The sequence below is a fragment of the Solenopsis invicta genome, chromosome 8, assembly GCF_016802725.1.
Source record: "Solenopsis invicta isolate M01_SB chromosome 8, UNIL_Sinv_3.0, whole genome shotgun sequence".
Taxonomy (NCBI): Eukaryota; Metazoa; Arthropoda; class Insecta; order Hymenoptera; family Formicidae; genus Solenopsis; species Solenopsis invicta.
In genome coordinates this window covers 19,282,754-19,426,932 of record NC_052671.1, presented here as the reverse complement: position 1 = coordinate 19,426,932, position 144,179 = coordinate 19,282,754, and the positions used below count along the sequence as shown (strand labels likewise).

Below are 144,179 nucleotides of genomic sequence, written 5' to 3'. Positions count from 1 at the left end.
GTTCAGGCAGATTAACGTACAGGAGGATGACTGGGATCTCCAACGGATTCTCTGGATTGACAACGAAGGTCATTTACGCACATACCACCTCACTACCGTAACGTATGGCTTGGCTTGTGCTCCTTTCTTAGCCCTGCGTACCTTGCAACAGTTGATAGAAGATGAAGGGACAAAGTTCCCGCTTGCTGTTCCGTCGTTAAGCAAAGGAAGGTATGTCGATGACATCTTTGGAGGTGCGGATACTCTTGAACAAGCTCAAGAAATTGTAAGGCAATTAAATCAACTGTGCATGGCGGGCGGCTTCAAATTACAAAAATGGGTGAGCAATGATTCGAGCATGCTCTCTTCTGTCTCCACAGATAAACAAAATAACTCTAAATTCATAGAACATAAGGAGAACTTAGTCGTCTACACGTTGGGACTTGGCTGGCAACCATCCACAGATACCTTTATTTTTAAATATACTCTTCCAGCAGAAGGTGTGATCACGAAACGATCTACCTTGTCTACTATAGCAAAACTGTTTGACCCCCTAGGGTTTCTATCTCCGATCACCATTACTGGCAAACTCCTAATTCAAGAATTATGGACGATAAAATTAGGTTGGGATGACCCTTTGCCAGACCACGTTGCTAGTAAATGGATTACATTTATCGGATCTCTTCAGGATACGCCAAAATTCACGCTCCCACGATGGATAGGGTGTTCTAACGATCGCCAAGTTGAGATTCATGGGTTTTGTGATGCGTCACAGCAAGCCATGGCAGCTGTTGTGTACCTACGGACATCGTGCGAGGAAGAGGCAGTAAACATCAGATTTGTGGCCTCGAAAACCAAGGTCGCTCCATTAAAGCGATTGACAGTCCCCCGATTAGAGTTATCAGGTGCAGTCTTATTAACCAAACTGGTCTCCCATCTGTTACACGTATTGGAATGGAAGAATCTACGCATAATACTGTGGACCGACTCATCTATCACACATACGTGGCTGAACAGCCATCCCTCTCGATGGAAGGATTTTGTCTACAACAGAGTTTGTCACATCCAAGAAACAATACCTCAGGCCGAGTGGAGGTTTGTGCCAGGTACGGACAACCCGGCCGATTTTGCTACACGAGGTCTAACAACCTCACAGCTGTCGGAGCTTTCAAGTTGGTGGTGTGGGCCTTCATGGCTCTCCCAACCTTCGTCAGCCTGGCCAAGACTCCCTACGGAAAAGCCCATACGAGAAAACCTTGAAGAAAGACCTACGAAGGTTCTTTCAGTTAACACCAAGAATTATACGCCATGGGATCTAATCAATCGATATTCCAGCCTTGTGAAGTTGTACCGAATTACGGCCACTTGTCAACGAGCAGTCTCTCGTTTCAAAAGGTGTACCGCCATGTCAACTTTCGGTCCTCTAACTACGCAAGAGTTAGTGGACGCTAAATTCTACTGGGTCAAGGAAATCCAAAGGGCTTCATTTCAGGGTGATCTACAGCTGCTCTCCAAGGGGCGACCTATTTCAAAGTCAAGTCCGCTTGTCCGTCTCACACCATTTCTAGATGCCAAGGGACTTCTGCGAGTCGGAGGTCGTCTTCAATTCTCTTCTCTTTCTCAAGATGAAAAGCATCCCCTAATCTTACCAAGGGAATCAACTTTGACGTCACTCATTATTCGAGATGCTCACTTGAGGACCTTGCATGGAGGCACACAGATAACTTTATCTCTTTTACGAAGCGAGTATTGGATTGTAGGAGGAAGAGCTCCTGTCCGATCTCTCATCATCAAATGTGTTAAGTGTGCCCGCTACAGACAGACAAGGGCAAAGCAGTTGATGGGTCAACTACCCGCTACCCGAGTCTCGCCCAATCGTCCTTTCGAACATACGGGCATTGACTATGCAGGACCATTCGTGACGAAAACGTGGAAAGGGAAGAACGCACGCACGTATAAATCTTACATCGCGGTATTTGTCTGCTTCTCGACTTCTGCAGTGCACTTAGAATTGGTTACGGATTACACTGCGGAGGCTTTCATCGCCGCGTATAAGCGTTTTACGTCAAGAAGAGGAATTTGCGTCACGCTTTCAAGCGATTGCGGCACTACGCTCAAAGGAGCAGACGCGGAATTAAGAAGATTATTCTCGCAATCCACGGAGGAGTCAACCAAACTCGCCACGCTACTTGCAAATGACGGGACGCAGTGGAAGTTTAACCCTCCTTCCGCTCCGCACTTCGGAGGGAAGTGGGTAGCGGGGGTTAAATCGGTCAAATACCACCTTCGTAGAGTTATAGGGGATACTCTCCTAACTTATGAAGAAATGACTACCCTACTTTCACAGGTGGAATCCGTTCTCAACTCCAGGCCTTTGTGCCCTCTCACTGACGACCCTGACGATCTAAACGCACTTACACCTGGGCACTTCTTGCTGGGTAGTGCTCCAGTTATTGTTCCGGAACCTTCCCTGGACACGGTTAAGTTAAGTCGATTATCGCGATGGCAACTAGTTCGGCAGAAGCTTGAGTCGTTTTGGTCACAATGGTCTAAGGAGTGTCTTCAACGCTATCTTTCGGTATACAAATGGAACAGAGCAAATAAATCCCTCGAGAAAGGGACTTTAGTTCTGGTAGTTGATGATCGGTACCCGCCTTCAAAATGGCCATTGGGGCGCATTATCCAAACACACCCGGGTAAGGACGGTCATACTCGAGTTGTCACGATACAAACTCAAACTTCAGTCCTAACACGACCTATTGCAAAAGTTTGTCCCCTTCCGATCGAGCAAGACACATTGTGACATATTCGTTAATGCTCATTAACGAAGGCGGGCGGTATGTTCAAAAAGTACCGCTCCTTCGGAAGGTAACCAGATGGCAATAAGGTGCGCGCTAGGGCCAAGCGTCCCTACGCGCATCTCTTGGGCTATGTATTACTACGCGCGCGTGGCGCTGTTGTCACGAGGGCAGCAGCGTCTTGCGTCATTCGTTTTTCGTCTACGATCGGAGGCGCGCGTGCTTCTGGTCTGCTGAAAAGAGTGAGTTGCTGCGCAGCGGCTTTACGCGATTGTTCCAGTTAGAGTTTCTAATACAGTCGGGTGCTTTTAGCACATGTACGACCGAGGCTCGGTTACCTAGAGAAAGTAAGAACTCGAGTATACAGTCGGGTGCTGTTAGCACATTTACAATCGTGTCTTCTCTCTCTCTCTCTCTCTCTCTCTTCGAGACACGCACGTACTACGTACGCACAGAAAAATCTAGAGGCTGCTAGCCTGTCGGTTGGGGCTCTCAGCCTATTGCAAGGAACTGCAAATCTCTCCCTTATAGCAGCGTCAAGAGGATCACGGACGACGAGATAGAGTAATGCGAACTTCCGACAACCGTGCAATCCGAAGATCTCCCTGCGGCTTGCCGGAACTACCAATCCCTGCCCCCTCCAAGTGCAACAGACCGTCCAACACAGCTAACTACTACCTTTTCTTTTTTGTTTGATTCATTACATTCTCTTTCGTTGTCATATCAATTTTAATAAGAGTTTATTACTGTCGTTACTTACTTACTAAAATACATTTAATGTGAAAGACACGTGATTCTCTCCCATCGCTTTGTTTGCCTTCCGCACTCTTTGTACAGTCCTGTTACCATAACCTTTCTTCCCCCCTCTGTTTCTTTCGCCCCCTCTTTCCCTATCCCTTTTCTCGAATAGTTTTCCGAGCAAAAATACCGTTCAGCGTATAATCAAAACAGATACATATGCATGTATCTATTACTAACAGGTAACAAACATATGAACGTTCCCTATTACTGACAAGAGGTGAGTATATGACTGTTTCTATTGCTGACAGAAGCTATATATTAACTTTGTTATTACTGATTACATGTTATGCTTTTATAAAAAACATTAAACATATTTAATTATACCGTTTTGTATTTAACAAAATTTATTTATTACATATTTAAAACTTGTATTTATGTTTTGCCCTATCTCGTGGCAATTCTCTTTCCGGAATAGTAATAGTTATTGAGATATCACAAATTGGTACAAAATTATATGAGTGTCCCGATTACTGACTTAAACAAGAGAACTTGTAGATTAAGAGCTGATATTTATACTATTTTCTAAATTGTATAGAGATCAATTATGACATTAATGCAATTTTTTAACTTTATAATGAATAAGACTTATAACCCAGATAGCAAAACGTGATAACTCAATCTGAAGCAAATCATCGCGCAGATTAAATTGCTTGTTAATTGCTATTACCTTTTATTTAATGCGACAAAAATGTTTTAGTCAATTTAGTATCAATATGCTGAGTTTTAGTGTCGAGCAAATGTAGAAAAATTATTGAAGTCAATCTGTGTTATTATATTGTGGTAAGTTGTGTTTAGAACTTGCCATTACTATATTTGAAAATTGTTTATAGCAATCTGCGAGCAACATGACAGCAACATGTGAGCAACAATTCCTATTTATAACTTGTAATAAGTATAATGCTGATAAGTTGTTGGAAACTTGCCGGTATTATATTTTATAAACTATTGCTGGCAAGAACGTAATGGTAAGAGGATACCCGCTTCTGTTGCTTTGCTGACAACTAATATGAATATTTGTGACAAGTTGTCGACAACTTGCAATTATTTGGCTATCTGGGAAACTACATATTCTCTTTAGAAATATATATGTTTATATCATTTTATATGTATTTATTTCTGAGTTGTCAGTAATAGGGACAAATAGATATTCTAATATCAATTAGTGACATACATAAATTAACTACAAAAATTTCAAACCTTAATATTTTTATGCTCAGAAATATTCTTAACTTTCTCTCGACTTGACAAAACAATTCACTTATTTCAAATTATTTAAAGCACAACTGCATAAATCCAGCAAACAGACGTCTAGTATCAGCTGTCACTTTCTAAAATGACGGAGAGCATCTGTCGCCGTCAGAGTACGCTTATAATTATGATGTTTTAACATTCCTTACAACTTTTAATTTTATTTGAAATGTATTGTAATCAAATATAAATAAAATTTAGAGTTTGAATACAAGTTTAGAATAAATATTGAATCCATATTAGCTAATTTATTAAGGAAAACGAGTGCGATTGTCATAAATTGGGACACTGTCAATAATTGGAATATTTTAGTTCCTTAGTTATGATTGACCAACTTCATTGCTCAACTAAAATAAAATGGCACAGAATTAAAAAATTTGTTCAGGAAGGCCTCTCAGACCCCCTAGTGTGTTGGTTAAGGCTCCCGAATAGTCGCCGCAGCCGTATTGAAATTGTAACATCATATTATAAGCAAGAAATCATGCGTAAAAGTTTCTTGCGTGCTATTTATAAATAAAGAGAAACTTTGGATAAAACGGAATAATGAGATTGCTTTAAAACATTTATAAAAATGGGTCTGAACTGTAATCCTTTTCCCGTTGACAGTTTATAATAAATAGTAAAAAGCACGCGAAGTGAAACCTGTTCAGGCAAGAAAAGACAGACAACTGTTAAAAGGAATGAAAAATATGCGTATAAAATTTACATATAAAATTCAAAGATAACTTTATTTGCGGTCTATTTTTACGAATTTGATAAATAGGAGAGAATTAAGTTAAATTTTCACACTAAAGCACATAATAATGAAAGGACATGCAAGACTTAACATTTCATCGTCATCAACACGCCTATTAAGTTCTAATTTTTTTCGTAATACTACATCTGTCAATGCAGAGTTCTCAGCTGACTACTCATCAGGAATATTTATTATTTCTTACTACTATGAGTAACTTTTTGAAAATTAGCATGAAAGTTGGATTGAATGATAATAATCATGGCTGTGGTCGATTTATCTTGTATAAAAAAAAATTAGCTTTATTGATTATACTTTTATTATATTTTACAGTGGTTTCAAGATATATATTACAAGATATAACTGATTTGTATAAAAAATACAATACATAAATATCGCGCATGTGTATGTTGTGTAAAAACGAGATGGCTCTTATCATTAATAAATAATGATAAAAGGTTTCATTAAGTTGTATAACTAGTAGTTCCGCCCATCGATGAGATCTACAAAAAATAAAAAAAAATACATTGATTATTATAATGATTTTTAAGTATGCAGAGACACAAAAGAGAGTATTTTCCTTCTAATATTAACTTTTTTATATATTTATTATACAGGATGTTCGTTAATGGTTGTCCCCCTCGTTTTACCATAGAAGCACGCAGTTTTATAGCGATTTCGGCTGGAGCGCACCGGTATGCCACCTTACCAATGGCACACAAACTGGCTCCGACTATTTTTTCAAGTTCACTTTGTGTACACCTAATATGCACTTGTGAAGTGTATCGAGCCCAGACGAACACGCGGCACTATTAAAGGACTGCATTATTTGACTAGCCAAACACAAAAGCTGCATCGACACCTAAAATGTGCAACCGGTGTGCCCCAGCCGAAATCGCTATTAGAAATACATATCCGTCGGTAAATCATACTCCTATGGACAATCATTAACGAACACCCTGTATATACATACACATATAGGGTGTTCGGCACAAGTAAGAAAAAATTTAAAGAATAAATGATAAAATAAAGTAAAAATAATAAAATCGCGATTAATGCTACGTTTTTTAATTATAAGTGTTTAAATATTTACATGCTTTAAGTACTATTTATATATTTAAATATTTAGAATTACAAAATTAAGAATAAAAAAAAAAAAAAATTTTGATGAAGGCTTTTTTATTACAATGTTCACTAAACATTCACGTTTAGACATTCTTATTTTATATTTTAGACATTTTTATTTAAACCTTTATAATTAAAAAATAAAGCTTTAATTGTAATTTTGTTATTCTTGATTTTTGTTTTATTTTATCATTTAGAATCACTCCTTAAATTTTTTCCCATCTATTACCGAATCCTGTATATACAAATACAGGATGATTTATTTTAATCTTAAATTGTCAAATATCTGGAAATCATGAGATTTTAGAGAAGGAAATATTTCAAATAAGACCTTGCACACACTAGAGAAATATTAAATATTAGGAATGAGAATTAGAATCAATCAACATTTTTTCCAATAAATATAGATAAATAATAAATTATTTTGTATTTTGTACAACACATTTATGTCTTGTCTTAAACCCCAGATATAATGAACGGAATAGAGAATAAAGAATAGCAATTATAGTTGTTCAATATATTGAACAAACAACGCTTTATGTTTTTTTTTCTTATTTAACGTCTTGAATTGTTCCTTAATTCCTATTGCTATTGCACGTGCTTGATCATTACACATCTTTATTCATTAGATTGTTATACAATGTTACGTTATCCAGCGTTACGTTCAATATTTACTAAGAAAATTGATTCTAAAATTTTAATTTTTAGTCTTAATATCTAATATTTCTCTATTGTGCGCAGGGTAAGAGTTTGTAAAGTTTTTCGAGGAGGACAAATAATGGTAAAATCAATTTTCGGAAAAATCAATTTTTCAATTTTCGAAAAGTAAATGTGTTTTCTTTGTACCAATTGATTCAGTTTATTATTCTATAAAAATGTTAAAAATAATAAAATATGATTGTAAAAAAAATCTTACAAAATAATTTACATTATCTAAAAATAATCATATAATTCCATTTTTAAAAACGGCTTCATAAAATGGCTTGAAAAATCGATTTTTCTGAAAATTAATTGTATTATTTATCTCCCGCGAAATTCTGTAATTCTTATTTGAAACATTTTTTTTCTAAAATCCCGTGATTTCCAGACTTTTAATTGTTCAGATTACAATAAATCATCCTATGTATATCAAGGAAATTATATTAATAAAACTTTATTAACAAAAAGAAACAATTTTTTATAATAATATATAAAACTTACTTGTAATGTATTGAAGTCAGCCAATTTACCAATAACCGTAGCCTGGTCCATAACCGTATCCTCCGCCGTATCCTCCGCCGTATCCTTCGTAACTGTAGCGATGGTAATGATGAGGGTAACTATGGTAGTAATTATTGTAATGGGGATAGTTATGGTAATGGTAATGGTAGTCAGGGTGGCTGTGGTAATGGGGATATCCGTATCCATATCCGCCGTATCCATATCCGCCGTATCCGCCGTATCCGCCGTATCCATGGCTAAGGAAAGAATGTGACATTTAAGAGACGTCCTTGACATTCGTTCTAATATTTTTTGTGAACGTTCGATATATATTCGCCAAACTTACGAAATCCGATTAACGTCTTAAAAATTGAACTAATATATAGCAATGACGGACTTTTGACGAAATCTTTCAAGCGGTACAAATACATGAAACTTTGTATTAATTTAAGTAAATTTAATTCACACGCAAATAAATAATTAGCAAAATATTTGATTATGAGAGTTGATATTACAAAATAAATCGCTAAGAATGGACAAAGACTTTTTAGAGTTTGGATTTAAGAAACAAGAGATGTAAACTTCCTTTTTGTGTCTATATACATGTGGAAATAAATTATTTATTAATTTTAATTTTTTCGTGTGTCACCACACTTAGTGCCTGATAATATAAATTCATAAAATACAGAGTCCGGAAAGTTCAAGGCTAAATAGATACAAACTTATATAACATATATATTAATAAGGTCAAATATTATAGATAAAAAAATTCATATAAACGTATGTCCAAAAATGCTTTAATGAAAAGTTCTAACCGTCTAAAGATTTTTATTAATTTTTATAATAATTATAATATTTTGCCTTCTATAAGAGTGTAAATTTCTGTTTGTAGAACTAATCATTATCAAATTTTTCGAATATTCCTCGAACATTTATTATAATTATTATAGTTAGTTTCTTTCTCCATACCGCAACGTCATTTATAATTATTATAACAATTAATAAAAATCTTTACCATACTAATAAAATTTATTTTACTTGTAACGTATATATTTGGTTGGTGATAGCGTCTTTTATTTTAAAGAACTGTGACGTCATCGATATGTAACATTTTAATGTTATTTTGACGTTTCATTTATAATGTTTGATGTTATGTTTTAGCTATTAATGACAAAAAACTCACAATAAATCGACGTCATCATGTCTGTTTGGAATTATTTATCTACTTAACCTCGTTAACATGTTGTATAAATTTGATCTCGAACTTTTCCAAACACTCTATATATTTTTTAGTGTACGCATGTATTTGAAGACTTTTTTTACTGTTCTACAGGAAAATATGAATTTAATTCTATTAAGCAAAAGTGTGCTACATTAAACTTTTAACGAATGTTATGATTTCAGTAAATAAAATGTTGGTAATATGCTGACAGATTTTTAGCTGATTCGAGCAGAGGTGGGTTTTTCACAAAAGTGGGCCAAAATTTGTCATTTCGTAACTATTTAAATGAATGAATAATTCAAATAGTTATAAAAACCGCTAATCCTTGTCCGTTTTTTTCAATCAATCTGTCGCATATTCTGTTAAAAAATTCCATGATATTTCTGTTGACATTTTGCTGACAAAATTTCTAACAGATATTTTGTAGAATTTCAACTGATTTGAGATCTGACTATTTAGCAATGCTGTATATTGAAACATGAGCTGAGTGCATTGTAACTCAGCAAATTTAAGATAAAAATTGTTTTTAATTGAAAAATATATTTAAAAATTTTTAAAAAATTAAAAAAATTTATACTAAAAATATTAAATTTTACATAAATAAAAATTTCTTACATTATCTTGAAAAAATTAACTTTTTAAATAATAAATTTGTCAAATTTTGATGTGCACTTGATAACAAGTTAAAATTATGAAATATGCAGTATTGCGCTTAGGGATTATTTAAAATTATCTAGATTACATGCAAACATATTTTAGATAAGATAAAGTTAATTTAATTATAAATTTATCTAAATAAAAGAAAATTATATTTATCTAGGCAATTTTAAGATATTCAATATTGCACAAAACAATTTAGCACGTAAAAACAATATATTCATGTCTTTATTTTTAATCTTTGTTTTTTAAAAACTAGAATTCTTCAAATAATTCAATCTGATAAAAAATGTTTCTCGTTTGATTTTGATCAATATGTAAAAAAAAATTCAAATTAAAAAATATATGTATAAAGGAAATATAATTCACATTACTACTCAAGGAGAACAGAAAAGGCAAAAAGATATCAAAATGACATCAAAATATGATCAAATTTTAGTTCGTCACTATGACATCAAATTGCATAAATTTTTGATACCTTTTTGACGTCAAAATTATGTCATTGTGACATAATTTTTACGTTCTTTTGGTTGTATACGAAAATATTGGCATAACGGAGACGTCAAAAAATTTATTTTATGTGTCATGTTTCGTTGTTTATAATATATCAGTTTATTATTGAGGACTGCTGAAGAAGCTGTGAAGCGTTGGTTGAATTACGTTGAGCTCTGGTCAACGTAAATGAGATAATTTACGTTATCCTTACATTTTTTATTTAGCTTTTACTTTCAAAGTTTCCACGTTTCCCACATTTCCACGTTTTATATAATTATACTTTATTATGAATTCTTTTGTTTCGATTAATTCGATTTAAAATTATACATTTTGTGTTCTTAATTCATTTTTCTATTAATTTTCCTCTGTTTATTTTCCAAGCTGAAATCATATTAAATTACTGTATAGAAATTACTGAATAGAAATGCTAACCTACGTTATATCTCTGTAACCTATCTGTAATTGTATTCATATAAAAATGTTATTTGTCACTAAAGATGTATAATAAACTGATATATCATTAAACAACGAAACATGACACATAAAATAAATTTTTTGACGTCTCCGTTATGCCAATATTTTCGTATACAATCAAAAGAACGTGAAAATTATGTCACGATGACATAATTTTGACGTCAAAAAGGTATCAAAAATTTATGCAATTTGATGTCATAGTGACGAACTAAAATTTGATCATATTTTGACGTCACTTTGATACCTTTTTGCCTTTTCTGTTCTCCTTGGGTATGATAGGTAAAATTTCTTATAAGTTTTTGAACCATTTATAGCTTTGGGACGATTTTTAAATTGCGCTATTTTTTGATTTGTGCGATCTGTTATTATTAAAAAAATTTTTTTTTGTTAATACAAATAATAATTTGAAAGTTGAAGATAAGTACAAGACTTTATACTTTATACTGTTGTTCACATTAATTAAGATAATTTGAAAAAGATAATATTTCTTTTATTTAAAATAAAAATAAGATAAAGCCATTTTTCTATTTAGATAAAATATCTAGATAATAACCTAGATAATGATAATTATCTAGAAGAACAGCAAATACTGTAAATAATAACAACAATAATGATAATGGTTTTAGCAATTTTTGATGATCTAATATAACACGAAACAATAAAAAAGATTCACCCAAGCGACATCTTATAAAAAGACTGTATTTAAGTCCATAGTTATTAAGTCCATAGTTGTAAAACAGGTTAATGCAATATTAATATTTGGGACAATCTATCGATGAATATTTATCGATGAAAATTTATATCTATTAATCCATGAATAAAAAAAAGGTCTTCGCTGTTTTACTAATTTGTATTGAACACAGCATGAAAAACAATTAATTTATTTCGAAATACAATTCGGAAAGAAAGACAAAAACTTCTTCTATTTCTTATTTTTGATGTTACAATGCAATATAGCTTAAGAAAGCAAAAGTTTCCATATAATACTTGAACAATAGTCCTGTGAAAATTTTTTTAAAAATTATTCATATATAATTTTCCAGAATTTCATATATAATTTTTGTATATTTTTATGTAACGTTTAGAAAATTTTTTAGATTTTTTATTGAAGCACTTTTCAAAAATACTGAGGAAGTTTACATTTTTTTTTCTAGAATTTTTTATATTACATGTGTGAAGTCTGAAATAGTCTAAGATTTCTCATTTTATAATTTCCGAAGAAAGTTTATTATAAAAATTGTACAAGTGTAAGCCACTTTTTCAGATATCTTCATAAATTTAAACTATGAAAAATATTAAGTGGTATTATGGGAATTTTTTTTCATAAAGGTATACTTATTACTTGATATGTCTGATGAATAATTTGCAACTGAGAAAAAAATTGCTAATTTGACTAATTTTTTAACTTGATTAAATTTTTGTAATTCAAATATTTACATATATAATTTAAATATATACTCTTGATGTAATCCTAACGGAAACGATACAAATATATGTACAGATATATACTCTTGAACAAAAAGAAATAAATCATATTAATAAAATATTAATAAAATTTTTTTTCGCAATATAAACCTGATATGAAGAACAATTTCTTTGTTTGTTTTCCCTTTCCATATTTCATCTCTTGAAAGATATAATGTCGACTCACTGAGCTTTGTATAATCCAGCGCCGAGAACTCCAGCACCGAGGACTCCGGCACCCAGAGCTCCAGCACCCAGTGCTCCAGCACCCAGAGCTCCAGCACCGAGAAGAGCACCACCCAAGAGAGCTTTTCCTATAATCGGCGCTCTCTTGTTACGCGACTGCGTCTCGGCCACCTGTTCCGACACTGCCTCCAGTTTTAGCGGCGCGATTTCCGATGTCGCGGGTGCTATCAACGTCTGCTGCGGACTCGGATTGACAGATTCGGGTTCCGCTTGAGCGTAGATTACAGCCAACGCGGCGACCAGTACCACAATGCACCTCATTGCCATCTGAAAGGAAACAAAAATAATAGTTAAAGAAGATAAAGAGAGTGGGAGTGATCTCAAGAGTGTATTTTTGTCTTTGGATTAAAAAAAAAAAAATTACAAACTGTACAAAATGCAAAAAAATATCTTTGATATTTTTTTATAATTTGAATCTCGAAATAGAAAAAGCAGATTAAAAGTGAGAAACTCTTAAACGTTTTTATTAATATAAAAACTATTTGCTAAACTTTAAACGCGTTTTTCTCGAAAAATAACATTTTTTTAAATTATTGCTATGATAACTTATTTAGTTTTAAGCCAATTGACTCGTAATTTTTGCAAATTGACGAAAAAATCTTCCAAAAGTTAAGCAAGTTCTCGGTTTTTGCTTCTGTATCTTTTCGTCGACTATGTAATCGCGTACGTACCTTGCTGAGATCACGTTTTCGGACGAAGACTGACTCTTCTCGGAACAGTGTGTCCAAAGACTTTTATACGACGAGAGCAGACTTCGCCGTCCCCTACCACACAGGACGATATTACCAAAAATTCCACGTTACATCTTACGTGCCCCACGCGTTCTCCATCTAGGTATTACATCTTTCTTGAGGTCTTCTCGCCTATGGAAAGCCGAATCCTTCGAGAACTTGTTTTCTCTTTACGCGCTGACATTGAACCCAATCCAGTGACTCGACAGGAATTCCGAACGTAAAGTTGTGCTATATCCAGCAGATCGTCGTTAACTTCTTCACGTCGTCTGTTTAAGAGTTTTAGATGTTGCTCAATAATTTTCACGAACCATCGATGTACTTCTGGAGACAACTTTATTCGTTTTTTTTGCGCTACATATAAGTACAATGGTGAACAAGTAAGTCAATTTTAAAAATTTCCAGCTCAAAAAAAATAGAGATAAATCACGTGACTCTCCCTTCATTGGTATCTTTTAACAAAGGAGATTTTGCCATCTTCAAAATAATAAACAATGAGCAACATATAAGGAATAAAAACGATAATTTGTTATTTAAAAATCTTTATAATATTGATATACATTGGAAACATATTTAATTTAAAAATATTTAATTTTATTAATATAATATATATTTTCAGACTGATTTAGAAAAAAATTGAAAAAGAATTGTTTATAATAATGATTTGAACGTAATAATAAGAGACATTATTACATTTTCAGTGTGACGTCATATTTAAAAAGAATTGTACAATTTATGAACATTTCATAAACTTCTTTAAGCGAAAATAATACACAATAACATTTTATTTTTTTAATTCTAAAACGTTCTTTAAGATCAATTCTTTTTCATAAATATAATTTTTCAAAAATCTTATATTTTGTTTGTGATTGAAACACTTAAAATTCTTTTTCGCATAATGTTATTTCAGAAAATTATTTAAAGAAAAAATTATATGGTCAAAAAATTACACAAAAAAAAATCATAAATTCTATGTATTAATCATAAACTCAGTCTTAAAATTCGATCAAGTTCTTACATGTGAAAAGACTAGAAAACTTCTTTAAATAACACAACATTCTATTCATATTATTGATGATCAAACTGCAAATAATTCTCTGTGAAAGAAAATAATTATAAATATTTTTTAAAAACAAAAAATTTTTTAATGTACACTATTTACTTAGTGTTTTTAGTTCCAAAAGATTCTTGGAAATTTTGGGAAAAAGAAATGATTTTTCCTGTTTTTTTCTTTTAAATACATTTATTAAATATCCTCTATGTCAATATAGTTTTAGGATTTCTTTCACATTTCAGAACTCTAAAAAGTAATTCGTGAATAAAATCTACTACCATTAGTATATTTTTTCCGGTTTTTTTTCTAAAAAATTAAAATAAAACAGTCTTCTCTTAATTTTATCTTTCTGAAAAATTAATAACATTGCCACGTTATTACAATCACTTTTTTCATATTTTTTGTTTTTCTGAAAAATTAGGAACACTAATACCGTGTGTGTGTTTGCATATGTATTTGGGATATTTACGTTGAACGCACGTTGTGACATTGAAAAGCTTTGGAAGATTTTTTTAAAATCACGATTAAAATTTGTAAAATTATAAAAAAATTCTATAAAATTCCATATTTTTCTTTTCAAATGTTTTTTTGAACATATATTAATATTAATCTTTTACATAATATTAATATTTTATATATATGTTAATATTATATATTTAAATATGTTAATATTACATAATATATAATATTATAATATATAATATTAATCGAGAAAAATAAGAGAAAAGATTTTGAAAAAGGTAATATTACAAATGTCAAATCATTAAATTTCACTTTTTACTTCAATATCTTTATCAAGCAATTTTTTTGAATATTCTAAACATTGATTAGAATGATAACAATTATTTTGAAATAGAAAATGAGTGGGGTTTGTAAAATAAAAACACGTTTATTCGTGAAAAATAAGCCATGTTCCGTTGCGACCTTGGTGTCGAGTAGGCGCGCATCTCCATCCTCTTGCGTAATACATAATAAATGCTAGACGACAGAATTAACATAAGAATCTACACAGGGAATTCCGGATTAAATCCGGAACATTGACTTTTTTTTATTCTTCTGTACCTCTCTGTTTCCATCATTTCGGAAATGCCAGAAATGAGTGTTAAATATTAATAAAAGAGCTCTAAAAACTCAATACAGTCATTTATAGTACCCTCTTAAATATCTCTTGCTTTTTTTCTTACCAAAATTCGATCGACACGTAAATGTCAACATACGGTATAATCGTAAATTTAAAACATATAGTGTCACATGGTTGGCTCCTAAATAGAACACAAAATTATAGTAAGATCAAGATGACATCAAGAAAGTTATTAGTAAAATTACTTTTTTAAAATTATTGCTATATATAGAATTCATTACAAAATCATTCTCAAAAGTATATTGAGTGAGATAATGATTTTTTTCTAAAATGACTTTTACGTAAAAGTATCTTAATCTTACTATTATTAATATGTTTGTGTGATCTACTTGTTTTATTTTTAGAATGTTGCACTTCTCATTTTTTTCATTGTATCCTTTAGATGTTACTGACATTACTAAATGAAATCTTTATTACATTCAATTCATTGCATTTTATTACCGTTCCACAATGCAATTATATGTAATTGTATCAGTCTGTTACTTCCGTATTACACAAACCTAAATAGAACAGTAAATCGCAACATTAAAATAATATAAAAATAAATTATGATTGATCAAAAACTGACTTTTCATAATTATTTTGAAATCCTTTTCGACACCATTTTTATTTCATGATAAGGTTTTGTTCTACTTGAGTATATTTTCAAATTTATTGTATGTAATAGATTTTATAAACATTTTTGTTGTAATATTTTATGTCACAAAATTTTAGAAATTTATTATTTTTGTCGTAATATTTTATATCACAAAAGTTTAGAAACATTTATCTTTCAATATTTCATATTTTGCAGAATCCTTTCAGAATTACTGCATAAAATGTAAAAGATTGAAACTTTCTGAAACTGTGCTGTTTTGCGTTATATAATTTTTCGATTGTCAATATAAATTAGTATCCAATTATTAAAACAATTGTCATTAACAATTATTATTAAAACAATATTTAGAATATATCAAATACCTTCAGCAGAATGATAGAATATATTTTTCTTATATAAAATTTTATTTCGGAAAATAAGGCTATGCTTGAAAATGAAAAAAACTATAATAAATATAATTAAATGCGCTTTCTGTCGAGATCTAACATTAATTTCAAAAAATTCTATCGGTCACACTATGTGATACGAATTTTAAACTACAATCCGGACAAAATAATTCTTATAGACCTTTTGTCGTTGAAAACGAATTCGCTAATAAAATTGCTCTATCACTTGACATTTTAAAGGAAATTAAACTTAACCAAAAATACAAATTAAACGAGAATATCTTAATGGTCGTAGCTAGATGTGTTTATATATTTACTTATGTGCTTATATATATTTACTTATGTGATTTTATATACTTTTTCAAATTCATCAAACTGTGCGCTAAATAAATTTTCAGTCGTACCACAGTTCTAACAAGTTGAATTAGAATTAATAATATCACGTTCATTCAATTGAAATTAATTTAATAATAAATGATGCTAACTCGCATCTGAATATTAGAACCTTTTTCCTTCTGAAAAATCTGCAAAAAATTTGTTGCAAAAAATAATACCTTAGCCAAGGTGCGAGAACCTGGGACTTCCCGAATCTCCGGTACGGATGTCTTAACTAACTCGACCCTGGCTGAGGCTTATTTTTCGCAACAAATTCTTTACAGATTTTTCAGGAAGGTAAAGGTTCTAACACTTAGGTCCAAGTTAACATCATTTATTATTAAATTGATTTCAATTTAATAAACGTGATATTACTAATTCTTATTCAACTTAGAGCTGTGGTATGACTGAAAATTTATTCGACGCACAGTTTGGTGAATTGGAAGAGGTAATAAAATTTTTATACATTACAAATATATGCAAAATTTTATTCTAATATTTTGCCTTAATTCAAGATATCTGTATATAAGACAGAAAATTAAAAATTCTAATCATGTACATTTAAAAGTTTGTTCTGGTGAGGTTTCATCTAAATTGACTATTACATAGTTTAAGAGAAATTAATATTTTTCGATAAAAAAAACCAAAAATATTTATCAAATAAACAACGCGTGGGATGTTGTATGACAATCAGCTGTCAAATTTAAATTATGTAATTGATACATTATTTTTTATGAAATTTAGATATTTCGAATTAATTTAATTCACAATCAGTTATGTAATAAATATTTCATACATACATTATTTCACTATTTATGTATATTTTTTCATGTGCATTATTTTGGAGCAAGACATGTATGACATAATCTGAAATAACCAAACTTATTATTTTCTCTCTTTTAACATTATGTTAGTGCTAAAGGTTTATTGCATTGTTCACGTCACATCGCACGTAGACAGTAATACTATAATACTTCTACATCAAATTTGCAAATTAGAGTACTACAAAATACAAAATCTATAAAAAAAGTAAAAAAAATTGAATAAACAATTAAATATGTTTAAGGAAATAACGCTAATTCTAACACTATTTCCTAGTCAATAAATATGTCATTATCATAGGAAAGGGTTTATTTGTTCGAAATAGTGCTCCAAATTAGAGATTATAAGCTATCATTTATATTAAGATTTATTTATATTAAATATAATCTTAAACGTTAATGACCCTTTTCTATGATAATGACAATAAATTATAGTTTATTTTTACAATTGTGTAAAACTATTTAAAAAATAATATAAAAACATTATCAACAATATGTAACTCATTAATAATACCATTTTGTGAAGTTTTATACTATAAAATGATATAGATTTGATGTATTAAATGAACTATGAAAAATTTATGATGAAAAATGTTAATTTTTACAATTTTAATTTAGATTATCATTTATTAATTTAACTTTATTTATTAATTTTTTAAGATATAATAATAATCATATTCATATTTCAGTTATTTGCTATTGATCAAATAAATGTCATAAATTTTATTTTGTCATTTTTAAAATATTATATAACATTTTAATAACATAAAATTAATAATAATGAGACTAGATTATTATTGATGCTTTTATATTGTTTTTTAAAACGTTTTAAACAAATTTAAGAATAAACTGTTTATCGACGAGAAAATAGTGCTAGAATCTTTTTAAAATTATTTAATTTTTTGCGCTTAATTCTTATATAAATCATGTTTTGTACTTATTTGTAAATTCGATGAGAAAATAGAATTAAATCAAATTTTTTATAATATATACTAATACAATTTTGTTTGCAAAACTTTATTTGGATCCATTTACCTACTTCTTTAAAAAATATTTAAGTACTTAAAACTGAAATAAAGTATGATCTGCAAGTCAATTTATTTGTTGAAGCTGGTTTCAGGGTTAAAATGTAGGTACGCAAGTCCAAAACTTTTTGTCGATTAAAAAAGAATAAAAAAGAGAAATAGAGTAAAAAAAAAGACTTAAAAAGTCTGCAGTTTGTAAATTTTAACAACTTTAGCTGATATTATATATTATGTATAAGCAAAATATCCTTAAATTATTTTAAGTTGATTTACTATACGAAATGTATTATATATTTTTTTGTAAAATAATGTTACAAACATATTAATGATAAAATTATTGAGGGTATAATCTTAAAAAAAAAAGTAAATATATACTAAAATTTCAAATTTTTTAAATTATTATTTATATAAGTTTACTCGAAAACGAAGCCTTACATGGAAAAATTGTGCACCATACATTAGTGAATTATTTTCAACTTATTTTTAACTGCAATCGGCTTATCGTTAACCGGTTGTATACATATACATTTTAACTTCGAACAGAATTTACATAAGAATATTATGTCCACACCTGAAAAGACAATATTGCAAAATATTTCATTAATGCGAGATATTAACAAAAGTTTGATTACATCGTAATCAAAATTCATTAAAATTGTCACAATAAAATAAATATTTTTTGTTAAAGAAGTATATGTCTTTCTGGATTTATGTTAATAGTTACATATATAATGTGACCTCGTCTTTGATGGTCCAGTCACGGTAACAGAGAAATGCTAATTTAATTATACCACAGTTTATTGTACATGTTTTTAAATGATTTAACTTTTGCCCGTTCGTTTGATGACTATTTTTAGTGCCTTGGAAGATCACTGATCAATCATTGATCAAACGCGATAAGTCTATTTCTATTTTAAAATATCAGTCTACTTAGGCTATGCAACAATCTTTCAGACATGTTTGGCAATAGTTACAGACTCTCGAAATATGTATGCAAATTAAGCATGAATATGTAAATTAAGAAAACGACTTTGAAAGTGCTTGTACAAAAATAATTCTTATTAAAAATTAAAATATTTTTTGTAAAAAAATCATGGCCCAATAAACGAGTGATAATAGTTATTGTTTACATAAGTCATTATTTACTATATAATTTATTATATTATCTTTAACTATAAAGAAAATTAATAGTATGGCTCTTCATAGACTTATCAGTCGTAATGTAAAATTATTAATAATAATAGCGGAGAAAGAACGGGATTTTGTACTTTGTCTCGCTAATTTTAACAACTTCCTTGAAATTTCTTTTTAAGAAAGTGGATAAATATTTCTCAAAATTACTTTTTTATCTTTTATTTATTATTGTTTGAAAATTTATTTTTTATTTTTTAAGTAAATAACAAATATAAAAAATATAATTTATTAACAATAGATCTTTGTACGGTTTATTGATGATCCCAGATCTATCAATGGATTGAAATTAAAAAATCCAGCATTATTTTAACCAAAACACTTGCGGCTATCGTCAGAACCAAATTTTTTATTTCGTTTAATGAATATTAAATGGCACTTGTTTAAAAAAAATAATACGATTTTTGTTAAATTTTTTATGCTTTCGCTCCTAAAAATATAAAAAATTAAGTTATTAAGATAATTCTGGATCTGAATAACCACAAGTTTGGATTAAAATGATTGAGATTGTTAATAATTTACTATTCATATCTTTCATTTAAAAAATAAAAAATCAATCTTCAACAATAATAAATAAAAAATACAAAATAATGTGTTTAAAAGTACTTATTACTTTCGTAAAAAAAATTCTTAAAAATATTTTAAAAAGTCAATGCAACAAAGTAGAAAGTCCTCTTTAAATGGAAAAAATAAAACAGCAAAATTAACATGTAAAAAATAGATAAAAATATAAATATAAATAATCAAACAAATTATGAAAAGTTACATTAAAAGTTTAGATAATTGCATACAGATTGGCTGTATTTATTATTTTTAATTATATATGTATTTTTATATTGCTTTCAATTTAATCAATATAAAATGTAATTTTTATATTGCCTTCAATTTTATCAAAGTAAAATAAGAAAATCACGAAAAACACGTGCGTCTCGCATAAAGAAATTTAGCCTAAAAATTTTACATCTATTATTCAACTTGGTTAATTACGACACGGACATTAAAAAAAATGCGTCCAACGGTAACACTGGTATGTACTTTTAAAATTTTTGCTTCTAGAAAGTTCTTTTCATGCAGAAGAATAGTGAACATTGATATATAATATTCTTGATATGTAAAAATTGTTTCTTGTTATAAGTTATATATAAAAAGTAAATTTATAAAAAATAATAATTTACTTTATATATACACACATTTAATTTATATATTATTATATTTTACTTCGTATATTTTACATAATTTATTTTATTATACATAATATATTTTACTTCGTATATTATACATAATGTATTTTACATAATTTCTTTTATTAAACTACCTCTGACCTTTTGCTTAGAAAACGCAAATTTTATGACGAAATCGTTGATTCGCTTATAAAAAATATAAAAAAAAACACATGTATAACTAAATATATGTATAATGGCTAATTGATGAATTAATTTAACGCTTGAATTCTATAATAAGACTAAAATAATTATTAAAAAAATATTAAACATTTAATACTCAATTTAAATATTTCTTTTATTATAAAGAAAGTTTCTTCTGTATATCTAAAAAAAAAAAACTTTATCACGTAATCCATGTTATAAATATATAAAGACATTTGTATATTATTTTGTATAGTTTACATAATTTATTTTATCAAATTATTTAGAAATTTTCTGAATATAAAACGCTGATTTTCGATCATTATTTCATTCGTATAAAAATTAAAAAAAAACTCATATGACTATATATTTATTATGCAATCCATAAATTAATTTAATGTGAAGATTACAAAATGATCAGATAGAATTAAGTAATTATTGAAAAAAGTTTAATGTTTAATATTTAATTTTAATATTTCTTTTATTATAAAGACAGTTTTCCCGCGTATCACCAATAAACGAGTATTAAAGGTGTTATTGTTTACAGTTATTGATGTTAAAAATCACAATATACTTTATTATATTATTTTCTATTAAATAAATAAATACTTTATCGTGTAAAATGTGTTTTTATAAATATACAAAGATACCTCCCTCAAATGTGAAAGAAGAGCAGAGAGCGGTTAAATGGAAGCAAATGCAGAAGACCAAGGATCAAATAGAACGTGAAGCTGAAGAACATGCTAAAATGTTGAGAAAAAAACAATTTATGCGCGAGATCGAGCTTGGTACTCTAAATACGAAGCGTTACCGGACATTGTGGAGGGAAATGATGATGAGGATCAAAATGCCGCAGATCGCCGAGAACGTAGAGATTGCATGGCGCAACTTTGATCGAGCTCTCGATATCAAGGACTACAGGTCACCATGTGTACTATGTTGGCCAATCGGCAAACTAGCTTATGGTACATTCAGAGAATTTCCTTCGCAACTGAATAAGATTTGAATAATAATTAAGGAATGTTTCATCTCCGTGAATGATTTTTCTTTAGTACAGAACATTCTTACTTTGAAAATATTTACTTTTAAAATACTAAATATTGAAATAAAATTATATAGCGTTAAACAAACATAATTAGTTTAAGAAAAAATTTTGTTTTATCAAGAAAAATATATTTTTATTATTCAATAATAATTTTAATGAGAAAAAAATATCGAATAAAAAAAATTATATTTTCAAACCAAGAATTTTTTAATAGAGATATATTAGAAATTTTTAATATTATTATCAAAACATATTGCTCTTTAAATAAACTATTATAATATTAAAATAAAAATATATAATATTTTGTTGAAATTTAAGATTAAAAATTTTGTAAAACTAATTATATAATATAAAAGATTATCATTGTTTTTCATGTATCAGCAAGAATAATTTCAATATACATGTATGAAATGATTGTTAAATAAAATACATTAGTTTTAATTACACTAATGTTTTTTTCTATGTATTGTATCTGTAATACTTTTTAAAACTTTATAGCACATTATTAATTTATATTACTTTTAAAAGCAAAAATATATAATCGAAACATATAAATAAATTAATAATTGATATAATAAAAATGTTTCAAAAAAAAGATTTTAATATGATTCCGTTGACGAAAATTTGGATATAGTAGAAAATAAATCTGAATATCTTTTAAAAATACTTATACAACTATCCGATCTTTTCCAGAATAAGTTTTTTAATGGACGAGCTGGCCGAAGCCGAAGAACAGTATCAAAGGAATACAAGATCGCATATTGAAGTTATAGATCGATTATTGAGATCGTATAAGAAAAGAATAGAGTGCGAGGAAAGAAATTACCGAGACATGTTAAACGAGACACTTGTTCAGATGGACGCTGAAGTCAACAAGATCTATTATCAGAAGATCAAGAGCGAAATCTTGTTACAATCAATCACTCACGGCATGCAACAACAGATGGAAGAATTATTGAACAATGTCAAAAGCATTGCATTAAGTATGTTATATTAAATATTAATTTTATGTAATTTTATAATATCAAAATGGTTTGCGCTTCTAATTACATACATATATATATATATATATATATATATATATATATATATATATGTATATAAAATTTATATACAAATAATTTATAATATGGAATTTAAATTTATTTGTACTAAAACTCATATTAACATCTTAATAACAATACGTGATTTAACAAAGATGGACTTTATTAAAAGATATAGTACTTTAATGTTTGCAAACTAAAATGTATGACATCTAACAAACTTTATACAAGTTTTTAATTCAATTAGTCAATTTTTTTGGATGATATTAAAATAAATAATATCTTGAAAGGTAAAATTGATGCATTCGTGGAAGACAGTAAGGATATACGCAGAATTTCTGTGGCTCAGCTTGAAAATCAATTGCAAAGCTCCTGGGAAAATCTTCGACGAGTTCTGTCTGATTACCAAAATAGTAAGAACATTTATTATTCTTATAATACGGTTTTTCATGGAACGGCATTGAGACGTCACCAGTGTGTTTTGCACTGAAACCTATACCATCTATTAGACGGCTCGTACCAAATTTTTGCATTTAGTATGCATCCAGCAAACGAAAATTAATTCAAATAAATTAAAAATTCAATTTATTTTAATTTACCTGAGTTCGCGCCTTATAGTTTCAGAATATCTTTGGATTTAAATAAACTTGAATGAATTAAAATATGAAATGCGCTATTCGTCATTTTGAATTCGGATGTATTCATATTATTTTTAGATTCAAATGGATTCGAAAAATCTGAAGCGCAAATTTCGAAAATGTCGAAATGAATTTATTTCTAACCATTTCAATTCTTTTTCTTTTTGCTGGGCACTGGTTCGGCCAATAAAATACTATAAATGATGTTTTAAAGCCTTTTTCCAATAAATATTATTAACATCTTATTAATGTTAAATATTTTTAATTAAAGGAATAATGCAATCATTAGTTATAAAATAAGAAATTATATATTTTATTAATACTATTTTGCTAAGAAAATAAATTTAAATAATATTTAATTTTCTAATAGAAAAATTTATAACGTAGTTTTAATTAATTTTTTATAAATTTTCTGTAGAGTTATAAAAAATGAAATTCACACGTACAATTATGTAAAATTGCAAATATGTATCTAAACATTTCAATTCAAATGCGAATTAATTCTATAATAAGGCTACATCCATTAGATGAGCTAATAGTGATCAATATGGTCATTCTAGAAACGAAGAATCGCAGAAAATGTTACGAAGCACTTAAAGACAAGGACGAGAAAGACCAGCAAGTGATAGCGCAACAATTATTGCGTATAACGAATCTTTTCGAAGAAATACGAAAATTTCGAGGTAATATAACAACGTACGATGCCATGGTCAAGAAAGAAATTTCCGAAATTATGATGGAACACGACTTCTTTCAGAAAGCCTCCTGGACCATGAAAAATCGTCTCAGCTCAGGTGTGTACATAATTATTTAGACTAGTGATTGCTAGTGATTAACAGAGTTGTCAGCTTCAACTCGACAACAATCATCCACCACTACAATAGTTCCTTTTCCGGCCAAATCTAGTCGGTCTAGCGGCACAGCCAACACATAATCCACTATGGAAGAGATGTTGCTGTAGTGGAAGATGGTTGTTGGCAAACCGAAAGTGACAACTCTGTCAGCAAAGAATAACGGACATCGATTCAGAAATTTGCAAATCGTGCCAACTACTGATTTAATTAGATATTCGATTTAAATTTTCATTGGTAATTTTTAAAATTTATACCTTAATTTCTAATTATGTAAAAAAAATTCTTATACAAAAATAATATTACTATATCTTTATTCTATTCATGCTATAAAAGGGGTTTTCTATTTTGTGGCACTGATCTTTTGTACTTTTAGTTTGTTTTAAGAAAATGAGTAAATATTTTTTAAAATTATTTTTTGTCTTTTATTTATTATAGTTTGAAGAATAATAAAATTTTAAATTATTGCAATAAATTTTTGAAACTTATGTGTCGCAATATTAGATCTGCCATTTTCAATTGAACAATTGTAATTATACAGCAGTAATCAGAGATTTACAAAACCATCAGATATTGATGTTCATGTTATTGATACGCATTTTTTTAATTCTTGTTTTCCATATTAAATCCGCTATTTTAATTTGTTTATTTTTGAAATCAGTGACCAAAAAACTATACACAACATGATCTCATATAATTTTATAACTTCTTGAACTTTATTCGATGGCAGTCCGTTAGACGTGAGAGGATGTCGCGCACCATAGGTAACGCTCGCGGGATGCATTTATGATTTAAATTCAATAACTTTTTAACAAATAATCGGAAATTAATTTTGCAAAAAAAGAATTAAACTAGAAACATATAGCGTTTTTCATTGGGATGCACGGAATGCACACTAGAAACTCGCCGAGTTCAAGCGACACTGCCCGAGTGCATTGAAAGTGCGAGTTTCTTGCACGTTCAATGAAACACTCGCGATTTGATGGGGGCGTATAGTAGTATGCAATTTTGAAATTTCTGGAAACGTAGTTTGCAGCGAGTGCTTATAAAAGTGAATCGTTTTGAAGCTACATTGCCATACACTACCTTATTATAATATGTACATTTTGTTTCTTTTTCCACTTGCATTCATAACAAAATTATACAACTTATAAGATTGTCAGGGGCTGCAATTAGTGGTGTGCAATTTTAAAAATATAAGATATTGTAATTAAAAAAATGGATTTTTTAAATGTAATAATTAGCTAATTATCTAATGCGAAACAGGTTAAAATGTAAAAAAAATTGCGAATTTTAAGTTTTTACGTGTTCAAAGAATAAGTGTGTAGAGGAAAAAAAGTTAAAATATTTTATACGTTTCATTGAAATAATTCTTCTATTACCAAAATTCTTTTTATTTCTCCTAATTTTTTCAACAAAGCCTCTTATTCTCCTCTATCTCTATTATAAACCTCATTTACATTTTATTCCTCGTATCTAACCATCCGGCGCAACCATATTGCACTGAACCGACACCGTAAGCACTCGCTGCAACCTACGTTTCCAGAAATTTCTAAATTGCATACTACTATACGCCCTCATCAAATCGCGAGTGTTTCATTGAACGTGCAAGAAACTCGCACTTTCAATGCACTTTCATATTAGAGACGTCTCTCGGAGCTCGTGCCAAAATCTCACACTATAGTGCAAAAACTCAACACTGGGCTTCCCAATGAAACAACGCGTACCGTCTTAGCGCGCACTGAAACGCCCAATGAAACACGTTGCCCGCGGCGAGTGCACACTAATTCTCTCAATAAAAACCGCTAAAAGCAATTTGCCTAAAAAGTCAAATATTTTGTAAGATTTTTTTTTTTTAATTATTTGGTTTTATATTTCAAAATTTATCATTTTTTTTTACAATTTTTCACGATTTTTTCAAAGTTTTTTTATTTACCGTTTGCATAAAACATTTTTATAAGATACGAAAAAATATTTTCTGTATTGTGGGCACATTTCTGCGTAAAATGCCGTAAAGCTTACCTCGCTATCATTTTTTCTTTAACCAGAAAAAATTCATAAAGTCAAGTTCAAAAAAAGTTGTTTTTACAATTATTTAAAAAATGGAGAGTGATGGAAAAAAACGGACAACGTAGTCGTTTTCAGCGCATTAAAATCCTACAGAAATGTCATTCAAAGTTCGAAGCACAAGATCCCCCCCCAATTTTGTAGACCTGTGTTATTTTCAAAACCAATTTTCAAAAGCAAATAAATAAAATAGTACTATAAAATTACAGGACAACAAATAATTTGGAAAATTATTTACACTTTCTTAAAAACAAATTCATAAAAATTTTTTGAAAATCAATGTGATAAAGTTGAAAACCTTAAACCGAAACATATAATTATTGATAGACTATTTTTCATAATCCCAAAAATAATTTCAGAGCAAACGAAAGATAAAAATCAATTGAAAATATTGTCAATCGAATATGACAAGATTATAAAACATTTGGAGCGTCTTGTAATTAAGAGCAAACAGCTGCTTACGCTAATACAAATTTGTCGTAAGTACGAAACGCAAGATGAGAAAATAATTCCGTTTGCCAATCATACAAAGCTGAAAAGCTTGCAAACTCCCTCATCGCATCAAATCATTACTTCAGATGGGGATGTGTCTTGCCAGGTACATACGTATATACTATACGTGTAAAAGTTGTTGAATTTTTAAGACTCCTGACTTCTTAGCCGAGAACTCCGTGTTGATGTAACGTTGCGGACAAAATTGGAACTAATAGGCGTGAAATGTGACGGGTTGACGATAAAATTTTTACTTGCATATTATTTTATTTTTCATTGTGAAAATGTGACTTGTTTCGTATTTACCAAATTCGTGAAAATGGGCCGGAATAATGTACAAAGTTTCTTTGAATTATATACTTATATAAAAGCATATCTTTTATTTCTTTCAACAGCTGTTCATGTGTTTTTCTGTCTGAATAAATTCCACTTTACGTGCTATTTACAACTATTTGTTGACTGTTAGGTGGAAAAAATGTTTTATCCAAATTCTTTTTATTGACAAATGCCACTGCGGAAACTTTTACGTGTTATTTCTCGCTTATGACATCACGACTTATATGGCCGCGTGGGAGGAGTCAGGAGTCTTAAAAAACATGTTTAAAAGAACATTATTATAGATTGCAGAAGATTTTCAAGATTTGACAAACTTTTGGCGACGATTTGGCATTGCGCAAATAACTACTATGCAATTGCGATCGGAGAAGGATAAACTTAAGGCTGAGGCGAGCAACTTGCGCCAATGTGTCTGTTCTTATATGACACAGAAAATATAAGAGAAAAGAATAAAAATAGTACAAAATATAATTTAAATAACCTTCGTAACAAAAATAAATCGTAATCATCATAATTTCGTTGTTTAATATAGGTACAATGATTCGTAATTTACATTACTATATGCTGGATAATCATGAGTATCATAATACTTTTTATCATATTTGAACTTACATAACTGAAAAGTAATATCATTACTTGTTCTAGATGTAAACACAAGACTTTGGCGTTTTGTTTATTTGACTCGCTCTTGTCGGCAATATGAAATTTTATTACTATTAAATGTATAATTTAGTGCTTTTTTATAAAAAACAAAGGAGGGTTAAATCTTTACTTGGCTTTTTTATTCATAAAAAGCCAAGTAAAGATTTAACCCTCCAAGTACACTGGAGAGATTTGAAAATTCCAGCAAGTTTTCAATTTTGAAGTATTCATTACACGGTAAACGGAAAAGGACCTCTTTAAAAAAAAAAGTTGATAGTAAAAACTTAAAGTAACGCGGTATTGTTAATCTTGTTTCGTATAGTAACAGATAAAAGTTGAGCTAGGATCTCTCATCCTGCAAAGTTGCATTTTTTCGCAAGTGAATCATCTTTTACTCTTTTTAGTCTTAATTTTGATATAAGTGAAAAATTATTTTCATTATAATATAGGCATTCAGAATAAAGCCATATTGAGAACATTTTGCAAAACAAATTCTATCTTTTTAGAAATGTGATAAAAATGTTTTAAATAAACATTTTATAATAAAATACTGTTTTTTTTTAAATACTGGTTTTGCGAAAACAGTTCGTAGTTTATTTTTTCAATTCCACCAAATATACAGAATCACTATTTTTGTATGAACGTTTTGCTTCAGTGTGGTTTGTGATGGTTTCATCTCATTTTTTCCATTTTTTGCGCTCATTATACAGAATCCACTTTTCGTCGCCCGTTATCATCCGTTTAAAAACTTAAACAATTTCATTAAGTATAAACATATATAAATCTCAGATGTGTGGAGATACGATTCATTAAAATATTTTTACTCAAATTCTGAGGTACCTAAATATCATACCAAGACATGCAGCCAAGCAAGTTTATAACGTCCTTTGAGATACACTGATCTGCGATCTCTCATGTCATATAACGTTGATTATTTTCAATCAATGTTTCAATTTGATCATCAATTACTAATGGTTTACCTGAGCGCTTACTTCACCATCTTCATACATATCACCAGCATGGAATTTTGTAAACCAGTTTTGGCACACACGTTCGTTTATGATTTTTCCATACACAGCACATATCTTTTTTTAGTTTTTCCCTGCCGCATTTTACCCTTGCAAAAATAAAAAAGCATCAAACACCGAAAATATTTCTTGTTTTGCTCCATGTTTACAATGTTGTTAAATAAAAGTTACTAAACAGATTTTGTCAATTAACAGCTGAAAATATGCAAGAAAACTTGCGCTTTCAGAAAAATATATGCTGTCAGATAGTTAAATAAAGATTGCATTAAATACTTTCTATTAACATCTGCCAGCAAAATACGAAATTACTTTTTACTCCATCTAATATAAGACATAATATTGTGTAAACAAAGATAATATTTAATCTAACTAATTTAATATAAAAATATTATAGATCAAACTTAAATTGATAACAGAATCATAATTAGCGCTGATATAAAATGCGAATGATATTTAATTATTTATTATTAATGAATCCAGGCCATAGCAAAGAGATGCATATAATAAACAAAGTAAACAATGTACATGTTCCGTGATTTATATACATTTGTGAGAAGTAAAAAAAACAGCACAATACAATATTTCTATCGCGTTAACGAGTTAATTAGCCACTCCGAACTTATCGATGGCAGTCTTTATTATGCACCTTGCAAATTGCAATTACGACTCACCAATTTTTACACAATAGAGTACAATTACAAATTAACGCGGTGATTTGTGTCTATGTGCTATCTGAGATAGCATTTTATTACCAGCGAGGAATGTAACAACACCAAAGCCAAGAAGATAGCGCAGCGTGACGAACATATTAAGCTTCAACCAGAAAATACCAAACAGCACGAAGATACCTGAAAACAAGACAATCATACTTATTTATACAATATTGTTGCAGTTTGGTGGTGATAATAGATATAATTAATATAGTGGATATAATTTGTAGTGAATTTGGGCTACAAATGTGACGAAGAACATCGTCACATTTGAGAAAAACATCACAATATATTATGCGCCCAATGAAAACAGATAGACTGTACAACATCATCTGTCAAGCAATATCGGGCATAACTTGTGTATTTCTTATTACATTATAGTAGAATAGTATATTTATTTCTTTCAGCTTTTTGCCAAGAAGGAAACTTCATTTACATTATTATTATCAGGACATTTACTTAATTTTTTAAAACAATTTCTTAAAAATTTTCAGATTTCAAGAATTTTATTTAAAATTACAGAAAAGTTTAGGAAATATTTTGAAGCATTTTTTAAATAAATTTATTTTATTACACGTGCTTTTTAATGTTCCTTCATCATATAGATAATCTCAACAAAAGCTACTTAAATTTTGAATATTGAATTTGACTAAATATTAAAAAGAAATAATATAAACTAAAACTTATAACTTTGTAATACACGAATCTAACTCGTTGAAAGTACAGATTTCCAAAATAAAACATTCAACACTAATTTAAAACAATAAGAAGTATAGTTATTATATATACATGTAATAGTTGCTAGTATGAATTATATGAATACGTATGAATCATATAGAATATTTTAAAATTCACAAATCAAAATACTATAGTAAAAAAGTTCTTGAAAATTTAAGTAAAAAATTCGTTATTTGTAGACTTTTCTAAACATCTTTATACTTTTCCTTACCTATTTTTTAACTCTTGCATTCTACATTCTATCTCGTACTCTAACTCATTTTTTTTCTTGTTTTCCTATATTCAACCTTTTGTTTCAAACTTAATTCTATTCAGCCTAAATTTATCCTTACTTCATTTAAAAATATGATCCTCATTCCTATAACCAATTACCTTCTTCATATTTTACTAAGATTTATTTACATTATTAATTAATCTCATTAACAGCCATACTTTCACTTTAGATAAATAGGTAAGTAGATAGTAACACCACCCCTGAGGTTTGAAAAAAATCGATTTTTTTTGTTGTTAAATGTCATTACTTGTACTAAATCAGTAAATATTTTTGGGAATGCCAGTTTCTGTTTACAATCAATTTTGAGAGTTTTAACAGTATAAGTGGTACTGTTAAAACCTAACAGTATAAGTGATACCAAAAAACTGTACAATGGGAGGAAAGGTACTCATGATTAGTACGTGCTGCTCGAACTAATATTAAAGGAAGAAAGTGATTGAATCGATATGTATTGGAGAATAAAACTGAGAGCGTGAGCACCTTTGCAAGAAAGCTAAAGTCTTCAAATAAAGAATACAATTAGAATAGATGTTTCTCTGTCTTTTGAGTATCGTTTTATCAATTTTTTCACTGTTTTTTCCACATTATCTCAGATATTAATATGTAAGCACTACAAAATAGATATTACATTTACTGCTTAAAGTAAGCAAGGTTTAAGCTTTAAAATTGCAGTGAATTGTAAAGGATACAGACCAACTGTTATTAATGGAATTCTTCTAATTGAAAAATGCTTATGATATAAATCGTCGTATCGTGTTTGTTATAAACCTAATAAGGTATCGGCCTAAACGACATTACTAAGTAGTTTTGTGCCTTTATGCACTTATCGCATCCAATGTTTCAATCTTTTTATAACATTATAAAAAATCTTTCCGTCGCTACTGCAGCTATTGAGGAAAATAGACTTAATGAGGAACATGGGCAAAACACTGGCTTGACAGAATCTGACGATAGATCTTAGCGCAAAAGAGGCTTTTCTTTTTTATTTAGAATTATTACGTTAATCGGCTGGTATACACATAAAGTTTTAGATGTGATTGTTAAATCAAAATACTGTAAAGGATGAAAATTCTGGGAAGAAAAAAAACACTACTAAATATGATAAATGGCTAGAAAATCATGCAAACAAATTCCAAGTAAATTACAAGGAATCTTCCGTTAAAATGGAAGTTGACTCAGTTGTCATAATGTTTTCTTGTTCCAAAGAGCTACATGGCCTGAAATATTGCTATTATGTAGGTGACGGCAATAGTAAGACGTTTAAAGACATCATAGTGAACCTTACAAAGATTTTCCTGTGTACAAAAAAAATGCGTAAGCCATATTTAAAAATAGATGGAGACCCGTCTGCGTAACTTAAGAGAGGGGAGAAAAAAAAACCACACGCGCGCACGCACGCACACATACATACAAAAGACCTTAGTGGCAAGAGTAAATTGACTGGAAAACTTATTGATGAACTGTTGGTTTATTATGGCTTATAATACTTCAACATTGAAGACATGAAGAGAGATATGAGCAACACTTTATCACAAAATTTCTACCAATAGTAAACCGCAGCATGATTTCTGTCCTACTGACGAAAATTCGTGATGCTCGTATGAAAAAGCAAAGGCCACTAATAAACTCTCATATTACACAAGTCAGCCATGCAGATATATTCAAAGCTGTAAAACTGATTTATGAAGAATTGAATAGCGATGAATTACTCACAAGATATATAGGAAACTTTACGCAAAATTGCAACAAGAGTTTCAGTGCTACAATATGGTCGATAGCTTCAAAATCCTACGCAAGTGGCAAAAATGTTTTAGGTATAGCAGCAAACTTGGCTGTTTGCTATTATAATGATGGTTACAACGGTCTAATGAAAATTATGCAAGTTTTAAGCCTCATAATGGGCTCTAGTTATTATTTTTGCCAAGAATCGGATACGCGGCGTGGTCACACTTGCCGAATGCAGTCATCGACGCGATGAAGCAAAAGAGGCCAGAATACCATTATTATCAACTAGAAAGGAATATGACGAGTCTACTGAATTTATAGAAAAACAGTTTTATGGGGCAAGCATTGCAGATTAGAGATAAATTAAAAATTTCCAACTTTATACACAAAATATCAGTTACCAAAACTTTAAACGTGTTCTTCTCAAAATACAATTTTTCAAATCTGTGGACGTCATTCTTATAATTTTTATCTGATTGACTTGAAATTTTACCATAATCTTCTTGTATATGTATATTCTATAGTGAAGTACATAGGTTTTTGTGAAATGTTGAAACTTTTTGCAATCAGCATTTTTAAAACAAATTTTTGGACGAAAAATGCAGTTTTTTCTGTAAATAGTTATCATTTTGACAAAAATTAATATTTTTAAAACTCCTTACGTACTTCATTAGTTTTAAATATGTAAATAATGTAGATTTTTGTTGTTTTGCTCTAGTATAAACCAAGCAAAAAACTTGCCCGCAAAAATTCATCTTTAAGAAAAGACGATTTCGTAAATCGGCCAGTACGCCGCCATTTTGTGCATAAGAAAAAATTAAAAAATATTTTTGTTTACTCGTCAATATATGTACAATAAAGCCCTGTAAGTTTTTTAATATAAAGTTATTCATTTATCTACAATAAATTCTCAAACTTGGGTATCATTTTAGGGCCTCAGGGATGGTATTACTCCTTAATTTATTGGCTTTCTAATCTTTCTATGTTTCTAATCTATTCTAATCTAAGATTATTCCCATGCCCCATTTTTTAATAACTTGAATACTTTTGTATATAATACATATATGTATTGCTATTTTGATAAAACAAATTTCTATTTTAATCACATTTTCCTGTCATTCTAAAAATATACATTTGCATAGAAAGTTGTAGTATAATAGTATTAATAGTACATTTGCACAATAGTATTAATAGTACATTTGCACAATAGTATTAATAGTACATTTGCACATATGCACAATAAATTTATATTTACCTCCCAATCCAAGATGGAATGTAATTGCGCTTAGGGACAAGGGAAAGTTCGAAATATTGACACCGAGCTGAGCCCATAAAATCAACAATAGTAGAATTGGTGCCAAGCATAATCCTGTGAATAGATTTGACACAAATGCCGGAGGTCTGCGTTCAGGCTCGCGGAACATGTGCTGAAATTTGGGAAAAAAAATAACAAAAATAAATATGTTCAGAAAAATTGCTAAAATCTTTCAAATAAAAATCAATGTTCATCAAAGCATAAAAAATATTACACAAGTTTTGTTATTTTGTGAACATACCGTAACTTTGACGTAATTTTTTACCAATGTTTTGGAGGTGGCAAAATTATCGAAAAATTTCTGCCACTAACGAGCATTGGCATATGAATGTATTGTTCATAAATTTATAAACGCTTGAGATTTTCTTACATTTCATGAAAAGTATAAAATCTTACAAGAATTTGAAAAAAAATTATGAAAATCAAACACATAATTAACTCATTTTCTTTCTTTTTTCCATCAACTTTTTAAATTCAGTAAAACCATTTTATAAATTGTTATGCTTACAATTTTTTTAAAAACATTTTCAAGTTTAAAAATTCATTGTAAAGTAATTAAAAAAATGTTTGTCAAATAATGTTTCATCAAGTTATATATTACAAAATAAAAAAATTTTTTTAAATATAAATTTTTAATTTTATATAACTCATACAACACAGATTGTTACCAAAAACTTTTAGAAACTTTTTGACCTTTCACATTTTATGTTCAAATTCTGAAAGAATTTTGCAAACTGTATTGCAAACTTGTATAAAAAATTATAACAGAATGTTTCTAAAATATTTTATTACAGTAAATTCGAAAATATCCAGAAGCAAAATGAAAAGTTATGATGTCAAAATGACGTCAGAATAGTCCTAAAATGATTAAAAGTAATTTTCCAATCAATCTCGAGTCATTTTTATGCTATTTTGATTATAACTTATTGCTCTATTTGGATATGGCTTGTGATGTCAGAATAATAGAATTGATACAATTATGTGTTTTGTATACATAGACATTATGTGTTTTGTATACATTGAACAAGCAATAATTATACTAATCAATTAGTGCATTATATTATATAAATATTATAGCAAATAACATTTGTTTTAATTCTTTAGCTTTGTTTTTTAATTTAGAAAAATTTATTTTGAGTTTTTCAAAGAGAGAAAAATTGAAGAATGTTATCCAAAGATGGACTTCAAATTTTTATTTTATGTAGTAAAATACAAATATAAGAATTTTATGCAAAAAAAATATCGATAATACTGAAGGAGACGGTCTTCCTCACCGATTTTGATGAAATTAGGCTTATTCGACGCGTTTTTACATGAAACTAACAAATCTGGCAAAAAAAAGTGTCGCTCTGTCACGAGAATCGAGATATCAATCATTAAAGTTAGCGATTGTACAGGTTAGAATATCAGTCATCTCGGCGTAATGTAAAGAACTGAGTATGCGCTGTGATAGAAATTTGCACGAAATTTGAAACGTTTCTTTATTAATAATTACATCATTGTATATTTTATTCCTCCCTCCCTGTTAATTATAAAATATATTATACAAATGTTCAATAAAAAGTAGACATTGTGTTGGATTAAAAAAATTATTAGTTTTTGTGCAATGTAGATTTTTTTTATTAAGGCATGAAAACAATTTATTTTATAAAATTAATTAATTTAATTAATAGACACATTCCACTTACAGATATCTTGAAACGAGATCTACATATGTACTCGTATTGCTCCCTCCACATGAGTTTGCGACTTTCCATACGAAGGGAGGTCCACCCCATTCCCACCCCCACGCGCGCGGGGGGTGGGATGGGTGGGGGTGGGAATGGGGTGGACCTCCCTTCGTATGGAAAGTCGCAAACTCATGTGGAGGGAGCAATACATATGTAGACCTCGTTTCAAGATATCTGTAAGTGGAATGTGTCTATTAATTAAATTAATTAATTTTATAAAATAACTTGTTTTCATGCCTTAATAAAAAAAATCTACATTGCACAAAAACTAATAACTTTTTTAATCCAACATAATGTTTTAGCAAATACAAGCAAGTGTAGTAAATGTGGCAGTGATATAATTATTAATAAGCATTTCAAATTTCGTGCATATTTCTATCACAGCGCATGCTCAGTTCGTTACATTACGCCGAGATGACTGATATTCTAACCTGTACAATCGCTAACTTTGACGATTGATATCTCGGTTCGTGTGGCCGAGCGACACTTTTTTCTGCCAGATTCGTTAGTTTCATGTGAAAACGCATCGAATGAGCCTAATTTCATCAAAATCGGTGAGGAAGACCGTCTCCTTCAGTATTACCAAAATATCTTATCTAGCTATCTATTTATCTAGATATAACTGTTCGAATAAATTAAAAAAAAATACATGATATACCTAATGCATTTTTTATTGGACATATTTCAGACATCATATTTATACTTTTTAATCAGCAAATAATAAATAAAAACATACAATGAAAACATTAAGTTTATTTTATATAGAGACCGGGGCTATTCGTTAGACCTTTTTTTCTTTTGTGTTTCCTGAGTCCTATATTCATGGGGGGGGGGAGGAAGAGAGAGAGAGAGAGAGAGAGAGAGAGAGAGAGAGAGAGAGAGAGAGAGAGGAGCATGGGACGGTTTGAAAGGTTGAATCTTCCCCTTCACAATGCCGGTATAGATAGAACATGGAAGTGTACTTGCTTTGAAGTATATATAAAAATGTCGACCAAAAATTACGAATAGCTCCAAGCCCGGGGTAATTCGTAAGTAGTCTGGAAATATTCCGAAATTTGTGTTTCAAGTTGAAAAACTGTAAAAAAACTGTTAAGACTTTCTTTTATTTAAAAAAAAGATATAGGTATAAAAAAAACAAATATGCAAACATACACATTCGCATGTCTTTATGCCATCGGTACGACAGATTTCCTAACCTCACAAGTGTCAATCTTTAATGCTTTATAACTTTTTACCTGCTTAAGAGCGTCGATTTTATATTCATATTCATGTTCTATATACTGAAATACACAATATTATCAAGTTTGAACTAAATCAATAAAGAAGTTTACTTCAATGCTTAACTCTGCATAGCGCAGACGTTCGTAACACGGCCAAAGGGTTAGGGTTACCCAACTTAGGTTAAACGCTGTAATCAGTATTAACGAATCGCCCCGGTGCTCAGTATTACGAATAGCCCCAACATCAACTGTGCGCATTATTGTGTATGATCGACAAAAATAGACATCACACAGCAAAAAATAAACACGAAATATTTCAAATACATCCAACTGGACACGATACATTCAAAGTTTTCAAAAAAACCTTGTTATCTTATTTAAATTTCGAAGAAATGCTGACTATCAGAAATAACTTCGACTGTCGCAAAACACATTTTTCACTACTACGACATTAATATGACGCCGTTACCAACAAAACTTTTTTAGCAACATCGTTACATTAGGACGTGTTTACAGTGTTTAAAGTAAATTTTTAAGGCTCCTGAGTACCTGCCGCGGCCATATTGAAGTCGTGACGTCAGAAGCGAGAAATTGCGTGAAATGACACATAATTTTGTCCAACATACCATTTATAAATAAAGCCAATTTGGATAAAACAGACTAAGCAGATGACTTTAAAACACTTCTAAATATCGGTCACGACTATCCTATTTCCGCCTAACAGTAAATGGTTGTAAAAAGCATATAAAGTGAAGCTATTGAAACAGGAAAACACATGGGCACGTAATTTTGTCCGACGTGCTATTTCTACATAATGCCAATTTGGATAAAACAGACTAATCAGATGGCTTTAAAACACTTCTAAATATCGGTCACGACTATCATTTTTTTGCCTAGCAGTCAGTAAATAGTCGTAAACGGCATGTAAAGTGACGTCTATTCAGACAGGAAAACACACGGATAGCTATTGAAAAGAGTGAAAAATGTTCTTTTATGTATAAAATTCAAAGAAACTTTACTCGCGGTCCATTTTTACGAATTTGGTAAATACGAGACAAATCATATTTTCACAATAAAACACATAATAACAAAATGACATGTACGATAACATTTCATCGTCAATCTGTCACGTTTCACGTGTATTAGTTCTAATTATGTCCGCGACGGAATGTCGCTACCGTCAATGCGGAGTTCTCAGCTGAGGAGTCAGGAGCCTTAATATGTACCCATAAAAAGATATTTCCAATTATCGAATTACCCCATCTAACAATTTGCTCCGGTCTCCCCTATGATTTATAACAATTTTTTTGTTTTTGTAATCCTTTAAATATAATAAAAATACTATTTAGGAATTAAAAAACAAAATATCACAGAGATGAAATTAAAAGACATTTAAAGTTCTATCTTTCGTCTTTAAAATACATTTTTAAAAATTTGTAACTTCTTTTACTGATATATTTCTAACTTTTCATGGAAAAATCGCAAGTATTTTCTAACTTTTGGTTGGTATTATACATTTTGCATCACACATACATAAATCAAGGAAAAATTACCTTTATTTCTGGTTTAGTTGTATACACGTTTGGTTTTTGCTTGTAAGAAACACCCTTATCGGTACCTTCTATTGAAGTCGGTTCTGGAAATTTAAGAGTTACTATACCAATGTTGAATCGGAATGGATTGCTAATTACAGCGTCACCAACGATTAACTCCATGTTATATTCTCCGCTCTGGTAACCAAAATTTGTAGCTGCTGTTCCAACCGGCTAAAATATTTGCAAAATTATTAAAATATTGGTAAACTAGAATGTAGTCTTGTTATACAAAAATTTAGTTTTGTAAAGAGCGTAAAAAATTGTGTGCACTTAAAAAACAAAATAATATATAATATACTATATTAAATTACCATATCAAACTTATAAACATGAGCAGCGTCAGGCTCGGCGACGAAAAAGATTTCATGGCCTCGTTTGTCATTGGTAGATGTCGAAATAGATATAAGGCGCACAAAAGCTTGATGCACGCGCATCGGTTTCTTATTGGCGGAATCACGCAATAAAAATCGCATTACTAATTTTTGCTGAGAATCAGCTTCTATTTTATGTTCGAGTTTGCCTGAAGGAAAATCTGTGTTTATTCTAAAAATTAAATAAGATCATTAGTAATGTAATAAAGGAACTACCCCTGGTAAAAATTTCCAATAAAATCTATCGTTTTGAATATAGAATCTGATTCGCAAATTTATTAATATGAATCGTTTTCTATCGTTTATCAAAAATTTTTATTAAGAATATTTAACATTTTCTTAAAAGATATATAAACAAAAAGTCATGTAACTTCTTTTCACATTTTAAGCTGGACTTTCTAAAATAGTGTTACACACTGAGGATGATTTAATATAAAGTCAAAACAATTGTAATTTGTTAATTTAAATATATTTCAAAATTATTAACATGAATATCTTGTTTAATTTTTATACATATAATATCTTTATTTGAATTGTTAATCTTTAGCCGTTGCAAATATTTGTTCATTATAAGAAACATAAAATGTAAAATATTTTATTTAAAAATATAAATTTCATATATAAAACATTATATTACCTCGTAAGTTTTGGTTGAGTGGTCTGATCGGCATCACCAGTACCGATCTCTAAGTAGTCCAGTATTGCTTCAGATAAAACTTTCACAGTAATCGTATTCGTGACCGAGACCGCGGTTACCAATATCTTGTAAAAACCGCGATCGGGTTTCACATTCATAAGATTCATCGTGAATAGAGTCCTATGTACAAACATGATTCATTATATAACAAAAAATATATATGTATAATAAAACCCAATATAATAAAACCCTAAACTTGATATTAGCTAGTCAAGATGATTTCTAACTCAATCTTTTTGTCAATACTTTTAATTAGTTACAAATTTGGAATTTATTTACATAAATAAGTGTAAGAATTATTGTAGATTGTAGAATATAATCAATGAAATTTAAGTAATATCATGTGATACTTAAGTAGTACCCTGACAATCATTTTTTTTAGGCCGGTATTCATAGTCGATTCTTATATTTTAAATTGACTCAAATACCATCTTAAAATGTTATTAACCAATTAAAGCTGTATTAGCATCTTAGATTATTTGAGATGATCTTGAAATAATAATCGATTATAAGTACGCGCCTTAAAAATTTTCATAAATTTTTTTAGAAAATTCTATATAAATTTTAAAATTTTTCAAAATTTCTGTACAATTGTTTAAAAAATTTCTCAGATTTTTTACATAAATTAGAATACTTCAAAAATACTAAGAAAGTTTTCACTTCTTTTCTAAAATTCTTTATATATCAATTCTGAAATGATCTAAGACTTCTTAGTCTACAATTTCCAAAATAAAAGTTTAAAGTATTTTTTTTAAATTTTCATAAATTAATATAAAAAAATTTTTTTAATATGAAATAAAAACTTTTTTTACTAGATTATTAACGAAGACTTTAATAGAAATAATTTTGATTAGTTAGTTCAAGTTTCTATCAACATATATAACAAAATTAGCAAAAAGTATTATATGTTGAATTTCTTAACTTTAATTATATTTAAAAAAGTTAAAGGGATTATTCAACAATTATTGCTATATCCCAAGGTATAGCTGGTGTCAACATGGTAAAGCTGATCCAGTAAAGTATTGGGAATCATATTTAACAGAAAACTTGTGGACTCACTTGTCCGCCGTAGATGGCTGCAAACTTTCGTTGCTAAGAATAACGACATCGTCTCCTACTCGCGTGGCGGAATTTGCAACGACATTCGGTACGGTCGGCAATGCTTGACCAAGAATATCGCAAACCTTAACTGTAACCAATGGTTGTTTATTAGATATGATAAGTCCTCCATCGGCTAGAGTTATGCAAACAGGTTTTTCAGGACTATTGACCGCCAAAGTGGTTAAAGCGGAGAGCAAATTTGTAACGCCTTTCGTTGTTTGCACGGAACGCCGCGAAAGAAGATAATTGCCCAATTTGACAGTCTGTTGGAAATTCAACGGCGGTTTTTTCTTTAACGAAGTCGATAATTTAAAAATACCATTAACAAGGAAACCTGAAAAATTTATTTTAAAATTAATTAAAATAAAGAATCAATTTGGAACTATACTATATGCAATAAGTAAATGTATACTTGTTATAGAAAGACCGCCTTCAAACTGTAAGTACTGGCCATCCACCTCGTCAGCTTGTACTACAGCATCTTCAATACGATCAAAAGCAAATGCGGCAGACGTACCTAGGTCTGCAGCAATGTGGAATACATATCCCAAGCTAATACAAAATTAGAAAAGTTTATATATTTAAAAAAAATTAAATTAAGTTAAAATTAATAGTTTATAAGATATCGTAACGTTGAAAGTTGCATGAATAAAAAAACTAATTTAATTGCGTTAAGATTAAATTAAAGGTAATTCTGAAAAGCGTTATTTATAAGTTATAACATTGTAATTTAAATTAAATTACCCTAAATAAAATAATTACAATATGAATCGTTAAATAAGTTTCATGTTTTTTTTACATAGATAAATTTTTATGAGGATTCTAAAGTCACCGTCAAATAATTTTGTGACAACTTTTCTTATGTATTACTTTTGCAGATTTAGAAATCCTTTTCCAGAATTAAAATATATGCATTAATACATGTTTATTATTGAGTGAATTTTATGCTAAAAACAAACAAATTGTAATTTATTGTAATATTTTGAAATACAGTTTTGAAATATTTTTAAAGGTGGATTTTTACGGTTGTTGCAATGTTGTAATATTTCGCAAGAATTTTGCAATTTGGCTATCTTGCGATGAAATATTTCTACATGTGGCTATAATCATATTATACTGTATGGGTAATTAGTTAATCAACCCTGCGCATTTTATACACATATATAAAACACAAAAACTTACTTCCAGAGACTGTCATCTTTCCTTAAAGCTGCTTGAATTAATTTCATTAATTTATCCATCCTGGCAGAAGATACCTTTTGTGACAAAGCTGTCAAACCATTCACTGCATAATATAAATCAGAAAGTGTAGAAGTATCTTTCTGTATAACATTCGTAAATATCTGCAAATAAATAAAATATTGCTACATATATTATGTTACAAACAAATATCATCTATAATATATTTTCATCTTATTCAGAAATAATCATTGTCTTCATTCTTCATACAGTAGAACGAAAGTTATAGACATCATTTTCGCTACATATTACCAGAATGTGTATTTTTATTCAAATTTTATAAAATAATTCCCAGAGAAACCACCAATTTTCTAGAAATTTTATTCAAAATTACAATAACATTTTTGAAGGCTTCTAATTCCTCGCGCGGCCATATTGAAGTCGTGACGTTACAAACAAAAAATAAAGTAATTTCCGTCGTTGCATTTGTAAATAAAGAGAATTTGGATAAAACAGAATAATGAGATCGCTTTAAAACATCTGTAAAAATGGGCCTTGACTATCCTTTTACCACTTAACAGTCAACATATAGTCATAAAAAGTACGTAAAGTGGAGTCTATTCAGATAGGAAAACACACGGACAGCTGTTGAAAGAAATAAAAAATATTCTTTTATGTATAAAATTCAAAGAAACTTTATACATAATTGCGGACCATTTTCACGAATTTGGTAAATACGAGATAAGTCACATTTTCACAATGAAAAACATAATAAGAAAATGATGTGCAAAACAAAATTTTATCGTTACTTGTCACGTTTCACGCTTATTATTTCTATTATTGTCCGCGATGGTACGTCATTACTATCAACACGAAGTTTTCGGTGAAGATTCCTTGGTTGAGGAGTCAGGAACCTTAAGGGGGTCTTAAAGTCATCCTTTTTTACCAACTGAATATGTAATGACTTCTGGGTGTAGATGTATATACATATTTATTATAATCAATTATATTGTACACCATAAAAAAATAATTAAAAATACAATTTTGTCAGAAAGATAGATTTTAAAAGCATAATTTCAAAAATTTTCTTGAATACTAATAGAATTGTTATGCAATTTTTATTTTGGAAAAAATTGGATTTTTGAGAGTACTAAAACAAAATCCCGAAAATATTCCAGAGTTTTCCGGATAATAAACATCCTGATTATATATTTACTATGTTTACACGGTTTAATTTATGCCAAAGTATTAATATCGATGTTATGCTATTGACCAATCATAATTATTCCTGCAAAGAATGGAAAGATTGTGATTGGCTAGTTTCATAACATCAATGTGATAACTACTCCGGAGTAAATGAAACCGTGTAAACGTAATCAATTTAATTTTAATTACTAATGCTAATATTATACATCACCTTTGTTGCGCTATTTGTAGAAAACTCTTGACAGCCTCCAATAGCTTTCCATGTAGAGACAAGATAAAATGCCGTTTCGGGTGTATTGTTTTCTCCATTGGATTTTATTAAATATTCGCAGATGGCCTAAAAATAACAAACGTAAACACTATTATTATAAGAGTTCATAATACTATATGCTGCAAAAAAGAAAATTATACATCAGAAAGACTAATCAAACAATCATAGCATTTCAATATAACTTTTTTTCATCACAAAATAATTTGTATACAATCTTCAAAATTGAAGATTGATATAGAATCACTGCACAATTGCTAAACAATAACCAATAAATGGCTATTTAAGAAAAATAATAATAAAACTTAAAAACAAATTACAAATTAATGACACAAATTGATATTTAGATCTAATTTTCATACAGTTTTGATTAAAATATCTTTTGCTTAAAATGTAATTATATTAAGTTGTTCTTATTGTTTATTGACTGGCTCAATTTCTTATTTGTTTATCAACTGGTACAATAACTTTATATAAAATGGAAAAAAAGAAAGAAAATTACATCTGCTTGTGCTATAGCTTCTCCAAGGAGTTTATATCCGCTGACAGCATAGTACAATGACGATACATCATTCAACTGAAAACCTGTTTCAAGGATGCTCTTCAAACGTGTTCTGTCAGCCAAAGATAAATAAGAATTTGTTGATTGTGTAACTTCCGAGAGCGCAGAATGTGAACATAATGCCACCAATACAAATGGTAGCACAGCAGCTGAAAAAGAAACAGATATCTATGTGTTTTTTAGAATTGTACACTTTTAAAATAACAAGATATTTTTCACAAATTAGCACAATGTTTTCCTAAAACTATTCGTGTTAATAAATAGCTACAATATATATATATATATATATATATATATATATATATATATAAAGGGTGAGCCATTTGAATCTATCACCCCAAATATTTCCGTTCCCTTGCATTTTACAAGAAAATGTTTCAGACAAAAGTTGTATGGTTTCAAGGGGGTCATAAGATGGTGTCATTAATTTGACCTTGAATAGTTGCTTGAAGGTCACGTGAAGAACACCTCCAATTTTTTTAATGGGACTGCCTACTTTTTATTACATATTTTTGTAGTTTATCTTGAGACCTTTCCAAAACACTACAAGAAAGTTTATTTTCGTTGAGTACTTTTTGAGTTGTGAGTCTTGAAAGCTACGGTGTACTGTAACTTTTAAGCGTCACAACTCGGAAAGTACTTAACAAAAATAAACTTTTTTGTAGTGTTTTGGAAAAAACTCGAAATAATCTACAAAAATATGCAATAAGAGATACAATGTTAGAGTATCAGTAATTAAAGGATATCGGTACTTCCCTAACATTCTATATTTTTTTATTGCATTTTCTTGTAGTCAATTTCGAGAGCTTTCCAAAACACTATAAATAAGTTTATTTTTGTTAAGGATTTTCCCAGTTATGACGCTTGAAAGTTACAGTACAACGTAACTTTGAAGCCTCACAACTCAGAAAGTACTCAACGAAAATAAACTTTCTTGTAGTGTTTTGAAAAGGTCTCAAGATAAGCTACAAGAATGTGTAATAAAAAGTAGGCAGTCCCATTTAAAAAATTGAAGGTGACCTTCAAGCTACTATTCAAGGTCACATGAATGACACCATCTTATGTCCCCCTCAAAACCATACAACTTTTGTCTGAAACATTTTCTTGTAAAATGCAAGGGAACGGAAATATTTGGGGTGATAGATTCAAATGGCTCACCCTGTATATGTGTATGTGTGTGTGTGTGTGTGTGTGTGTGTGTATGTGTGTGTATAACATTAATGTTACATTGCAACAAATTATTTATACATTTTCATAAAACCTTGAATTATAATAATTTTAACTTTTAAGTAAATAGTTCTCCATCTCTTCTGCATGCACACATAATGTCTCATCTAATCCTTAAACTTTACAAATTTTACTTATATAAAATTTATAAATTTCTACATAAATTCTATCTTAATTCATATACGCGCACACGCGCACGCATAATTAATAATTACATATAATTAATAAAAATAGAATATTTAAATAAAGTTTTATAAATCTATTTTTTGTATATTTTAAAAATTGAAGATAATTTATTGTAGATTTATTTGGTATTTTGAGATTAGTTATTCTATAAATAGATAAATAAATAAAATTATCTGAAATAATTAAAGTACTTGTACAAAAAAAAATTCAGATTTTTGTCATTATTCCTTAACCCATTGCATCACAATGTAGCTCTGGGAGCTACACCTACCATCCAAGCTTTATTTTATCAATGCATCAATTCTTTTGTATATTCCTTTGACATGTTTGGTATTGTTGGATTGTAAACGTTTCCTCAAACTAATAAATTAAGTTTTAGAATTATATTTTAAATAAATAATTTGTTGTTAATTAATATATACTAAAAAATTGTTTTTAGAGATTAAATTTGCATAATAATCTATACTTTAAAATCACTATCTGGGAATTTTTAAGATCGCTGATTGCAAATCTGATGTCAAAAATTCAAAATTTAAAATGGCGGACAAAATTATCAAAAATAACTGAATTTACTTGAAACTTGTTATTTAAGAATTTTTGAGGTTTCTGATTACGAATCCAATGTCAAAAATTCAAAATAATGATTAATATGGCTGAATTTTCACCTCACTATTTGACGTCCTTGGCATCCATGTCCGATTTAAATGATTAGATGGCAAAAGAACATACAATTGTGATAATTTAGTTGAATTTCATTCAGTGCCAAAAGATAAATATACCAAATCCATGAAATAATATAAAATATCGCTTATCATAATAAATTAATAAAATAAAGCAAAATATAAAACTTATTCAAATAAAAACCAACTTTAAAATAATTTTTAAATATGACTTTAATGATTTAGTTAACTCATGTTTAAATAAATTCTCTATTTTACTTTGCTTTATTAATTTATTATGATTATTATATTTATTATTATAAATAATATTTTATATTATTTGATGGATTTGAAATGTACACTTTTTGACAGTGGATTAAATCATTGTGGTTGTACATTTATTTTCTTTAAATCAGTGATTTATATATTATTTATTAATTAAAGCAAAAATATTTCAAATTTTGGTCAATTTATTCCATGGAAAATCTAGAACAATAACTAGAACTTATCAGTTTTTTCTATCTATTAAATTTTTCCAGTCAATCCTGGTAGCTGAATATATGGGTCTCTCTGTAGTCAATCATTTATAATGTGTAGATAACCATGTTAATTCATATTTTCAACTTTAATATATATCAGAAACTGTTCTTTGAATTTGTATAATAATAACACTATGTGTGTGCTACTGTATTTTAAAATACATTTTCCCAAAATTTGAAACAAAACTTGATCCTAAAAGTATAAGTATATATTTAATGTGTAACATAAAACACAATACATTTAATGTCTAATATAAAATTTAAATTACACATTTCAAAGTATTTTTGCAAACATATTTTATTATTTATCTACAAATAAAATAAAAATTATATGCAAATATATTCAAAGAAAATAATCTAAAGTAAAATGTGTTTTCTGTATCTTTCCAATAAACATGTTATATTTCAATGCTATTTTCCTTATTTTAAAGTATTAAAAAAAAATGTTTTTTTAATTCATGAAACATCTGCCAATATTATACATAAAGATTTTATAGTTACTTCAAGGAATGTTTACTGAATATTTTAGTTTTAATAAATTTTGAATAGTTTTACAGTTATGAGTTACATTGGAAACACTGGGTTCTTTCCAATTGCAATATCTCTAGACACTTTTGTGCACACGGCGACACAAGTTGCATTCCAATTGTCATAATCGTCGACACAACACTACACATCCGTACTCATCTCCGAGGGCTACTAGTTGGATATGTAAGCTTGTGTTTTTTTAGTTCAATTAAATAATTACTAACCGCGGCAGCTATAAATGAAACTGAAATGATGAAAACACTTTCTACCATTATCAGGAATAAGATATTGGCATAAATTTAAAAAATAATCTTAACTCTATTCAAAACTGTACACATTAACACACATTTTGTTCCAATTGAATTATGCACACCGTTACACTTTGTGCGTTTTTGTGTACGTATGTGTCAAAACGTGTTAAGCAATTGGAAAGCACCCACTGTAGGCTCATGTTCACTCGCTACAATTTTTTTTTAAGTATTTCTCTAAAAATCACAAGAGAATTTGTCAGCAGCGTGTACGTCTAATTGATATAGCTTATGGTTCTAGAGTTAATCCAATAAGATCGCGACAAAGCGCACCTAAATCGAATAAGAATAATAGAATTTATCATTATAATCGTTTCGAATAAGACTCGAAAAAACATCATTTTATTACTGAATCGATTAAACAATAAATACATCGCCGAAACCAAAAATGGCATGAACAAGTGGCTTAAGAATCATATTATGTCCACATACAAAGATCGATACTTCTACATTACACAATTTTGATCATTGTTTAAGGATAAATAATAAATAATTTCGAATACTTTTGCGGGATACTTACACAGAATCATGTCGGGTTACGGGTCGCCAGACAATCCGGCCGCCACGTCGAATCTCCAAACAAAATGGCTTTGTCTTCATTGCGCGTGTCAGGAAGAATTGGAATGTACGAAGTGCTAGACATTCCGGAAGCAGTTAGCTCCACGAGCATAGGTTGAATGCATACAAGAGACGTCAACCACCCATATGGGCTGTGTTCCGTTTTTACTGGCAGTACTGAAAATTTATAGTTCACGTCACATATACTATACATTTTCAGTACTGGCAGTTAATATCGGAACACAGCCATGGTCTCATAGAGCGGAATAGCGGAACGCGGAACGAGAGCGGAAGGTGCCGTCCCATGGGGCGTAACTTGCGTAATGCTGAATGCACACAATACGCGTCAACGCGTTACGCGTGGCGAAGTAGCCAATGATTGGCTACCTTGCCACGCGTAACGCGTTGACGCGTCCTGTGTGCATTGACCCTAAGCGTAACTTGCGTCGACCAATGATATCGTTTTACTGGAACATTAGCTTCCGCCTAGTTACTTTATGCTTTTTACGTTATTATCATTGCGTCGAATTCAATTTCCTGCGTAAAAAACGCTGTATGCATGTAGTAATACATGTATTGGTAACACATGTATTACTTAAATAAGCAGAACAAAATTGAAAGATAGATAATGATATCAGGGTAAATTAAGAAACAGTTTTATATCAAATTTATTATTTATAATAGCTATTCTGTAATAACATTCTATCGTATCCAACCTCCTTGCGATATGTTGATACAAAATTTTAAGGTTATAGTTGTACATTAATAGATGTCCGTGTTGCTTGAATTTCTTGCATGTAAAATGCTTTCTTTTTCTTAAATGCCTAACATATATTTATTTTGTTTTAAATATATAAATTTTTGAAAATTACAAGGAACGGGAATATATGCCCGCACAGGTTAGATTCGCACATAAATGATTCACACATACTAGTGTGCAGAGTATCAGTTCCACATGAGGCGTATTTTCCAAAACGCGTAAATTACAAAAACCAATCGTAAATTTGTTTAGCATTTCTGTTAGAGAGTACAAGAGAAATCCTAATCAGCAATTGGTTGCATTAGATACGCATTTCTTGAAAATCCGCGAAATACGTTTCATGTGAAAGAAGGCTTTTAAAATGGCGTAACGTATTTTAGAAGTTACTAGAATACGCAAATTACGCTACGCAAATTACGCCCCATGTGATGGCACACTGAAGTATCATAAATTGCTATTTTTCGCGTAACGCGTAATGCGTAACCAATCAGAAGCGTTCTGCGTCTTTTTATAAAGTTGATTGATTACGCGATACGCGTTACGCGTTACGCGAAAAATAGCAATTCATGGGATTTCAGCCTCAAAGTCCTTGGGTGTATGTCGTTAAGACGGAAACACAGACTCTTGTATAACGCACAAAAGAATCAATCAAACAAAAAAATGCAGAAAAAGGAATTAAGAAATAAAAAATTTATAAAATATATATGGGAAATATAAAATATATTAAATTTTCAAAAAATTTGACGATATTATTACCTATCATCTGGTGATTAAAGAAATTTAAAAATGTCTTTAAAAAAATGTTTTATTAGATGTCTAATAAAATGACGTCTACCGAACTTATAAACATCTCTACAACGTCTTTTGGGCAAGTCTAAAAGACGTCAGAAAATAAGACATTTGTTAGACGTTTTTACGACGTTTTTTGGACAGGTCTAAAAAAAGTCAGAAAATGAGACCTCCGTTAGACATCTAAAAAAAGACATTTTTTAGACATGTCTAAAAAACGTCTTTTTCAAGACGTCTAACGGACGTCTCATTTTCTTATGTCTTTGAGTCCTGTCTAAAAGACGTCGTAAAGACATCTTTTAGACATGTCTGAAAAACGTCTTTTGTAAGACGTCTAACAAATGTCTCATTTTCTGACGTCTTTTTGACATGTCCAAAAGATGTCGTAAAGGCGTTTATAAGTTTGGTAGACTAAAGGCGTCTATAAGTTTGGCAGTCATTTTATTAGACGTCTAATAAAACATTTTTTTAAAGACGTTTTTATATTTCTTTAATCACCAGATGATAGTTAATAATATCGTCAAATTTTTTGAAAATTTAATATATTTTATATTTCTCATATATATTTTATAAATTTTTTAATTTCTTAATTCCTTTTTTTGCATTTTTTTGTTTGATTGATTCTTTTGTGCTTTATACAAGAGTCTGTGTTTCCGTCTTAACCACGTACACCCAAGGACTTTGATTCTGTCCATGGGGAAATTTTCCAAACTGAAAAGTCGCTATCTCTCTACATACTTAAAGTTCATGATTAATGTAACGACCAATAAGCTGTAGTCATTTCATGAATCATGAACTGCAAATATGTAGAAAGTGGTGACTTCTTAGTTTGGAAAATTTCCCCATGGACAGAATCAAAGTCCTTGGGTGTACATACATTTCGTTTTAAATGTTTGCAAACGTTTCATATAGAATAGTCTGGCGATATTCTATTTGAAATGTTTCAGTACGTTGCAAATTAAATATTTTAGAGACATTCTACTTTAAATATTACATTCGCAATATTTTCTTAATATTCTGAAGACATTTTTTTTCAAATTTTTCCGAATGTTTCATGCGCCACCGCTAGGCGGCTACGCCACGGGCGATCTTCTCGTGAATCAAATGCGATATATCTAGGCGTCTCTGCAACCGACTCACCAGCTCACACTTCAATAAGAATCTTAATTAGAACCTGCTCGTTGTAACTTTGAAACAAATACTCGCTCTCATTTTTTTTCAAATGTGACGTGTGTATGGAACGGTGTTCCACATAAAATTTTACATTTTTACAATATGCCGTCAATATGATGTTAACGCGGACAGTAAACCGTTGGCAACAGTTGCCATCATGTTGCTATCATACATCTTTCAAACGTAAGAAGGACGTCTTACAGACGTCAAAAATGGAAAAATAAGACGTCTTTCTGTCTTCTGTAAGACGTCTTTAAGACGTCTGAAAAATTGCAAGACGTCTAAAAGACGTCTTTTAGACGTCAGAATGTTCTCTAGATACTTATTGTTAAGTTTAAAGATAGCCTAGAGAGAATGATAATGGAATAAACGTCAAATTAACTGAAAATTTTATTATCAGTTCTCATTGGAAATGATGCTCAGTGTCAGAAAAAAAAAAAATATATATATATATATATATGTCATCAAAAATTCTAATAATTTTTATTCTTACGAATTTCTGTTGAAGGTTGTCCATTTTTATCACACATACACAAATACACACACATAACAAGTAACCAGCGTTGCGTTATCCGATAAGCGTTGCGCATAAAATAAAAACTTGTGAATAAAATTCGGCGAAATGAACGTAAAACTGATCTGACTAATCACGAGCGTTTAGCCAATTTCGCATTGCGCACGTTCGGCATCCATGAGACTCCAGCCTCAATCACGTGCGTTCCGCATTACGCAGCTTTCATTATGGCTCTGGCAGACCAGCACGATTTGCGATATGCGACGCGCGTTTATCCAATGGGCGTACGTCTTTTCAAAAAAATTGTACGCCTATTGGATAATCGCGCGTCGCGTGTCGCGTCATCGCGCTGGTGTGCAGGAGCCATTACGCAATTTTCTAGACCCCCCCCCCAACCCCATGGAGCGAAACAAACGCATCGTTGTATCGTTTGAATAAACAGCAAGTCCATAAATAACCTTTAAATATTGTTTTTATTGCTTGTTGATTATTATAATGCACTTAAATACTGAATGAAATGCGTTTTTTATTGGAAATATTGATTAAAGGTGGAAAAATCTATGAAATTAGTTTTACTGTGATTTAACCTCTTTGAAATAATCATTTCTGATTGACTGCGCAAAGTCCGCGACCATTCACTCGTTTGCCACCATGAGAATGAAGGGTTTTGAAAACTGCGTAATAAAAACTGTGTAACACGGAACGCACGTGATTGGTTCCGCTCTCGTTCCGCGATTTTGCTCCATGTGACGGCACCCATGATGTAAGGCTGAAATCACACGATGCGTAATAGAGCTGCGGAATAGAGAATGCGTCATTGAAGCGACCAATCAGCGCTATTCCGCTCTTTGAGCTTGCGTGATAGAAAAGAGTGGAATAAAGTGTGCGTTGATGTGCGTTATAGCGGTCATAGCGTTCTATTACATCCTAAACCGTCGTATTTCAAGGTTAGATTATTGTTAAGTTAATTAATTATATTTGCAATAAATGTGTAATAGATTCAGTCACCATTTTTAACTTTTTATCCATAATAAAAATTAATTATAAACTTGTGGATACAAACTAATAATTAAATAAAAATGTGCGAGTACAGCTGTCAAGATAAAGTTTTGAAGCAATGACGCAATACGCATTACGCATGATTTCAGTGTGCACTGTTCACATGATGCGGAAAAATGACTATAAATGCGTGAAAGCAGTCAAAAAATAATTTTAAATTTATAAGTATTTATTACAAAATATTAAATATTATAACAATGATAATTGTTTTTACAATTTAAGAAATTATATTTTATTTTAATAAGCAAATTATTAACAAAAAGATAATAATTTCTAAATTATATTTATCCTGGATGTGTCTTTGCATCTCTTTGACGCATGTGAATATAGCGGACAAAACTCGCGTAATAGAAAAGAACGGAATAGCGCTGATTGATCGCTTCAATGACGCATTCTCTATCCCGCAGCTCTATTACGCATCGTGTGATTTTAGCCTAAGAAACATCTTCTTCATGACGGCACCCATTGGCTTTGTTTACACCGAATACTTGATACGCGTAATATGACCTAAGATTTGTTTTCTATTCCTGCACTAGACTGCACTGGAACGTTCTTTCTTGCTTTCACTAACTTTCAAATATATATCTATTTCATTTTAAGTGCACACTTATTCAGGGAATTCAAGAACAGAAAACAAACGGCTAGTTTACACCAAACATTTGACATGCATACTAACAAGTAACTTTCTAATAAATTATTTTAATTTCGACAATACGTGTAAATGTATACGTGATGATATCTATATTTAATTAATTATCTTGATTCATATTGTACCAGCTTAATGTACTATTCATTAAATTTATTACCGAAATTAAGATAATTGAATAGAAAGTTACTAAATATTTCGCGTATCAAGTATTCGGTGTAAACAAAGCCTATAGGCTTGTTTTCTATTTCTGCAACAGACTGCACTGAAACGTTTCTTCTTGCTTTTACTAACTTTCAAATATATATCTATTTCATTTTAAGTACACACTAATTTAGGGAGTTCAGGAACAGAAAACAAACGATATGCGTGTCAAGTGTTCGGTGTAAACTAGATCATAGAGATATGACATAGGTGTGTTCCCATTTGCTGATTTCCAGTAGACCCATGAAATTTGATTCTGTCCATGAGAAAATTTTCCAAACTAAAGAAGTTACCACTTTCTCCTCGCAGTTTATGATTAAAGTAATGATTAAAGGGTCCCACACATGAAATGCATAACGTTACATAAGCACAACTAGAGTCCTATATAAAGAGAGAAGCGACATTGATGTCCGAAGCTCTGATTGGTAATTCGATTGATACTTGATTGGCTAAGCTAGCAGCCATATTGTGACCACAGCTGTTTGTAGAATGATACGAATGGTGTTTGATGACGTTAGAGCGGTCCCAAATAGAGTCCTATATAAAGAAAGAAGCGACATCGAACCCCCACCACAACCTTCAGTATCCAATTGAGTCCTCCACCACCATTTTGGGACCGCTCTAACGTCATCAAACACCATTCGTATCATTCTACAAACAGCTGTGGTCACAATATAGCTGCTCGCTTAGCCAATCAAGTATTAATCAGATTACCAATCAGAGCTTCGGACATCAATGTCGCTTCTCTCTTTATGGTTGTGTTCCGATATTAACTGCCAGTACTGAAAATGTATAGTATATGTGACGTGAACTATAAATTTTCAGTACTGCCAGTAAAAACGGAACACAGCCTATATAGGACTCTAAGCATAACATATGACCGATGGGCCAATGAGCATCCAGCACAAAGTCGCCATATTAATTTACATAACATTTTTATTGGTCTATCGGTCTTATGTTATGTTATTCATTTCATGTGCGAGGCTCTTAAGACGAGCTTGAAAATAATAGCAAATTCGATTGGCGTGCACTCGCCCCGTTCCAGTGGCTGGTAACTTTTTGTTACTAGGCGCACTTGCTCGGAGTGTGTATTTTTATACTGAACTGAGTGCGGGTATTTACACTAACCTAGGTGAAGTTATTTACTCTGACTCAACTCAGTGCAACTGGTAACTTGAATTATAACTATTGCTATATATTGATAATTATTAGTTGATTAATCTATTGATTACTACCGCTAATAAATTATTAGTCAACTGTTATGCATTTTTTTAAACATAAAAAACTACGCACATCTTCAAATTTACGAGCAACTAATCTTTTTCTATTTTCTGTATCTGGCATCTTTATCATATTTGAAGCAATATAATTAAAATATTTCATAACATTTGTTATGATAGAATGAAAAGTAGATTCTGCTACATTAAATCTAGATGCAATGTCCCATATCACACATTTGTTTCCTGCAAACCTGTAAATATAATATTATTAAATACTTATGTATATACATATTAATTACATAAATATATAAAAAACATACCATAAAAGGGCTAATAACTGTACATCACTATTTATTGTTTTATGCCCACCATACTCTGTTGTTATATTATAAATTTCCAAATTTAAATACATATTATTCAATATATCGAACATGCTTTGTTTCAAACAAAAATGTCGCTGAAACTAATAACAGATGTTTTAAATTTAAAATAACAAATATTTAAAATATGTTGTAACGATACGCCCCTCCACCGTCCGTGCGCCTCCGTTCCGTCCACCGAACACCGAACGTCGAGTGCGGCCAAAGACCACGTGCACGCACAACCGAACTTCGCCGTGCAACCACGCGACGACACGCGCGCCGACCGTGGCGTTCCGTAACGCTCCCACTCCGGCTCAACCGACCGAGCGCGCGGATTGGCTTGCTCAGCCGCGCGTTCGGATATATAAGCCGGCAGTGGGAACGCACAAGTCAGATCTGTCCGACTATCCGTCCCATCCACAAGACCGAGCATTCTCGATCGCTCCTTAAAGACGAGCATTCTCGTCGCTCTCCTGCTCCTCGACGGGCATTCCCGTTGCTATCCTCGGCCGAGTATCCTCGACCAACCGACTCCGATATCCCCGACGAGCATTCTCGTTATCATCACCGGCCGAGCATTCTCGACCAATCACGTCCGAGATCCTCGACGAGCATTCTCGTCATCATCACCGGCCGAGCATTCTCGACCAATCACGTCCGAGATCCTCGACGAGCATTCTCGTCATCATCACCGGCCGAGCATTCTCGACCAATCACGTCCGAGATCCTCGACGAGCATTCTCGTCATCATCACCGGCCGAGCATTCTCGACCAATCACCGTCGTCCTCGAATACCTTTACCGTCGAACCGACGAATTTCGTAACCCATTCATCGGCAGGGCACAAGCAACCTGTCGATCGAGCGCCCCACTTGCACGGGGCGCGCTCGGGCGAATCGCGGCGGCGACCGCGCCGGCAACGACCCGCATTTGCGCACACGCTTACACAACCGCGTTGGCCAATCCCGCCGCGCCCCGCGACTCCCCGACTGTACGGGCAAGCAGCCCGCATAACTCACTAGTCTAGTCGAAAACTTGTAAATAGATAGTTCTAGCATTAGATAGAAACCGCGCCGCGTAACTGGTAATCCGAGTACCAGCCATATCAGTATCTCTTTGCGATCTCTCTGTTATTAGCGCGATCATTATCTTTTTATTTTGATATCTCTCTATTTCGTTAGCTCTTTTATTTTCTTCCATGTTCATTCTGTCAACTCTTTGTGCAATTGTTATTTCTAATAAATCATTCACTATCTTTTGCTACGTAAAACATTGGGTATAGTCATTACGGACACCTGACCAACCGACGAGCCTTATCCGGTCCGATCCCGAAGTTCCCGCACCGCACCGAACCGACCGAAACCGCGAACCGTTACAATGTTTATAATTTCGTATAGCATACCTCCTTGTCAGATTATTTATTAATAATTTCCATCATATTTTTTACTTTTGGAATATTTTCACATTTTATTAATATTGTCATTATCTCTTCATTGCTGGAACTGCTTGAACTATCTAATAGTTCGTCTAATAACAATATTTTTTCCATCATATTTTTGCCATCTTCTATTATTATATACGTTGTATCAATTTTGTACTAAACTATAAGTACGGAACGCACTGAATCGCACTGCCAAAAATCTCGGTGCGGTTCAGTGTAGAGTCCTAGGCTGTATTCCGATATTAACTGCCAGTACTGAAAATGTATAGTATATGTGACGTGAACTATAAATTTTCAGTACTGCCAGTAAAAACGGAACACAGCCCTATATAATAGGCTTGTTTTCTATTCCTGCACTAGACTGCACTGGAACGTTCCTTCTTGCTTTCGCTAACTTTGAAACATCTATCTATTTCATTTTAAGTGTACACTTATTTAGAGAGTTCAGGAACAGAAAACAAACGGAAAGAGAGAAGCGACATTGATGTCCGAAGCTCTGATTGGTAATCTGATTGATACTTGATTGGCTAAGCGAGAACCAATATTGTGACCACAGTTGTTTGTAGAATGACTGCGTTCAGCAGACTCAACATGTTGAGATATTCTTCTAAATCATCCAATCAGACTTTTAGATTTAGAAGAATACACCAATAACAGCAAGCGCTCAATAAACTGTTGAGTCTGCTGAACGCAGCCAATAATACGAATGGTGTTTGATGACGTTAGAGCGGTCCCAAAATGGCGGTGGAAGACTCAATTGGATACTGAAAGCTGTGGTGGGGGTTCGATGTCGCTTCTCTCTTTATATAGGACTCTAGTTCAGTGCATTCTGTACTAGTGTAATGCGTTCAATCAAACATAAAAGTATCACTGAACTAGAGTAGTACAATTCAATCGAACACGTTTTTACTAGCACCTTTTCAGTGCATTATCAATTAAACACACCATAGTTTCTGAATCAGTAAAGGACCTCGCACATGAAATGCATAACAGAGCATAAGCGTAGCATAAAGCTTTTGGACCAATAGGAATCTTATGTAAATCAATATGGCGACTTTATGCTGAATGCTCATTGGTTCATCGGTCTTATGTTGTGCTTATGTTATGTTATGCATTTCATGTGCGAGGCCCTGTAGAGTGCACGCCAACCGAGGCTGTAGGCTTGTTTTCTATTCCTGCATTAGACTTGCACTGGAACGTTCCTTCTTGCTTTCGCTAACTTTGAAACATCTATCTATTTCATTTTAAGTGTACACTTATTTAGAGAGTTCAGGGGGTCAATCATGTAATTTCACGTGGAACTTTTCACGTTTCACTTTTCACTTTTCACGTTTCACTTTTCATTTTTCACTCATAGAGAGTTCACGTGAATCTTTTCACGCACAGCGATTATGTATGAATAATGCGCGGAAGTTTAGTTTGCGTTCCGAAATTCACCATTAGAGGTTCTGTCATTGCAACTATCAAGCGATCGTGAAAAAGGTTTCTACCTGCTTTTACAGTATAACTTTTACTGTAAAAATTTTATTATATAAAAAAAATTGTAAAAAAATTCATAAATAAATAGCAATATTTCTTAGTTATATTGCATAAACTTAATTTACAAATATAATATATATTACATTTATTTTTAATGATCCATATATTGTAACAATTATTTTATTATGTAGTAATCTAATACTCAAAATTACATTGTAATTTAATTCAAACATTGTTTTTCAAAATTAATTTTAATTATTTTTTATGTGTGTAAATTTTAAAGTAAATTAATTTTATTAGTCATTAAATTTAACTTTGTTTAATTAAAAAATATTGAATAATTTAGAATACGGACCTTGATCAAAACTGAATTCTCCGCTCACACATGTATTTTCCAAATTTATAAGTTATAAACACTTACATGATTGATTAATATTCTATTTCACAAGACGCACCTTTCTTATATCATTGTGTATCAAAACGCGTTTAAAGTATATTTTTATCTAAATTTGCATTTGATGAAACCTCATTCTATATAATTATCAAAACATCAATTTGTCAAATATAAATATCAAACCTAATTACATCACAAAAGCATTATTTTTATTTATGTATGTATTACTTTATCCTGTCAACGCAATGCAATACCAAAAAGGTTAACCTCTTCAATAATACCTCTTTAAACTGTTACCACACTTTCATTCTTATTTCAAAATACATACAATTTATTAATTCCCTAAATTTTCACCTTTTCGCCATCACGGCTGATGGCGAAAAAGTTCACGTGAAAAAGTTCATATTTCCGCTCATGAGTGAGTTACATGATTCCGTGGAATCGTACATGATCGTGCATTTCACGTGAAACTTTTCACTTTTCATGTTTCCGCCCTAGGGGAAATGTTACATGATAGACCCCCAGGAACAGAAAACAAACGGACGGTGTGTTCCGATATAACTGCCAGTACTGGCAGTAGTGAAAAATCCGTTCCGTTATTGGTACGCAGCGCACTGCGACAGCATCTAGTAACATCAATGACGTCATGAATGGTAGTCATATTGCCACTGTGACTACTGCACATGGTGCTATCCCTTCCACCATGCTACTGCAGCTTTCAAGGTGAGGTAGCTACAGTGCAATGTGGCTACTATGCTGTTCCGAAATACGATGCTATAGCAGTGCTGGCAGTAATGCAGTAATATTGGAACAGTTGTGACAGTGTACTGTCATGACGTCACATTTACTGCACTGCCAGTAAAAACGGAACACAGCCCGAATACAATACACTAGAAGAGGGCGCACTCAGTGCGCACTAGTGCATCCAATCGAATTCGCTATAAGTTACGACTGAATACGGGCCTAGGTTATGTTGCTTTCTATTTGCGGCCGAGAGATTATCAATATCCATTGCTCTCGTTGGCGTAGCCTGTAGATGATGAGCCGCAGTATCACGGATGGTGTTTGAGCGAGCTGCTTTCCTAGAATGAGTGGAGATTGTTGACGCTTTCTTTCCCTCTCCTAACGTGGTGGTAGTTGTGGTTGCATCATTCATTTCTTCTTCGCTATCATTCAGGGAGTCAGTCAAAGATTTATTAAAAACCTGCTCAGGCTATGGTCCACTTGACGCTACAAACGCTTCTAAGTATTTTTTGATTGGTCAATTTGTAAAATTCATTGTTCCGATTGGTTAATCAAACGCTTCGAAGCATTTGTAGCGTCAAGTGGACCGCAGCCTCAAACATATCGAACGATTGTTGTGGAATAAGAGCGGAACCGGAGACAGGAACCTTTTCCGAGAAAATACGATTAGATGACGGTGTAATTAGTCCAGTAGGATCTGCACCCGGAGGGATGCCAGGTGCCCGGCTTTCCCTCCCTCCCGGATCACACGAGGCCGAAGACCCTTTCATATCATGTTCCGGCGGAATTAAGCGATAAATTTCTGCGATTCGCGCACTAAAGGAGTCCTGACCTTACGTGGACTCTGAGAGTTTAATTATTTTACGCAATCTAAAAAGTGCCACAACTTTGAGACAAGTAACACTTAGGCCCGGTTTTGCACCTTTTGGTAAGTATCAGGTAATTTAACTGTTAGGAGTGTTAGGTAAACCTATGCATTTCGCATAGATTTACTTAACAGTTAAATTACCTGATACTTACCAAAAGGAACAACCGGGCCTTAAGCACCTCGAAAACACGACCACTCACTACGAGCCGCCATGCGCGAATCCCAGCGAATCCCAATAATAACGAGAAAGACACGTTATTATCATGAACTATCAAGAGACGAGATAAACCACACACACATAAAGATGTGAGATTGGAGACTCGAGAGCTGAGATTTGAGATTGGAGATCTGAGATTTGAGATTGGATATCTGAGAAACGACTATAAATTCAAGCTTACAGCATAATTTTTGATAAACTTGAGATGTATTAAGAAACTATTTTGCCTCATTTTTTTATATTACCAATAAATACTAAATATGACTTTCACACACACACTCTCTCTTCTCTTTCTCTCTAGATTTATCCGTAAAATTATAAAATCTTTATAAATTTTATATCCATATTTCAGGATACATTTAGTAATGAATATAAACACTTTGTATGACGCATAACTACATTGAGTACTATTATTCAAGTGTAAGGATGACTGAACAAATCAATGACCGCATATAATCTTTATGATTACGATTAATATTAATAATGATGAAATATATAATACTATATAATGACGAAGTGTCATATATCAGCCAAAGATCGTGGTACAAAAATGTACAATAAAATAAGCTAGATAGCTAATTCCCTTACAAAATAATTGTTAAATGTAGACGGGGTGTGTACAACACACAATAATCTATGTAAATGTAATATACGCTGTATTATGTAGAGTTACTTGTTAGTACATTTAAAGGTAAATTGCTAAATTAGTTCGGTATCATAGCCTGATGATCTACAAATAAAATACAAACTTTTATACTTTTCTATACCATCTAAAAAAATTGATGTTATCTTGAAACAATTGCGTTTGTAATAGTTATCTCACGCAATACCATACTGGCAATTGAACTATTCAAATTATATGGTACATAAATTGAAGTCCATTTTCTTTACAAGTTTATGTTTGCACACAGAATATAATACCTTGTACTCCATCATATTCAATAAGAGGACAGAAGAAACTAGTAAGAACGCATACAAAGACATAAATGTGCACATTAAAAAAATAAAAGAATAAAAAATTACTTACATTTCAATATTATCAAAACACCAATAATTTTCCTAAATCTTTTTTAGATATCAGAATTTGGGATAAATAGCCTCGAAAAATTCGTAATAACGCAGAAAATTTTACAATATAAATATTATATCAATGTCTATCATAAACGCATAATTTTTTTAAGTCGCTAAAGGGTGAGAACCGGTTAACTGCATTAAGACCGCGATATGTTATATTGTACGCATTTTAACAATGTTTCCACACGTATACAAAATTAAATGCTCCAAATTTATTATCTCAATAGCTAGAGTTGTCATATTATGGAAGAGAAAGATAATAAACTTACAGTTAGTACACGCACGCACGCACGCACGCACGCACGCACGCACGCACGCACGCACGCACGCACGCACGCACGCACGCACGCACGCGCACGCACGCACGCACGCACACGCACGCACGCACGCACGCACGCACGCACGCACGCACGCACGCACGCACGCACGCACGCACGCACGCACGCACGCACGCACGCACGCACGCACGCACGCACACGCACGCACGCACGCACGCACGCACGCACGCACGCACGCACGCACGCACGCACGCACGCACGCACGCACGCACGCACGCACGCACACGCACGCACGCACGCACGCACGCACGCACGCACGCACGCACGCACGCACGCACGCACGCACGCACGCACGCACGCACGCACACACACAGGGTGTCCCATTTTTAAAAACGCACCTCGATAATTTTTCAATAAAGCATTTTCATTAAAAATGTTTCAGACAAAAGTTGCATGGTTTCAATGGGGTCATAATATAGTGTCATTAATTTGATCTTTAATAGTTGCTTGAAAGTTACGTGAAGGACACCTTTAATTTTTTTAATGGGCCTACCTACTTTTTATTACATATTCTTGTTTATTTCGAGATCTTTCCAAAACACTACAAGAAAGTTTATTTTCGTTGAGTACTTTTCGAGTTGTGAGGCTTAAAAGCTACGATGTACTGTAACTTTCAAGCGTCAAAACTCGGAAAGTACTCAATAAAAATAAACTTTCTTGTAGTGTTTTGAAAAAGTCTCAAAATGAGCTACAAGAATATGTAATAAAAAGTAGGCAGTCCGATTTAAAAAATTGAAGGTGTCCTTCACGTGACCTTTAAACAACTATTCAAGGTCAAATTAATGACACCATCTTATAACCTCCTTAAAACCATGCAACTTTTGTTTGAAACATTTTTACTGAAAACGCTTTATTGAAGAATCATCGAGGTGCGTTTGTTAAAATAGGACACCCTGTGTATATAAATAAATAAAAAAAAAATATATATATATTTTTTATATTTATTGTACACAACAAAAACGCATGTATGCATTAACTGCGTCTTGTATGTAATTATACAATCAAATATTGTGCATGTTGCGTGCGCGTGTGATCAGCGTTTTCTGGTCGGAGTGATATTGTGCACGATTTATACATCGCTGTTTGCTTGAACTGTTTGAAGTCGGAATTTAATTTAAAACACATTTGCATTATCACAATGCATCATAATGCGACCATAGACACAGAAAAAATAGACTGAGCATAAAGTGCGAAAGTTTAAGATCACGTAGAAAACGAAGAAAAACAATTAATAGTAAAAGAGGAGAGGCAATTGAAATAAAACATAAAGAAAGAAATACTGCTTTCTGTTTTTATTTTACCTGGGATGCGTTCCATTTAAACTTGCAAATGATACTCTTGGCACTATTTCATCCATATTGTTTATCAAATATTAAACAAAAATACACAAAGCTCGCGAGTATGGCGGGCATTAAGTAGAACGCACTTTTAATCAATATCTAGCAATAGATATGCTCGATCTATTCTTACTATATCTATGATAGTGAACAGAATTTAAAATATCGTAACTGATATTCTTCGCTATTTTTTCAATCTGTACTTTTATCCTATCAAAAATAATTTGAATTAAGTATTATTCTTTAAATTTTTATTTACAAAGAAAATTTAAACATAACGGTCTCTTTAATTATGTTCAAATAATTATCTTTAAATGTTATAGTTATACATTATGTTAAATATATACTTAAAAAATACATTTAAAAGATATATATGTGTATGCGTGTGTACATATATGTATATAGGGAGTCAATAATGACTGAAATACTTCTTACGAGTTAATAGAGCAGATCAAGAAAGAAGAAGAAATGTCTATAATTTTGCAAACTTTGCAATAATTAATTTACGAGATACTAATTATTAAAGCTAGCCGAATACGTCAGACCTATCACAGATGTAAGCGCGTGATGAGACGTCCTACGTCCAATCATCGTTGCTATGTGCGCGGGTAGTTTTTTTCAAGCGATATTGGGCCATTTCTGTTGCCGCTTATAATAAACGATTTCCCGCGCGTCTTGCAACCTTGAGAGCCGGGTGGTCCTATCCCGCCGTGTCTCGCCATGCGCTTGAGATTTTGCTCAGAGCAGGTTGAACTAAGTCGGCAATTTTCAATAATTAATATCTCGTAAATTATTGCAAAGTTTATAAAATAGTAGAGGTTTCTGCTGTTTGATCTGTTCTATCGCGAACGGTGATTTGGTCATTATCAAACATCCTGTATAATTTTTATTGTATACATGTATTTTTCAATTCCAATTTCTCGAAAATCAGTTCTGTGGATCTCTTTCAAGACAAAATAAAATAATTGGGGCTACTTTGTATATTTTTATGCGAGAGAGCCATAGCTATTTTTGCCGATTTGAAACTCTTAATAAAATATATTACAGAAACTTGTGTTTTGTATCGCGCGCGCTTATACACACACACACACACATATATATATATATATATATATATGTATGTATGTATATATATTTACATACACAAGGGCGATGTGATTGCATTCGCCAAGTTTTTTATCTTTTCGCTTTGGTATTTACAAGAGTAATACGTGCTCTGATTCGACGCATGTGCGTGTAAGTTCTGCGTATATACCACGAGTACGTCGATCAAGCAACACGATTGCTTATGTACCTTGTACGGCGATACATTAAGCTATACATACATCGGATGCTTCCAATTTAGTGACACAAGTCGATACGAGCGTCGTTCTATCTTTACTACTTATTGAACATAAAAAAAGGATAGAATAATGTTTGCGTCTTGTATTATTACATGGAAAGCACCCATTAGCATCAATAGAGTTAGTCTATACAAGGTGATTTTTAAGTATTCTAAAAAAAATTAAGGTAATTATTCTTACAAATAATTCAAAATAAAAATATTCTCTTATCATTATACATTGTGTTCCACACTTCGTGTAGCAACAATTAATGATAAACTCTTGAAATCGTTTCGAGATAAAAATACAGAAACTAGTAATGATATCAAACTGATGAATTATCTATTAGAACTCTTAAATATGAAAGAAACCTTAAAATCATTGAGGACAGTAAAGCCTCAAAAATTAAAAAAAAAAAAAAGGTAATGAAAAAATCTTTCCAAAATTTCCGAGAACTTTTCCGAACTAAAAATATCAGCAGATGTGTGGAAAATCGTATTAATAGAAAAAAAAAATGATATTCGTGTTTAAGAACACCTGTATTACTGTGCGATGTGCAATGTTTGAGCATGCAAATTCTGGATAGTTTGATCGATTAAATCTAAATCTTCTGATTAAAAAAAAATTTTTGTTGCTTCGACAGTTTGATATTAGGATTTTTGTTTCGAAACAATTTCAAAAAATCATCATTAACAGTCGTCACACTTAAGTCTTGAACACATCATATTAGCTTCGAACAATAGATTTAAATTGACTTATCCAGATACTTCACAAAACCTGCCTCTACATGTCTCTCGTTGTCAATAAATACTAGAGACAATCAACTTAGTAAGGCGATTTTATCAAAATTTTGCAAAGGATGTAAATTTATTAGCTCTTTCTTATTCCCTTCTTTTTCCTATTTCTTTCTTTCGGGAAGTGACAAAAAATAGTAAACCAATTAAAACTGCCTTATGGCAAGACTTTGATTACAGAATCTCTAGTAAACACGTGGAAGATGCAATCCTTCTCGCGGATATAATTCGCGAAAAATTCGTTTTAACGGTAGACATGAGAATACAGCGGATAGAGGATTACGGAAGGGTATAATTTTGTCCATATTCCTGCGTAGACAAAATTCTAACAAACATACATATCATAGAAGTATCGCACATTATTTCTTCCTCGAGAAAAACTAGCGGTCAATAATGTTTTATCACTTAAAATTACCTGCTTTCCACATGCACACATATTTTATACAAGATGCGTTACGTGCATTATAAAAAGTTCGGAACTCTGCTAACTTCAAGCGAGAGAAGACATTATTGATTGCTTGTGTACAAATACTTTTGAGCGAAGAAACCTCACCTGTATTTCTATATTCAACACTTACTAAAAATATACAGTGTTTTTCTTAACGATATTCAACAAACGCTTACGGAAATGCATACGACTCACTGTCAAGTACGCTAGATTTCACATTTACAATTTCATTCGTTCTTTCTCTTTCATACTGACAACTTCGCATACATATCTTTCTTTTTCATTTATAGTATACCAATTTATAATTCCGCTCAGAAATAGACAACGGAGAGATCGTCTTTTACAATTTATGTTACAAGTTACAGCCAAGCTCTTTTAGTAGTTTATCGCTCCGTTGGATTATTTTTTCCTCGCGCAAAAGAAATACAATGTCACTTTGTACACGACAATGTTCACTAGATAGCGATACGCTAGAAAGACTACGTGTTGGAGGGTCACCATCCCGTGAATCACAAATCATAAGAATTAGAGACTCTTATTCAGATGGTCTTTGACCCCAGCGAGATTTTGTCCTCGGTATTCTAGAGGGCGATGGTGAGTCGCCGTCGTCGCTCAACTTCCGCTTGACGTTCAGTACTATTCCGCTTTTGGGTGAGACCTTTGAGTGGGATGTGCCTGCTACTTTAGAGACGTCCATCGCTGGCGGAGTCGACGGAAAAGAGGGAAAATCTTCATCCTCAAGACCAGGTGGCTTTGGCTGTTCAGGGGTGAAGCTTTTCTTGAAAGAATCTGAAGAATTTGGTTTGTACGATTTATTCGCCTCCAACACAGGTTCCGTTGACGGAAGAACTTGCAGTGACGGCGATATCGCTGCGTCACTCGCAGAGCCAATGGCCGGCGGCGTTAAAACGAGCAAGGATGATGGCAACGACGACGATATGGAAGAGGTTGGTAGCGTCGGTAATGCGGATGCTGCTTCGACAGCAGCCAATTCCTCCTCGGCCTTTCTGATCAGATCAAGATCGCTCAAAGTACTCAAAGTGCTTCTATTTTCTTTGGAAACTTCTAGTGGTGTTTTCTCCGACTGACTCATTCTAGAAGAAGGCGAGGGCGAATATCTCTCCGAATTCTGATAGAGTGTGGGGAGAAATGATGCGCTAGGTTTCGATGGAAGATAAGGGTCCACTTTCGAGGATTCCTGTCGCTTGACATTCGCCAGGATCTCCTGTAAATTCGGCGGTATAGTAATGTCCGAGACCTTATCAAGGATAGGCTGTGCAAACTTGGAGATGGGTGGCGGAGGCGTGAAGGACCGAGCGTTCGATGGGCTGTAAGCTTCTTCGGAATCATCAGCGGGCGGATCTAGTCCCAAACCCTGAAAGAATCAGATCAAAAATTAAGATATAAAAGTACAAGAAATATCAATAAAGGTAAATAATGTTCACAATTGATCAACAACGCAATTAATGTAAATGTCAATTGACAGAAAAATACGCGAGAGTATCTTTGACGAATTCGTATTTCATTAATGCGAGATTATTTGACAAAGAGAGAGAGAGAGAGAGAGAGAGAGAGAGAGAGAGAGAGAGAGAGAGATTGACATGTAAATCTGTTACAACTTTAATCTAAAATTTGTCAAACAAATTTATCATTTTTATGATTTTGCAAATATTTAAAAATATTTTTCCATTGAGAGTACAGTACTATTAACAGATTTTTATTTTGGTGAATATATTGATTATCTGGATTATTTGAAATGTTACATTAATGTACTTGGGCTAAATAAAATATTTTTATTTTTTTTAAATTAATAAAATTTTTGAAAATAAAATTTAAAAAAACTCGAATAAAGTTCGAAGTTCATTTAAATTTATTTTATTATTTAAAATACTTTAAAAATAAAATTTAAAAAATGCTATTAAGTTTTAAAAATTCGAGCTTAAAAAAATTTTTTTAGTAGTATTTTAAATGATTTTAAAAGTTTCATAGTAAAAAAAAAGGGGGGGGGAGGCTTTATTCAGTTCAAGTACTTTATATGCCCATGTTTCTCGTCATGGTACCTTACATTACTAACCTAAAAAATATGATAGCTAACTCGCAAAATCACACATTTTTATGATATGGTCATTATATTGTAATTTAATATGGAAAAATGGGAAAAATTCATAATTTATTTTTATTCTACATACAACTATTTAATTAAATTCTTTTACACTCATTGTTAATAGATAAACTTCAATTTTTCATGCTCAATTAATGAGCGCTTCAATGCTCTTCAATTATCAATTACTCATTCGATCAAATTCTTTCAAAAGAATCTAAAGCAATTTAGGAGATAAGATCGGAATATGTGTGATAGAATTCAAAATTAATTTTATTTGTACAAGGTGAACAAAGAGATATAACAACATAATAACAATCAAAATTGCAAAAAATAAGCCTAATAGAGATTCTCACCGGCAAAGTAGGCGTCGTTTCGTCGAGAAACGACGAACTAATACTTTGTATTTGTTGCCTCTGTTCCTCGATCTGTTGCTTCTGCTCCTCAATCTGTCGATTCAGTTCGTCCATCTTCCTCTGTAACTCTGTGGAGTTCTTGCTAGATGAAGACAAAATATTAGCGGCGCTGTCGACGGTCGTCTCCAGATTGTTCATATCGTCATCCATCTCGCCAGGGCTGTACGGCTCGTCACCGTCATCGTCTAATGCAACTTTACCAGGTGATGAGGTCAGGTCGATTTTTGACGACAATTCCGGCACAATTTTGCATATCGTCGCGGTGTCTATGATGCCGCGTGACATACCTATATGCGCCTTGTTTAAAGATTCCAAGGTCATCTGTGTCACTGTCGCCGTCGCCGTTGTTGCCTTCTCTTTTGTTGAATCTAACGTGGTCGCTTTATACAACATGGGGGACGAAGTTGGTGACGGTGATAAAGTCTTCTCCTTCGGTACGCTAACCAATGGCGGAGTATAACTTCTGTCGGATGTCTTGGACGTTTTCGAAGGTATTACTGGCGGCACAGCCGATAATCGTTTTTTCTTGTTACGAACTATGATACCGAGAAGTAGATGTGGCCGATTCTCCTCAAATCCAGGTCCGGTGAGTGGCATCAGAACCGACGGTATTGTACTCTGATTCGAAAATGGCATTATATAAAAGTCTTTGATATTTTTGGAAACATTACCAACAACGCCTAAACGACTTCTACTGTTCAAATAACTGTACAATGTTATATAAGGAATCTTCTCTTCGTCATTCGCAGCTGTTAATCTGATGATTAGAATCTCCTTTGAACCGCTCCTCTTCATTTTCGAGATGTAGTCCCAAACAGTTTCGTGACTGATCCTACCGACGACATCAACGGTATCCGGCAAATCGTCCATGAGATCTTTGGCATTGCCGCTTACTTCTTGCGCAGTTATGAAAAATTTAGCGACGTCAACCATATTAACAAAACCGCGCCAGACGGTGTGCCAACTGCCCTTCGCCGATGTTTCCTTGTCTGTTACCTGTTCTTTGTCTCTCTCGGATTCTTCGTTTATATCGGGCGTTTTGATCGTGACGGTAGAACTAGGTTCTCTGTCAGATATATCGGAATCGTTCCCATCAATCGTGTTCGTTGTTGCCTCGTCTTCTATGTGCCGCCAGAGACGATCCTCTATCGGTTTTTCCACAGGTGCTGGAGAAATCTCCTTTTTCTTTTCCATTTCCTTCTTACGTTCCTCATCTCGTTTATCGAGATCCTTAGAATCTCTACTTCCGCTACGATTTCTCGAATGACTATCATTACGCTTATGTCTGTCCTTCTCTTTCTGCCGGTCTCTCTCCTTTATACTTGCCTTGTCTCGATCTCTGTTTCGATCTCGATCCTTCTCTCGCTCTCTATCCTTGTCGCGTCTGCTTTCCTTGTTTCTGTTCGACTTCCGCTCCTTGCTCTTGTCTCGCGTCTTGCTGCGATCTCGATCTCGACTACGACGATGCCGACTGCGACTTCTCTCCTGTCGATCCTTGGCCTTGAATTTTGTGCCGTCGTGCTCTCTCCCTTTCTCTTTATCCTTTTTCCTTCGTTCGTCCGCATTCTTAGATTTCTTTGTTTCTATTTGCGCTTTTAATCTATCCTTGCTTTTATCTTTCTCCAGATCATCAACTGTAGAACTTATACTGTCGCCATTATTTAACGCGGAAACGATATCTTGTACAGGCGTTTTAGGATCAACGTGATCGATTCCACCATCATTCTCGATTATCTGTTCACCCTTGTGAGTTTTGACGACGATCGACTTGGCCTGAGCCATCAAATCCAGTTCGTTCTTCTTTATCATTTCTAGTTGATGTTTAGTTTCCTTTTCACGCCACTCAGCCAATTCCTGACTAGCCATCTCGTCCGGACTTAATCGCACTACAGCATCAGGTGTTAATGAGCGATCTGCGATCTTTCTAAATAACGTCAAATTCTTAGTATCTTTTATGTTGAACACAAGACTCCTGTACTTTGCTTTGTATTTAGAGCCAGTGTCCTTGAAATATTTATACATTTCGAGTTCTATGTTGAAAGCCAAATCGGCAATCTCCTCATCAGTTAATTTCAGATCTTCAGTTTCTTTTATACGGCTAGACAGTAATTCCGTCAGCGTTTTACGGATATTCACTCGTATAGGTTCTGTTTCTGGTTTCTTTACTGGTGTTAATTTAGTTTGTTTTAATTGAGATGGTGATGGCTTTGCTTCCTGCTTCTTAGTCGATGTTTGCTTCGGCGAACCTGCCGCTTGAGTTTTCAGTTGTACCTGTGTGACACTCTTTGGTGTCTTCAATACCATAGGATTTTTTCCTGACATTGTTGTTATCGTCTGTTTTAGTTGTGTTGATTTATTGCCCGACGACGTTTGTTGTTGCATAGCGGGAATTATTGTAATTTTTTTGTTGGATGCTAGAACAGTTTGTTTTGATCCTGCTACCTTGGTATAAATCATCTTTGGCATGTTTTGCACTTTAGTTGAAGATAACTGCGTAGTTTTTACCTGAAAACAATTCTTTTCATTAACTTCATAAACAATTCTTTTCATTAACTTCAAAAATGTTTTATGAAAATCTCAAAATAATCTGGAATTTCGAAATATTCTACAAGTTTTTTACTTATGCTTCTGCACAGAGAAAGAATACAAGTTGTTATGAGAAAAAGATTCAGGATTTATCTAATAGTACTCATTAAATACGTTTTCTATTTCGTCGCGTTGACTTTGTAGGAAGTTCCTAAGATTTCTTTTTGGAAAAATGAGTAAATTTTGTTCAAAATTAATTTTTGTTTTATTATTGTTTAAAAATTAAATTTCCTATGTTTATATAAAAAATATAAATGATTTAATATTAAATATAAAATAAATAAAAACTTTAAAATTTTATTAATAATTAAAAACTAAAATAGTATTTTAATTAGAATACTTCCAGTTATCGTCGGAACTAAACTTATCTTGTTAACTTAATTTTTTATATTTTTTCGGAGCTCAAAAACATAAAAAAAATGACAAACTTTTTTTTTAAAGAAATGTTATTTATTTAGTTATTAAGTAAAATAATAAATTCTAATTTTGACAATACTCATACAAGTATTCTAATTAAAATAACGTTTAAGTTTTTAATATAAGTTTACTAAAAGAGCATGATAATTATGAATTATGATCAAATAAATTTATTTAATATATAAAAAATATTAATAATCTATATTTTTATGTAAAAAACAAGAAATCAATTTTTTAACAATAAATAACAAAAAGTAATTTTGAAAAATTTACCTACTTAAAAAAAAGAAAAGGCAAAATTAAGAACTTATAAAACAAAGTACAAGATTTCCTTCAGCTAACAATAAGTAAAAAATAACTAATAAACGTAGCCAAAAAATTAATTCTGTCAAATTTTTTCAATTTAATAAAAGCAAGTTATTTATTTGTTCTCTTCTATTTATCGTATGCAACATGAAAACAAAAAAACATACATAAAAATTTTTATAGAATATAAGATACAATCTTCTATCTTATCAAAAACTTTTTCCATACAGAAATGTTAAATGATAACAAAATCAACAGCAGCATGATCATATATAAAATTTATTTTTTAAGTTAGAAATTAAATTAGATTAATAACTATCTGATGTTATTAAATTTAATCTGGATAATCACTGAGCAAACGTGTAATCACACAATAACAGAAACGAATGATTAACTTATTAAAACAAAATGATAAGACGATTCTTTATTACAAAATGTATAGGAATAAAAAAATCATTATATAGAGTGTTTCTCTAAATATTAGAGAATGTATAAAATTCTATTTTCATATTTTCATTTATCATGTATAATAAATCGAAGCAAATAAATCATTCGTTTTTCAACATCAAAAATTGTTATCAATTTTAAGGGTTGACTTTTCAATTCGTTTATTAGGTGTATTTTTATTTATACGACTAGCTACCTTATCCTGATTTTCTTTTTCATGTATGATATCACCGTATAATTTATTAAATACGTACGGTTTTTCCAGTTGTTTGAATTTTCGTGACGAGCTTTCCACCTATTTGAAGTGTATTAATATTATTAGCTTCTACTATTTCATAACTTGGATTCTCTTTCAACCATGTTCGTAAATTGGATCTTACAGGAGCATCTGCACCTGAAATAATAATTCGTATATATACAAGGTGTCCCGTTTTAATTATCACAGACAAATATCTTGAAACATATGAAAAATACAAAAAAACGTTTGAGACAAAAATTATATGATATAAAAAGGAATAAATGACAAAATTAATTTTTGAAAAATAGTTTGCGAAATATTTTATACTTTATTCTCCATTACGATATGAATCAAAATATCTCGTAGAATATTAATTTTTGATCACGATACCTTAATACTTTTATGTACAAAATAATAAGACGTATCAATTAATTTCATATTTTTCGAAGTGTTTGCTTGCAGTAATTGAAATGGGATATCCTGTATATATTAATATGTGCGTACACACACGTGTACATATATACCAGAATCCCTCTATTCTAAATAAACCTTCTTTATGTTAATAATTTCTCTTTGAAAGTACTTTTATCTAATGATATATCGCTTATTTGCTATATTATTAGTAGTGAGTAGAGGTGAGATGGTCGTAAATCATTTGCATTACGAGCGTAAGACCTAGTAACTTCAAAATCTTATAATGAACGTTGCATAATTATTATGCAGCAAAAAAATTATTTTAATGTCGCAGCCATTATTACCCTAAAACAACAATTTTTAGATCCATCTAGACGTCAAACTAATTGATATTTAAACAATAACAACAATAATGTTCTGATGTTTCCAAAACCGTTAACAGAAAAATTATAAAAAAATAAGGTACCATCTCTCCACTATTAAGAACAATAATAAATAAAAATGTTTTTTAAGACTTAATTTAGAGTTAAAAGGGTTAAAAAATTATTTTTTAAGCAAAAAAATAATTTTAAAAAATTTCTTTAAACAAAATACATTTTATAAAATGTTTATCTTTTTTTAATAATTAAAAGTGTTTTTTAGTTGTTATTCTATCCCCCTTGTTATTTCATAAATGCATCTTTTCTTCCTCTTCAGTAAATTGTAAATTACGTTCGTTCTCTATAGCCAATAAACTTTTACCTATGAGGTAATTGATACAACTTTATGGTTAACAAATTGATGTTGATAAGAATTATGTCATGTTAATATTTACAGTTATTAAAAAAAAAGGGGGGGGGAAGAAGTATTCCACCACTTCCTCTTCAACATTAATCAGAAATACTTACCGGTAAGAACTTTACCAGTTTTTTTATCAAAGACTATTACTCTACTTTCAGGTTTTGTCTTCATAGATTCCACGGATAATTTCGTAGATTTTACATTTAATCCAGATGGCACGGGTTTGTCTTTAGTTAAAGTTTCCTGAGCATGTGTAAGAATACATGCATCCGAACAATAAATGCTAGAATTTCTAGCTTCCTTCTTACAAACAACACACTGCATTGTGCTAGAAGTTGGAGCGGCGCCGTCGTGATCTATAGAAGCCGGTAATTCTTTCGGTATAGCTTGCGACAAATTTTCACCTGATTCAACCTTTGTTTTTTGTTTTCCAGGTAGTGATTGCAAGTTCGACTTCGTCTTTTCTTCCTCAGCTTTTTTCTTTAGACAATTCGGACAAACCCATTCTATACCCTTCTCCTCCATTTGTTGACCTATCACATATTTATATAAAATAAATATCGTATACCACAAATCTAAAGTAAATATTTTCTCTTGTCATCTAAATTATTAATTATAATTATATATATATATATATATATATAAAACGAGTCTTATATTTATAATTAAATTATATATTAATTATAATTTGTATTCCAGACATTTACCCATGGCTTTGCTGACATGTACACATTTTCCATGGAACCAGTCTTCGCAGACGTCGCAGCATATCATAAATCGATTATTATGTGGCCGTTTACAGATACACCATAGTCGATCTGGATCATCCTCTGAATCTGAATTGTCCTCCTCATCGTCTTCATCGTCTTCTTCTTCTACGTTCATTACTTGCCCCGTTTTAAATTCGTCCTTGTTATGTTGTACTGGTTGCTGAACTGGTACCTGACTGTATCCATGTTAAAACAATTTTTAATAAATTTTAATCTAGAATAGAAACAGTAAAAGGCCGATAACGTGCAAAAGAGATGTACATTTTTAATTAAAATCCATTTTCGTTTAATCATTTATTTAAACAAATTGAACGTTTCAACTTACTTAGTCTTCCTCAGCAATATTAACAACTTATAACATTATAAATAAATAAACCGGAACGAGTATATAATAAATACAAATAAATATAAATATAGGTATTAATAGATATAACAATTGTGTCAAAATCATAAAAAGAATTATATCAAAACTTAATACGCGGATCATAGAATTTAACCATTTCTTTAACTGGAATAATGCCATAAGCTTTTACCAAGTATCGCACAAATTGATTTCCAAGATGATTCATATCAGAGAACAATCTATCAGACTTAATTCAAACAAGGATACCAAGCTTTTGAATGGATCGTATTTTATTATTCTTGATAAACTTGCCAAGGACACATAAGCAGATAGCGAGGAATAGAAATATTCAATCAAAACGTTCAGTTTAATGATTTTTTTTTAGATTGAAATTAGTATTACTCATGAATATACTTTGAACGTTATATTGAATGTCATATATAAATTTGTTTATATTGACCTGACTTGTATACACTAATTTAGAGTATTCATACTATATATTTATTTCAACTATATATTTATCAACTATATATTTATTTCAACAAACTGAAATAAATATATAGTTTAAAACGTATGTCTTTTTGCTTGACCTTTTACTCTTTCTATTTATATATGTTTGAAAATACGGGCAATTGACTTTTTAATGTTAATCTAGAATACTCTAAATTAGTGTATACAAGTCAGGTCAATATAAACAAATTTATATATGACATTCAATATAACGTTCAAAGTATATTCATGAATAATACTAATTTCAATCTTTACTTAGGCTTTTTCAATGTAAAAAAGTCCTCTAGATTAAAAGTGAAGAAAAATTGCGTGATTTTTCATTCCCATATATGGTATGTACATATTGTGATAACTAGTGATTTTCAATTAAATTAAAGCCAATGTAACTAATTAGTTACGAAAAAATGTTTAGTTATTAAAATTAAGTTTAGTTACAGTTATATACAAAAAGAAAGAAAATTATGATTACTGCAAAAGTAATAATAAACAAATTTATATTTTTAAAAAGTAATTCTAGTTAGTAGTTTTACAATTCTTTAAAAATACTTTTTAAATTTAACATTTAAATAAATTTGTTTTTTTTAACAATTAATAATTTTCAAATTTTATATTATTCCAAAAATAATATAAAATGAAATGTGTTCATCAATGGTTCAATTAAATAAAAGAAAAAAATTTGAATTTCTAATGCCAATCTGACAATGCATTTTATTGGTCATGTCATACTTTATGGTATATGGAATGCATTCCACTTAACGCTCGCAATACTCATAGAATCATTTCATTCTTGTTATTTATCAAATATTAAACAAGAACAAATAACACATAAGTGTTATGAGCATTAAGTGAAACAAGCCTATAGAGAGAAAATAGAGTGCATTAATGTGGTCCTGTTTAAGTGTAGCTTGTGTAGAAGTCATAGCAATCTCACAAAGCATATAAGATATGATGCCATAGCACTTACACAATATTCAAATAAGAAATATTTTAAAATATTTCTTATTAAATATTGATTTTATACCAATGCACAAATAATTATTATAAAAGTTATATCTAAATTATTTAATAATCGTTGTTTATGTTAAAATCGAATTGTAAGTTCGTTACATGTAATGATGAAATTATTTCCCAACCCTACATATTATTGTATGTTTCTTTACTTACGCAAGCTTCTCTACTTTCTTTGCCGGTTCCGGATTCGCCTGCGGTGTCTCAGTTTTCGCTTGTAGCCGTTTACTTCTAGTAGCAGGTGCTTCGATAGGAGGTAACTTAATCACACGATTGCCTCGAACAATTTCAATTGGCTCTTTATCGTCTTTCAAAGGCTTTTTGTTTGTTTCTTTCGAAACAGGTGTTTGTACCGTTGATATTACTTCGGCTGATTTAGAGTCTTGTTCAGATGATACTATCGTAGGTGATATAAGCATACTACTTGATGCCAACGGTTCCGGAATCACTCGTTGCCTGGGATCACTTAATGCAGCCTATAATGTGAAAAAAAAATCAATAATAAAATTCTTTTCATTTTTAACTCTCTTTCAAATATACAGTTGTGTCATTTAATTGCATTATGAATAAAATAAAATTATTATTCTTGTATATAAAACCAGATAAAATAGTGTTTTAAAATTCACATTACTACCTGTTTCTCTTTAAACTATTATGCAATGTCATCATATTTTTATAAATAACATTTTAAATAATAAATATTTCATAATTTTGAGTCTAGAATCAATTGAATAATACTGACAAATGTAATCATTAAATTTTCAATTAAAAATACTGATTATTAACAAAGTTACTGCACAAAAAATAAATAGAAGATCACCTTTCTCTCTATGAATATCTGCTTAATATTTAATGTATTTAAGTATTTAGGCAGAAACCAGCGCCATACAAATATCATTAATTAAATAAAGTTAAATATATTCTAAGTTTCGTGGAGCAAAAATTGAGCTTACGCAATTATTTTCTTTAAATTTTGTTTTGCTCAAAATATTACTCTCCTACATTAAAAAAAACGAAAATTTTTGTCATTATATTTTAACATAATACATTTCTATAATAGTACATTTTTACTTCTCATTAAAATAATTTTTGATCCAGGTTGAAAATCGCCAAAATTTTTGTATTATTTATATGTGCAATATAAAAATTAGATATAATTTTTAAGAATAAGTAAAAAATTGGCATCGTTTGATCTATAGAACATTTGTGGCATCGTTTGAAGTAGAAAACAGAGGTGGTTTGAAGAGAAATTTGGTTTGGATATTCATAGAAAATATCAGTACAACAACCGTATATATGGTCATATTTCCTTTCTTTAATAACTCTTTGATGACTATATAAATATGCACTGCTAGCGCTAGTAATATCTCGGAAGATATTGTCAGTCAAGATGTATCAAGACACCGATGGTGAATATTGGAATTATATTCCATGACGTATTCTATTGCATATTGTATATACAGCAAAGAATTTTTGTCTTCTGTAAAGAAGTATTAAATAAAATGATCTTTGTTTCATATAAGATTTAAATACTTCCTATAAAATTATACGATATCGTCTCCGTGCTCATGATATAAAATGAAAAAATACATTCAGAAAGAAATTTGGATCAAATGAAGAAACGATAGAAACCATAAATGATTATTTTGAAGAAATTCTTCTAGAAAGAAATCGGAAACCTTAAAAAACGTTGAGGAAAGTGAGTTGAGCTTCTAGGAATTATGTTGAAAAATGAAATATTCTAATAAAGTACCTTATCTAAAACTGCAGTTTCGTGAACTTAAAAATGTTTATAAAATTAGAGAGAAACTAAGATCTATCTGTGAAGGCTCTTCAATTATTTGTAAAATTATTGTTTTTATCTTTTTTAAGATCAAGTAAAAAAAAAAACTTATTTGAAATAATTTTAGTAAATAATACATTAAAATTTTCTATGTGATAAATTTAAAAACAATCATTTAGATTCTAATATTATTCTTTACATTCAAATTTAGATCTTTTATTAGCAACTTTTTTCGCTCTTATAGTACAAACAATACATCTTTTTTGTCCTGTTGGATAATTTTTATCTTTTTCAATATAAGAAGAAAAGTGTTAGACATACAAAATTAGATTTATGCTTTAAACCACGTTTTTCGATACTTTCAATTAATTATAATTTAAAATCAGAAAACGATAGATTTAAAAGATTTCTTATTTTGAACAGAACATTAAAACAGACAAGTTTTTCAAATTTTATTAAATGATTATATAAGTAAACGCGACCTTAAAAAGTTAAAAATTGCAATCATGATGAAAATGGGTAATGACATACATCAAAATATAGTCTAAAATCTTAATTAAAATAGTACTTTATTCATTAAAAAAATATTAATCCGTTCTTGAGATATTTGAGTTACTATATATAGAACGCTAGTCCTGAACCGGTTAATGTCAAATCAAATTACTCTTCAAATCACCTTCATAGATATTAAAAATGGTGATGTTCCTAGAATAGCGTAATGCGTTCAAGTTCATTTTGCACCCAGATATTTAGTATTTTCTGATTTTGAAGAACACTCTCGATCATTTTTCTTGTTATTTCATCCTTACATTAGCGATTTTCTAACGAATTCGTCGATCGACATACTTTCTTCCCCAATCACGTTCGCGGTAGCGTCGATATTGTGAAAAACATGTATGGTTATATGAGACACGATAGTTTAATAGTCAATGATGATACTTTTAGCTTTGTATTTTTCAGAAAAAAATTAGGCAACCATAAGACTTGAATGCAATATGTTATTCTGAGAACGTGAAAGATATTTTCAGTATCTAACACGCTTTCAACTTTAAACGGTACCACAGAAAATAATGCAGACAATTTTTTACCAATCCTCAATAAATGCCTTTTTTTAAAACGCGTCAAATGTTTTTATCTGCTATATTTCCAAGAAAAGAAATAAGGACTATACAACTGAATACCATTTGTATTTAAAACACAATCCACTCATAATATAAAATTCGAAAAATTTTGAATCATATATTACTTTATACAGGGTGTCCGGAAAATCGCTTCGAATATTTCGGGACGTGATTTGGGACTTCAAAAGAAGGAAAAAAAGCTATATAAACATAGGTCCGGAAATAAGTCGTTTCCAAGTTACAGACATTTTTATGTTAAAAAAAATCGTATTTTATAGTCCGCGTAGCATTCCTTCTTAAATTTTTTTATTAAATTCCTAATTTTTTCATTTTCATTTCTTATTTTTTTAATTTTCGAATTTTATTATTTTTTTATTTAATTAAATAATGTGTTAAAAAATAATATAATTACAAATATAAAAAAAAAAAAAAAAAAATAAAATTATTAATTAAATAAAAAAATAATAAAATTCAAAAATTTTAAAAATAAGAAATAAAAATAAAAAATTTAGGAATTTAAGGCTCCTGAGTACTCGCCGCGGTCATAATGAAGTCGTGACGTCAGAAGCGAAAAATTGCGTGAAATGACACGTAATTTTGTCCGACGTGCCATTTGTAAATAAAGCCAATTTGGATAAAACAGACTAATCAGATGGCTTTAAAACACTTCTAAATATCGGTCACGACTATCCTTTTTTCGCTTAGCAGTCCGTAAATAGTCGTAAAAAGCACGTAAAATGACGTCTATTCAGACAGGAAAACACACGGATAGCTATTAAAAGGAGTGAAAAATGTACTTTTATGTATAAAATTCAAAGAAACTTTACTCGAGGTTCATTTTTACGAATTTGGTAAATACGAGACAAGTCATATTTTCACAATGAAACACATAATAACAAAATGACATGCACGATAACATTTCATCGTCAATCTGTCACGTTTCACGTGTATTAGTTCTAATTTTGTCCGCGACGAAATGTCGCTACCGTCAACGCGGAGTTCTCGGCTGAGGAGTCAGGAGCCTTAATAAAAAAATTTAAGAATAGATGCCACGCGGACTATAAAATACGATTTTTTTAAGTATAAAAGTGGCTATAACTCAGAAACGATTTATTTCCGGACTTATGTTTATATAGCTTTTTTTCCTTCTTTTGGGATCCCAAATCACGTCTCGAAATATTCGTAGCAATTTTCCAGACACCCTGTATATACTCACATGCTCGGCTAAATCAACTCCAAGTTCCTCCTGTAACAACAACGCTTCAGCGAATAGGTCTTCCTCGTGTTTGCTGGCTTCCATTTCTAAAGTAGCTAATAAATGGTCTTCTCCTTCAATTCCACCTTAAACAAGTGCATAAAATGTTTTTAATAATTATTACTCTATAGTAATTTTTATGAATAAAAAAAGTGAGAAAAGTAGGATAAATTTAAATTGTAAGATTTTTAGAAAATTAGAAGTTAAAGAATTAGAAGAATGCTCTTCTTACGTTTTAAATAAACAAATACAGATACATTTTTATCAGAGAGAGTTAATAATAAAACTTATTATTCTTCAAAACAGTGCAACTTAGAATATAGTATTGAATTGATTATCTCTAATAAAGCAGTTTTTGATACTAGGGAAAGATACAATAGTAACATAAAATATAAATTTCATATCACTTATATGAGATCATTGCATTGTTCAATCATTTGTACTTATTTAAAAATATTAAAATAAAAAAATAATATTCATAATATAATAAATTGCAAATTGATATTTCTTAGATTCTTAATAAAGAATTAAAATTGTTTACTTGTAATTGAAAACGTAATTAAATTGTTTTTATTTGTTCGTTGAATAGTGCAGTAATTCTACTGTATTTTATATGATTAGATAATATAGAAACAAAATATTTTTAAATGTTTTTTAATAAAAATATAATGTGAATAAATAAAAGAATTCAACAAAAATAACTGCAAAATATGTTTATAAAAATAGCATACATTACTTTATAAAAATAAAAAGAAACAAAGCAACAATAATACATAAAAAATTTATTGCAAAATATAAAGATAACAAGTGTTAGTTTTTAAAAATCACGTGTGAATAAATAGCATATTGGACAACACTGAGAAATCAATATTACAAAATCAGTTCGACATAAAAAATAATTTTACCTGTATCTAATGACGGTTGTAACTCTTCCGTCAGTGGCGTCTTTGTTTCTGTTTTTTGTTCGTTTTCGCTTCCTGTCGTTACACTATTGTTTCCATCGACATTTAATTGCGATTCTGACAGAACAGACTGTTCAGAAGTATTAAATATTGTCTTTTTGTTAATAGGATTAGAAGTGTTCTGCACTACATTTGAATCAGGAATGATGCCAATATTCAATGAAACGGTTGTGGGAATAGAGCTAGTTGGTGATCCAGATGTAGGTACTACTGTTGCAAAAGGTGTAGTCGGAGTTGTAGGTGTTGCAGGATTATCTGTGACTTTCCCATCACTATTTGAACCCACTCGTCGAATTATGTCCGGTGTTGAAAAAAGCGCGGGACCCAAAGTATCAACTACGTAGCCCGCAGCTTTTCGATTATCTCTTTTAGGTTTCTTCGCACCTGTAAAAAATGTTTTAAAAATATAACTTAAAATTCCTCAGGTGTTAATTTGTTTTTCTTACAAAATCACAGCTGTTCGCAACCGCGATTCAATTCTTAAAATATGTGTTATAATAAAAATCTAAGAAACATATTTTTTTATATCGATCCAATTTGAGATTTGAGACTAAAACTATTAGTTTTATTGATTGTACATCAACTTACACACATATGATTTACAAAACGTCAATACATTACTACATAATAGTATAAATATGTTACTACATTAATATCGTGTGCATGCATCGCGTAAATTTTCAGGAACTGTTCTTTTATATTAGATTTCTAAGCTTAATTCTAAGGTTTTTTCATTTAATTCACATTTGTACGGACTACAGATTTTTGCATAAAGCAAATAATGAACCATTAATAGCTGTGAATGCCATATTGGACTAAGAGGTAAAAATCTAAATTTCTTAAACTTTTTTTATATAAAATTGACCAGCTTCAATTACATTGGTTTCTGTATTTTAATTGTAGAAAAGAATTTTTAAATCTGTAAGTGCAATTACAAAAATAGTGAGCTAAAAAATGTTTGATCGATAAAACAAAACAATTTACAATTAGAATCCCTTTGAATAATACAATTCTTTAAAACTAAATAATAAGAGCATTTTGAAAAATCTAAATAGTTATAAAATACATTAAAAAAAACTAGTTTTTACTTGTTAATACTACGTTACCTGAAAAAAGTAATATAGTATTAACAATTAAAAACTTTAGTATTTAACATATATTGGTTATAGCGAGGAATATCACTACATGTCTCAATAGTTGGTAGAACGCTCCCACAGAATGTAGCGAGATTCAGGTTCAAATCCTGGCTGGAGTGTTATTCTTTGCAATAATCATTTAATTTTTTCAGGGAGGGGGATCTTATAGATGCTTCTTAATTCTTAGCATCAATACTACTTTTAAATTGCTTGTCAAATTAAGGCTCCTGTCTAATCGTCGCAGCCATATTGAAGTCGTGACATCATAAGCGTGAAATGACACGTAATTTTGTCCGACGTGTCATTTGTAAACAAAGACAATTTGAATAAAACAGACTAATCAAAAAACTTTAAAATACTTGTAAAAATAAAGACTATAAAACTTGTAAAAGTAAAGACTATCTATCCTTTTTCCTCTTAACAGTCAATAAATAGTCGTAAAAAGCACGTAAAGTGAAGCCTATCCAGACAGGAAAACACATGGATAGCTATTGAAAGGAGTAAAAAATGTGCTTTTATGTATAAAATTCAAAGAAACTTTACTTGTGGTCCATTTTTACGAATTTGGTAAATACGAGACACGTCATATTTTCACAATAAAACACATAAAATGACATGCACAACATCTCAACGTCCATTTGTCACGTACGTTTCACGCCTATTAGTTCTAATTTTGTCCGCGACAAAATGTCGCTACCGTTAATGCGGAGTCCTTAATTTGTATTCTTTATTATAATAATTATATAGCAAAATAAGTGAAAATAGCTTTTTGATTTTTAATTGCGAATTTCCCGAAATTTTGACAGAGCAATTTGAAAACTGGATTAGTTTTCAGTATATATATATATATATATATATATATATATATATATATATATATATATATATACTGAAAATATAAAAGTTTATTTTCGTTGAGTATTTTCCGAGTTGTGAGGCTTGAAAGCTGTAATGTACTGTAACTTTCAAGCTTCACAACTCGAAAAATACTTAACGAAAATACATTTGTTTATAATGTTTTGGAAAGGTCTTGAGATAAGCTACAAGAATATGCAATAAAAAGTAGGCAGTTCCATTTAAAAAAGTTAATGTGATTTCGATCTGACCTTGACGACGCCATCCAAGGTCAAACTGATAAGATTAGTAAATAGATCTTTTGAAACCCTACAACTTTTATCTGAAACATTTTTTTCTAAAATGCTTAGTTTTCGAGATATTTCGCCGGCCCGGGACTTTTTGAACACCCTGTATATATATATATATATACATATACATATATATTATATATATATTATATATTTTATTATATATTATATTATTTTATATATATATATATATATATAAACTAGAAAATTATTAGTCTCGCGTTTTGATGCTTGAAGTCACTTTTAACTATGTAATTGCTTGAAATCAAATCTAAGTTTTTAAAAGATTATTGCACTGTGTAAATTTGATCAATATAAAAAAAATATGTATCGTGCAGATTTTCGTATTTAACAACATATTTCAATGAGAATCAAGTCGATTCCGAACAGTAGTGATAAGTCCTTAGCTGGCATAATAAAGTAAAGAAATACTGACTATCTAACGTCTTGATCTCGGCAGTTTTTGTGGAATTTTCTTCTCCCTTTGAAAGTGATTCTATGCTGCCGTCAGATTTTCTCTTTTCTCTCTTTACATCACCAGACTTGATTTTTATCGGCGAATTGCTGACTGATAAAACAGTTTTTGGTTGTTGAGGTATCGGCGAGTCTTGGGCCACATTTTGTTGCTGTGTCACAGACTGATGTAATCCAACTTGTTGCGCTACTAACGTTTTTGTTGGAGAAATCTGCACATTCGGATTCACTGGACTCTTAGACGTCATTGGTATTTGCAGTAATTTCCCATCTTTGGTCGTGAAAAATTTTGTACCAGTTTGACTAACAAGCTTTTCTTTTGAAACCAATACGGTCTTTTTAAGCCCGATATTCTTAAGTTCGTTCGATTTCATTGAAACATGTTTTGGAATAAACGTAACCTTTTGATTGGCTCGTCCTTGACCGGGTTTGGTCAGTACCATATCACCTTTGATCATATTGGCGCTAATTAAATTTGCTTTCACTTGATTTGTCGTTTGTAGTGGTTTTTCGTATGTTGGTGGCGATTCTTGAGACGGAGATGGAGACATTTCTGTAAACTGCAATTCTTCTTTCTTTTTCCCACCAAATGTCTTGACTTGTCTCTTACTCTTAGTAGGATTAAATCTCTCTGAAAAATGTCACGTTATTTCATTCAGTTATAGAATCAAGTATTTTCGAATAAACTAATTATTCACAATTATACACACCTGATTTATCGTCTTTTTCAGGAGTTTTCATTGCATTAACGGCAGCAGCCATCTCCCTGTCTAATCGCCGCACTTGTTCTATATCCAACTGCTTTTGACCTCTTCTTCGAATAGCTGTCATGCTACCACCTCTTGTAGTAAGACCCTTTCGTCCTCCTCGAGATCTAGCATTACTTCTCCTGGAGCTACGAGGGCCAAAATCAGAATCGTTATCATTATCGGACGGTGGTTCTGGTTCCGAAGACTCTGTAGACGATTCTGTAATTTCATCATCTTCTTCTTCCTCTTCTTTGTTATTTTTGGCTTGTACTGCAAGTATTGATAATTTGCTCTTAACATTCAATATAACTAATTTAGGTTAATTAAAAAATAATTGAGATAATACATTTAGTTGCTCCTTGTTGGACATTTGTTATATTTCTTGGCATTGACTGATGTGCTGGCAATTTAGGAGTCCCAACAATGCCTGTATTAGCTCTAGAAGGCCCAGTTGCAAGTGTAGACACAGGCATTTTACGTATTGGCCTGTTTATTTGCTTGTTTTGTAATGATACCTACGAAATATTAAATATATTAATTGATCACAGATAATAATACCAACAGGTATAAGGCAACAGATGGAAGAAAGTTCTAGATGAAATCTTACAAAATCAAGAATAAAATGTGATTAATGTTCTTTTTTTACAAATGTTTAAATATTTATGTAAAAAATGTGTAAAACACGTATTTCAATATAATTAAAATATAAAGCCTTTAAAATTTTATAATCAATTTTGTAATTGTAAATATTTAAATATTCACGTAGAAAGTGCTTACAAATATTTAAAATTAAAAACAAAAATTTAATTGCAATTTTATTATTATTGATTTTTATTGTATCATCTAAAATCATTTTTTAAATTTTCTCCAACTTGTTGCCAAACATTATGTACAGTAAATCTTGTATAATGTGTATGTAAGAATAATTACATTTATATTTTTTACAATATTCTTGCTTTTAACTCCAGCATTGTCCGTGTTATTAATAGATGATGACATTATAGTTGTTCGAGGAGAGGATGTTTGTATAAATTGTACATCAGTGGATTCAGGTAAATCATCGACGACTGGTAAAGGGTCTCTTGGCATTGGATCGCTAGGTGAAAATCGGCTTGTGTAACAATGGTCTAGTTGTACATTATATCGCATAGTGTTCTGCAACTCTTCTTTTGATAGCATATCTAAAAAATTTAATATATAGAAAAATTGTAAATTAATTATCAAATGAGAGAAATAGATAGAATATGCATTTGCATAACATCTCAAACTCGGCATATATTTATTATAGATATCTTTTACGACGGGTTACGTTTCAAAATTTTGGTTGTGAATCAAATTAATTGTACGTCGAATAACATAGCGTTAAGTAATTGTTACTATCATACATATTGTTTAAACTAATATATTATGAATGCCAAATAATTTTGTATTGCAATAAATACAATTATAGATTTCTATTTAAAAAAATAAATTAAAAAAAAATTATTCTTAATATAATTGCTATTATAAAATTAATATTGAGTTTAAGTATAGATTAACTTCAACAAGTGATTAAAAACTTATTTCTTAAAAATATAACTTTTAATATAATATTTAGTTTTTTTAAAGTTGATATATATATATATATATTTTATATATTTATATATAAGTACATGTAATTTTTTAGGCACTTCTGATAGTTAAAAAGTGAATATACATTCATCTGCTTCATGCAGATTATAACATGTGATAAAGAATAAAAAAAACATTTCTTAATTAAAAATATCGAGGTCACTTAAAATGTTTAAAATGGCATACAATTGTTTCCATACAATTGTTTCCATAATATTATATCTTCAAGATAAACTCAATGCACTATAATAAATGTTACTTTTATTAATATTTTATTGATTTTATTGACATTATATACACAAACACATGAATCTCAAATATCCATTAAAAAAACGCAACTATGTAATTTATGTGAATGTATTTTATTAATTTTGTTGATATTTAATATAAAATTTTCTTATTAAGCAAATTTTTATTAATGGATATTTTTACATGTATTTGTGTATAAATAAAATCAATAAAAATAACACTCACCATAGCGTTAAATTCATTCTGAAAAGTCCTACAATATCATGAGAAAAAAGTGTATGGTGTCATTTAAAAAATTCAAAGTAACTTCAACTTATTTTATTAAAAATTTTTTTATTTTTTTATTGCAAGTTGTAGCCTACATCAAGTAAATAAATATTCACCTTTCATTTTTTTAACTGTCAGAAGTGCTTAAAAAATCATAGGTACCGTGTCATACATTGAACGCCATGTATAATTTAGAACACTAATTCACAAGTGCTTAATTAGCTTATAATCTACCAGTTTACTTAATCAATAGTATGTCAATCGTAAATCCAAAAATTCGTAAGTAGAGTGAGATAATTTATATTGACAAAATTGTAAAAGTTACAAGTTAGTGAGCAAACAAAAGTTTTTTGTACTGTTACAGTCATAAGACTTGAACAAAAAAGCAAAAGAACTTTATATACATATATATATATATATATATATATAAAGTTCTTTTGCTTTTTTGTTATATATATATATATAAACACACACACACACACACACACTCACTCACTCACTCACACACACACACACACACACACACACACACACACACACACACACACACACACACACACACACACACACACACACACACACACACACACACACACACACACACATATATAGAAATAATACAAAGTACCAAGCATTGCAGTGACATTTTCTCCAAGTATTTGTTTTGCCTCTTCACTTTGAAGAGCCGTTTGTAATGTTTCCAGCTGTTCTGGATCCATCTCCAGATCCATAAAAGGATCTACCAGTCCACTTGGGTCAGTACTGGCATTGGCGTTTATTGAGCTTGATGTAGAATGAACAAATGTCGGTGGATCTACTGTCAAGGTTATATCCCCATTTTCATTGTCTGTGTCAGCTTGTCCCAATCTTACCACGCTTACATTAGCACTCGTTTGATTCACTAAAACAACAATTTGATACTGTTTTAATCGTTCATCGAGCATTATTTATTCATGTCAATCTTCCATGAGATATTATCAGAAAAATATCAATTCTACTAGTAAAAAAACTGTTATTTAATTTACTTGTCTTCTTTTAAATAATAGTTATCTTTAAATTATTTCAACAAAGAATATTTTCTTTATAATAATTTTAATCCTAGAGTGGTGATATAGGTGAATTTTCATCCAGGTAATAAATCAAGTTTTGTACAAATATTGTTATTAAAATTTTGATTTTAGATAATATTTAATCTTACATTAAAATAATTTTTAATTTAGTTATTCTAACACATATAAAATAGAAAATTCTTAAAATTCTAAAAAAGTTATTAACTATATAGATAAATTTTCAACCAAAATAGTATTAATGCAAAAAAATAGCATTCTAGAATTAAAATATACTCATCACAAAATATTTAAAAAACAATTCATTATTATTATATACTATTCATTTTTAGTATTCCTCTCTTTTAGAAAATATAAAATTAATATATACGCACGCACGCACGCACGCACGCACGCACGCTCGCACGCACGCTCGCACGCTCGCACACACGTATATATACATAAATTTTCACCTTAATACTCTTATGCTTATTTCCACCAATGTAGCTTAACTTTGATCTCAGTTTAACTTACTCTTTATCTTTTTCCAAATCTTAGAACTAAAGAAAAATAAAGAGTAAATTAAACTGAGATCAAAGTTAATTTGTGTTGGTGGAAATAGGCATTAATATTAAATCACTAGAGTTCAGAATATATTTTGAATAAATTTAATGTTTATGATAATCTTGTAATAGATTTTCATATGTATAAATTATGGTTAGGTAATTATTAATTAAAAAAAGTTAAAAATTTTATAAATTAAAAAAATTAATAACTTTTAATTTAATTGAGTTAATTTTAAATAAGTTAATTTTTAACTTTAATTAGTTATTTTTAAAACACACAAACTTTGACTTATTAACTTTCTTTTTTCCCCAAGTTAAAAATTTACTTATATAAAAGGGAAAAAATAGATTCCTAAAATACATTCTCTATAAAAAAAATATTTCTTTATTATTTTATATACATTTAAGGCTCCTGTCTCTATTCACCACGGCTATATTGAAGTCGTCACGTCATAAGCGAGAAATCACACATAAGTTTCCGCGTAGCATTTATAAATAAAGATAATTTGGATAAAACAGTATAACAAAATCGCTTTAAAATACTTATAAAAATAAACTATCCTTTTTCTGCTTGATAATAAATAGTCATAAAAAGCATATAAAGTAAAGATATTCAGGCAGGAAACACACGGTTAAACTAAAGTTTCCACCATGGTATTTGTAAATAAAGAAAATTTGGATAAAACGAAACAAGATCGCTTTAAAATACTTGTAAAAATGGACCTTGACTATCCTTTTTCTGCCCAACAGTCAGTAAATAGCCGTAAAAAGCACTTAAATTTAAACCTACTTAAGAAAACATACCACTAAATGGATAGCCATTGAATGGAGTAAAAAATATACTTTTATGTACAAAATTCAAAGAAATTTTATTTGCGATCCACTTTTACAAATTTGGTAAATACGAGACAAATTACATTTGCACAATAAAACACATAATAACAAAATGACATAAACGACAAATTTTTATTGTCAATTTGTCACGTTTCATGCCTATTAGTAATTTCTAATATTGTTCGCGATGGGACGTCGCTACTATCAACGCGAAGTTCTTGGGCTTTACAGGCACCAAGAGCTTTACAAGATATTAAATATGTTAGATGATTCATATTATAAATTGTTTTGAGTAATTTAACTTTAAAAACTTGAGAATTTTTATTTAATGTTTTTCAAAATTAACTTTTAATCTAATTTAATACTAACTATGCAACTTTTAATAAGACTAAATTTATAATTTTTTTCTTTTTTAACTTAATTTAGTTAACAAAAATATTTTAATTCATCCAATTCTGATATAAACTTGTATAAAATATATTTGAAACAAGTAATACTTAATTAGAATAATTTACTATTTTTCTGTCTGTATTTCTTATTTTACTCTACTTGCTTGCGATAACTTACTTATCAAATTTTGTAGAGTCGCTTGATCGACGGATATTACTCCGTCATCGTTGACAACGATGATTAACGTATCATCTTTCTTCTCAGAGCTCTCCTGTGGCTCGATGATGTATGAATTGGACATCTTGCTTGTCTGAGGGAAAACAAATTATAAACTTATAATATTAAACAGGATTGTGCGTACATTTCAAGATTGGATTTACATGAATTATTTTCAAATAATTTATGTTGTTTACATAAATCTTTTTCATGTAAATAATACAAGCAATGTAATTTATTAAACTTGAATAACAATACAAAAAAAATAATGTAGTTCTAAGGTTCTAAGATCAACATATTTGATTTTAATGTTAATAAAATAAGTGTACATACATTTAAAAAAACAAGAAGTTTCCACAAATTTTAATAAAATTTGAATCCAGCAATTCATACATTGTTTATACAGACAATACATTTAACATAAAGTGCAGTCCATTTTATGCACAATGCATTTAGCCTTATTTAATATTTGAAACAATAAGGATAAATGATACATCATATGTATCATGTGTAAAACAGAACCTTGTAATAGCTTACACAGTAAATGTAATACAGATTTTAGTATTAATAAAAGTACATACAACATTAAAAATTAACCATAATATAATTTTCCCTATTTCTGATAAAATTTAAATTCAATAAATTATAATTATTGTTTATATAAACGTTATATTAAACAGAATTTGTATAATAAACATAAATCCTTTCTATGTACACAATATAAGCAATGTATGTAAATTATTAAAAATTGGATAATACAATAAAAAAAGTAATTAAGTTTGAAGATTGCTAATATATTTGCTTAAACTGAGATCAAATGAGGTAATCAAAAGTAACATTACAAAGAGTATATAATTAGCGCCACTATTTCAGATGAAATGCAAAACATTTATAATTTTTATATAGCTCATTTTGTAACGTAGACTACCTTTTGTATATAAATACAATTGTGATATTGAATATTCAAACTGACTATTCGAGCATAATTTGGATCAACTAGTAAAGATAAGATTAGCATTTATTAATTGAGCCATTATTCCTGATAAAGGATTACAGTACTGAACAATTTAACCTTGGAATACCACTTATATTTTTTTTTTAGTACTCCAGACTGCATTAAGCAACATCTCCAGTGTAATCAAACGTACTTGGGTATTTCATATTTAACATTTATTAAACAAAGATAAAGTAATATACCTTTACAATTTCTGAACAGTCATAAAAATTCACTCATATAATTAAGTTTTTTTTATATCTAACTTTCTATAAATTGTAAGGTATTAAAATAACTCAAGACTCAACACTATTGTAATATAAAATATCTCAAATGCCCTTAAGTTATCAAAATTTCAACAAAAAATAAATTAAAATAGAATATTTAAATGAAAATTCACTCACAACAACATTCCAGAGTTAATAGAAAGCATTAGGTAGTCCCGGGGCGATCAATAATATTGTACAATACTCTTCTGAACAATTCAAAACAAATTCCATACAGTCTTCAATCAATCGCGGAATAGTCAAATAGTGTGCAATAATAGATTATTCTTTTTCAACTCTTTATGATTGAATCTATTGTACAGTTTACTGTTTCCCTTTTTCTTATCCGTGTGAGAAAAAAAAAGAAGTCTTATTGAGCGTCTAAAGGCCGTTTTAAGGTTATGGTTACCTGGGCGCGAAATTGTTCAAGAGTTCGCGTTCGCAAAAAGTTTCGTGAATCAATCCCTCTGTCGATCAGTGAAGTACTCTCGAGCATCAAGCACGACGTTACGCGCGTTCCCGGATAATAAACGGCAGCGTTGTCAACGGAGTTTCCGCGGGATTCATGCTTTTGTCCGCGACGAGTGATTACCAGCACCGCAACAATGCCTGCTCTCCTCGTCTGTGCAGGAAAAAATAAAAGAATTGAAATGAGATGTCGGCAAATTAGAATATCGCGAGCGAATGGAATCGAATCGTAAATGTCGCCGCACCGTTACCGAGACGCGGAGCGTGTGACGCGCGCGGTAGCAGCAAGAGAATCAATAAGCAAGCGTGCCTCGCCTCACCGCTCTCGTCGCGTCCGCGTCAGAACGTCTCCCTAAACGAGTAAACAACGGTGCCGCCGAGGGATCGGCCATTTTGTTTTGGTCTGCGTCGGGTAGCGCGACATCGTTCATCGGTCGTCGTCGCTGTTGTCGTCTTACCCGCTATCTCTTCCCGCCGTCGCCGATTCGCTCGTCACGAACGAGTCCTCGATGACGACGACGATTCTCTCATACAACCCTCCACTTGCTCTCACTCACTACCCGTTTCAACGATTCATCGCAACGTCCGTCCATGAATCGGTGGCCGATTACAATACATAGATATCGCGCGCGCACTGACATGTGCATACATACGTGCAATACGTGCATGCACGTTCATACATACCGTGCGCGTCTTGCATTGCGCAACTAGTTGAATCAAGACTGTCAGATAGCGCGCGAATTCAATTCGCTTTAGAGTCCCTAGAAGTAAGTCTGGTCAATCTTCTAGTTCGATTAAAAATGGAGTGTTAGTTACTGTAGTTACTACATAAAACAACAACTCGATTTATCAAATTTCAACTAAGAAAAAGTTGTCAGCCAGGACGATTAAATAAACCCATTTTTAACAACAAAACTATGGCTATGCACTCATTGATTTAGGCCGGTATTCATAGTCGATTCTTATATTTAAGATCATCTTAAGTATCATCTTAAGATGCCATCAACCAATCAGAGAGCCGTATTAGCATCTTAAGACGTTACTTAAGACGCTCTTGAAATAAGAATCGTCTATGAATACCGGCCTTAATAGACATTTCATTTATATCATTTTATTTTATTGAAAGATATGTCACATCATATTACATTTCATAAAGTAAATATATTTATGTTTATTATTTATCAATATATTGAATGTTTATGTTGAATGTTTATTTATACGAGTCTGTTGAATGTTCATGAATAGTTTAATGATTAATGTAATATTATTGTATGTTTTGTATTATTGTATATTGTTAATGTAATATAGTTCAATAAATCATACTCTATATTTTATTTGTATTTAATTTTTTGTTTTATCAATAAATGTTATCTTCTTATTACGTATTTTGCATATTTAATGATTAATCTTTCTTATAATTCTTTTATTTTTTTTCAATAATCTTTTTGCCTATTTTAATTATCGGCTCATGATATTATTTTTGATTTATTTTCTTGACCGAAAATACAAACCACTCGTCATATGTAAGTATATAAAATTGATTCATCCATTATTGACATGTTTGACACTTATATATGATTAATTTTTGCTTCTGTGAGCAAATAACTTGCCTATCTTCGTTAGGTTGTAACAAAATATATTCTTATATTTATTTTTCACACTTCGGCTTTTAAATTGTTCCGTGTACTCAGTCATCACTCATAGGTTCCACCATCGAAGCAATTAAAAACAGGACAAGATTGACCAGGGGGTCGATTGTGGCTGCGTTCCGATATACACTGCAAGTACTGAAAATCTATAGTTCACGTTACGTATAGATTTTCAGTACTGGCAGTGAATTTCGGAATGCAGCCTGTGTATCATGTAACTAGAGTGAAAATTACAAAAGTGAGCGAATTCACTAGGTATTGACCAATAAAATTATAAATACTCTAGTAAATTTGTTCACTTTTGTCATTTTCACTCTAGTTACATGATACACAATCGATCCCCAGACTCTTACTTCTAGGGACTCTAATTCGCTTTGCTTAATAGGCTTTCTACAATAAGCTATTAGTTGGTATCATAAGTCATAAGCCATAAGAATTGATCAATCACAGTTGAATATTCTCTTCATAGGCTTTTTACAATAAGCTATTAGTCGGTATCATAAGTCATAAGCAATAAACATTGATCAATCACAGTCGAATATACTCTTCACATTTGACTGTAGTCAAATATAAAGAGAATTGGTCAATTTATATGGCTTATGATTTATGATAGCAACTAATAGCTTATTGTAGAAAGCCTAATAAAAAATACAACAATGAAAAGTACAGACAATAGAAGGAATAACAAACAATAGAATTCAACTTAACCTATGCAAAATAGCGCATTAATGCGTAATAAAAAATAAAGAAATGTGGCATAGACATAGAAATATAGGGACAGTGCATAAGCTTAGTAGGCCTATTCTGTAAAGGTTGATTTATACAGACCTTAACCGCTAACTTATGCCGTAATCTGTAAGAAATTGGCTAATCATAGTCGATTATTCTTCTATAAATCGATTATGATTGGTCAATTTCTTATAGATTCCGGCATAAGTTATCGGTTACGGCCTGCATAAACCAATCTTAATTCTTATCAAAGGCTTTCTACAATAAGCTATTAGTCGGTATCATAAGCATAAGCCATAAGAATTGATCAATCACAGTCGAATATTCTTTTCACATTTGACTGTGATTGGTCAATTTTTATGGCTTATGACTTATAATACCGACTAATAGCTTATTGCAGAAAGCCGGGTGACACTCTTTTGGACACAGCACGATTGGACACCAACCAATCATCTTGACTTATCTAACCAAACCAACGGAAAAACTCTAGGCATCGGCCGCTGTGAGTGGTGGTGTCCAATCGTGCGGTGTCCAATCGTGCGCACCCCCAGAAAACCTATTACGACAATTTGGCATCATTACCAGCGTCGTTGCGTAAATATTATACCCCAAATAGCACAAAATATTTATAAAACATTTACTAAATATTTATAATATTTATTTTAATATTTATAAACATTTATCATAAACATTTAATAAATGTTTTTATGGTCGTAGATTGGATTGATAATAAATATTTATCATAAACAATTAAAAAATATTTATGATAAATATTATAGTAAATGTTTTGAAAACGTTTATTATTTATTATGATAAATATTATGATAAATATTTTGAAGATATTTATTAATTATTACGATAAATATCATGGTAAATATTTTGAAAATGTTTATTAATTATTATGATAAAAATTTGTAAAATTTTACTTTTTTTTATTAAATTTATATAAAACTTTTAGTATTAAAAATCGCATCAACAAACAATATTTTTTAAATATTTATTGTTGTGTATTTTAAATATTTAAAAAAACATTGTCTGCTGATTTGGAATAGTGGAATCTAACTAAAAATTATGAATTAATTTTAATTTAATTTATTATTTAATAATTACAATATTAATATACATAGACAATTCTTATCATTCTCGGTTAAACGTTAACGAGGAAAGATATTCAAAGGTTCCTTCCACGTGTTCTGGAACTTAATTCGTAGATATCAATAAAAACGCCGCCGGTAAACAAAGTTCAGGCGCCACCATTCTCTTAAATTTATTTTTTTTGGGAATATATATACCCGGTGTACACCGCTTATTTAATGTACAATCGTGTTCATTATAGTTGCGACACTTTTTCTTAGATGCGTCTCTGAACACGCAACTATAACAAGAGCTGAGAACATGATTGGTTCTTACTTGTGGATCCAACCAATTACGTTCGCCGCTCGATGAGCAAGGCTACTTTCCAAAAACTATCGAAGAAAAAGTGTCGCAACTATAATGAACAGTCGTGTTCAATTAAATGTTAAATTAATAATAAATAAACATAACTTTATAAAAATGAAAAATAAGTAAAAAAATTAATATTAAATAAACATTAAATAAATATTAAATAAACATTTTAAAAAGTGTTTACTAAAATTATTTTTTCAATTAAATAATTCATGAAAAAAATAAATACTTAAACAATATTAAATAAATGTCTAAAAAACGTTTATTTAAAAAAAATAAATATTAAATAGATATTAAATTAATATTCAATAAATATTAAATTAATTTTTAAAAAATGTTTTTTTCAAATAAAAAATTAATGTAAAGTAAATATTAAATTAATGTTGAATAAATGTTAAATTAATGTTTTTAAAAAATGTTTTTTCAAATGAAAAATTAATGTGAAATAAATATTAAATTAATGTTAAATAAATAAATGTTAATGTCACGTCCGCGACGTTGCGAGTATAAATTTTTTCGACACCGGTATAAAACAGACGGGCAAGCCGGCATTCGCTAACAAATCTAACTGTCAGGTCGCATCCTGTTCTTAACATTTTCCAGCGCCGGATAGCGCAGCAGAATGATCTGCACGCACGGCCAGCAAGTCATAAAATCATAGACTAATGTCTATTTAACATTTCCCAGCGCCGGATAGTCGCGGCAGAGCGATCTGCACGCACGGCCAGTAAGTCGTAAAATCATATTTAACATTTTCCAGTGACGGAAGGTTGCTAGAAGGAAACTGCGCCTACGACACTCGAAAAGTAATAAAATCTCAATCCAACATTTTCCAGCGCCGGATGGTCGCGGCGGAGAAGTCCGCTCGCACGGCACTTGAAAAACACCGCGACAGAGAAATCTGTCGCGCGACCGTTAAAGTCATAAAATCGTGAACTGACATTTCCCTGACATTTCTCAGTGCCGGATGGTCGCGGCGGAGAAGTCCGCTCGCACGGCACTTGAACTTGAGTTTTCTTATTCAAGGAATCTGAGTGGTTGCATCAGCAGCAACCCCCCACTAAGAGCACCGACTTGCCGCGCTTTTTCAGAGCTTTGTCTCAAAATCATATAAATAGGGATGCAGCCCGCGACTCCGGGCAGTTCGAACTCGAGAGTAGAGATCAGGGCTAGTGTAGCCAGGACGGTTCCGTGTCGCAATTGTAGCGACCGAGTTCCCCTGAGCTACTAGTTCGCGCTAATCCAAACGAGTCACTCTAATTCCAATCCTAATTCTAATTCGAATTCCAGCTCTAACTCAAATCCTAAATCGAGACACTTCCTAATTCCAATTCTAATTCTAATTTTAAGTCTAACTCTAAATCCATCGTTATTTTTCTCGTAAGCTTAATTTCAATGTAACCGTAGTTTAAATTGTGCTTTATATCGTAGTAATAAAAGATTAGTTTATGCACAAATGCTTTTTCGCTTAATCACCATGCTTAACCTCCTCCGCTTCCATGCATGCAATACTGCGACGCGAGTGTAGTGCCTAAACAGAAGTATCACGATCGAGGCTCGAGGACGACCGGACAGCCGAGAAGGACGAAGACGATCATCACCTGACCAGAGCGGCTACCAAGGCAACAGTTTCAACAGCAACCGCCATACTAAAGCTAAGTCGCAACGTCCAACAAAGCATGTCACACGCGTACTTTTCAACTCAAGCCCCATATTTCGATTGGCTTAACTCCGCGTTGTGTAGCCTGGCCACCTTCCATCAACACCAGATTAACCGCACGATCATTTGCGACGGGTGCCGAAATACTCTCCCCTTTCGCGACCGCGTATTTTTTAACTCAGTCACGCGTCACTACTTAATTATCGGCGGGGACGAAGAAGCCACACGCTGCTCGTCCTGCAATCGTCTAATCTCATTTCCGGAGACCGCGATCGACTGCGTCGAGTGCTACGAAGCACTGAACGACCTCGCGCGCCATTTGCACAACTCGGAAGACAAACCATATCTCAATACAGCGCCTACTATAATAGAAATCGAAGAGACGTGCACGTGCGTATCTCCAGAAGAATAATAACCTTACACGGTAAATTAGAGTATGTGCCCACCGCCGCACATTGCTATTCTCTCGGTCCGTGCCCAGCGCGACGCGAATCGCTCGTTCGGTATATGGCTCCGCAGTGCCCAGTGCGTAACCTCACTGTATTTTCGAAACGACGACGAGTCAACAGTATTATGCCTCGAGTGTAAAGGCAAACAATCAAGCTTTAAGAAAGAAAGTTACCTCGGGGTAATTACTCATTACATCTATCTCGGCTACCCACACAACCCGCAAAAGTGCGATTCTTGCCACGCGCCCGTGGCTGCCCGCCGTCACCCTCTCGATTGTGACCGTTGCCCCCACGAGCTGGAAGAATTCGTAGCTTATTTAATCCGGGAGGGAGACAGCCCCTGGAACGATTCCGACGCCACTATACTCGCGCTCTCGCGGCATCTTTTCTAAAGTTATAAAACTCCCCTCACTAGGCCATCGGTCGCGGAAAATCGGGCCCGTCCGCCGGTAAATCCGGCCACGCGATCCGCTCCTGGGCTGTGGAGTCCCCGAAGCTCAGGCTTCAAAACAGCCAGTTTCGCCGAAACGCGCGTATTCCGCTCAACGGCGACCGCGCTCGGTCGGGACGTAACATAATTCTGGTGACAGCGGTGGGATCGATCGCTCCGATAATGGAAACCCGGAACTCCGCGAAGACCATGGCCAAAACGGCCCTTACCGAAGAAGAATTAGATGCAGTACGGTTAGCACAAGATAAACACGAAAAACGATTAAGAGACGAAGCCGCCGCGATAGACCGCGAGAGAATGCAACTGGAAAAAGAACGTAGAGCACTCGAACGCAACAAAGAAACAGATTCGACTCTTGCATCCGACGTAAGAAATATGTTTGCGGCGCTAAAGAATGAGATAATGCGCGAAATTAATTCACTTAGGCACGAGGTTGAAAATAGACGACCGGAAGCGCACAGTCCGAGTTTACCTCCAGGACAGCCATTTTTCGATTCCAACGATCGGCATTCCTCATTTAACGAACCTGCACCCGACGCGCATGCAACGCACATGCCCAAGATATCTCTTCGCGAAGCGACCGAGGGCGTAACACATTTTGATGGTTACAACGTCCCTCTTTCACAATTCGCGCGCGCATGCCGACGTGCCCGCGATATCGTACCGCCAAATTACGAAAAATCACTAACGAGATTGTTAATAAACAAACTTCGTGGTCGTGCATATTCCGCGGTGGAAGACGAACCCTGCGATACAGTAACTCAGTTAATCGATCTTTTAAACGGAGCGTTCGGGTCCGCTAATACTATAGCCCAGTACCGTGGAGAACTGAGTACAGTTTATCTTAAAGCCAACGAACATATCCTAGATTATATTAGTCGCGTAAAAGAGCTTAGGGCAGCCATCCTCGATTCGGAGCGTCGAGCTCACGGTATACTGAGTCCTCAGGTTATTGCAGAAATCGACGAGCTAACAGCTAGATCTTTCTGCGCGGGGTTACCATTACGATTCCGTTTGCAACTCGAACCCGAAAAACAGCTCCGTCCTTTCGAAGCATTTGCTGCTGTTAAAACAATTGCAAAACGAGATGAATTAGAAATGCAAAGATATGAGAGTTCACGTAGGCTGGAGCGCGGTACAGAAAGGCGTCCCACCCTCGATCTAGCACCGACATCCGTACGTCCGTATAGTCGCGATTACCCGCCGGGCAAGCAACCGAGCAGCCCGCCACGAGACAACTGGCGACCGGAAAGCGCCCGGTACTACGATCCGCGCCGTAACGAGACATACGATTCTCGCCGCCGCGATACTCATGACTCGAGTCGTAACGACAGTTATCGATATAATAGAGGGGCTCGAGCAGCCGGCGACAATAACGCCTCTAGAAATTACAACAGTTCGCCCGGAAAATGGTGTCGATATTGTAAATACTCCGGGCACGAAATCGAAGAATGCCGAAAACGAGAGTATAATAACTCTCAGGCGAGGCAGGGAAACGAGAACAGCCCCTCGAGGCGGGCGGACGCTCCTCGAGACGGGCCTCCCCACCCTCGCTCGCGTCCAGTCAATCCTATCGAAGCGACAGCGGTCGAAACGCCCGAGTCGCAGTCCTAAATCCTTCAGACTTTTCTCATGCCCCCACCATCGCTGTGAAAGCGGTCGGCCTACTACAAGAGACAAATTTCATGGTCGACACCGGGGCCGCACCAAATCTCGTAAAAGAAAGAAGCATTCACCCCGAGACACCCGTGTGTCGGAGTGACACGTTACGCCTTAGCGGCATAACCGACGGGCAGGTAGAAACACTCGGGTCCACTTACATAAATTTCATGGGTTACCCCGTGTACATTCACGTAGTTCCAAATAATTTCCCGATCGTACAGGAAGGTATCCTAGGATCGGATTTCCTCCGTGACTCCGCGAGTATAGATTTTGTTAAACGAGTCGTCCAATGGCGAGGAACCGAGATTCCTTTCGCTCATCGTGAAACGGTTGTTATACCGAGCCGATCGAGAGCTACCTTTTATCTTAGGATAAAAAACCCAGAGGTAGCCGTCGGATACGTACCGCGACTTAGCGTCTGTGAGGGCGTATATCTCGGTGACGCCGTCGTTACAAATAGAGACGGAAAAGCTTACCTCCAAGTAGTGAATTCGAGCGATACAGATCGTGAATTAATTGTGCCTACAATCGAATTACAGGAACTTGACTTTATCTCTCAAAGTCCCCCCGTTAGCGGCGCGGGAAATGTCATAAGTCAAGTCGATTCTAGTTCTCGAAATCCCCCCGTTAGCGGCGCGGGAAAAGTTCTAGAATCGTTCGTTTCTAGTTCTCAAAACTCCATTAGTGGCACGGAAAACATTCTAAATCAAATCAATTCTAGTTCTCGAAATCCCCCCGTTAGCGGCGCGGGAAGTATTCTAAATCCAATCAAAGTAAAAGATAATCCTGCCCCAGGGCATCGTGTAGCTTCTATATCAACGGTAGACGCCTCCGACGGCGACCGTATTGAAAAAATAAAAAAATTACTTCGACTCGAGCATCTAAATCATGAAGAATCGGAACACGTGAATGAAATTATAGAGAAGCATAGCGACCTATTCCAACTCCCGGAAGACAAGCTCGGTTGTACGAGCGTAACATCTCATAAAATCACCACCTCCGACGAAATTCCAATCCATACGAAGCAATATCGCTTTCCCCCCATCCATAAGGAGGAGATAAACACACAAGTTCAAACCCTCCTAGAGAACGGAGTTATTTCCCCCTCCGATTCGCCTTACAACTCTCCTTTGTGGGTTGTGCCGAAAAAGGCCGACTCTCAAGGAAATAAAAGATGGCGCATGGTAATAGACTACCGCGCTCTAAACGAAAAAACGGTCGGTGACGCATACCCCCTGCCAAACATCACGGAAATTTTAGATCAGTTAGGCAGCGCGAAATACCTCAGCGTATTCGATTTAGTGTCAGGTTTTCATCAAATACCAATGCATGAAGCAGACGCGCAGAAGACGGCTTTCTCCACGCCTTACGGGCACTATCAGTTTAATCGCATGCCGTTCGGGCTGAAAAACGCCCCTGCGACGTTTCAACGCCTCATGGATCAGGTGTTATCGGGCCTACAAGGCACGGAGTTATTTGTATACCTCGACGATATAGTTTTGTATGCCAGCTCATTGCGTGAGCATATTATTAAGTTTAGCAAGTTAGCCGACAGACTCAGGAAAGCAAATCTGAAACTCCAACCAGACAAGTGCGAGTTTTTGAAAAAGGAAGTCGTATACTTAGGTCATGTAATAAGCGCGGACGGAGTAAAACCTGACCCACAAAAGGTCCAGGCCGTAGAGAAATTTCCCCGCCCTACAAGCGCTAAAAACATCAAACAATTCTTAGGGCTCTCGGGATATTATCGCCGGTTCATACCGGATTTTTCAAAGACCGCAAAGCCGTTGACAAGCCTATTAAAGAAAGATAAAGCATTTGTTTGGTCAGGAGCGCAGGAGGAGGCCTTCACGCAATTACGTCAAGCATTATGTTCGAAACCGATACTACAGTATCCGGATTTCACGCAACCTTTTGTTGTGACAACCGACGCTTCGGGTTACGCTATTGGCGGCGTGCTGAGTCAAGGCACTATAGGGAAAGATCTACCGATCGCTTACACATCACGTCTATTGAACACCGCCGAAAGTAATTACTCTACAATAGAAAAAGAACTTTTAGCTATCGTTTATTGTGTCAATTACTTCAGACCATATCTCTACGGGCGAAAGTTTACCCTTGTCACCGACCATAAACCTCTCGTTTGGTTACATTCAGTAAAGGATCCCACATCACGACTCGTTCGATGGCGTTTAAAACTAGCCGAGTATGATTACGAAGTTGTATACAAAGCTGGAAAAGCAAATGCAAACGCAGACGCTCTATCTAGAAACCCTGTTTCCCACGGAATCTTCCCCTTAACCCGAGATAAACGAAACACGACACCACTTCGTCGGTCCGAACGCATTAAAAACCGACAGCCGGCTGCAATAAAACCGTCACAAAACTTAAACACTGACCTGACGCGCCCACTTGAGCCAAATGCGACAGAGAAATCACGCCCTCAAAAAGTCGTAAAATTTGATCTTCCCTCAGACATAGAATCACTATCCGACAGCGAAAGTGACTCTGAATCAGACGAACCCCTCTCAGACCCTGCAAACGAACTGCCACTTCCAAACGAAGCTCAAATAATTGACGTACGCGACAGTCTACAGACTCGTAACGATAATATCGTGATCTTTACAACGCTCACTGGCGAACCGTGCGATATCGGAGCGCGCATCCTACGGGAATCAAATCAATTACCGCGGATAGAAGGAACTATGGTAGGCCGCGCAAAGGTCATTAATTTAGGGAAGAGAAATTTAATCGCACTCATAATTGAAGAACGCGTCTCTGCCACTTTACAGTTAGAGACATTAAAAGAAGTGATAGGCTCACTTCGTGACGTAGTCAACGAGCTCCAGCTCAAGACAGTATCACTGGCTAGAGGTCCCGTTATCGATATCACCCGGAATACAGTTCGCACCCTCCTGGCGCGAGAATTTAAAGACTCCCCGGTCAAAATCATAATTTGTTCTAACGAAATAAAGATTCCTTCGGAACAAGACCGCGCGGACATCATCAAAGAAAATCATTGCTCCGCGATAGGTGGCCATAAAGGAGTCACTAAAACTCTAAACAGAATTAAATACAAATATCATTGGTCTAAAATAAAAGAGGATGTACAAAATTTTATTCGCAACTGTCGCGATTGTCAATTAAAGAAATTAGTACGTTTAAAAACCAGACAACCAATGACTCTAACAGACACTCCCAACAGCGCGTTCGAGAAAATATCTATGGATATTATGGGTCCTTTACCCATGACCGAAGATGGGTACAGTTATATCCTCACCATTCAAGACCTTTTGTCCAAATACTCCCTCGCTATTCCATTAAGGCGTACTACCGCCTCAGACATAGCCGAAGCGTTTGTAAACGAATTTATTTGTACGTTTGGTGCTCCTAAAGCGGTTCTCACTGACCAGGGTAGAAACTTTGTAAGCAGCCTCATGAAAAATGTGGCACGAAAATTTAAAATCAAACAATGCAGAACCACTGCATATAGGCCGCAATCGAACGGCTCTGTGGAGAGATCCCACCATGTTTTGTGTGAATATTTGAAACAATTTGTCGAAAAGGATAATTGGAATGAGTATCTCAGGCTGGCGTGTTTTTCTTACAATACTAGCGTGCACGAAGGTACCTGGTACACGCCACACGAGCTCGTTTTCGGGAAAGTCGCCGAAACTCCGTCAAGCGACCCTCCACTAGACATGGAAAAAAATGAAACTTATTCCCAATACCTAAGCGACCTATTCAATAAAATTCGCGACGTTCAGAATATAGCACGCGAAAATTTAATTAATTCTAAATTAAAATCCAAACACTACTATGACCGAAAAATGCGACCGCAAAACTTTAATATAGGCGACTTCGTGTACATGCTGAGGGAACCCTTGAAAAATAAGCTATCTAGCCAATATATGGGACCTTATAAAATAATTGAAGTATTAGAAAACAAAAACGTTAAGTTAGAAATAAAAAGAGATAAAACGCGTACGGTTCACACCGATAAACTTAAGTTAGCCGTAGGAAACATCCCCACTCCTCCTTAGGTATAGCGACGCCACGCCAGATGTTCCCGCCGGACCCGACCCTCGGACCCGACTCAGGCAAAGGATCGTCGGCAGTAAAGAAACGACCAGCGTACACAAAGACGCAGCATGGATCCACATCTCATCCTTATTCTTTCGACATTACCGTTAATTGCAAACGGACTCGTCGGATACGATTGCAGCGGGGAAGGACTCAACATCACGACCCTTTCATTACTGGACATCGGAACATGTGAGGTGGATGATCTCGAACCTGTTAACACGGAAGTGTACATGCAGTTACTCCAGTTGTCCGACTTCGATCGAATCTCCGTGACTCAGTGCCTAGTCAAAATAGATCGAACGGTGTACCATTGCGGGATGCATTCCCATGTATCCGTCGTTAAAGATGGACGCAAGGAATACCTACGAGAATTAGGAGCCGACGGATGCCGCCGCCTTCACGAGACAGGCTCTTTAACTCTCGGCTCAGCTGTCATTGACCGGCTGCAACCGAACACCACACACTGGCGCAGTGTCACGCTGGCTGGACGAGCTGGTACGGACGCAACTTGCGAGGGCGCACCATATTCCGATGGCTATGGAGAATGGGAACGGGTAATCGTCCAAGCATCTGTGAAAATCGTCCTCCGTACCTTCGAAGCGTCCGTTAAGAAATCCTCGAAGGAGATCATATTACCCTCTGGCACGCGATGTTCTACAGCCAGCCGGATGTGCAAGGACACCGACGGATCGGAGACGTACTGGAGCATTGCCGCCACAGACAGCTGCCGATTCGATCATTATGACGTCATCTATGAAGGTTTGGCAAATAGGCTCTCCCCGAAGCCGAATCAAACGTCACCAATAATTTACACCATCACCACGCGTGAGACGACCTTCGCACTAACCAAGCTGGAAGGAAGAGAAATCAATGTATGCGGTTATAAATTGTATCCAACAGAACATCCCAGGCTGTTGATTTTGGAAACACAAAAAGGCCGCACTTTCAAAACCCGATCGAAAATAGCGTTAAACGATCTGGACATATTTGCCTACGTAAATTCAAAGTTCCTTTACGTAGAGAAGCATATGAAGACACAACTCACACAATTATACCGCGACATCATGGAGCAGAAATGTGCATTAGAAACACAAGTCCTTCGGAACGCACTCTCATTGGCTAGCATTGCACCGGACGAAATGGCCTTTCGCATTATGAAGACTCCAGGCTATACGGCAATCACCAGTGGGGAAGTCATCCATCTAATCAAGTGCGTCCCCGTCGAATGCAAAATAAGGCACACGGAAAACTGTTTCAACGAACTTCCGGTCACTTACCGAAATACCTCTTATTTCGTGATACCCCGTTCCCGAATTCTAACAAGGAAGGGAACACAGCGGGATTGCAACAACCTTATTCCAAGTATGTATAAGATACAGGATACATGGTATCGCATAGACAATAGGCCGACCGAAATACTAGCACCACCCATCATTCAACCATTGACAAAGCCAAAGTGGAAATATATCAGCCCGGACTACCTAGCTACGAGCGGCATATACACACCAGAAGACCTCGACCGCCTAAGGGATCACATTATGTTTCCTGTCGAACGACCGTACACTCTGAATACCATCGCACGAGGCGCAATGGGCCAGACTATTGAACACGGGAGCATCTCAATGATGGGATTACTCGACGAACAAGCCCTGAACCACATTGCAGAGAATACAGGCAAGCGGATATGGAGTGGATTCATAACTTTTGGTTCAGCAAGTGCAGGAGTGCTTGCTATCTTCGTTATCGCCCGCCTAGCAAAACTAGTAATTGATACAATGATACACGGATATGCCTTGCATTCTGTCTACGGATGGAGTATACATCTGTTAGGCGCAATTTGGAGCTCGGTCACCAACCTCCTATTACATCTTGGTAACCCGAGATCAAAGCCTCCGACGCAGGAATATATCTTTGTCAATGCAGAGTCAGCAGCTGCACTTCAAGGAACCAACCTCCCTGGATCGACTAACTCTCCTACTGCACCAGCCCCTGAGACACGCCCAGATCAAGAGAACAAAGACGTCAACAACGAGACATCATATGGCGAATTGCGTAAATACCTCAACAGAGTAAAAAATTCCCCTTGAAAGAAAATTGTATTAATCATCCCAAAATTGTTTGTAATTAAGTTAAATTTTTTTTTATCTCTAAGTCCTTTCTAGCATTTGATCTTAAGAATGAGCGTCCCTCAGCATAATAAATTTTCTTTAATTGTTATTCGAACCCTCAGCGTTAGTTCTAGTAATTTGTAAGAAAAATGTTGAATTAGCATTCAACATTTTTCTTTCCCCAAGAGGAGGGGTGTCACGTCCGCGACGTTGCGAGTATAAATTTTTTCGACACCGGTATAAAACAGACGGGCAAGCCGGCATTCGCTAACAAATCTAACTGTCAGGTCGCATCCTGTTCTTAACATTTTCCACCGCCGGATAGTCGCAGCAGAATGATCTGCACGCACGGCCAGCAAGTCATAAAATCATAGACTAATGTCTATTTAACATTTCCCAGCGCCGGATAGTCGCGGCAGAGCGATCTGCACGCACGGCCAGTAAGTCGTAAAATCATATTTAACATTTTCCAGTGACGGAAGGTTGCTAGAAGGAAACTGCGCCTACGACACTCGAAAAGTAATAAAATCTCAATCCAACATTTTCCAGCGCCGGATGGTCGCGGCGGAGAAGTCCGCTCGCACGGCACTTGAAAAACACCGCGACAGAGAAATCTGTCGCGCGACCGTTAAAGTCATAAAATCGTGAACTGACATTTCCCTGACATTTCTCAGTGCCGGATGGTCGCGGCGGAGAAGTCCGCTCGCACGGCACTTGAACTTGAGTTTTCTTATTCAAGGAATCTGAGTGGTTGCATCAGCAGCAACCCCCCACTAAGAGCACCGACTTGCCGCGCTTTTTCAGAGCTTTGTCTCAAAATCATATAAATAGGGATGCAGCCCGCGACTCCGGGCAGTTCGAACTCGAGAGTAGAGATCAGGGCTAGTGTAGCCAGGACGGTTCCGTGTCGCAATTGTAGCGACCGAGTTCCCCTGAGCTACTAGTTCGCGCTAATCCAAACGAGTCACTCTAATTCCAATCCTAATTCTAATTCGAATTCCAGCTCTAACTCAAATCCTAAATCGAGACACTTCCTAATTCCAATTCTAATTCTAATTTTAAGTCTAACTCTAAATCCATCGTTATTTTTCTCGTAAGCTTAATTTCAATGTAACCGTAGTTTAAATTGTGCTTTATATCGTAGTAATAAAAGATTAGTTTATGCACAAATGCTTTTTCGCTTAATCACCATGCTTAACCTCCTCCGCTTCCATGCATGCAATACTGCGACGCGAGTGTAGTGCCTAAACAGAAGTATCACGATCGAGGCTCGAGGACGACCGGACAGCCGAGAAGGACGAAGACGATCATCACCTGACCAGAGCGGCTACCAAGGCAACAGTTTCAACAGCAACCGCCATACTAAAGCTAAGTCGCAACGTCCAACAAAGCATGTCACACGCGTACTTTTCAACTCAAGCCCCATATTTCGATTGGCTTAACTCCGCGTTGTGTAGCCTGGCCACCTTCCATCAACACCAGATTAACCGCACGATCATTTGCGACGGGTGCCGAAATACTCTCCCCTTTCGCGACCGCGTATTTTTTAACTCAGTCACGCGTCACTACTTAATTATCGGCGGGGACGAAGAAGCCACACGCTGCTCGTCCTGCAATCGTCTAATCTCATTTCCGGAGACCGCGATCGACTGCGTCGAGTGCTACGAAGCACTGAACGACCTCGCGCGCCATTTGCACAACTCGGAAGACAAACCATATCTCAATACAGCGCCTACTATAATAGAAATCGAAGAGACGTGCACGTGCGTATCTCCAGAAGAATAATAACCTTACACGGTAAATTAGAGTATGTGCCCACCGCCGCACATTGCTATTCTCTCGGTCCGTGCCCAGCGCGACGCGAATCGCTCGTTCGGTATATGGCTCCGCAGTGCCCAGTGCGTAACCTCACTGTATTTTCGAAACGACGACGAGTCAACAGTATTATGCCTCGAGTGTAAAGGCAAACAATCAAGCTTTAAGAAAGAAAGTTACCTCGGGGTAATTACTCATTACATCTATCTCGGCTACCCACACAACCCGCAAAAGTGCGATTCTTGCCACGCGCCCGTGGCTGCCCGCCGTCACCCTCTCGATTGTGACCGTTGCCCCCACGAGCTGGAAGAATTCGTAGCTTATTTAATCCGGGAGGGAGACAGCCCCTGGAACGATTCCGACGCCACTATACTCGCGCTCTCGCGGCATCTTTTCTAAAGTTATAAAACTCCCCTCACTAGGCCATCGGTCGCGGAAAATCGGGCCCGTCCGCCGGTAAATCCGGCCACGCGATCCGCTCCTGGGCTGTGGAGTCCCCGAAGCTCAGGCTTCAAAACAGCCAGTTTCGCCGAAACGCGCGTATTCCGCTCAACGGCGACCGCGCTCGGTCGGGACGTAACATAATTCTGGTGACAGCGGTGGGATCGATCGCTCCGATAATGGAAACCCGGAACTCCGCGAAGACCATGGCCAAAACGGCCCTTACCGAAGAAGAATTAGATGCAGTACGGTTAGCACAAGATAAACACGAAAAACGATTAAGAGACGAAGCCGCCGCGATAGACCGCGAGAGAATGCAACTGGAAAAAGAACGTAGAGCACTCGAACGCAACAAAGAAACAGATTCGACTCTTGCATCCGACGTAAGAAATATGTTTGCGGCGCTAAAGAATGAGATAATGCGCGAAATTAATTCACTTAGGCACGAGGTTGAAAATAGACGACCGGAAGCGCACAGTCCGAGTTTACCTCCAGGACAGCCATTTTTCGATTCCAACGATCGGCATTCCTCATTTAACGAACCTGCACCCGACGCGCATGCAACGCACATGCCCAAGATATCTCTTCGCGAAGCGACCGAGGGCGTAACACATTTTGATGGTTACAACGTCCCTCTTTCACAATTCGCGCGCGCATGCCGACGTGCCCGCGATATCGTACCGCCAAATTACGAAAAATCACTAACGAGATTGTTAATAAACAAACTTCGTGGTCGTGCATATTCCGCGGTGGAAGACGAACCCTGCGATACAGTAACTCAGTTAATCGATCTTTTAAACGGAGCGTTCGGGTCCGCTAATACTATAGCCCAGTACCGTGGAGAACTGAGTACAGTTTATCTTAAAGCCAACGAACATATCCTAGATTATATTAGTCGCGTAAAAGAGCTTAGGGCAGCCATCCTCGATTCGGAGCGTCGAGCTCACGGTATACTGAGTCCTCAGGTTATTGCAGAAATCGACGAGCTAACAGCTAGATCTTTCTGCGCGGGGTTACCATTACGATTCCGTTTGCAACTCGAACCCGAAAAACAGCTCCGTCCTTTCGAAGCATTTGCTGCTGTTAAAACAATTGCAAAACGAGATGAATTAGAAATGCAAAGATATGAGAGTTCACGTAGGCTGGAGCGCGGTACAGAAAGGCGTCCCACCCTCGATCTAGCACCGACATCCGTACGTCCGTATAGTCGCGATTACCCGCCGGGCAAGCAACCGAGCAGCCCGCCACGAGACAACTGGCGACCGGAAAGCGCCCGGTACTACGATCCGCGCCGTAACGAGACATACGATTCTCGCCGCCGCGATACTCATGACTCGAGTCGTAACGACAGTTATCGATATAATAGAGGGGCTCGAGCAGCCGGCGACAATAACGCCTCTAGAAATTACAACAGTTCGCCCGGAAAATGGTGTCGATATTGTAAATACTCCGGGCACGAAATCGAAGAATGCCGAAAACGAGAGTATAATAACTCTCAGGCGAGGCAGGGAAACGAGAACAGCCCCTCGAGGCGGGCGGACGCTCCTCGAGACGGGCCTCCCCACCCTCGCTCGCGTCCAGTCAATCCTATCGAAGCGACAGCGGTCGAAACGCCCGAGTCGCAGTCCTAAATCCTTCAGACTTTTCTCATGCCCCCACCATCGCTGTGAAAGCGGTCGGCCTACTACAAGAGACAAATTTCATGGTCGACACCGGGGCCGCACCAAATCTCGTAAAAGAAAGAAGCATTCACCCCGAGACACCCGTGTGTCGGAGTGACACGTTACGCCTTAGCGGCATAACCGACGGGCAGGTAGAAACACTCGGGTCCACTTACATAAATTTCATGGGTTACCCCGTGTACATTCACGTAGTTCCAAATAATTTCCCGATCGTACAGGAAGGTATCCTAGGATCGGATTTCCTCCGTGACTCCGCGAGTATAGATTTTGTTAAACGAGTCGTCCAATGGCGAGGAACCGAGATTCCTTTCGCTCATCGTGAAACGGTTGTTATACCGAGCCGATCGAGAGCTACCTTTTATCTTAGGATAAAAAACCCAGAGGTAGCCGTCGGATACGTACCGCGACTTAGCGTCTGTGAGGGCGTATATCTCGGTGACGCCGTCGTTACAAATAGAGACGGAAAAGCTTACCTCCAAGTAGTGAATTCGAGCGATACAGATCGTGAATTAATTGTGCCTACAATCGAATTACAGGAACTTGACTTTATCTCTCAAAGTCCCCCCGTTAGCGGCGCGGGAAATGTCATAAGTCAAGTCGATTCTAGTTCTCGAAATCCCCCCGTTAGCGGCGCGGGAAAAGTTCTAGAATCGTTCGTTTCTAGTTCTCAAAACTCCATTAGTGGCACGGAAAACATTCTAAATCAAATCAATTCTAGTTCTCGAAATCCCCCCGTTAGCGGCGCGGGAAGTATTCTAAATCCAATCAAAGTAAAAGATAATCCTGCCCCAGGGCATCGTGTAGCTTCTATATCAACGGTAGACGCCTCCGACGGCGACCGTATTGAAAAAATAAAAAAATTACTTCGACTCGAGCATCTAAATCATGAAGAATCGGAACACGTGAATGAAATTATAGAGAAGCATAGCGACCTATTCCAACTCCCGGAAGACAAGCTCGGTTGTACGAGCGTAACATCTCATAAAATCACCACCTCCGACGAAATTCCAATCCATACGAAGCAATATCGCTTTCCCCCCATCCATAAGGAGGAGATAAACACACAAGTTCAAACCCTCCTAGAGAACGGAGTTATTTCCCCCTCCGATTCGCCTTACAACTCTCCTTTGTGGGTTGTGCCGAAAAAGGCCGACTCTCAAGGAAATAAAAGATGGCGCATGGTAATAGACTACCGCGCTCTAAACGAAAAAACGGTCGGTGACGCATACCCCCTGCCAAACATCACGGAAATTTTAGATCAGTTAGGCAGCGCGAAATACCTCAGCGTATTCGATTTAGTGTCAGGTTTTCATCAAATACCAATGCATGAAGCAGACGCGCAGAAGACGGCTTTCTCCACGCCTTACGGGCACTATCAGTTTAATCGCATGCCGTTCGGGCTGAAAAACGCCCCTGCGACGTTTCAACGCCTCATGGATCAGGTGTTATCGGGCCTACAAGGCACGGAGTTATTTGTATACCTCGACGATATAGTTTTGTATGCCAGCTCATTGCGTGAGCATATTATTAAGTTTAGCAAGTTAGCCGACAGACTCAGGAAAGCAAATCTGAAACTCCAACCAGACAAGTGCGAGTTTTTGAAAAAGGAAGTCGTATACTTAGGTCATGTAATAAGCGCGGACGGAGTAAAACCTGACCCACAAAAGGTCCAGGCCGTAGAGAAATTTCCCCGCCCTACAAGCGCTAAAAACATCAAACAATTCTTAGGGCTCTCGGGATATTATCGCCGGTTCATACCGGATTTTTCAAAGACCGCAAAGCCGTTGACAAGCCTATTAAAGAAAGATAAAGCATTTGTTTGGTCAGGAGCGCAGGAGGAGGCCTTCACGCAATTACGTCAAGCATTATGTTCGAAACCGATACTACAGTATCCGGATTTCACGCAACCTTTTGTTGTGACAACCGACGCTTCGGGTTACGCTATTGGCGGCGTGCTGAGTCAAGGCACTATAGGGAAAGATCTACCGATCGCTTACACATCACGTCTATTGAACACCGCCGAAAGTAATTACTCTACAATAGAAAAAGAACTTTTAGCTATCGTTTATTGTGTCAATTACTTCAGACCATATCTCTACGGGCGAAAGTTTACCCTTGTCACCGACCATAAACCTCTCGTTTGGTTACATTCAGTAAAGGATCCCACATCACGACTCGTTCGATGGCGTTTAAAACTAGCCGAGTATGATTACGAAGTTGTATACAAAGCTGGAAAAGCAAATGCAAACGCAGACGCTCTATCTAGAAACCCTGTTTCCCACGGAATCTTCCCCTTAACCCGAGATAAACGAAACACGACACCACTTCGTCGGTCCGAACGCATTAAAAACCGACAGCCGGCTGCAATAAAACCGTCACAAAACTTAAACACTGACCTGACGCGCCCACTTGAGCCAAATGCGACAGAGAAATCACGCCCTCAAAAAGTCGTAAAATTTGATCTTCCCTCAGACATAGAATCACTATCCGACAGCGAAAGTGACTCTGAATCAGACGAACCCCTCTCAGACCCTGCAAACGAACTGCCACTTCCAAACGAAGCTCAAATAATTGACGTACGCGACAGTCTACAGACTCGTAACGATAATATCGTGATCTTTACAACGCTCACTGGCGAACCGTGCGATATCGGAGCGCGCATCCTACGGGAATCAAATCAATTACCGCGGATAGAAGGAACTATGGTAGGCCGCGCAAAGGTCATTAATTTAGGGAAGAGAAATTTAATCGCACTCATAATTGAAGAACGCGTCTCTGCCACTTTACAGTTAGAGACATTAAAAGAAGTGATAGGCTCACTTCGTGACGTAGTCAACGAGCTCCAGCTCAAGACAGTATCACTGGCTAGAGGTCCCGTTATCGATATCACCCGGAATACAGTTCGCACCCTCCTGGCGCGAGAATTTAAAGACTCCCCGGTCAAAATCATAATTTGTTCTAACGAAATAAAGATTCCTTCGGAACAAGACCGCGCGGACATCATCAAAGAAAATCATTGCTCCGCGATAGGTGGCCATAAAGGAGTCACTAAAACTCTAAACAGAATTAAATACAAATATCATTGGTCTAAAATAAAAGAGGATGTACAAAATTTTATTCGCAACTGTCGCGATTGTCAATTAAAGAAATTAGTACGTTTAAAAACCAGACAACCAATGACTCTAACAGACACTCCCAACAGCGCGTTCGAGAAAATATCTATGGATATTATGGGTCCTTTACCCATGACCGAAGATGGGTACAGTTATATCCTCACCATTCAAGACCTTTTGTCCAAATACTCCCTCGCTATTCCATTAAGGCGTACTACCGCCTCAGACATAGCCGAAGCGTTTGTAAACGAATTTATTTGTACGTTTGGTGCTCCTAAAGCGGTTCTCACTGACCAGGGTAGAAACTTTGTAAGCAGCCTCATGAAAAATGTGGCACGAAAATTTAAAATCAAACAATGCAGAACCACTGCATATAGGCCGCAATCGAACGGCTCTGTGGAGAGATCCCACCATGTTTTGTGTGAATATTTGAAACAATTTGTCGAAAAGGATAATTGGAATGAGTATCTCAGGCTGGCGTGTTTTTCTTACAATACTAGCGTGCACGAAGGTACCTGGTACACGCCACACGAGCTCGTTTTCGGGAAAGTCGCCGAAACTCCGTCAAGCGACCCTCCACTAGACATGGAAAAAAATGAAACTTATTCCCAATACCTAAGCGACCTATTCAATAAAATTCGCGACGTTCAGAATATAGCACGCGAAAATTTAATTAATTCTAAATTAAAATCCAAACACTACTATGACCGAAAAATGCGACCGCAAAACTTTAATATAGGCGACTTCGTGTACATGCTGAGGGAACCCTTGAAAAATAAGCTATCTAGCCAATATATGGGACCTTATAAAATAATTGAAGTATTAGAAAACAAAAACGTTAAGTTAGAAATAAAAAGAGATAAAACGCGTACGGTTCACACCGATAAACTTAAGTTAGCCGTAGGAAACATCCCCACTCCTCCTTAGGTATAGCGACGCCACGCCAGATGTTCCCGCCGGACCCGACCCTCGGACCCGACTCAGGCAAAGGATCGTCGGCAGTAAAGAAACGACCAGCGTACACAAAGACGCAGCATGGATCCACATCTCATCCTTATTCTTTCGACATTACCGTTAATTGCAAACGGACTCGTCGGATACGATTGCAGCGGGGAAGGACTCAACATCACGACCCTTTCATTACTGGACATCGGAACATGTGAGGTGGATGATCTCGAACCTGTTAACACGGAAGTGTACATGCAGTTACTCCAGTTGTCCGACTTCGATCGAATCTCCGTGACTCAGTGCCTAGTCAAAATAGATCGAACGGTGTACCATTGCGGGATGCATTCCCATGTATCCGTCGTTAAAGATGGACGCAAGGAATACCTACGAGAATTAGGAGCCGACGGATGCCGCCGCCTTCACGAGACAGGCTCTTTAACTCTCGGCTCAGCTGTCATTGACCGGCTGCAACCGAACACCACACACTGGCGCAGTGTCACGCTGGCTGGACGAGCTGGTACGGACGCAACTTGCGAGGGCGCACCATATTCCGATGGCTATGGAGAATGGGAACGGGTAATCGTCCAAGCATCTGTGAAAATCGTCCTCCGTACCTTCGAAGCGTCCGTTAAGAAATCCTCGAAGGAGATCATATTACCCTCTGGCACGCGATGTTCTACAGCCAGCCGGATGTGCAAGGACACCGACGGATCGGAGACGTACTGGAGCATTGCCGCCACAGACAGCTGCCGATTCGATCATTATGACGTCATCTATGAAGGTTTGGCAAATAGGCTCTCCCCGAAGCCGAATCAAACGTCACCAATAATTTACACCATCACCACGCGTGAGACGACCTTCGCACTAACCAAGCTGGAAGGAAGAGAAATCAATGTATGCGGTTATAAATTGTATCCAACAGAACATCCCAGGCTGTTGATTTTGGAAACACAAAAAGGCCGCACTTTCAAAACCCGATCGAAAATAGCGTTAAACGATCTGGACATATTTGCCTACGTAAATTCAAAGTTCCTTTACGTAGAGAAGCATATGAAGACACAACTCACACAATTATACCGCGACATCATGGAGCAGAAATGTGCATTAGAAACACAAGTCCTTCGGAACGCACTCTCATTGGCTAGCATTGCACCGGACGAAATGGCCTTTCGCATTATGAAGACTCCAGGCTATACGGCAATCACCAGTGGGGAAGTCATCCATCTAATCAAGTGCGTCCCCGTCGAATGCAAAATAAGGCACACGGAAAACTGTTTCAACGAACTTCCGGTCACTTACCGAAATACCTCTTATTTCGTGATACCCCGTTCCCGAATTCTAACAAGGAAGGGAACACAGCGGGATTGCAACAACCTTATTCCAAGTATGTATAAGATACAGGATACATGGTATCGCATAGACAATAGGCCGACCGAAATACTAGCACCACCCATCATTCAACCATTGACAAAGCCAAAGTGGAAATATATCAGCCCGGACTACCTAGCTACGAGCGGCATATACACACCAGAAGACCTCGACCGCCTAAGGGATCACATTATGTTTCCTGTCGAACGACCGTACACTCTGAATACCATCGCACGAGGCGCAATGGGCCAGACTATTGAACACGGGAGCATCTCAATGATGGGATTACTCGACGAACAAGCCCTGAACCACATTGCAGAGAATACAGGCAAGCGGATATGGAGTGGATTCATAACTTTTGGTTCAGCAAGTGCAGGAGTGCTTGCTATCTTCGTTATCGCCCGCCTAGCAAAACTAGTAATTGATACAATGATACACGGATATGCCTTGCATTCTGTCTACGGATGGAGTATACATCTGTTAGGCGCAATTTGGAGCTCGGTCACCAACTTCCTATTACATCTTGGTAACCCGAGATCAAAGCCTCCGACGCAGGAATATATCTTTGTCAATGCAGAGTCAGCAGCTGCACTTCAAGGAATCAACCTCCCTGGATCGACTAATTCTCCTACTGCACCAGCCCCTGAGACACGCCCAGATCAAGAGAACAAAGACGTCAACAACGAGACATCATATGGCGAATTGCGTAAATACCTCAACAGAGTAAAAAATTCCCCTTGAAAGAAAATTGTATTAATCATCCCAAAATTGTTTGTAATTAAGTTAAATTTTTTTATCTCTAAGTCCTTTCTAGCATTTGATCTTAAGAATGAGCGTCCCTCAGCATAATAAATTTTCTTTAATTGTTATTCGAACCCTCAGCGTTAGTTCTAGTAATTTGTAAGAAAAATGTTGAATTAGCATTCAACATTTTTCTTTCCCCAAGAGGGGGGGTGTCACGTCCGCGACGTTGCGAGTATAAATTTTTTCGACACCGGTATAAAACAGACGGGCAAGCCGGCATTCGCTAACAAATCTAACTGTCAGGTCGCATCCTGTTCTTAACATTTTCCAGCGCCGGGTAGCGCAGCAGAATGATCTGCACGCACGGCCAGCAAGTCATAAAATCATAGACTAATGTCTATTTAACATTTCCCAGCGCCGGATAGTCGCGGCAGAGCGATCTGCACGCACGGCCAGTAAGTCGTAAAATCATATTTAACATTTTCCAGTGACGGAAGGTTGCTAGAAGGAAACTGCGCCTACGACACTCGAAAAGTAATAAAATCTCAATCCAACATTTTCCAGCGCCGGATGGTCGCGGCGGAGAAGTCCGCTCGCACGGCACTTGAAAAACACCGCGACAGAGAAATCTGTCGCGCGACCGTTAAAGTCATAAAATCGTGAACTGACATTTCCCTGACATTTCTCAGTGCCGGATGGTCGCGGCGGAGAAGTCCGCTCGCACGGCACTTGAACTTGAGTTTTCTTATTCAAGGAATCTGAGGGTGGTTGCATCAGCAGCAACCCCCCACTAAGAGCACCGACTTGCCGCGCTTTTTCAGAGCTTTGTCTCAAAATCATATAAATAGGGATGCAGCCCGCGACTCCGGGCAGTTCGAACTCGAGAGTAGAGATCAGGGCTAGTGTAGCCAGGACGGTTCCGTGTCGCAATTGTAGCGACCGAGTTCCCCTGAGCTACTAGTTCGCGCTAATCCAAACGAGTCACTCTAATTCCAATCCTAATTCTAATTCGAATTCCAGCTCTAACTCAAATCCTAAATCGAGACACTTCCTAATTCCAATTCTAATTCTAATTTTAAGTCTAACTCTAAATCCATCGTTATTTTTCTCGTAAGCTTAATTTCAATGTAACCGTAGTTTAAATTGTGCTTTATATCGTAGTAATAAAAGATTAGTTTATGCACAAATGCTTTTTCGCTTAATCACCATGCTTAACCTCCTCCGCTTCCATGCATGCAATACTGCGACGCGAGTGTAGTGCCTAAACAGAAGTATCACGATCGAGGCTCGAGGACGACCGGACAGCCGAGAAGGACGAAGACGATCATCACCTGACCAGAGCGGCTACCAAGGCAACAGTTTCAACAGCAACCGCCATACTAAAGCTAAGTCGCAACGTCCAACAAAGCATGTCACACGCGTACTTTTCAACTCAAGCCCCATATTTCGATTGGCTTAACTCCGCGTTGTGTAGCCTGGCCACCTTCCATCAACACCAGATTAACCGCACGATCATTTGCGACGGGTGCCGAAATACTCTCCCCTTTCGCGACCGCGTATTTTTTAACTCAGTCACGCGTCACTACTTAATTATCGGCGGGGACGAAGAAGCCACACGCTGCTCGTCCTGCAATCGTCTAATCTCATTTCCGGAGACCGCGATCGACTGCGTCGAGTGCTACGAAGCACTGAACGACCTCGCGCGCCATTTGCACAACTCGGAAGACAAACCATATCTCAATACAGCGCCTACTATAATAGAAATCAAAGAGACGTGCACGTGCGTATCTCCAGAAGAATAATAACCTTACACGGTAAATTAGAGTATGTGCCCACCGCCGCACATTGCTATTCTCTCGGTCCGTGCCCAGCGCGACGCGAATCGCTCGTTCGGTATATGGCTCCGCAGTGCCCAGTGCGTAACCTCACTGTATTTTCGAAACGACGACGAGTCAACAGTATTATGCCTCGAGTGTAAAGGCAAACAATCAAGCTTTAAGAAAGAAAGTTACCTCGGGGTAATTACTCATTACATCTATCTCGGCTACCCACACAACCCGCAAAAGTGCGATTCTTGCCACGCGCCCGTGGCTGCCCGCCGTCACCCTCTCGATTGTGACCGTTGCCCCCACGAGCTGGAAGAATTCGTAGCTTATTTAATCCGGGAGGGAGACAGCCCCTGGAACGATTCCGACGCCACTATACTCGCGCTCTCGCGGCATCTTTTCTAAAGTTATAAAACTCCCCTCACTAGGCCATCGGTCGCGGAAAATCGGGCCCGTCCGCCGGTAAATCCGGCCACGCGATCCGCTCCTGGGCTGTGGAGTCCCCGAAGCTCAGGCTTCGAAACAGCCAGTTTCGCCGAAACGCGCGTATTCCGCTCAACGGCGACCGCGCTCGGTCGGGACGTAACATTAAATTAATGTTTTAAAAAAATGTTTTTTCAAATAAAAAATTAATGTAAAATAAAAGTAGTTGTTATAGGCCGATTCGGGACCACTATGTGTTAGTGTATACGTATACGTGTACGTGTGTAAGGGACGTTACAAGGGTCAGGTATATTTGCTGTCTTTCTCCCTCTCTCTTTTCCTCTCTTTCCAATAACGGTTTTTCCCGAATCATTGTTATATGGTAAACTAATTTTTAATAAAATTGATACAAATTTTTATTATGTTTATATTAGGTTGATATTAACCTAATATAAACTTAATATAAATTTTATATCAATTTTGTTAAAAAATAGTTTAGCAAATAATAATTATTTGGAAATAAAATTTTCAGCTTCAATTTCCCTTTCTCTCTCCCTTTCTCTTTCCCTCTCTCTCTCTCCCATTGCGTTTTTTCTCGAATAATTGATAAACTAATTTTAATAAATTGATATAAATTTTTATTATGTTTTATATTAGGTTAATATTAACCTAATATAAATTTAATATAAATTTTATATCAATTTATTAAAATTAGTTTAACAATTATTTGGGAATAAAACGTATCCCTCTCCTTCTCCCTCTCCCTCTCCCTCTTTCCCATATAGTTTTTCTCGTATTAAAATATTTATTTAACAAATATTTAGAAAAACGTATCGCTCTCTCTCTATTGTCGATCTCTCTTTTACATATTGTTTAAATTTTTGTATTAAAAATTTGTTTCAGCTTTTTAGGAAGAAGAAACGTGTTTTCCTCTTCCATTGTCAAGAAATATTTTATGACCCATCATTTAAAACCTGTACATTTGTCGTCGACGTTGTAGACGACGAATTTTTACCTGGGGTAATGTTTTCGCACCCTCCGTTGCGGCACGCTATTGCGTCAGTCGCATGTTTTTGGCCGCACGCGTTGCGGCTATTGTTCGCTCGCTCGCATTTTTTTTTATATATACTAAAGAGGAAAAGTGGACAGGGCAAATCATTTTTAAATTTAATATATGTTTCAATTAATGGCATCCACGTTGCAGACGAATCTTTACGGGTCCGTACGGGGTAATGTTTTAGCTCGTACCCCCCGCTGCGGACAGTTTACTACGAATACTACCAATAGTACAATTTTTACTATGAATAGTACTATTTCCATACGCTATGCATGCATATTCGCTCGCGTATTATAACACTAAAAAGGATTTTGACACGAAAACGGAATTTTATGGCAAGGCAAATAATCGGGTATTCATCTCCAAAAGAGATGAAACCCTTGACCGCTGCTTATGGGTAGAACGTGTCACAAAAAATGGGTCAAAATATCTGATATCTGCGTACGCTCTCGCTTTCGCCTCGTAAACGTTTCTACTTTATTTATTATGGGAAGGTGGATAATAGAAATAATATTTAGACATTATTTTAAAAAAAACTTTTTATTTTTGCATTTATTAAGGTATCGTATACAATATTTATTTATTTGATTTCAAAAATTTTTTATTTATTTTTATTAAATTTCGTGAATAATTTTATAAGGCACAAGTTTCCTTGGGTTATCCCCACCACTCTTCCTCTTCATATGGCTTCTCTCCAAAGAGAATCCGGAGATCCCACGCGTCCTCCACGCAGTCTCTCTCCCATATGTATGTATTGTAATCGCGATCTATCGATCGCAAATAATGCACATCTTTCTTTTTTTCAACATTTATGTGTCCTCGTACGGACACGTCTGCTGGCCAAATATTCTAAAAAGTTAAAAAGTTGGTAAGATTAATAATGCACTTGTGTAATATATTAAACTAATAAATTAATAATAACAAAAATAATTTACCTGGGGGCCAATCACGCGTAGATTTAAAATGTGCCGAATTGGCACAATCAGCTCCCCTTCATTATGCACCATAAGTTGCTGAAAATTTCAAATGAAATTTTTTAAATGTGCATTTATTATGTTGACTGCCACATCATTCGTATTTGAGTGACAGCAAAAGTTTTCATCGGGTCGCATTTTCTCGTATTCAGGTGACGCTTATTTGATTATTTACAAAGAATCTTTGAAAATATTTGGACAGATATTTCACAGAATGTAATGATAAAACTATTAATTTATAAATGGTTTATTCGTTTCGTACAGCAACGCGTGTGATTTAACAAGGATTTCATTATAAACCCGCGTGGCAGTCAACGTGTTAAATATATTTTAAACAATTACTTATACTTAAATACTTACAGCATTTGCAGGATGTCACCCGCAATAATGGGTCTAGTCTCTCCATGTATTGCTCCATGTTACACTACTTTTTTAAAAAACTTGGCGATTTCAGTTGGAGAGATGTTCTTGCTGCTGAGCTTCTCGCTGTTTTAAAACTGATCGAAAGGTGTGCTCGAGCTCGAAAATGTAAAAGAATAACTGTACTTGACTTTCTCCCACAAAAATATAGAATTTTCACGACTGGACAAAAAATTCGGAAACCCCTTGCTGCAAAGGGTCATGCGTGAAAAATGTAAATGAAAAGGCAGAGACTCTAGCGTTTTTTTTTGTCGTTGCCCAACAGACGAAACGTAACTTAAATACACGTCTATCTTTTTAAACTACAGGGAAAGGAAAAAGAAATAAAATCTTTAACATTTATTTTACTTTTTTATTTTTCAAAATCTTGCAATTCTTTTTGGCGTTGTGACCACAAATTATACATTTTGTATACATTTTGTGATGCACAATTCTTGTTATTACGATGTTTTCCACATTGCATAGTATTAGTAGCATCTAATTTATTCAAAGATTCCATGTCTTCGTAATCAGCATCCATTGTCTCGATGATTACATTATCTCCAGCATCAGCATCGAGCAAATCCTTCAACCATTCTATTTTTTCAAATCCTTTGACGTATACGAGATCTTCGCAGTCGTCGTCGTCGTCGTCGTCGTCGTCGTCGTCGTCGTCGTCGTTTTTTATCGTGCCATATACAGCTTGTGTAATCAACTGTTTCGCTGACTTGTACGGAACTGTCCCATCTTCCCATCTTAAGCCATGGTGACACACAGTCAGCCAGCAACAGCAGAATCTTTCGGATTTCATCAGCCAATCCCATGGTCTTTGATTCTTAAACATGTAGTGATAAAGAACTCTTCCTTCTCTAAGAGCGGCAAACTCTTTGATGATGAAATCGCTTAATCCTCCAAAGGGAAAGCCTTGCAGATCCACGAACGTTGGCACAATCATGTCGAAACGAAGACTGCTTCTCATTGCAAAACGTTTCAATCTTTATATGCCTCCGTATTTTACTTGATTTTGCGCACAACATTGGTCAATGGGCAGTATTCTATTAAACGATCATGCAAGATCAAACAAAAGGCAGTGGTGTTTGCTGGTACGTTCTCCGTAGTGTCAAATTCCAATTTCACATCCACGGTTGCGCTCTTGATCGAAAGGGCCATTTTGTCGAAACATCGTAACAGTTTAATTAGGCTCGAGATAATCGTATCCGTAATAAGTTTTACAGAAACGTGCGTACGCGTCGTAGAGAATAGCCCATTTGTTTCTATCAAAATCTAGATTCATATCTTCATAGGGGTAGCATTTCGAGTTCAGGTAGAGTTTTACGTTGTTTAACTTGCAATGGTCGAATCGACTAGCATTCTCGGACATGTTGTTTTTCCAATCAGTCTGTAAAGCGAAGATGACATATCGCGGTTTCTCGAGCTGAGTAGCGGTCTTGATGGCCCACGAATGCTTTGTTGTGAGCTGCAATAGTGGAAACTTGTACAGATCCCACGAGCAAAAAGCCATGCTCAGGTATTTTTCACTTTCTAGTGCACGTTGCATCGACAGTTTATTTTTCTCACTCAACGACACATGCGGCATTCGCCACTGTACTTTGAGCAATTCGATTTCCGGCTGCCGCACTGGATCGCCAATTAGACAATTGTTGTCATTGCGTGATCGTATTAAAATCAACTCGTGACGAGTGTTAATCATCACACGTTTATAATCTTCGCAAAATCCTAATAGCATGTTGAGCGGTACACAAAAATTAAAATATCCATTTGGAGGATTCCATGGATCTCAGCCGGCATTTCTCGCGATTACGCTTCTGTCGGATGACATAGTAACATAGTTCTTGAGCATGCTGTTAATTCCAACGTTTCTGTTGCGATCAATCTCCACGCCGTTGAGTTCATATCGAATCTCATCGAACATGAACGCGATGCAATTATTTTCTAACACTACATTGGATCCCTCAGCTGGTTCTTTTATTTTAAGTTTTCCCTCAATGTAAAGAAAACTTTCGTACTGCAACGTGTATAAATCCTGCTGCTGTATAGGTATCCTTATTTCGTCGCTATATCCAAAAACAGGGTTGGCGTATGGATTGTACGAGTGAGTCTCAATCTTGACGATACGATCGTCGAAGATTGCCTCATCTCCGATATTGAGAATGTCAGTCATTTTACACGTTTCGTACTGCAAATCCCAAAGATTGTAAAAATGCAATGTTCGACGCGTTGAGCTTTCTCTTCTTATGAATGCAATCGGATGATTGAAATTTGCTACCAAATATTAGCTTCGTAAATACTGTGTTATCTGTGACTGTGCCGTTCAAAACAAGCATCTCATACGCTGCACGTATACACACGTTTTATCGCCGTAGCCGTCGTATGTGTAATCTGACGGTGATTTCTTCTTCTCGAAAGTCTAGCAGTCGTCCGTATTGGTCGACAATGCGTATCGTCAAGTCCAAAATGCTCTGCACGGTGATTGGCAGATAAATGATCTGTAACGGCGTTTCCGACAATTTATACCCGGGTGGTACCTTAGGCGAAAATTCATGTATTGTATGAACACGTTGTCGTTGCTATACGCGCTCGAGGTCACATTGCATTCTATACAAATAACGTTTACGTTGAGAATATTAATCGGTACGTCCGACTTGTGCCATTTTCGCGGTTGTAATATACGATTTGAAGAGAATCCCAGCAGCAATCCAATGTTGTTAGGTTTGCTAAAATTTATTCTATAGGCGCATTTTATCTCGCTCTTCATCGTATTGTTATTCGCGCGAAGTACTATCGGGAAGTCTTCATTCTCATCGTTATCATCGATATCATGTTTTTTATTATTGTCATCATGAATCGCATATTGCAAACGTTTTCGTGGAATTGTGCGTCTCAAAAACTCATTTATGGCTTGCAGTTCATACGATCCCTCGGGAATCGTAATTTCCACATCGTCTTCATCAAAATAAAATTTATTATTCGAAGCAGTTACGTTCGCTATCGTGTTGTAAGTTTCAAAGTTCATTAGACCGAGCTCGTAATCATCGTCACTTAAATCTATGGCGGGAAAGTAGGTTGTAGCAAGAACGCTGCTTTTCCCGGTTAGCGTTAGTATCAGCGACATGATTGAAAAAGTGTCCAATGAATACTGAGTTAAATATCGCACTACCAGGCTTTAAATTCGCGCGCATAGACCGTTTGGAGAAACTGTAGACACAGTTGCCCATAATTGCTTTGATGGTAACGTTGATAAGGTATATGATTGTACTGTATTTTTGTCACACTGTCTCCGAAATATCTTACGAGTTTTTTAAGTGGTCGAAGATTACCAAAGCTATCGAAATATACCACGTGATTGTCTCTCTTTGCGTACGCTACCCAATGAGTGGCCAGGGCCCACCACATCGTCCAGATTTATGATACCGCTCTCGCTTTGACGTACACCGCTTATCGGCAATGCGTTACGCATAAAAACACCTCTCAAATGTGGAATGCGCATATGTTTCGCCAGTTGTTCCAATTGCACGTTCGTTGTTACACCTGATGGCATTTTTAACGCTTCTTCGACGTTTTTTCTTTCTTTGCTGATACATCCTGTCCACGTTTGTACGGGCTGAGATACCCTGTCCTTGTTTGTAAGGAGCCAAATACAAGCCGCGACCTTGTTCCATCGCGCGATTGTGACGCCGTAGCTCATCGAGCTGACGTTGCACAGCTTTGTTATCGTTTACCGCTTTTGCTACGGTGGCAGCTCCACCGATGAGGGATCCGAGCGTGCCCAACATCGGTAAAATTGGTAATATACCACCGCGTTTTGGCACTTGAAGTATTCGTTTTTTTTATCGTCGTCTTCTTCTTTTTTCTCATCTTTGTTTTCAAACCCATACCCATTTTTGTTTTGCTCCTCATAGCTGCCTAAACGGCAGCAGCAGCAGCTCTCTCTCCAAGAGTCGAGTCTCTCGCGGTAATGCGTTTCCGCGCAGACACTGCGAGTATATTGTCAGCCGCGTGTCTATCGGCGAGATCTTTGCTTTGCGAATAAGCTATGTCGTGCTCGCGACACGCTGCATCCAATGGATTTATACCTCGATCACCCTTGGCCAATCGTTTCTTTAAATGCGTTCCTGGGCCGCAAAACTGATATCCGGGGATGTGCAATTCAAAAGAAAGTGCATTTATCGCACTGTTTAACACGCCGCAGCCCCTACGTTTCGTTGACATTCACTACAATTTTTTCTCAGCGGTGCCAGTCCGTCAACGTGCGTTTGATGATGCTGCAAATTATAGTGTTCTAGACACCGACGATATTGTTGAACCTCCTAATCAGCTTTTATATGCGGATAATCTGTCCCACACGTGGTCGATGCAATTGTTAAATTTTCGCAACAAGACAATTTTTGGTATGTACTGCTCGTTGGTTAAACTGTATATATCACACTCATCTGACACAAAGAGAAACATTTTGTGTACTGAACTATTTTGCTCTACGCGTCTCTATAAATAGGCTTTGGTACCATTTTTCATTTTTGTCATTGTAGAGGGGTGAAAATGCGATTCGTGCAACAGTCGCAAGCGATTAAAGTGACAAATTTTGACGACAAGATACAATTAATGTCTGAAAAAAAGGTGCGCAAGCATGGAAACATGCTGCCGATTTCTATACGCGGTATTATCTGCGGTCCGTCAAATTGTGGCAAGACAAACGTGCTGATAAGCTTGCTGGAAAGTCCACACGGTGTGCACTTTGAAAATGTGTACATATACTCGAAATCGCTGCAACAGCCGAAATATCAATACTTGGAGAATTTATTGACGCCAATAGATGAAATTGGCTATTTTACATTCTCCAACAACAGCGACGTTATTCCGCCAAACGAGGCGCTTCCAAATTCTATTTTTATTTTTGATGACGTGGCATGCGACAAGCAAGATACGATAAGAGAGTACTTTGCAATGGGTCGTCACGCGGACGTTGACTGCTTCTATCTCTGTCAGACGTATACTAGAATACCGAAACATCTCATACGAGACAATGCAAATCTGCTAATCTTATTTAAACAGGATGGTACCAACCTCAAACATGTATATAACGATCATGTAAACACCAACATGTTGTATGAGAAATTTTGTGAATTGTGTCGTACTTGTTGGCAACAAAAGTATAGATTTCTAGTAATAGACAAGGACAGTGCGCTTACTAATGGGCGATACAGAAGAGGATTTAACGAATTTGCGGTACCGTAACGTGGTTAGTCGCTATTGATACGTCAACGAGAACGTTAACATGGCTGAAAACAAAGATATACGCGAATGTGAGAAGATCGCGAAAGCGATTGAAAAAACGACCGAGTCGATCCGTAAAAAACATCGCGCTTTGAAGACTGGCAAGATTGAGGAAGATATAGCGATCAAGAGTCACTTTAAACCAATCATTGAGCCACTGCAAAAGATCGTTGACAACTCTAGCTGGCACGCAATAAAAGACGAACCGCATGATGATGATGACGATGACGTTGACATTGAAATGCCATTCACCCAGAAGGAAGCGATACAGCGTAATATGAAGAGGAAACAAAAAGACATTTCAGTGGATCACGCGTTAAGCAAATCATTCAAATTGATGCGGCATACGTTAAACGACGCGATGGATTCACCGACGATGACGTCCACACCGCGTACAAGGATCAGAGCTGCAAAATTAACGAATAAGGCTCCCGAGAACGTTTTTGAAACCACAGACGATTCGTTCGGAACGTCTGTTCAACAACAGATGCAAACGTTGGAAGGTAGAAAAGCGTTGGCGTAGCATTTGGGTTCGCTGGGTCAAAAGTACATCGGAGATTTCCTCAGCGTAGACGGAAAAGAAAAAATTATAGACACTGTGTATGGCGTTCGTCTCGACAGGGATGGAATGATGCTTGGTAATAAAAAGTTCGACGTGGACAGTAGTGATAACATATTTATCGATGGTGTGCGATATGCGGGTACACCCGGTTTTTACGAATTGATTTTTAAGAGACTCCCCGATGATTTCATCTATACGGAAAATGATTTGCAAAAGTACAAGAGCATATTGTTGGCTACTAACGTACATAGACGCAATTACGATGCATAGAGTCGACTACGTAGCAACAAAGAATACAAGTACAGATATGTGATCGCACCATTGATGTCGATTGAATCTACACCAAAGAGAAAACATAAATCCGGAAAGGGATTACCTAGCGCTATGATATTAAACGACAACGCGATTGATTACGTTCATTGGGACGATCCTGACGAATTAGTAGATCGTCTATGATTGCTCGATGCTTCGCGTCAGGCCGGTAACAATGCACATGACAACGAGATACTGTCTATCATCGAAGAACTTCGAGAGGCTGGTCTCATTATAAATTAACTCACGTATTGTCAAAACGAACCAGTCGAGCGATATTATTCACATTGGAAAAATGTCAATCAACAAATTTGGACAATTCGAACGGAGAAGCGATGATTCGTCTCAACATTGGAACAGTATAGTAAGAAATTACGTGCGCAAAAACGCTTTGTGTCGCGTTGCTATGGACTTTGACGCAAGATTGCACAAGATTCGTTGTCTAGCGCTGCCCGAGTCTGATACCGACGCCGCCAACAAACTATTCGTGGAGCAGCACATTAAAACCTTGACGAATCATCAGAAAGAGTCAGACGAGAGGCAGACTTTATGTGAGAAAGACGTGCAAGCATTGTGGACTGCGGTAAACGAGCTTCAACGTATAATTATCAAAGCCGAGTTAGAAACAACAACAACAACGAAAGAAGATGAGCGGCAATGAACGTCGAAAAGACGGTTACAAACGTCTAGCAAATAATTTCGAACGGTTCTTAAATAAAAATTAAACGGTTCAAGAACAGTTGTCTGATAACTATCAATCGGCTCAGGATTGCTATCAAAAAACTCAAGAACGGGTGAAGGATGGTTATCGAGCGGCCGTAGATCGGGCCAAAAATAGTTACGAAAAAGTACCTCATTGGCAGAAACCAGAAGACAAAGAAAGGTTATTCAAGGATGACAGAAAAAAATAATGAATAATAAAAACTACAAAGAACGACAATACAAACTACGAAGAACAATAATACAAACGATAGCGTTTGACACTAACAATAAAAAAAGCGTACAAGAACATTAAATATAACGTAAACTAAACGTTAAAAACATGAACAAAACGCCAGAGAACGTTAAATATAACGTAAACAAAGCGCTAAAACATGAACGAAACGCCAAAAAACGTACATGAACGTTAAATATAACGTGAACGAAACGTCAAAGAACCACAGTTGGGTGTGAAACATGATGTCATCAGATGGGCGTAAAGAAAAACAAAATGTTAGTGCCGAAAGGCGACGACTGGTGAAGGAACTGCATGCCTCTGCAAGAAGAAATTTTCCACGAAGACGCGTTATAATTCGGAGATACGACGATATGTGGAAAGCTGATGTGGTCGAGATGCGTCCGTACTCGAGCTCCAACAGAGGCTATCACTACATACTCACCGTCATCGATGCGTTGAGCAAGTTTGCATGGGCCATACCGCTTAAAGCCAAGGGTGGAAGAGAGACGGCTGAAGCTATTGCCAGGATAATTCGAAAGAGCGGAAGATGTCCAAAAAACTTACAGACGGATATGGGCAAGTAGTTTTACAACGCTGATGTGCAAAAACTCTTGAAGAAACATGACATCAACCATTATTCCACGTATTCAGTGTTAAAAGCAACTATCGTTTCAACCGGACTTTGAAGAACGACATGTGGAAACAATTTACGCTCAATGGAAACTATAAATGGATCGACTTGTTACCACGTGTCAAACTATAATGCGCGAAAGCATCGAACAATCGGTATGCGGCCTATTGATGTTACTCCCGCTGTTGCTGAAAAGCTGTTGGACACGGTGTATAGCCACGTTAAGATTGCGGGTTCTGCAAAATTCAAAGTAGGCGATTCGGTACGCGTTAGCAAGTACAAGACAGTCTTTGAGAAAGGATATATGCCCAATTGGACAACCAAGGTGTTTAAAATTGCCAAAGTACAAATAACTAATCCTGTGACTTATCTACTAAAAGATTACAAGGGAAAACCTGTTGCCGGAGGATTCTACGAGTATGAGTTGCATCGTGTCACTCATCCTGACGTGTATCTCGTTGAAAAAGTGTTGCGCAAAAGGGGGGATGAGGTTTATATGAAATGGCTCGGATTTGACAATTTACACAATTCATGGATACACAAGGATAGTGTGTTGTAAAATAAATTATACGCTACATTATTATTATACTCATGTTTATTACAATATAAAAAACATATTATGTATTGACATTTTGAAATAAAAAAGTATAAAAAAATACAAAAATGTGTTGTTTGTTTATGAAATACATGTATTACAATGGTATTTTATAATGCCCCCATGGGAGTGTGTCGGTAGAATTAGGCACAATGTATCTCTTATCATCGTAAGGACTTAGAGCGACTTTTGCCTCAGATACAGTATATACCTTGTGCAATTTCGATCTTATACACGATTGGCGACGAGTCATTTCAATCTCGTCAAATAGACATCACGTGTAATCATCCAACGTTATTGTTCGCGTTACGACGTTACTTTTGACACCTTTGACTTTTTTTGTGTCTTTTTTACCGTCGACGCGCAACGCGTACATTTTCGCTCTAAGTCCTGCAAATTCAGTCATAATCGCACCGTTATTCTCGTCCTTCATTAACCCTGGTACTTTTTTATTTGCGAGAGGTATACCATATGCATTATTAGATGGGTAATCGCTCGTATCAAATTTATTGATATCGCGTTTCATTATGCTGTATATATCATCGCATTCTATGTAATATATAAGACTATCTGTGTCGGTGTACATAACCTTACATTTCTTACGATACAGTGGTAACATGTACTCGTAATGAAATTCATACAAGCAGACTTTTGATAAGTCAAGTATACACATACCCACATAAATCGGCTTGTTGAACTTTACCTCGAGTTTACTCATTTCGATGGCAACCAAGTTTTCTGCAAAAACACTGCGGCTGTGAAAATTTGGTTTCGAAATCATTGCTTCCGCAAATCTACCATCCCATTTTGTCAATAATTTTACATCAACGTGATTGCGTACGTTCTCCATGGTTTTGCCGAATACTGCGTTATTCATTAGTTTATATAAATTTTTTTCAAAATTATTTTTTGCATGAGTTCTAAATTTAGTGTTTAATTCTATATAATCGCAAAGCCATGGAGATTGCACAAATTGTAGCGCGCGGTGAATTTTTGTTAGGCGAAGACCGTGACGAGTACATTGCTGCAAGTTTCGATAATGAATTACATATTGCTTTTTATCATATAGTGTCGCGAGAAGCTTGTCTTGTCGCTTGCCGGGTGGTTTGTCGCGTGTAGGACAGAACGGTAAATCGGCGTGCGCATCGTGGAGATTTTGTGGATATTCCAAGTCGACCTCTAGAATATAACCCGTGGGCGAATCTGGTGAGATCGCGTTCACGTCAAAATTCTCAACGTCTTCAACCCATCGAAATTTGCCGTAAGGCAGCGGTTGGCACATCGTGAAGCCGTACAAATTGTTTACATCAAAGTACATTAAATATGACGATGATTTCAATGGATCGTACGACTGCATGTACTTATTATTGGCATGCACGTATCTGCTAGAACATTGGCTAAGACCGCCACGTATTCCACGTTCGATAAACATTACTATATTAATGTCGGTAAACAAATCAAATTTGATACGCGTATATTTTAACTTTACATCCCACGTGTAACTGGGCAATGTGTAATAATGCGCGGGATCGAGTCCGTAACTAGTAATGCAACTATTGCGAAAGTTCTCGAAAATATCTGTCAATAACAAGACATCAGTCTTCAAACATAAATCACTATATTTGCCCAGGATTTTGATAGAGAACCGCTGCCACACGTTAACGGCGTGAGCATACTCGTAGTCTTTCTCAGACACGGTATCGCCGGTTAAAGAACTAAAAAATAAATCGCGCGGTGGCAAACGTGACTCATCCAATTTTTTAAAACTGTCAATGTACTCGTACGGGAAGACACTTTTTTGCGTTAGTAAATCAAAATTTTCGGTAGATAAATTACAATATTTGCGTTGCCTTATACGTAGTTTATCCTTACTGAGAAACGATGCCAATTTATCGAGACTTAGAAATTAAAAAAAATTAATAAATCTTAATTTTATGCATGTCTGTTTTTTTATCCTTGGTGCTTTTAACATGTTTAGTAAATGAAATATATTTTTTTTTGTTATAGGCAACAAATTGATATTGCCTTCAAATGCATTAGATATTTTCTCAATTATAAAATGGGCATTATAACCAGCTAAATTGTGAAAAACTACGGGATGTAACGCGTATCTTTATAATTTAAATTACAAATTGAATGAGCTGGACCTCAGTAACGACCGGTAAGGTGGCAATAATTGCTTACCCGTTTTTCATCCGGCGTAAACGACTTCTCGCATGTGGCAACACGTTGCGCTATTATGTTTTGCCCAGTCGTCTTGCGTAAGATTCATCGATGTATTAGTTAATAAAATATTATGTACATTGCGCGCTAAGTCTTGAAGTTGCTCGACGAACCACGCGATGCAATCTTTATCGCGACTAAACCGATAATACGACAATGTGTTGCCATATGAGCAGTGTACATAACATCCTACGCTAAATACCTGATGATGTTGATAGTAATATGACTTTCTTCTCGGGTTCCGTTTGCTGTAGCACACATTTAAAATCGGCGTAAACGATAAAGGGTGCATGCTCCTTGCTGCATGGGTTGTCAAATTCGAGCCATTTGTCTTTCTCGATCGGCAGTCGGATGGCACAGTCGTTCATTTGTCTTTCTCGCTCGGCAGTCGGATGGCACAGTCGTTCATTTTTCTGCAGTCCACTATGTGTGATTGCAATTTTTCGTTGGAACCAAAATAGTGCAGACATCTGTAAAATAAAGAAAATAATTTAAATATGTTTTAAATTTTTGCATACTTTTTTATTTATTCATATGCTTACCAATCGCAAAAATATTTTTTATGACCATGTTTGTTGAGTTGTAAGCTAACGAGGCGGGACAGATTCTTAATCCATACGAAGTGGCCCACGTCATTATCTTCTTGCACGTACAACAAGTTTACGTGCTTGTCCATCTTCTTATCAGTAAGTTGAATTGGAAGAATCAAAATATCATATGGTTTCCTCTCGATGCAATATACGTTGATCGATACGTTGTTTAAAGCGTTCAAATTTTTTAATTTGCTTCAGCGTCATCGGAAACTCAATGCCTTCGAGATTTAACACTGTTCTGCATCCGATAATGCGGATACGAAGATACTCGATCTACATTGATGTTTGGCTGGATACAAAGCGGCAACTACTGACCATGCAAAACACGCATTGTCCATAGATTTCAAATTGACCACTGCTGTCTTCAATATAATTTCGCGTGGCAACTCAATTTCACATCCCGCGTGCATGGGATTAAGTTTATTAATGTTCACAGTTAGATTCTGGATTCGCATGAGAGCCCATTCGCTTTTGCGTTCCTGGAACTCATCGAGCATCGCCAACGTGACATCGATGACGCGCTGCTCGTACCACTCACGCACATTCGACGTTTGGTAAAGTTCATTATTTTTCGTTGCAATATTTTTATTATCGCGTTCACCATGAATGTTCACAAACTCACCGTTGAACACAGTATTCACTTTTACATTATCATGTTTCTGGATAGCGTCTCGCACATGCTCAATAACCATATCACTGGCGTCCTCCAAGAATTGTTGCGGCTCGATATAGTCCATATTAATCACCGCGCCGGTCAAAATGCGGCTCTTGAACGCGGCGTTAATCTCACGCCATATGAGCGCTTTCTTATCACCGGCACTATTGCTCGCGTATTCATCACCACCAACGTGTATAAAACGTTTCTCTAACTGAGTCTTTGCACTAACGAGTCGTGTGATTCTCGCAACTAGAGATTGTTTATGCCCAACAGCGAGTCGAGGACGCTTGGCACTACAGCGTTCTTCAAGCTGTTCGAGGCACTCGTCACATCGTTGCAGCCACGCAAAAAACTCCACCAAAGTCGCAACCTGCGAGCATTGCTCGAGCAGTTCACGTTCCACTTGCTCAATGTTTTCCATTTTTTCAGTTTTTTATTGGGTGGCATACACATTGGGCACATGTTGCACGGAAATGTTTATAAACGTTGGTTTTTGGCAGCATTCGCAATACTTGCTAGAGAGCTCAATATAAGGCCCAGTTTGATGGAGTCAAATGACTTGCGCTAATCCAAAGTCCGCGGGATCACCTTCCATCATGCATGAAGTACATGTTACTTGAGTGTAATCTTCATGGAGAGTAAGCATATAATAAACTGATATCTTGCAAACTTTCGTAGTCATATGCAGAGCATTAAGTTGCATAGCAGATGGCACATCTCTTTCCATGCAATCTTCAAGGTGCTCACTATGATCACTGTTGTAACCGTTATCATCGAAGAACGTCTCGTCTTTTTCTTCTTCTTCATCATCATCATCTTCTTCTTCTTCGTCCAAAATGTCTTCAAAATTCACTTCTTCGAACGCTTTGTTATCATTGTCTACGTGATTTTCGGGATCTATGTTTCCGATATTCTCAAAAAATATATTTTCGTCGATATTTGCACAATTTTCCATTTCTTTTATTTAAAATTTGCGAATAAAATAGCACATTCTGTTACACGAAAAAATGTCACATACAGTTGTACTCTTAAAAGTTTTTATTTTTGACACGAACGATGCGTTCGCTACAAGAGGCGACTTAAGACTAACTATTGTAGGTCAAAAGGATCTTCTCTTCAACATTATAGGTGATTTCTTTTTTAAGTGACACTCAATTTGCAAGAACGTTTGTGCGAAATATATCGATTAGTTTTGGTTTTTTTACAAAGAAGGAAACTTGTGATGACCGATGCATCGGTCTTTTACCTGGGTCAAATACGAAACTATTGTTCGAAAAGATCAAACGGAAAGGTTTTCCGGTGTATTTATGAAGGTGTTAGATGAGATATTGCTTGTAAGGAAAACTAACAAAGCATTTTACGAGTTCAAAATTACCCGTATATGTGCCGCAACATGTTTAAGCGGCAACGATTAAATTCCTGGGAAAAGAAGTTTTCCCCCCTCTTAAAATTTCATAAAACCTTATTTCTAAAAACGTTAAAATTTGCGATCAGTCGTACATTAGTTGCTTGTATGAACGGATTTAGCATCGGAGTATCAGTCACTGAAATAACGAAAAAGAATATAAAAGATGGCAAATTATTACGTTCCGATCCAGGCTGAAGCGTGTGAAAAAAAATTGTAAGTATCTATACATACTTTTAAATAAATATTTTTATATTTTTTCTTATTTTCTACAACTTACTCATCCTTATTTTTTTATTTACAGATCATCTTTGGAACCAAAATATACGCCTCGCATTCTGGGAAGGAGATTCGCATTGACGCCTACAGTTTATAAATATCTTGACATTGGGATCAGCGCAGGACCGATTTCCTTTGTCGAATTAATTATCGGAGACTACCGAGGCAATCAAATAATTCTACATTACGAACCGTGGAAGGCATTGCTTCAAAGACGTGCGGACATCGAGCAACTTGTGCATGCAACTGCTGCGGCATCACACACCATTTGCAATTTAACTATACAAGTTGTAAATGTGAGCAATGGAACTATAATAAAGTTGACGTCGTGTGGTACTTGCATGTACATGAAACCGTCAACTATATTGTTTTTATTGGAAATCGAGCATTGCGTCGAGCATGCGTTACCAGTTATACCAGAATATATATGCTGTAAACAAAAAATATAAACATTTCGTATCTCTTTTGCGCAGAAATTGTGTTAACAATAAGTGCGATGCGGCGAAATTGTTACGCGAAATGTACGGTAAAACTTTACTCATAGACTGTGAACTATTAATGTACGCTTTGGACAATATTGTATATAATGCCTTACACGTTTAATAAATGCAAAAAGTTTTTAAAAATAATAATGTCTAAATATTATTTCTATTATCCACCTTCCCATAATAAATAAAGTACGAACGTTTACGAGGCGGAAGCGAGAGCGTACGCAGATATCAAATATTTTGACCCATTTTTTGTGACACGTTCTACCCATAAGCAGCGGTCAAGGGTCTTATCTCTTTCGGAGATAAATACCCGATTATTTGCCTTGCCATAAAATTCCGTTTTTGTGTCAAAATCCTTTTTAATGTTATAATACGCAAGCGAATATGCATAGCGTATGGAAATAGTACTATTCGTAGTAAAAATTGTACTATTGGTAGTATTCGTAGTAAACTGTCCGCAGCGGGGGGTACGAGCTAAAACATTACCCCGTACGGACCCGTAAAGATTCGTCTGCAACGTGGATGCCATTAATTGAAACATATATTAAATTTAAAAATGATTTGCCTTGTCCACTTTTCCTCTTTAATATATATAAAAAAAAAATGCGAGCGAGCTAACAATAGCCGCAACGCGTGCGGCCAAAAACATGCGACTGACGCAATAGCGTGCCGCAACGGGGGGTGCGAAAACATTACCCCAGGTAAAGATTCGTCGTCTACAACGTCGACGACAAATGTACTGGTTTTAAATGACGGGTCATAAAATATTTCTTGACAATGGAAGAGGAAAAAATGTTTCTTCTTCCTAAAAGGCTGAAACGAATTTTTAATACAAAAATGTAAACAATATGTAAAAGAGAGATCGACAATAGAGAGAGAGAGAGCGATACGTTCTTCTAAATATTTGTTAAATAAATATTTTAATACGAGAAAAACCTAAACTATATGGGAAAGAGGGAGAGGGAGAAGAAGAGGGATACGTTTTATTCCCAAATAATTGTTAAACTAATTTTAATAAATTGATATAAAATTTATATTAAATTGATATTAGGTTAATATTATCCTAATATAAAACATAATAAAAATTTATATCAATTTATTAAAATTAGTTTAGCATATAACAATGATTCGGGAAAAACCGTTATTGGAAGGAGAGGAAAAGAGAAAGGGAGAAAGACAGCAAATATACCTGATCCTTGTAACGTCCCTCACACACACACACACACGTACACGTATACACTAACACATAGTGGTCCCGAATCGGCCTATAACAACTACTAATAAATATTAAATAAACGTTAAATAAACATTAAATAAACGTTAAATAAATATTTTCCCAAATCATTACTTTAAAATTTTAATTAATGTTAAATAAATGTTAAATAAACGTTAAACAAATGTTAAATAAATATTTTCCCAAATCATTATTTTAAATATTTAATAATTGTTAAATAAATATTTAATAAATGTATAATAAATATTTTTCTATAATGAATTGGACAATAAAAAATTAATACTAAATAAATATGAAACAAATATTTAAAAATTATTGTGTGCTGATTGGGACAGCGTAAACGGGATATCACTGACACATAGGTATCTATGTATAAGTTTTTTGAAACCAATATGGCGGAGAACGGTTTCCCCTGGGCTGCGTTCAGGTTCCTCACCCGGGTGCACCATGCTGTCGTTTTATCTTTGTTGTTTACCAAATGTTAAACAAGGATAGAATGATGTCTGGGTGCACCCTGGTGGAGAATCTGAACGCAGCCCTGCATGCCTGAGAGAACACCCCCTCTTGCCTAAAGTAGGACTTTATGCTCCGTCCCTCTATTCCTAAGTTCGTGCTCTCGACCCAACGTTAAGTAAGAGAGATGCGTGGGGAACTCTCATTGAGTATATGGACAGGGACTTTGACTACATAAATATGGACTGCTAGTACCTCCCACTTTTCCTATGTTTTCCTGTAAGAAAGATCTGCAACGTTTCCATCTCCTAAGTGGCAGAAATGTGAAACGAAAAAGCGAGACAGCAATAGTAAAAGATTAGAAAAGAAAGAGACAGAATACAATATATTGCTTTGAATTTATACGTTTACTCCAAAATATACAATTATATTTCTGTAAAATAAGAATTAATTTAATTAAATTAAAAGGAAATAAATATAAAATATACACATTTTATTATTAAAGATATATTTTAAAAAATTATATAATTAATATATATATATATATATATATATAATAAAATATATAAAGCAAAAAATGGAAAGTAAGTAATTAAAAATAAAAACAATTAAGTGATATCATATAAATAAAAGGAAGTCTCATTAAAGAACCGTCATTTTCGGATAATAAAGTGTACAGTATAAATTATTGCCCGCTGAAAATAACAGTTTTAATTAAATTACGTCTTATGAAATCTTTGTGTTCATTCAACGTAATTATTTTACCTTCATAAGCTAATTTAACGTTCAAATAATACGTAATTATATTAATAATTAATTTTATTATTACATATTTATGATTCTCTAATATTTCTAGATCTTTAATATGTGTGTCAAAGTTAATAAATAATTTATCTAATCTTACATTTCTTAATGTTTCTTGAATCATTGTAGGGATTATATTTCTCATTTTTAATTTATTTTCTAATTTAAAAAAATTAAAAATTTTTTCACAAACAATTACTGTTTTATAGGTGTCAATTCTTGGATATTGCACAAATGTTTATTACTGTTGCGTATAAAAGCCACACACCACACCATATGTTATTTTATACTGCAAATCGTCGCTTAGGAGATGGGGGCGCTATAGATGTTTCTTACAGCCTAAAAGAGCCAACTAGCAGTCCATATTTATATAGTCAAAGGACAGGGAGGAGAAATTGCATTGTTTCCCATATGCCATAAGTGTGTCCCATTTGTGTAAGAGAGAAAGATATACAAGCCATATTTGTCCTCTCTGCGCATGTGTCAACTTCAATACAGCATTTCTAACATTAAAGCACATTCCAAAACATTCTCTTCAAGGAAAATTTTACTCAATATAATATAGTATACATTATATTTACATACTATACATTTTGAGTCAAATTTTCTTCGGAAAGCACGTTTCAGAACTCAAGTTATAACTTAAATAATTATTTATAACTTCAAAGATCTAAACTGGTGTAAGCGACGCATGCGCAGAGTAGACGTACATACCTTTCTCTCTCGCACAGATCTTGAACACACTTTTGGTGCTATTATTCCCCCTCCATGTCTATATACTCAAAGGGAGCTCCCTGTCTTGTTCTTTCTCAAGCGATCTCTCCTTCTCGACCTATCCTTTTTTGTCTCGAGCATTCTCACTTTCTCTCATTACAAGCCGGCAACACTGCACAAGCAGACAACACTGCACAGCTTAGCAAAAAGATTTCAGATTTTTGTCTTACAGAACCGAGTTGCGCGCGCGACGTATTATTGTGTATAAGTTTTATATATATTGTCACGTACTTTTCCTGACGCCGGCGAAATACGCGATCAAACAATGGAATGACTCGCGAAACAGGCGCGGAAGCGACGAACTAACTGAGAAACACCAAATGCTCGCACCAAATCGCGAGATTGGGCGTCAGACGCGATGATACCGGTCGCGCCTCCAGGTTCACTTTTCCACTCTAAACACGGATTCACAACACGCGAGAATGCGTCATGCCAAAACGCGAAATCGTCGCTCGCACGCGGCCAGCTAGCTCCTCTAACCGGTAGAGGGGCGGGGTAGCGGAGACAGGGACGAAGCGGCTCTCTTACGGGAGACGACGGATAGGCGAGAAATTAAGTAAAGTCAGGCCGATATAACAGATAGAGAACACCTGTATTGCAGTGCATAATAGAGACGGCTTACAATAAAATAAGAACAAAAAAGAATAGCGGTTAGCGTAAGAAAAAAAGACAAAGAGATAAGGCGTTGACCAAAAAGAAATTAACAAGTCGGACGCGGGAATTACTTCACTCAGACCATGATTACGCTACACGCACCGATCACAACGACTGGTCCCGCGCGAAGCGCGGCAGCCAATCACATGCGCTCTGACCGGCGCGGCAAGAACGCGAACGCAGAGCCTCCGCTAAGGCGAGCCACGTAACTCTGAGACACGAGTGCGTACAATAAAAGCTCCACGCCGGCGACAACGCAGTTGCCAGAACCGCAATACAAAATTAATAGAACACGTGCGATACACCAAGTCACCGATATCTCGGACGGCCGTATGATCACGGCCGTAACACGACTCACGCACGTGCGCGAGGGCTTTGCGGCTTCCCGGGAAGCCGGTCGTCCGCGAGCTTCTACGGCGGGACGGCTCAAACACACGCGGCAGCCGACAGCTGGGTGCCCCGACGAGGTCTCGTGCTTGAGACGTAGAGCCAGCCAAACACTAAGAAGCAAGGTGCGTTCAATCGCCACGCGGCGGACGCACTCACACACGAACCTAATGGCTCCACCTCAGAGCGCGAGCCGGTCGACACCGACAGCCCGTGGCTTTACACGATTGTTAGAGGGTCACCTCGACGCCGACACCGGTCCTCCTCCTGGTCTCTCAGGTCCTCTGGGATCCTCTAGTGGACGCGCTCGCCAGGCCGGACACTCTCGCCGATATCGGTCCTTCCGATAGCCACCGACGATAACCCAAACCGATAGCTCGCACTCTCTCGCTCTTTAACGCGATTTGTACGCCGAACGCCGGGTCGCACGCAAAAGCCGAAAGGATCGCGTTCGATGCGCGATCGATGAGCGCTACCCCTCCCACAGGGTGCGCGATATCCTTGCGCCTAGCGGCGCGGCCTATCAGCGGCCGCCCTTATCTAACCGTGACGTCACGGCAGCGCAGTGTCGGGTCTCCGCAGGTGCGGTCCCCGTCGGCATCCGACATCTTCGTCGTTCTTGTCGTCCTCGCGGACGACAGCAGCAGAATTTCTCCAGTGGTGACTCTTCGCCGCTACCCTCCTCGATGGACAGCCGGCATTCGACGGCCCTGGTCCTGGCCGTTCGTCCGCCCCAGCCTGTCCATCAGCTGTGCCACTCGCGAGCCTCCTTTGCGTGGCGCTTATCTGTCGCCACGTCTTGTCTCGTCCTCCTCTCCGTCGGCGTTTTCCTGTGCGCCGGCCCTGGACGATCGCTCTCTCCCTTTCCTGTCGCGGTCCGTCTCCCTCGCCGCTGCTGGTCCTTAGGCGACGTTTGTCGAGGTGCCTGCGGTTACATGTAATAAGCCGCGAATGAGTACATAAAATAACACGCAACGCAGTCCCGCCGGAGATTTCGCTCTCTTGCCGAGTGCCCGGCCCGGTCGTACGCGCCTCCTTGCGCTACGCTTAGGCGGAGGACGAAGTGGCGAGGCAGATAAAACTGCCACGTCACAACCCCCCCATGCCAAGCGGGACCGTGCCGGTCCAGATACCCCTCTGCAGCCACGAGTTACCGAGGAAGGCGCCTCAGAGCGACCGAAATCTCCAGTCTGTCGGCTGCGATATCACAAAAAAAAAATATCAGATGGCACAACACAAAAAAAAATCTTACCGGTTCGCAAAAAGAAAAGAAAGGAAATTGTCAACCGACAAAATGGCCCCGACGACCATACCAAAAAAAATCGTAACTGTTAGGACGCGGCCAGGGAGACATGGTCATCCCCTGGCTATTCGCTCTTTCATCTCGCGGTCCCGCAGTTTCCGGTCCCGGACGATAGGCTCCAACGCGCCTAGTGCGTGCTTTTGCGTCGGCGATCAGATGGGATAGGAGGAACGGAGACGGAGCAGGCTGCATTCACACCAAAACCAAAGACAGCAACGTATACAAAGCAGGCGTTTATTAGGGCGTCCCTCACCAACAAACAAAACAAACAAACAAGACAGACAAAAAAAATGACACCCACTTTGGTACGGGCGGTCGATAGCCGTGGCAAGAGAACGGGAGGGGTCGGGCCGGTTTTCCCCCAAACAAAAAAAAATCTTCATTGGATCAGCCCCTGCTCACGGCAGGGGTGGCGGAAGTCCGATAACACAAAAAAAATTATCCTCTTGGACCGATACGGGGGCAGGTCCATCCAACACACACAGCCCCCTGAGGCCCCATGGGCTAAGGTGGGCTCCGGCGGCGGGCCCCCGGTGAGCCACCCTGGTATCGGGGCGCTTCCGGGCCGGCAGGATCCCTCTCCGGGTCGTACGGTCCCTGACGGAACCAGCCCTCCTGGCAAGTGGGACACCGTGGTGTTGACCGTGGTGTCCCTTCGTCCGCACCGATAGCAATACACGGCGCGTGGTCGCGGGCAGCGCCAGGCGAAGTGTTCCAGCGAGCCGCAGTTCCAGCAGGCTTCGCGCTCGGTGCTGGTCGAAGCCCGCCGTGTGTTGGCGTCCACCTGGATGGGACTGGGTGTTTGGCGGCGGGCGGCAGGGCCCCCAGGACTTCCTCGGGACGACCCGCAGCGGGCGCCCTCCCTCAAGGCTGCGCTCAGCTCCCCGCAGTTGCACAGGCGGGTCTGGAGGCCCACGTTGCGTCGGTACGGGTCGGTGCTCGTGCCGACATCTCGCCGGTTGGGCTGTACTTGGAGGCCCGCGTCTCTTTGGCGCGGCCCCACCTGAACGCCAACATTCCTCTGGTCGGGCTCGGCCTGGATGCCGATATCTCTCGGTGGGAGCAACCGGCAATCGCACCACGATTCCGCGCGGCGTCGGGCGCCTGCGCCGTTCCTCGACGTAGTGGGCGAGGTCTTCCCAGAACCCCGGGTGGTTCCTGGTGATCCAGGCAAACAGGTGGACCCAACGCCACTCGAAATCCGCGTCCGCCTGCGCGTTCATCCCCCTAGGCATCCAAGGCTCATGGTTGCTTGAGGTCTTTCACGAGGACCTTGCCAACGACCTTGCCACCCGTTAGATCAGCCAACTCGTATACTACTGGTGAGAGAATTCTTCGAATAATGAACGGGCCATGGAACTTCTTGACCAGCTTCGCTGAGAAGTGTTGTGCGCCGGCCGATAACACGTGGTACCTCTTGAGTACCTGTTCGCCTACGTTAAATGTGACTTCGCGCCTGTGCCGATTATAATACTTAGATTGCCGCTCTTGCGCGGCTTCCAAGTTTTCCGCGACCCACTCCCGTAACGCGCCCATCTTCCCCATATGTTCGCGCCACTCGACGGGGTTTGCTTCCTCTATCTCGACACCGACGTCGTCCTGCTCGCGATGCAAACCGACCGGTAGCGGTTCTCGGCCGTAAGAAAGGCGGGGGTAGCTTGTAGGGACGTATGGTGTGCGGAATTGTACGCGAATCGAAACTTATGTGGACGTCCCACTCGCGGTGATCTTGCTCTACAAACGCAGTGATCATCGTCTTTAGGACGCGATTTACCCGCTCCACCGGGTTTGCCTGCGGGTGATAAGGTGGCACCGTCGTTTGATATATCCCATACTGCTCCGACATCGCGCGCAAGTCTCTATTCAGGAACTCCGTTCCGTTGTCCGTCAGCAATACACGCGGCGTGCCCCAACGGAAAATCACCATCTCCTCAATTGCCTCTCTAATTCGTCGACCGGTAGCCTTACGAAGTGGACAGCACTCTATCCACTTCGTAAATAAGTCCTGCATTACGAGTAAGTATGCGTGACCGGACCTACTCGTCGGCAACGGTCCCATAATATCCGCGGCAACCACCGTTCACGGCGACTCTATCACGCGCTGCCCCATCAATCCGGCCGATACGTCTTGTTCCACCTTTACTCTCTGACATACGCCGCAATGTTTAACGTAATTCGTGATATCCCTTAGCATGCGCGGCCAGTGATATCTCGTCGCGACACGCTGATAGGTCTTCTCGACCCCCAAATGACCGGCATGCGGTGGATCGTGATTCTCCCTAATTACCGCACGGGGCGCCTCTCGCGGCAACACGCGTTTCCACCTATCGCGATCCTCCACGATCTCCGCCATCAAGCGCGACTTTCTGAAATACATCTCGCCGTTGAGCATTCGCCATTCCGGGTAACGTCGCGGGTGGCGTGCTATCTCCTCGACTTTCGAGTTATACCACGCGTCATTCGTCACGACCGCAGCGCAAAAATCTGTTTCCTCGCCTTCGTACAATCTTGAAAGTGCATCCGGCACGTGGTGCATCGCACCTTTTCTATGTTCTATCACGTAATCATATTCGAGGAGCTCGAGTGCCCACCGCGCCAGACGACCCGTCGGGTTTTTTAATTGTGTAGCCACCGGAGGCTACTATGGTCCGTTATAATTGTAAACCGATATCCTTCTAGATAGGGACGGAACTTTTTGACAGCCCACACGATAGCCAGACATTCCAACTCCGTGGTGGAATATTTTCTTTCCGCTTCCGATAACGCGCGGCTTGCGTAGGCAATTACATGTTCCGCGTCCCCATTTTTCTGCGCTAACACCGCGCCTAACCCTACGGAACTTGCATCGGTTTGCAGTAAAAATGGTAAATCAAAGTCCGGACACGATAGCGTGGGTGGGGTGGTCAAACAAAATTTAATTGACTCAAAAGCTTGCTTTTGAGTCTCCCCCCCACACCTAAGAGCGATTCTTCTTCAGAAGACTCGTAAGCGGTTCCATCCGCGTCGCGCATTGCGGTATAAATCGCCTATACCAGGACGCCATTCCGATGAACCGACGCAGTTGTTTAACGTTTCGCGGCGGGGGGTACTGCACGATAGCGGCGGTCTTCTCTGGATCGACCGTCAACCCTTCCTTTTGTACAAGAAAATCAAGATATTTCACTTGGGATCGACAGAATTTACTTTTCTTCGGGTTGATCGTGAGCCCCCCGTCTCTAATACGCGCAAATACTTTGCCCAACTACGTAAGATGTTCCCCGAAAGTCCGTGTCACAACAACGATATCATCAAGGTACGCGAATGCATGCGGTTCCATCTCCGGACCTATTAAACGATCTAGAAGCCTTTGAAACGTTGCGGGCGCTCCCGTTAGGCCATACGGCATCCGCGTAAATTGAAAAAGTCCTTTGCCCGGTACCGTAAACGCGGTGTACTCTTTACTACTTTTCTCTAACGGGATCTGCAAGTAAGCCTGGCTAAGGTCGATGGTAGAAATGTAACCGGCTGGCCGAAGTTTATCCAAAATCGCATTCATGTACGGCAGGGGATACGCGTCTTTTTTCGATACCTCGTTAAATCGGCGAAAGTGTAAGCAAAAGCGATACGTGTTGTTCGGTTTCTTGATCATAACGATGGGTGTCGACCACGCGCTATTCGAGGGTTCGATAATGCCGGACTCAAGCATTGAATCGACCTCGGCATAGATCGCTTCCTGTACCCTTGGTGACACCGGGTAATAACGCTGTTTAATAGGCGCGTGACCCCCGACATCTATACGGTGTTCCGTTAGCGACGTCGCTCCGAGTTTCGCGGGAACGTCCGATATCTCCGACGCTAAAAATTTCGATAACCGCGCGATCTCCTCAGCCGACAGCTCCCTTAATCCGCCCTGCGGCGTTGCGCGTTCGCGAGCAGTAGACGTCCCCTCCTCTCTTGGTGGGGGCACCACGATATCGGCCGCTTCGTTAGGCGTCGAATCTCGCAAGCTGCCCCTTCGCTCGGTGGGGTCTTCCCCCGTCCCCTGCTCGGGCCCAGTACCTCCTTGCGCGAGCCGACAGCGAGCTCGTGGTCTCGATTTCCAGGGGATATTGTCGCATGATATCATCCGCGAATCCCCAGATACTTCCCGCAAAATTAATCACAACACCGAAAGTTGTCAAAAAGTCCATACCTAATATACACGGTAACGCTAACGTTCGCAACGCGTACACGCTCAAAGTACGCGTGCGGTTTTCAATTTCGAGAGGTACCTCGACCTCCCCCCTCACTCGCGTCGTCTGGCTGGTCGCAGTCGTCACGCGGCGGTGCCTAGCCCGACGAAACCGATATCCCAACGATTGCACTAATTCAATAGCGGCCGGACCTAAAAACGTACGACTCGACCCGGAATCCAACAGAGCGCGAATCTCATTACCCGATATCTTAACACAAATACAGGAGAGGCATGATCCCCTCGCCCCGAACGAATTACAAACGAAATCGGCGCTTACCGGTATCACTACATTATCGGGGGATGCATTGCCAGGAGTCGCGTTTTCCCCCTTCT

The 144,179-nt window shown here is 35.4% G+C and overlaps 8 protein-coding genes and 1 long non-coding RNA gene across 15 annotated transcripts in view; 4 read left to right on the top strand and 5 right to left on the bottom strand.

Annotated features, from left to right (window-relative positions):
- Positions 1 to 12,542, top strand: part of LOC120358377 — a 15,119-nt gene extending 2,577 nt beyond the window's left edge. The window contains exons 1-2 of one of the 2 annotated variants that reach the window (XM_039452456.1): positions 1 to 3,019; positions 12,403 to 12,542. The exon at positions 1 to 3,019 is cut by the window's left edge and continues 2,577 nt beyond it. In XM_039452456.1, the coding sequence (XP_039308390.1) occupies positions 1 to 2,782 (2,782 nt within the window). In that variant the 3' untranslated portion in view covers positions 2,783 to 3,019; positions 12,403 to 12,542. Of the gene's footprint in view, positions 3,125 to 12,402 lie in introns of both variants that reach the window. The other variant, XM_039452457.1, reaches the window with a different exon arrangement.
- LOC105196226 (pupal cuticle protein Edg-91) lies at positions 5,862 to 13,706 on the bottom strand. Its single transcript, XM_011162035.3, has 4 exons — positions 13,114 to 13,706; positions 12,384 to 12,709; positions 7,885 to 8,141; positions 5,862 to 6,062 (listed from the first exon to the last, which is right to left on the bottom strand). The coding sequence occupies exons 2-3, from the start codon at positions 12,707 to 12,709 to the stop codon at positions 7,910 to 7,912; spliced, it is 558 nt and encodes a 185-aa protein (XP_011160337.1). The 5' UTR covers positions 13,114 to 13,706; the 3' UTR covers positions 5,862 to 6,062; positions 7,885 to 7,909.
- A 7,930-nt stretch (positions 13,707 to 21,636) lies between these two features.
- On the top strand, positions 21,637 to 28,354 carry LOC105196228 (dynein regulatory complex subunit 2). 2 transcript variants are annotated; one of them, XM_039452424.1, is made up of 5 exons: positions 21,637 to 22,049; positions 22,867 to 23,156; positions 23,507 to 23,629; positions 24,415 to 24,648; positions 27,132 to 28,354. In XM_039452424.1, exons 1-5 carry the CDS (start codon positions 21,751 to 21,753, stop codon positions 27,395 to 27,397), a joined length of 1,212 nt encoding a protein of 403 aa, XP_039308358.1. In that variant the 5' UTR covers positions 21,637 to 21,750; the 3' UTR covers positions 27,398 to 28,354. The 2 variants fall into 2 exon arrangements, with proteins under 2 accessions (XP_039308358.1, XP_025997137.1); XM_026141352.2 differs by lacking the exon at positions 21,637 to 22,049 and having other exon boundaries at positions 22,673 to 23,156; positions 24,415 to 24,537; positions 24,612 to 24,648; positions 27,132 to 27,286.
- Positions 28,355 to 28,813: 459 nt separating this feature from the next.
- LOC105196227 (dolichyl-diphosphooligosaccharide--protein glycosyltransferase subunit 2) lies at positions 28,814 to 48,084 on the bottom strand. The gene is made up of 11 exons (XM_039452423.1): positions 47,929 to 48,084; positions 43,902 to 44,110; positions 43,343 to 43,468; positions 41,929 to 42,089; positions 41,159 to 41,298; positions 40,705 to 41,080; positions 39,586 to 39,765; positions 38,889 to 39,120; positions 38,536 to 38,748; positions 33,973 to 34,144; positions 28,814 to 30,118 (listed from the first exon to the last, which is right to left on the bottom strand). The coding sequence occupies exons 1-11, from the start codon at positions 47,936 to 47,938 to the stop codon at positions 29,973 to 29,975; spliced, it is 1,965 nt and encodes a 654-aa protein (XP_039308357.1). The 5' UTR covers positions 47,939 to 48,084; the 3' UTR covers positions 28,814 to 29,972.
- Positions 48,085 to 62,172: 14,088 nt separating this feature from the next.
- On the bottom strand, positions 62,173 to 91,662 carry LOC105196229 (death-inducer obliterator 1). 5 transcript variants are annotated; one of them, XM_039452299.1, is made up of 16 exons: positions 91,475 to 91,662; positions 90,958 to 91,170; positions 89,250 to 89,382; positions 86,865 to 87,137; positions 85,040 to 85,290; positions 84,456 to 84,624; positions 84,071 to 84,379; positions 83,323 to 83,991; positions 80,549 to 80,989; positions 79,605 to 79,729; positions 75,641 to 75,960; positions 73,561 to 73,799; positions 72,961 to 73,386; positions 71,676 to 71,815; positions 67,606 to 70,170; positions 62,173 to 66,523 (listed from the first exon to the last, which is right to left on the bottom strand). In XM_039452299.1, exons 2-16 carry the CDS (start codon positions 91,042 to 91,044, stop codon positions 65,684 to 65,686), a joined length of 6,987 nt encoding a protein of 2,328 aa, XP_039308233.1. In that variant the 5' UTR covers positions 91,045 to 91,170; positions 91,475 to 91,662; the 3' UTR covers positions 62,173 to 65,683. The 5 variants fall into 5 exon arrangements, with proteins under 5 accessions (XP_039308233.1, XP_039308232.1, XP_039308231.1 ...); XM_039452298.1 differs by lacking the exon at positions 91,475 to 91,662 and adding an exon at positions 91,262 to 91,467; XM_039452297.1 differs by lacking the exon at positions 91,475 to 91,662 and adding an exon at positions 91,337 to 91,463.
- On the top strand, positions 73,080 to 73,898 carry LOC120358346. Its single transcript, XR_005575297.1, has 3 exons — positions 73,080 to 73,221; positions 73,288 to 73,433; positions 73,553 to 73,898. It is a non-coding gene; the product is annotated as an uncharacterized LOC120358346 (long non-coding RNA).
- A 29,576-nt stretch (positions 91,663 to 121,238) lies between the features above and the next one.
- Positions 121,239 to 121,793, bottom strand: LOC105204190. The gene has a single exon (XM_011173247.1). It carries the CDS (start codon positions 121,791 to 121,793, stop codon positions 121,239 to 121,241), a length of 555 nt encoding a protein of 184 aa, XP_011171549.1.
- Positions 121,794 to 127,937: 6,144 nt separating this feature from the next.
- On the top strand, positions 127,938 to 128,339 carry LOC113005530. The gene has a single exon (XM_026141237.1). The coding sequence runs from the start codon at positions 127,938 to 127,940 to the stop codon at positions 128,337 to 128,339; it is 402 nt and encodes a 133-aa protein (XP_025997022.1).
- Positions 128,340 to 140,875: 12,536 nt separating this feature from the next.
- On the bottom strand, positions 140,876 to 141,692 carry LOC120358563 (protein NYNRIN-like). Its single transcript, XM_039453144.1, has 2 exons — positions 141,376 to 141,692; positions 140,876 to 141,290 (listed from the first exon to the last, which is right to left on the bottom strand). The coding sequence occupies exons 1-2, from the start codon at positions 141,690 to 141,692 to the stop codon at positions 140,876 to 140,878; spliced, it is 732 nt and encodes a 243-aa protein (XP_039309078.1).
- Between the last annotated feature and the right edge of the window lie 2,487 nt (positions 141,693 to 144,179).

What these genes read in the sequence shown, in the direction of transcription:
- LOC105196226 (XM_011162035.3), bottom strand. Translation starts at nt 12,709, where the DNA reads ATGGCAATGAGGTGCATTGTGGTACTGGTCGCCGCGTTGGCTGTAATC. An exon ending in GCTGGATTATACAAAGCTCA is followed by an intron (nt 8,142 to 12,383) that starts GTGAGTCGACAT and finishes TTCTTTCCTTAG; the next exon opens with CCATGGATACGGCGGATACG.
- LOC120358563 (XM_039453144.1), bottom strand. Translation starts at nt 141,692, where the DNA reads ATGGGACCGTTGCCGACGAGTAGGTCCGGTCACGCATACTTACTCGTA. An exon ending in CTAAAGACGATGATCACTGC is followed by an intron (nt 141,291 to 141,375) that starts GTTTGTAGAGCA and finishes CGTCCCTACAAG; the next exon opens with CTACCCCCGCCTTTCTTACG.
- LOC105204190 (XM_011173247.1), bottom strand. Translation starts at nt 121,793, where the DNA reads ATGCTATTAGGATTTTGCGAAGATTATAAACGTGTGATGATTAACACT.
- LOC105196227 (XM_039452423.1), bottom strand. An exon ending in AAGCTATAGCACAAGCAGAT is followed by an intron (nt 43,469 to 43,901) that starts GTAATTTTCTTT and finishes TGTTATTTTTAG; the next exon opens with GCCATCTGCGAATATTTAAT. An exon ending in ATTCCATCTTGGATTGGGAG is followed by an intron (nt 30,119 to 33,972) that starts GTAAATATAAAT and finishes TCTTGTTTTCAG; the next exon opens with GTATCTTCGTGCTGTTTGGT.
- LOC105196228 (XM_039452424.1), top strand. Translation starts at nt 21,751, where the DNA reads ATGTGTTTTTATAAATATACAAAGATACCTCCCTCAAATGTGAAAGAA. An exon ending in TGTCAAAAGCATTGCATTAA is followed by an intron (nt 23,157 to 23,506) that starts GTATGTTATATT and finishes ATATCTTGAAAG; the next exon opens with GTAAAATTGATGCATTCGTG. An exon ending in GAAAAATCGTCTCAGCTCAG is followed by an intron (nt 24,649 to 27,131) that starts GTGTGTACATAA and finishes AAATAATTTCAG; the next exon opens with AGCAAACGAAAGATAAAAAT.
- LOC113005530 (XM_026141237.1), top strand. Translation starts at nt 127,938, where the DNA reads ATGCGGCCTATTGATGTTACTCCCGCTGTTGCTGAAAAGCTGTTGGAC.
- LOC105196229 (XM_039452297.1), bottom strand. Translation starts at nt 91,447, where the DNA reads ATGAACGATGTCGCGCTACCCGACGCAGACCAAAACAAAATGGCCGAT. An exon ending in GACTCTACAAAATTTGATAA is followed by an intron (nt 87,138 to 89,249) that starts GTAAGTTATCGC and finishes TTGTTGTTTTAG; the next exon opens with TGAATCAAACGAGTGCTAAT. An exon ending in ACATGTCAGCAAAGCCATGG is followed by an intron (nt 73,387 to 73,560) that starts GTAAATGTCTGG and finishes AATATGTGATAG; the next exon opens with GTCAACAAATGGAGGAGAAG.